This window comes from Perognathus longimembris, chromosome 14 (genome assembly GCF_023159225.1).
Source record: "Perognathus longimembris pacificus isolate PPM17 chromosome 14, ASM2315922v1, whole genome shotgun sequence".
NCBI lineage: Eukaryota > Metazoa > Chordata > Mammalia > Rodentia > Heteromyidae > Perognathus > Perognathus longimembris.
The window spans coordinates 17,763,591-17,907,769 of record NC_063174.1 but is presented as its reverse complement, the minus strand read 5'-3'; the positions used below and the strand labels follow the sequence as shown (position 1 = coordinate 17,907,769).

The 144,179-nt window shown below is 36.9% G+C and overlaps 1 pseudogene; it reads left to right on the top strand.

Annotated features, from left to right (window-relative positions):
• The first annotated feature begins 11,987 nt into the window (after positions 1-11,987).
• LOC125362994 lies at positions 11,988-12,607 on the top strand (annotated as a pseudogene).
• Positions 12,608-144,179: the final 131,572 nt, after the last annotated feature.

Genomic DNA, 144,179 nt, shown 5'->3' with positions numbered 1-144,179 from the left:
TTGCTGTTTAGGATAGATGCCTAGGAGTGGTATGGCTGGGTCATAGGGTAGGTCTATATTGAGCTTTTTGAGAAACCTCCATACTGTTCTCCAAAGTGGTTGTACTAATTTGCACTCCCACCAACAATGGAGAAGGGTTCCTCTTTCCCCACAGCCCCTCCAGCATTTGTTGTTTCCTGAGTTCAGAGTATAGGCCATTCTAACTGGGGTGAGGTGGTATCTCAGGGTTGTTTTTATTTGCATTTCCTTTACTAGCAGGGATGTTGAGCATTTCCTCATATGTTTCTTTGCCATTTTTATATCTTCTTTTGTGAAGTCTCTCTTTAGCTCTTTTGCCCATTTCCTAATAGGTTTATTGGGCTTGGAGGGGCTTAGTTTTTTGAGTTCTCTGTAGATGACCGATATCAGGCCTTTGTCTGTTGCTGTGCTGGTAAATATCCTTTCCCATATCGTTGGCTGTCTTTCTATTTTGGTGGCTATGTCCTTAGCTGTGCAGAAACTTTTTAATTTGTAGTAGTCCCATTTGTCGAGTCTTTCTCCTATTTGTTGTGCCCCTGGGACTCTATTCAGGAAGTTCCTTCCTGTGCCTATAAGTTCTAGTGTCTTTCCTACTCTGTCCTTCAGTAGTTTCAAGGATTCAGGTCTGATGTTGAGGTCCTTGATCCATTTTGAGTTGATCTTGGTGCATGGTGATAGGCTTGGGTCTACTTTGAGTTTTCTGCATATGGCTGCCCAGTTCTCCCAGCACCAGTAGTTGGAGAGACTATGTTTATTCCATTGTATAACTTTAGCTCCTTTGTCGAATATCAGTTGGCTGTAAGAGTGCGGTTTTATTTCTGGGTCTTCAGTTCTAATCCATTGGTCTTCCGATCTGTTTTTATACCAATACCATGCTGTTTTTGTTATGATGGCCTTGTAGTAGATCTTGAAGTCAGGTATTGTGATACCTCCTGCATTGCTTTTTTTGCCTAGAATTGCTTTGGCTATTCTAGGTTTTTTGCTGTTCCATATGAATTTATGGATTGGTTTCTCTATTTCAGTGAAGAATGTGGCTGGGATTTTGATAGGTATTGCATTGAATTTGTATAACAATTTGGGCAATATGGCCATTTTCACTATATTGATTCTGCCTACCCATGAGCATGGGAGGTCTTTCCATCTCCTTGTGTCTTCTTTGATTTCCTTTATTAGATTTTTGTAGTTTTCATTGAATAGGTCCGTCACGTCCTTGGTTAAGTTGATCCCTAGGTACTTTATTCTTTTTTTGGCTACTGTAAATGGAATTGTTTCCATAATTTCCTTTTCTGTTTGTCTATTGCTGGTGTACAGAAAAGCTGCTGACTTTTGTGGGTTGATTTTGTATCCTGCTACTTTGCCAAATTGGTTTATTAGGTGTAGGAGTTTGGGTACTGAGGTTTTTGGGTCCTTCAGATACAAGATCATGTCGTCTGCGAATAGGGATAACTTGATTTCTTCCTTGCCGATGTGGATCCCTTTGATGTCCTCCTCTTGCCTTATTGCTATGGCTAGGGATTCCAGCACTAAAACATTTAAAATATCTTAAACCATCCAGGGATCAGTGTTTCATGCCAATGTCTTATGCTTATAAATCTAGCTTCTCAGGAGATCCAAGGATTGTGGTTTGAAGCCAACCTGGACAGAAAAATCCATGAGGCTCTTATCTCTAGTTAATCACAGAATAGCTGGAGTGAAGCTGTGGCTCAAGTGGTAGAGTGCTAGACTTGAGCAAAAGGAACTCAGTGTGGTCTTACTTGTGATCTTTTGGGTAGATGCCCAGAAGCCACACTGCTGGGTCTTAGGGGACCTCTATTTTTAGCCTTCTGAGGAACCTCCATTTCCAGAATGGTTGAACAAGTTTACATTCCCACCAACAACGTAGTAGGGTTCTCTTTTGGCCACATCCCCTCCAGTATTTGTTATTGTTAGTTTTCTGATAATGGACATTCTTACTAGGTTGAGGTGGAATCTCGGTGTTGTTTTGATTTGCATTTCTTTTATGGCCAGTGACATAGAGCACTTCTTCATGTGTCTCTTGGCCATTCTCATTTCTTCTTCAGAGAAGTGTCTTCTTAGGTCTTTAGCCCATTTTTTTTTTGAGGAAGCTGGAGGATTTGTTTTGGAGGAATCTAATTTTTTTAGTTCTGCATATATTTTAAATATGAGGCCTTTGTCCATTGTATGGCCAGTAAAGATCTTCTCCCAATCTGTGGACTTACTGTTTATCTTGGAAGCTATGTCCTTTGCCCTGCAGAAGCTCTGCAGTTTGATGCAGTACCATTTGTCCAACCTTGCTTTGATTTGTTGCATTTTTAGGCACTTATTAAGGAAGTTTTGTCTTGTGCCAAGGAGCCCAAGTGTTTCTCCTATTCATTCTTGTAGTGTTTTCAAGCTATCTGTTTTGACTTCGAGGTCTTTGATCCATTTGGAATTGATTTTGGTGCAGGGTGATATATAAGGATCTACTTTTAGTTTGTTACAGGTGTTGATACTGTGGTGCCAGAACCATTTGTTGAAGAGGCTGTCTTTCTTCCATTCTGTTTTTAGCTCCTTTATCAAAGATTAAGTAGGCATAGTTATGCAGGTTCATTTCTGGGTCTTCAGTTCTGTTCCATTGGTCCTCAGGCCTATTCTTGATCCAATAACAAGCTGTTTTTATTACTATAGTTTTTTAATACAGTTTGAAGGTTGGTGTTGAAATTCCTCCAGCACTGTTCTTTCTACTTGGGAAATTTTTTTGCTATTTGGGTTCTTTTATTGTTCCATATGAATTTCTAGATTTCTTCCTCTGTTTCATTAAAGAATAGTGTTAGGATATTGATGGGTATTGCATTCAATTTGTAGATAGCCTTTGGTAATATTGCCATTTTCACAATGTTAATCCTCCCAATCCAGAAGCATGGGAGGTTTTTCCATTTCCTAAGTTCTGCCTTAATTACCAGCACAACTATGTTCATCGCAGCACAATTTGTCATTGCTAAAATATGGAACCAACCCAGATGTCTCTCAGTAGATCAGGAAAATGTGGTACATATACACAATAGAATTCTATGCCTCTATCACAAAGAACGTCACTGCCCTATTTGTAAAGAAATGGAAGGACTTGGAAAAGAAATCATACTAAGTGAAGTGAACCAGACCCAAAGAAACATGAACTCTATGGTTTCCCTCTTAGTGAATAATTAGTACATGTTTAGGTTAGCCATAGCAGAAGATCACAATAGCCCAATAGCTTTACCCATATGAACACATAAGATGATGCTAAGCAAAATGAATTCCATATTATGGAAACAAGTGGTATATCATTATTATAATTATTTTCAACATGCCATGTGAAATAGTATCCTATTTTCTCTCATATTACTTTCCCGTGGTTTTATCCTTGCTATCACTGTGTCTGATCTCAGCACCCTGGATACTGTATATGCATGTATTAGAACTAGGGAAGGGAAAGGAAATATCAAAATTGAGAGACAAAGGATAAAAAGACAAACCATTCCAAAACCAATACTTACAAAACCATTTGGTGTAAACAACTCTACAACTCATGGTGGGGAGAGGTAAAGAGAAAGGGGAAAGGTGGGGGGAAAATGAGGGAAGAGGTAACAAAGTGGATAAGAAATGTACTCACAGCCTTACATATGAAACTGTGACCCCTTTGTACTTCACTTTGACAATAAAGAAAAATTAAATAAATAAAGGAACTCAGGGACAACCCCCAGGCTCAGAGTTCAAGCCCCAAGGCTAGTTAAAAACAAAATATTAAGTTCCCTAGCATCAAATTCAAACCACATTGTAACCTACACTTTTATCATGCAGCTCAAGTTTTGACTTTTTCATATGTTTTTAGTGCTATTATGTATTATATTCAGGGCCTTACATCATACTATTACTTGAGCCACCATCCCATAGTCCTTTTACATTTGAATTTCTTTTTCAAATAGAGTCTCATGCTTGTGCACACACTGGTGTCAGACAGTCATCCTTCTACCTAAATCTCCCCAGTCAGTAGGTAGGATAACAGGCCTGCACCATCACGCATGTTCAATTTCAAAAAATATATAACAAATTGCAAATCATAAGACTAGGCCTTGGACTACTGAATTCAGCAAAATTGCTGTCTAACTTCATTTTGACTTATGAAAACAGCATTTTAGAGGACTTACGCTCCGAATCATACACTTCCATTTAGAAAACAATATAGCTTGCAAATGGAAAAATGAAGTTTTTCCCATGTACTCTTTCAGTTGGTTTAAGTCTATTGCCTTGCATATTCACCTAGCTTTAGGAAACTGTAAAACTATTTATCTTATAAATGGAGTTCAAATTACTAAACAGAGTATTTCCCTCCAGTATAAATCAGCTCAATACTTACCAGTTCCATTTTAATAAGTATATTTGCTCATTATGCAGATCAAATTCCAACGTTAATTAACCTCTTTCTGGAAAACCCTGAATAATAAAATTCAAACAGAGTAGAAATTATAATTTACATGAAATTTGATTTCTATTTTGATAGATTATTTTCTCATAGTGACTAGCATTTTAATTGGGAAGGTGATTCTATGTAGCTAGAATTTTGAACTGTGGAACTTTTTATCAGGACATATGTGACTAAAATTTTAAAATGTAAGTTAGGGGCTAGATGGCTCAAGGTAAAAATGATTCACTAGGAGGATAATTTTTTTAAAAAATAGCCAGAGATGAAAACAGGTTGCCCAATTGTGGGGTTGGCAAAGCAAAAAAATCTTCTTCTTAACTAAGGCACAGTCTTTGGACAACTATTGGCCCTCTGGTTTGTCTCTAAATATGAGGACAAGCATTTACCAACAAAGAATAGAGAATGAAAAACAGCAAGAGAAAGTTGAATAGCTACAGCTTAAACCATAACAGAGCTCAGAGGCTACTTGACTTGCAATAGGACTGAAGAGATGAAGCTGACAAGTCTTTGGTGTTGGGATGGATAATACTATGCCAAATGCATCCTTTTTTCAGGAAAGTAAGCCTCAACTACACAATGACTAGGAGCTAAGAAGGACATGGCATCATGGGAAAAAAGATGTATAGCTCTCTCCAGATAAATTAAAGTTAGAGATTCCAGGCATAGTCAGCTCATGAGTTTATACAACTTTCTAACCTATTGATTTTTGCCAGGTTAATATTCCCAGCATACGTAGCATGTAGAGGTGGCTGATAAAGAGTGCAAAGAGGCCAGAGGGGTGTCAGGACTGAGAGGGGTGACTCCCAAACTTTCAACAGTCATATGAATTTACAGAAAATTTTACCAAAGGTAAAGGTAAAGGTAAAGGTGCAGGAATTTATTCACTCAAACATTTTCTCATTAGAGCAGTAGATGTGGGGATAGGCCTGAAGTCAGGCAATTCTAACAAACTTCCAGTTAATCTCGCTCTTATTAGAGAGCCCAAGTGACACACGAAACACAGTTTGACAAAGGAATTAGAGAACCAGAACAATTTCTAGAGATGAGAAAAAGTAAAAATTTCTTCCCAGTGAAGAGGGAGTAATTTAAAAAAAACATACTTTTGTATAAAATAGATAAAGATGTAGCAGTACTGCAGTCAAACAACAATTTGGTGATCTAAAATTCTGGTCATCACATTACTAGTAATTCTTGTTAGTATGAGCATTCCCAGTGGCTTATACCTCTAGTCCAAGCTATCAAGAGGTTGAGTTCTTGAGGATTGTAGTTTAAAGCCTATAAAAGAAAGACCAAGAGACTCCATCTCTAATAAACCAACAAAATGCTGGGCCGAAGGTACAGATTAGCATGCAAGCTAAGCAAGTATAAGGCCAAGTTCAAACCCTGGTATTGGAGAAAAATATCTATGTGCATTTTTCCACAAGGTAACCTATCAATAGATAATGTTTTGCCACACTAGTATTACATTAACTAATTAATACTAAATATGAATGAGATGTCATCAAAGTTTGCAATGTCCCATAAATGTTACTCTTTAATTCTAATGGCAAATATTGTAGACAGCACGTAGATTTGTGAGTTGCTATGAATATAAATTATACCATAACATAAAACAGCTTCATGTCTCCTAGTAGGGATATTTTTCCTATTAACCATCAAGTAGATGACAAGTATGACATGAGATCAACATATAATATCTACAAAAAGCATTAGAAGAAAGGAGGAATAAGAGAGGATTCCAGAGCACTCAAGCTCATTTGACTAAATCTGTGGTGCCAGTGTTTGAAAAAGAGCAAAGAATATGATGATCCCAAAGTAGAAGATTCAGGTGTCTAGAACCTCCATGTGTAAACCAAATGACAGTCACATCTATCCTAGATGACAGGATGTGTACAATATATTGCATTAAACACAATTGTACAAAAAGCTGGGACACAAAGGGTGGTATGTAAATTCTGTTATTGCCACTGGATAGAAAAGAAACTATAAATATAAAGGCCTGCTTACAAATTGGACTTGGAAACCTGGATTTTAGGAAAACACTTTCTTATACCTAGAACTGATAGAGTGATTTATTATGCTGAAACTCAATGTAAAATTGTGACTTACGCTGAACTGGAGTTTAAAATTTCAGTACCAGCGAGGCAGAGCATATTATTCGACCAGACTTTGTAGAAGCACCTGACATTGAGTCACTTATAGCCTGCCCTCACAGATAATATTTCACATGTATCATTATCAATAACTGCTGGCAATTAAATGTATCTTCTGTGACTCCTACCTGAGGACTCTTGTGAGTATGGGAGGGGAAAAATAAAACTGGGAAAGAGCAAGGGAAGGGGTGACATTGTTCAAAAGAAAAGTACTCCTTACCTGACTTACGTAACTGTAACCCCTCTTTATATCACCATTACAATACCAATAAAAATGCAAAACAGAAAACTAAAAAGAACCTCATGCATGAATTCTTTGGGTTCTTACCCTCGTAGCCTTTTTTTCCTGTTGCCTATTTTTCTTTGAGTCCTTCTACTGTATAAAGGATATAGTATAACTCTTGACTTTACATTGAGATGATTGCTCCTTAACCAAATCAGGAATGTTAACTTTCCAATACTACACTCAACTTGTAAAGAGAAAAGATTTGTTCTGGCTCACACTTTTAGAGGTTTCTATCCCTGAGCCACCTGTGGTAGCATGCAGGCCACGTGAGGTGCAAAAGAAGGAAGAGGACAAAGCGGAGAAAGAGAAGTAACAGGAGTGCTGGCATTCCACTATCCCATTGAAAGTCAAGTCAATGACCTAAAGACCTCCCACTAGACTTCTCTTCTTAAAGGTTCTCCCTCTCAATGGCTGGGGACAAAAACTTTAACATATAGGCTTCTGGAGGGACATTCCACCTCCAATTCCCATCAGGGAATAGTCCTAGAGACCTTATCATCCCTTTCACAGACATAGGCATAAAAGAATTATAAGGCAAAGCCACAGATATGAATTTGGTTCATGCAAACATTCTTCAGCTTCCCAGCTTTATAGCACCAGTATTTATCTATATTCATATGTATGGAACTTCAGAACAATAACCCCTTTTTTATTATGAATCTCTTCTCTGTTTTCACAATATAAGACAACCATCTCCTCCTTGTGTTCACCTAACCAGGGTGTTTTAGCTTCTGTCTTTCCACCAGAAGGACGATTGACCCACTACCACATTAACATCAACAAACTCTGTATCACAGCCACTTCCTTTCCATTGTCTACTGCTTCCATCCTCACTGCCTACTGAAACAAGAGATACTTTCTTTTTTTAGGTAAATCTCCATTAGAAATCTATTACATGCAAGTAGGATAAAATTCTAACATAATATAAGAGTTCTTTAACTGTTTGATCCTCACCTACTCTTCTGGCTTCCTTTCCATCTCCTTTTCTCAATGGCACTTGTGTGGGCCATCTTAGCCAAGTGACAGCAAGTGCACAGGTTGGTCTTTCTTACCTTCATAGCATCTTGAATAACACCTGGAGGACAGTAAGTGCTGAGGATTTTTGAAAGAACCTATGAATGCATGTAGTTACCACCCTAAATAATGGTTCTTTCTTTTTTTTTTTTTTGTCAGTTATGAGCTCTTCACCTCAAGGCTAGCACTCTACCACTAGAGCCATAGCACCATTTCTCATTTTCTGGTGTTTAATTGGAATGAAAAGTCTCATGGACTTTCTTGCCAGGGCTGGCTTCCGAACCATGATCCCAGCTCTCAGCCTCTTGAGTAGCTAGGATTACAGACATCAGCAACTGGCCCTCAGCAATGGAGTATTTTTAAAAGCTAAATAAAATAGTCTTTTCACAGAGGAATTCTTCTTAAGAGGTGAAATAAACAACTAGATGCCCCTGGAACACAAAGCAGACTATAAGTAGAAATGAAACTACAAGAATAAAATACTACCTTTTACAAAATTTATAAATGGAAAGTTAACAAAGAGTTCGACATGACTATTTACATGGCACAATTTAAATAGTCACTTCTCCTAATTCTTACCATAAAATCCATCCTAGCCTAGAGACAAATATCTTCACTTCACTTAGCTTCTATCCCCTTCTTGCCTCCTACTTCTTTTAAATTCTTCCTGAATGTTCTGTAAGGGAAATCTTTTTATTGTTGCTTTTTCTGATAATGGCATTTGAACTCAGAGCTTTGTGCTTGCTCAGCTGGCCCTCTACCCCTTGAGCCCCAGTCTGGTGTTCTATCAGTTATTTTGGAGATAGAATCTCATGGACATTTCTGCCACAGCTAGCTTCAAACCAAGATCCTCTACATCTCTGCTCCTTGAGTAACTAGGATTAAAGGTATGAGCCACTGGTGCCAGGCTAGATCTTAATAAAACATGATTCTAATATGTGACTTCACTGGTTAGAATAACAGCTTTGGGGACAAGAAATAAGTTTGTGTGCTAGGCACTGAAAGACAGCAGATAGTATCACAGGAAAGGCACTGCACAAGTCCAAGGAAAGAACAAAACTCCTTAATAAGAGAGTGAAAAGACATTTTTTAAATTGCAGGCAATACTCTGTTTCCTTCCTCAAACTGAGACTTCGTTTTTCTTGTCATTGTCTCTAAACGTTTCCTTCATCTTCACTCTAAAGGCAAGTATCCCCACAAACCAGTTCTTAAACCTATTCTCCACTCATTTTTTAAAAACAAAAATCTTCCTGGATCATCTTTCGAGTACCACCCATCTGCAGTCATTTCTATTCTACTGTGACTGACAGTTAAATTTGCCTGCCTATCTATCTCTGAACAGTAAAATTCAAATATCTCCCAAGAGATGGCTAAGCACTCAAATTTCAATTAAAACCAAAATTAAACTTTTGTCAATAAAATACATTGCTCCCCTTGTACTCCTTGTATGGAGAAACAGATCAGTGATCTATTGTCAGTCTAAGATGTGCACAGAAATGAAAAAAGGTGATAAACTTTACTTTCATTTGCTCATTGCAACTTTTAAAGGAAAAATAAGGCTATGATTTTCCAAGTCACCTCATCATGTGTTAAGAAAATCAGTTGTTCTGCTCTCTAAAATTAATTTTTAAAGTAATCATAGGCCTTATTCATTTTTTACAATGTCTCTCAAGCCTCAATGTTGCTTGGGAATTTTAATAACAACTATCACCTTTCCTGAAAGCTTACTAAATATTACGTGTTATCATCATTTCTTTATATATTTTAGCTCATTTAGGTTATATAAAGATAAAATTGTTCACATTAATTGTATAGAAATGTGAGATTTTGACTTAGTACTCTGGTTTCAGGCCTAAGAGATTATAGTTTTTAACAAATATTTAAGAGCTTATGATGAAACTGTTATTTGTGTGTGTGTATGTGTGCTCTTACTGGAACCTGAACTACCAGACTTGAGCACTCAAATGACTTTTTTTTTTTTTTTTTTTTTTTTTTTTTGCTCGAGGCTGTCATTCTATACCACTTGAGCCACAGGTCCACTTTGGGCTTTTTGCTGGGTAATTGGAGATAAGAGTCTCATGGAATTTTCTGCCCAGGCTTCAAATCAGAATACTCAGAGCTAAACCTCCTGTATAGCTAATATTACAGGCATGAGCTACTACCGCCAGACTACATGCAGTTATTATAGAATATCGTTCATATACCACTAACTAAATTCTTAGCACCGTCTTCTTAATTCATGATCCAATTTCAGGCCTTCATCATTGTTACATTTTGGATTTTTTAGTGAAGATTTTCAGTTTTTCAATGCACAAATACTTTGGTTTCAGTAATATATAGTACACCCACCATCTCTACTCCAACATTCTACATAGCCCTTCACTTTCAGTAATTCTAATCTTCTAACATAAAACATGGCTTCTATGTAACACTGATTGTTGTGTTTATATTGTTATATTTTCTCAATCTTAGGACATTCCTTCTGGTCATTCTGAAGGAACTGGTGCTCTACTGAAACAGAAATTGGCTAGTTTAAATAAACACCCTCCATACATCAGTATTTAAATATATCAACTTTATTTCTTCTTTTGCCATGATCAAGGAATATGATATAGCTGTATCACATGTCATGGTGAATAATATGTGCAGGGAATATGTGATGCTGATATGGTTCATAAAGTCATATACAGATGCAGGACCCTTCCATTCACTGGTTACACTACCTACTAAGAACTTCACTCATAAATGCAGTGTATGTATTATATTTATCTATGTGATTATCTAAAGCCATTATACTTCCATTCTATTCCATATAAATTATTAACTTTTTCATTTCTAAAAAAAGAAGCCGGGCACTAGTGGCTCATGACTAGCTACTCAGGAGGCTGAGATCTGAGGATCACAGATCAAAGCAGCCCAGACAAAAAAGTCCCTGTGAGACTCTTATCTCCAATTAACCACTCAGAAATCAGAAGTGGCATTGTGGCTCAAGTGGTAGAATACTAGCCTTGAAAAGGAAGAAGTTCAGAGACAGTGCCCAGGCAAGCCCCACAACTGAAAAAAAATTCTAAAAAGGGAAAGAAGAGTCTAAATAAACACAAAAGTAACTGAACTGTTACTGACAATGTCTTTATAGAGTAGTTCCCCAACATACAAATATGTTAAACATGGGCATAAGTGTATACAACTATCGACTAAACACTGATAACATCCACCTTGAGGGATAAAAATAGAGGGCTGTAATATATAGCTCAGAAAATCATGTATACCTTAAGGTAAAAGAGCAATATTTTATTTAACTGCATTACAAAGGCTAAAATGAATTAACTGTAAATAATATAATTGCAATTCTTAATGCCTCCAAGGTCCTAACTGTAAATCCCACAAAGCTAGTAAAGTCTGATACACTGATATGAATTGCCAGATAGCAGAGTAATATGTTAACTCACATGGCCCATTTAATGTGAGCTATCGTGCTTGGGCAGAAAAGGCCAATTAAAGATGAAGAGTTACGGAGTGTTTTGTCAGCCCAGTGAATGAGGACAGACCTGGTGCACTCTATTGCCATTTGGTGCCTAGCACTTATCTAAATCATCCAACCTACTGGAGACTTACAAAGTAATTCCAATTCTTCTAACTCAATTCACAGGAAACCATCCCTAGAGAAGGGGTCAATATTTCCCACTAGACTTTTGTCTCTCTGTATAGTTATTGCAAACATTTTTTTCCTAGCTATAGCACATAATCCAAAGTCTACTACCTTGGGCACACTAAGTCATTGTTTTCTAACCAGTCATAAGAATATGGGACATTCTGGCATAAGAGGATATCATATGCTCATTTCCCCCCCAAAAAATCTATCAGATGGTATTAATGAAAAATATAACTGGAAAATGATTTGCAAAAGAAATATCAAAGGGCCACCAAGTGGATATAGGATTTCAATGTGTTAAGCATTATACAAAAAGCTAAACTTTTGCTACTTTAATTTATCCTTCACCCCAACTTAGAATAGCACTTATCTCAAGGGTTGCTGAGAGAGGAGGGGAAGATAAATGCTCTTTTTTTAATTAAAAATGAAGATTTCAAGTATGTCCGCATGTTGGGGCACTTTACATGAGGCTGACAGGCACTGCAGTTGATAGCTTACAAGTATTTGGAGCCTTAGTGCAATGGCTATCAAACAGTCAACAGCCAGAATCGAAATGGAGAATTTGAAGTGATGCATGTAGATGAGTTCGTTGATGAACTCCTGCACAGTGAGAGAGCCTGTGATATTATTCTTCCCCGGCTACAGAAACACTATGTGCTAGAGGAGGCTGTGCAAGACATGGACGATGGACTCCAGTCCAGTGAAGAGGAAGCAGAAGATGAGAGACTGGAAAACTGGTCATCACCTGACCACCGCTGGAGAAGTTAGCGAGATCTCCCACACTGTGCTGCAGGAGGCGCAGGAGTGGGTCACCCAAAGGAAGAAGGCCCTCCCTCCATGGAGAAAGGCATCCGAGCAAGAGTCCAAGGCGCTGAAGCCGGTCCGGAGATGGAAGGCACAGATCCTGCTCCAAATCTCCATGTCATCACTGGAGTCACAGACATAGGAGGCACTCAACGTCTCAGATAAAGGCTCTTAAAGGGAACACAGCAGACTTAGGTCTCCTGAACCATGACTTGGAGGAAAAGATGAGGGCTGAATAAAACATGTAGGTGGCAATGTCTTTAATCCCCCAAAAGCAAATAGCAGCAATAAATTGGCCTAGTTATTATAGCCAAGTTCAATTTACAACTTCAAGAGGATTCAGAAATGATGTATTTACCCTCACTATATCTATAAATGTTTCAAGACCATTTCCACCAGTTCAGTTATTATTTTTCTAATAGCCAGTCAAACTTTCAAGACAACAATAAACTTAGAAAACTATGAATTCAAACTTGAGTCTCTGGTGCAATGGGTCAATATCCTGGTATTCCTTTTATCTTTGTCAGTACTCAAGTTAGAACTCAGTAGTCTGTCACACAAGCGACCTATCTACACCTTTCTCTCTTTTCTTTTCTTTTATCTCTCCTCCCCCCCTTTTTTTTGTCAGTCATGAGGCTTGAACTCAGGGCCTCAGTATTATCCCTGAGTTCTGTTGCTCAAGGCTAGTGCTCTACCACTTAAAGCTTCACCACTACTTCCAGTTTTCTGGAGGTTAATTGGAGATAAGGGTCATAGACACTCTCCTGCCCAGGGCTGGCTTCCTATCGAAATCCTCAGATCTCAGCCTCCTGAGTAGCTAGGATTACAGGCCTGAGCCACCAGCACTTGCCATTTTGTTGCTGTTTTTCCCCATTTTTTTTGGCTTAATCTTGAGATGCAGTCCCTTATTTTGTAGTCCTTGTACTTCTATCCTGCTACATATGTCTCCTGCCTAGGTAGGGCTACAGTTATGTGTCACTCACTGTGCCCGTTTATTTGCTGAGCCAGAGTCCAGCTGATTTTTTTGCCTGGACTAGTCCTGAAGCACAATTTTCCTGATCTTTCCTCCTGAGTATCTGGGATCACAGGCACATATCACCACATCTGACCCTCACTGTGCCATTATTTATTTTCTGAGATCCTTCCTGCTCATTCTGATCAGTGCAGTAGTTAAATGTAAGCAGGCAATGACTCACTAAAGCATGAAAGAATTTACAACTCTATGGTCATCATGTTTATTATGCATGGTTTTGTTTGTTTGTTTGTTTTGTTTTTAGTAATCAGTGATTCACTGTGACATAAAATCACATGAGTTTGAAGTTCTCCCCATTCACCCCTCAAAATTAGGAAGTCATTGTCTTATTGGTATGTATTATGCTACTGAATATAAGAAAAATAAGGGCTGGGAATGTGGCTTAGTGGTAGAGCACTTGCCTAGCATGCATGAAGCCATAAGTTGAATTCCTCAGTGCCACATAGCAGAAAGGTTCAAGTGGTAGAGTGCTAGCCTTGAGCAAAAAAAGCTCAGGGACAGTGCCCAGGCCCTGGGTTCAAGCCCCAGGACTGGCAAAAGAGAAGGAAGGAAGGAAGGAAGGAAGGAAGGAAGGAAGGAAGGAAGGAAGGAAGGAAGGAAGGAAGGAAGGAAGGAAGGAAATTCCTTCAATGTATGGTAGAAAATCCTAGCTAACTAAATGCCTGAGATTAAAGGAACTAGGGTTGAGAAATTTTATAGCAATAGAAAATATGATTGTTGGACTGGGAATATGGCCTAGTGGTAGAGTGCTTGCCTCGTATACATGAAGCCCTGGGTTTGATTCCTCAGCACCATATTTATAGAGAAAAAAACAGAAGTGGCGCTGTGGCTCAAGTGGCAGAGTGCTAGCCTTGAGCAAAAAGAAGCCAGGGACAGTGCTCAGTCCCTGAATTCAAGGCCCAGACTGGCAAAAAAACAAAAATGAAAATATGATTATTAACTTCGTTATTATTACCCTTCAAGATGAAAGGACATAACTTCATTTCCTTTAGAAAAAAAAATTAAGAATTTCGGGGCTGGGGATATGGCCTAGTGGCAAGAGTGCTTGCCTCGTATACATGAGGCCCTGGGTTCAATTCCCCAGCACCACATATACAGAAAATGGCCAGAAGTGGCGCTGTGGCTCAAGTGGCAGAGTGCTAGCCTTGAGCAAATAGAAGCCAGGGACAGTGCTCAGGCCCTGAGTCCAAGCCCCAGGACTGCCAAAAAAAAAAAAAAAAAAAAAGATTAAGAATTTCTGGGATATTTATTTTTTATATTATGTATTACTATTGATATAGTATATTGTTAATATATTTTATATAATGATGTAATAAATATATTATTAATATCGATTAGTATATAATATGTATTTCTGGGCTATATATATTTATACTATACATATTTATGTTACATATTTTTATATGTTTTCCCTTTTTAAATTTATTTATTTATTGTCAAGGTGATGTACAGAGGGGTTACAGTTTCATACATAAACAATGAGTACATTTCTTATCAAACTTATTACCTCCTCCCTTGTTTTTCTTCCACCTTCCTCCCTCCCTAATCCCCTCCACTCTGAGTTGTGGATTCTTTTTCTATGTTCACTCCTAAAATTATACTCTCGAAGAACCATGATTTAGGCGTAAAATAGTGGCATTTGGCTCAGAGCATATACAAAACTTAAGTTGTATTTAAACCTAAATATTCTCCAAAATACTTTCAGATTTCTTTAGTTACTTGCTTTCATGTAGAGAACAACCAAGGTTCAAAAAACATGTAATGGGACCAATTGGGATACATGAAGTTCCTGTGCAAGACAATGAAATCATAACCAGTGCCATTTATGTCAAAGTAGACAGAAAAACAGTCAATGGACAGGATCTAGGTGCATGGAGAAGAAAAAGCACAGAAAGTCAAACTCCTCATGGCAGTGTTATGATACAACCAATTCTGATCAGCTACCATGGCTCAATGAGATGTAAAATTCTTATGGAAGTGAATGAAGCACAAAGTGAGTTTTAGGAAACTTGTCTTCAAGTCTACTTATCATTGTTGACTTCTTTCTATAGAGTATCACAAAACCATTTGACAGGCATTGTCTTTACTATCATCCTTACCTCAGCAGGTATTTCTCCACTTCAGATAGAGGAAGTTTTCATGAAACAGTAAGTAACCCCAGAAAAGTTACTCAGCATTTTCTGACACTCCAACTGGGAAAATAATAACCACTTAAATGTAAGTAGTGCTTCTTTTCAAAGAGAATAATACACAATCCTATGTGCAGAAAGGTGACAAGAATTACAAGGTTTTTCCTAGCATGACCCACAGATTTAGGAAAATCCGAAGACTTCATTCCAGACCCTTTTCCCTTTTTAAAGGCCATAGCCTTAAGAATGGAAGGGAAGGGCTGGGGATATGGCCTAGTGGCTAGAGTGCCTGCGTCCTATTCATGAGGCCCTGGGTTCAATTCCCCAGCACCACATATACAGAAAATGGCCAGAAGTGGCGCTGTGGCTCAAGTGTCAGAGTGTTTGCCTTGTGCAAAAAGAAGCCAGGGACAGTGCTCAGTCCCTGAGTCCTAGCCCCAGGACTAGCCAAAAATAATAATAATAATAATAATAATAATAATAATAATAGAATGGAAGGGAAGGAGGGAAGAAGGGAGGAAGGAAAGAAGGAAGGAAGGATTTCAAATCTTTTTGTAATGTTATAATTATATAGAGAGTAACAATTTATAATTTTAATGTAGTAAAGCTACTCCCACAAAAGGAAGATACTGTGTTTCTAAAATATAACATCAGTTTTGTTCAAAGTACAGGTCCATTTGAAGAGATGGCTTCAAAGTAGGTTTTTCAAAAACCCAAAACAAACCTTTATTTCTCTATGATTTATTTTATTAAGATTCCAATCAAATACATGATGTGCATCACACTTTGTAAGCAGGAATTCTACACTTCCCAGAGATGATCAGCGTTATCTGAGTACTTGGAACAAAACCATCAGGCATGCCCCATGGTGTCTAGTGACCTAGGATTGCAGCAGGGTTACAAATTAAACAGCTCTGGCATACACCTTTCATTTTTCTTTTTTTTAAGCAGTAATTAGATTTTTTCAGATAAATTATTTAGGAACCAAAGGGAAAATAGAAAAATATAAGCTCCTATTACCTCTGGATGATGTTATTAGCAGCTAGGATTAATGGCTATGATATACAAATTTGTGCCCCATGGTGAGCTGTGACTCCATCTGCTTCTCCCAATTTCTATGGTTGAAATGATTCTAACTGCTAATTAACCATGAAAAGTTGTGCTGTGAACCTTTCACCTGACATTCTTCTAAAAGAATAAAAGTTCTTAAGGCACACTGGGACCAATGTATATATAATCAATTGCCATTTTCACAGTGACCTGCTGTCCTGCAGAACAGAAAGCATCATACTGTGATTGTTCAGTTCTCAACAGGAAAATTCATTTTATTTTACCCTTTCCTAGATGGCATGTACAAACACCTCTACTCGTCTAAGTGATTTGGTTCATGTTGTTATTAAGCCTTAGCTGATCAAATTATCTGACCTAAGAAGTGGGAAAAATTACCCAAGGAACTCTAAAAAAAAAAAAAATCCTGATGTTTGGGTCCCAGCTCCAGAGATTCTCACTCAATTAGTCTAGGCAGAAGGTTAGGCACTGGCTAGTTTTAAAAGTTTCCCCCAGCTAATTCTAATATAAAGCCTTCAATCCCAAGGCCCTCTGAAATGTTTTTCCAGGGCTCTGTCACCTTATATCCTCCTTAACTTTGCTCTGGAGAGCTCCCTATGTTTCATTAGCAAAAACCACCTGAGTCCTCAAAATCTCACATAAGAACATCTGGAAAGGAAGTGGCACTGTGGCTTAAGTGGTAGAGTGCTAGCCTTGAGCTGAAGAGCTCAGTGACAATGCCCAGGCTGCCCAAGTTGAAGCCACAAAACCAACAAAAAGAAAAGAAAATAGAACTTCTGGAAATACTCAGGTTCCTACTCTGAAACCAGATTCTTCCAAGAAGACCCAATTTTCTTTGCAGCTTACTCAAGTAAGGATACTTTCTCTTACATAGGCTAGGTACTAATGGCATAAAAGTGAGGTAAGAAGTAAAGAAACTCTTTGGAGTTTTGCAAACCATTGTTACAGTGTCTTTTCTTTCCCCATCTTTAAATAATTGTACAAAGGAGCTGCCATTCACTGTATTATATGAATATAATGAATCTTGATCCATATTACCACTTTCAGCATTCTCCCCCATCCCTCCCAACTCCATTTTCCCTTCATTTTTTTAATCTTGTAGAATATGCATTGACTTTTATGATTGTATCCCCCCTCTTCCTCTCTTAGTTGTCTACTACCCTTTTTTGAATACCCATTTCCTGCTGTTTACTTTGTTAGACTGCCTTTGAAATGTTTAAAGAATTTCCTTTTTTGAAGAAATCAATAGGTACCAAGTGACTCTCTTTCTTAAGAAGATTTTCTCCTTCCGCTAAAAGTATGAAAAAATAAATATTCAATGTTAAGGATTTGGAAAATATATATTTGTGTAGAGAAAAAATATGATAAAATATAATTTAGAAACCTTCCCGAACATTGTATTTTCTAAAGTTAAGTATTTCTTTAGTTAATTTAAATGCAGGATGAAAATGCCAGGAATTTACCATTTTGTTTCTATTCTCCATCCCTACTTTGATCCTTTTCTAGTGTCATTAAACATTTCTTGAAAAAAGAATCAGGTAGTCATATTAAAATAAACAAATCCTTTGAGGAATATTTAGGAAGTATTATAAAGCAATATTCAGATGACTTTGTACCACACACAGATTTTAGAACATAAGGGATTCCCTGTAGGGTGTCAGGAAAAAGACTTTGTCCTCTAAACACTTCACCAGACTTTATGTAATCTTGCCAACTGATAACTATTCTTCTCAACTTTTGTCCTAGATTTATTTTTTTCAGAATAAATATCATACTCCCCTTGAAGATTTCTATTATTTAATATCACAATCTTGTCTTCTGAGAGTTCTCTCTTTAGGACAACAGAGACAAAAGGAAAAAAAATCATCATAAATTAGGAATAGAAAATCCATTGCTACTGTTTTTGTATGTTAACTAAACAATGAAAAGGGAATCCTGTATTGTTATTGGAGAGTCAGCACAGCACAGCTGTCTACTTCAAACTACACATCTTGCAAGATAATTCAAATAATACTAGTATCGTATTCAAAGTGATGGAAAAGTTTATTAGGGGGTTCGGAATGTGGCTTGGTGGTAGAGTGTTTCCTTGCATGCATGAAGCCCTGGGTTCAATTCTACAGTACCACATAAACAGAAAAATCCAGAAGTGGTACTGTGGCTCAAGAGGTAGAGTGCTAACCTTGAGCAAAGAGAAGCCAGGGACAGTGCTCAGGCCCTGAGTCTAAGCCACAGGACTGGGAGGAAAAAGTTAATTAGGAAAGAATACATTTTCAGTAGCCCCAGATTAAGAATGACAATAATTGTTAATTTGGCACAAACTTTCATTCAAATGAAAATTTTCATTGAAATGTAAGGGCTTTGGATCATTAAGGCCCTCCTCAGGACTGGCATTCAAAGTACAGTAGCTATCCTAAGGTTAGCAAACATTTACTGAATTTCATTGGACCTCCGGAGCATAGTTTATCAGATGGTTGGGTAAGTTAAAGATCTATTCCTTAGATAACTAGAGATGTCTTTTGTCCATTTTTTTCTATTGGACATTAGTATTTTCCATTTCAGATTCTACATCCTAAATTAAGATTTGTTCTTAGTGGTACACTTCAGATAAATTCCCTAATATTGTTAAAAAAAAAAAAAAGAAAAGATCTATTCCTTGACCCATGTTAGGCTGGAATGAGGACCTTCCTTCAACCTTAGGAAGTTAGAATACTCCAAAATACACATATTATAACATTCCATGACTCTGGTGGGCTAAACCAGCTGGTCTCTTTTAAACTGGAAAGTTTAATTTTAGCATTCACTGTCAAAGACTTTGTGATCCCTGCCTCCCTCTTAAGTTACCTTTGCATTTCTCCAGCATTCGTGGATAATTGTTACACATTATTAATTATGTAAAAGTTGGCAGAAAGTTCTTGTCCATTTACTCATAGAATTCTGATCACAATGTATATGCCCTTGCTTTCAATAACGTATTTTACCTCTAAATTATCATAAAATATGTAAATAAGAAAATAAAATCACACTAGATAGTACCCAAACTTGAAATTTCTTGTCTTATTAAGAACATTGAGTTGCAACAGAGGAAATATACACATAGATATATTTTCAACCTATTGACCACACATTGATACAAGTTAGTAGAAAAGCACCTATTCAAAGAACTCAGATTTGTAGGATTTGCAGATGACAGAATAAATTTATAAACCAAGACCTGCCTGACAAGGAAATGTGGGCAGTGATAACAAAAGAATGAAGAAGCAAGACAGACAAGAGAAAATAAAGATGGTCAGTAAATAATTGGCATCACAACCTTACAGAAAACAGAAAGGTGACCTACCTATGAGAACGCTACCTTCAAGAATTCCCAATTCTCACTATTTAACACAAGGCCAAGCTATGTAATGAAGGTAGTTCAAGATAGCTGACAGGCTAAAGCGCTGCTTTCCTGTGGTAGATCTATGCCACGTGCTCTCTTTATCCACCATATATCTTTTCCATTAAATTCCCTATCATTTTAACTGATGTTCACATCTTACTTCAATTCTTCTCTTTCCAGACACCAATCAAGGTCAACTTAACTGCCCCAAATTTCTAATAAAATTTATTGCATTGGCCAAGAACTTAGGGATTAAGTATGTCTTTTTCTGACTTGGACTCACTGAAAGGTAAATCCAAGGCCTTAAATACCTTGTACAGACAAATGTAAACAACTTAAAAACTTACTATTGAACAATGAACAAATATGTGTGTATAGTATACATGTGTGCGTGTGTGTGTGTGTGTGTGTGTGTGTGCGTGTATAAGGCAAAGAGGTAAATGAAGAGATAGGGAAATTATTTTTATAGAATCTCAAAATACTTCCAACATTTTCATGTACTTATTAGGCATATCTCACAGCTCAATTTGTCAGATCAAATTTTGGTATTATTTTCTCTCTCAGTAAATAGGACACCTTCATGAAATAACCAAATTGGCTTCATTTCAGAAGAGTAGGAATAACAAACATGGATTTTGAGAACCAGCTAGACATACTGACTAGCTGAACAATTCTCTTCACACTTTGTGCTCAGGTTGGTAAAATCTAGTTTTTAAAAGTTTCACCACAGCAAACAGGACAACAGGCCTCTAACACATGGGCCTTTCACTGACACTCAAAATCCAAACTGCAGCAAACAATAGCAAAAATAAGTTAAATGCCAGTGCTATAATGAAGACATGCAAGGGAAATGCAAGTAGGGAATTGTCACACATGGAAGCAAGGGAGAGAAATCAGGTGTACAGGCAGAATAATCTTTTATTTTTTTGTTTGTTTGCCAGTCCTGAATCCTGAATTTAAGGCCTTGGCACACTACTGAGCTCATTTTGCTCAAAGATAGCCCTCTAGCCACTTGAATCACAGCTCCACTTGTGACTTTTCTGTGAGTTAGAGATGAGTCTGCCAGTCTTTCTCCACTTGTCTGGTTTCAAACTGTGTTCCTCAGGTCTCAGCCTCCTGAGTAGATAGGCTTACAGGTGTGAGCTACTAGCACCCAGCTATAATAAAATATACTTGAAGGTAAAAATGCATGATTCATGACATTTTAGTTTCAATAACCCTTGAATTGGTTTATCGCTAGTTTTTTGATAAAGTGTGTGTGTGTGTGTGTGTGTGTGTGTGTGTGTGTGTGTGTGTGTGTGTGTACAGTACTAGGGCATTTTTGCTCAAGGCTAGAACTCTAACACTTTAGCTACAGCTCCACTTCAGTTTTTCTTAGATGGTTAAGTGGAGATAAGAATCTCATGGACTTTTCTACCCATGCTGGATTCAAACTATGATCATCAGATCTCAGCCTCTTGAGTAGTTAGGCTTACAGGCATGAGTCACTGTCACCATTCTGATAAGCATTCTTAAGGATGTTATCAATGATTACTTTTTTATTATTACCTTCTCCAAGGATGGGAATCCTTTGAATCATCTACCTTGCCTTAACAATGATTTGCAGATACATTTGCACCTTGTGGAGCTAACAAAACATTACACAATAACAAGAGATTCTTCTTCTGAGCATATCACTATGGGAAATTTTAGACAGCCATCTGGTCTTGGATGTTACTGGCTTTTAGTGAAGCCAGCTCTCATAGAGCTCTCACTAGACTCGAAGCTATACATTAAGGAATCTTGAAAGCATCTTTAAAAGTTTCAGCACCTGCCACTAGACACTCTCACTTTGTGAATTCCACATAGAAGTCTAAGACATCAGGTTCCCAAAAGATTCGTCAAAGCCCCTTCCTTTTGTTCTCATTAATAGAAAAATTCCCTAAACCTGCTGTCAGTAGAATAAATTTATCTCCTCCCCGAAAAATGTCTGCTCCCTTCTCCAACTCTCAGTAGCACTTGTAATAGTAAACCCTTTTCCTGATGCTATGATCCTTGCTGGTAATTTGTTTCTTTCAGGATAAAATGCAATGGCCATGGCTTTGATGTCTTTATCCTCCTGTATCCTTTCTTCTTTAAGAAGCAGTTCTTGTTCATTCTTAGCTCTCAGGACATGCTTTATGTAGCACCAGCATGAAAAGAATTAGGATGGAAATGTACACCTCCTTTTAGAACTGTGTCTATTTACCTATTATAAAAGATACAGCAGCTTTTCAAAAGCATAGTGGAACAGCTCTGTATTCTCCAATTTCACAGCAATATCTGAGCCGTGACCAAAATATCTGACAAGAATGAATATTAAATCAAGACACAGGGAAGAAAGATAATAGAGGCTTCTGTTCCTGAGATAACAAATTAATGATAGATGCATTTGAAAATAAAAACTGATCATTAAAACATGATTTGAAATGAAAGACAGAAATGGCAAGAAAATAATTTGAAATGGGTTAATTGCCCAATTATTAAATGAATTACTTTATTTTCTCTATGATAATGAGATATATCTTTGTGTCGCCCATGTATTTTTTTCTCTTTGTTCTCTTTTGACTCAACTCTGGAATTACAAACAATCAAACAATATTTGTGGTGTCCACTCTGGGCCTGCGACTAAACTAGGCAAACACACACCGTCTCTCAAAAGATATCGCTTTGAAAGGAGAATCAGCATATGTAGCAACACAGAGAACAACAATAAAAAAAAGACATAGATAATGTGTTCTGATGAAACATTCAGTCAGATTTCCAAGACAGAAGCTATCCTTATGAACTGGAGTCATTGTAGGTAGAATTACAAAACAAATACTATGAGCTGAATTCTTAAATAAGTAAATTCATGATGTCACCCCTTACCATGGCTATGCATAATCTGATTTCCTCTTCCATCCCCATCCCTTACCACTTCTCCTTCCAGTCCACCCTCCTTCTGTTCCTTGGTAGACTCATGGTGGACTTCATCCCTAAATAAGATCAGGAAGAGAGCATCACTTAAAGACACTGTTCTAGATTTGCTTTGGTTGCTATCCAACAAACTCCTGGATCATGTGCAAAAACTCTATGCCACCACATAAAATAAGGGTAGAAATATTTTCACAGAGACCCAATAAGACACTATGTCTTAGATCACTAATTTTCAAAAAATATCTCCTTGGGACAGTTTCAAATGTTTGAAACATAATCTTTAGCTCTGAAAACATGCCATAATAAAAGCATAGTAAACAAAGAACCAAGCATTTGGTTTTTAGCATGATTTCTTCTAACATGTTGCAATGATACACACACACACACACACACACACACACACTTATATATAAATATCTTATACTGTATTACTGCATCCAAAGTCCTGACATACTGGGTCTGTGTATGCATTAATTACTCAATAAGTATTTATTAAGTAAACAAATCTATAAAGAAAGCAATGAAGAAAAACAACATTTGATGTCTAATAAGGTTGAGCTATGACATCCTGGGAGAATGACCTAGTTTTCACACCCACACTAATAGGGCTTATTAGAAATTAGTATGTCATTGGACATACTGCTAAATGAGGTTCAAAAAGTGACCTTGTAAAGTTTGAAATGTTCTTTAGATTCCAACTGCATCAATATCATATTCGATGTAAGTTTTAGAAGATGTGTTAATTTTGCTCACTTTGACTCCTCAAAGAAATCTTCCTCATTATTAGAGACAAACCTCAGAAATGAAATTCTCGTTATTATAATCTCTACCTTCATATGCCTTCCATAGAAAGATACATGTGAAATGCCATGGAGATTCCTTTGATCAATTAGCACACACTAAAAGAAATGAATGGTATGTGTGTAAATCGGCCTGTTCCATTGGGGACACTAGTGAGAGATGCTGATGCAGAGAACGTGACGGAGGGCAAATATGACCAAACTAGTTTATGTACACATCTGAAAACAGAACATTGAAGCTGTTGTGATTAGTTTGGAAAAAGGAAGGAGAGATGAGGAACAATGATGAAGGAGGTAAGGTAACTCTTATCAAGGACTATTGTACATTGAACAAGTCAAAATAAAACCCCCTTATACAAATAATTAGTGCTAATACAAACCTGGAAAAATTGACTGTCTAATGTTATTGAATTATAGCAGTTCTACTTTATTTGAACTTTATCCAGAGGAAATAATTGGACAATATTTAGAGATGAGGAAGAATGTTCTTCACAGCATTTTCTTTTTTTTTTTTTTCAAATTTTTATTATCAAACTGATGTACAGAGAGGTTACAGTTTCATACGTTAGGCATTGGATACATTTCTTGTACTGTTTGTAACCTCGTCCCTCTTCCCCCCCCCCCCGACCTCCCCCTTTCCCTTTTCCCCATGAGGTGTTCAGTTCATTTACACCAAACAGTTTTGCAAGTATTGCTTTTGTAGTTGTTTGTCTTTTTTTACCCTGTGTCTCTCGATTTTGGTATTCCCTTCCAATTTCCTACTTCTAATACCAGTATAGATGGGCTCACCATCCTCACCAATGCAACGGGTCTGAATCAAGAGCCCGACCCACCATTCAGCAGGGTTTTTATAGGGCTTCCACAGTAGCATACAGCAAATCACATCTCATCATGCAAGAAAATCATAAAACAACATAGCAATGACACAGCAACTAAAAGATGATTGGCTAACTTGTGGGTTTTTCAATGATTAGTTTAAGTAAATGGCCTAAGTCTCAGGGGTGTTTGTCCAAGTTATTCTTGACTTGAGAGGACATCTGGAATTTCCTGTTATTTCTTGATTACTGGTTATTATGAGAGTTTCACTGCCCAAAGGAGTTATTGACACATTTACTGGAATCTCTGCACTTCTGTATTTTGTCACAGGGGCAGGTTTACAGTCTTAAGCACACACCTGCTGGGAGTGGGCCTTATTTCTCAGAAGTGGCTACTCTCATTTTTGAGGGACACATTAGCCATGTTTCAAAAACAGAAAACAAACTGGCCACACTTCAATACATTTGCTTTGTGTCACAATGGCTAGACAGGCTTAGGTCCAATTAGCAAAACATGTGTGGGAAACAGAGTTAGCAAAACATTTGTGGGAAGCACAGGTATTAAGTAAGCTGAGGCATTCTGATTTTTAATTAACTCTTCACTGATTTTTAATAAAAATGAAGTTGCATGATTATTTCAAACTATAATTTTTCTACTCTTTCAGTAGCAGTGTGATAGAGAAAGATGAAGCCAGTCACTGACAGCATCAAATTCTACACATTCTAGAATGAAAAGAAAGAAGAACACTTATGAAAAACAATAAAGAGAGAATTCACTGTGGCCAGCCACTACTAAAAGAAATACAAAGGTAAAACCTTCTCAAGCAATAGGAAGTAAATTATCAGCTGCCTGGAGCTGGACTGTGGGAGACCATTCAATTGTACATTCAGTATGCAAATTACATAGCAATGAAAACAAGTATTTTTGCTTTTTGGTTTTTAATAAATGCGAAACAAAAGCAGATCACAGATAGACTTTCAAAGAGCCACAAGTAATTTAAAGCATCAAAATAAGAGTAAATATATAGGTAAACCTCAATAAATATTCATAACACATTGATAATAATGTCTTGTGAGATGTTACGAGAAAGATAATTAAAATACATGACAATAGTAAGTGATGTATTGAGAGACAAGTAAATAGAAAGAAGGCTTTGTTCTTACATTGTTTAGGAAAAAAAGAGAAAAACTACCAGTTAGCATGACTAGTTGATTCTTATGATAAATCATACATACGTCAAATATTGTATCTAAATAGATACAGAGACCTCTATCAATTGAAAATAATGAAACAAAATCAATGTTTTTACATATATAGAAGATCTGTAATGCGGGGGTCAGATCTGGCCAACGAAAGAGGACAAAAGCTGATTCCATTCCCACTATCTCCCCAGCCCCTTCCCCTGCTCAGAGGCCTAGGAAGACACCCCTAGACAATGAGTCTGAGACAGCTTACCTGACCAGTCAGGTGTAGCCCTAGAACTCCCACCCAATCACGAAGCCATTGTCGTGGCTATCCCTACCCCCCCCCCCAGACTATGGTCAATAAAAAACCTGCTGAACAAAGAAGCTGGGCTCACAACTGCATGGCCACTGCCATGGACAGTTGTGGGACCGGCTCAAGCTTTATTAAACGACTCTCTTGTCCTTGCATTGGGTAGGCTCCTTGGTGGTTTCTGGTGGGGAGGGGGGGTCGTGGGTCTGGCACATCAGATCAAATAGATACTTAGCCAAAGAAAATACTCAACTGGATGATGACTGACTTAAAATGGTCAACTTCAATCATCATCAGTTGCATTTATGTCTTGATTTATTTAAATTTATAGCCATTCACTCTTTGGTGGCATAGTAAAGAGAACAGAGGGATCAATAGCAATTTGGGCCATGGCTAAGAGAAGAAGATGCATCAATAAACAACAGTTCAGTAGGACAGCATTACCTGTCCAGTTTGTACCATAACATCCACTGGCCTTGTTGCAGACCTTAGCAACTCTCCTAATCACTCTCAAAAGCAAGTCACAGGATCTAAATAAAGCAACAAAAGCAACAACATAGAACTTCATGACCACCGCTTTCTTCTAGAACTGGTACTCAAAAGTTTCACTTCCTACTCCCAAGCTCAACTGAAAGATACACAGACAGCCAGACAGCAACACTGAGAGTAAAAGCTACATAATGGATATATATTAAGCATCCATGGATCCTGCAATACATTTAGTTCATGAGTCTCTGTATAAAAATATAATAGTCTAATAGCCCACCTTGAGACATCCTAGAATGATAGTACTACATAGAATACTCTGGAGGGAGGAAGAAGATTGGGAAGACAGATTAGCCAGAGAAGAGGGAGGATGGGAGATTAAAAGATAAGTGATTTCCTTTGTCTTGATACTCATCATGAAATACTATATCTTGATATACATTCTAAATTCCTTAGCAAAAGGAAAAGTGCAACTGAAAGTTTCTGTGAATAAACAGTAGCTACTATAAATATTTGCACCACTATAATGATGGTTGGAGGGTTTCTTTTTTACTTTTCATGAGAGGCATATTAGTATTACTTTGCATTACAGAAAAATGTAACAGAATTGAGGAGGAAGGATCTCAGAGTCAAAATTACATGCATTCACAAGGAACAAAAAAGGAAAGAAGAAATTATAACTGGATATATCAGAAGAATAAGCAGAAAAAAGGTAAATTTCATTTAATTATATATTACTCTGTTACAAATATATACAATGATCTGGATAATCATAAATTGGTATGAACAAAAGATGAAATGGTAATTCCCACCTGACCAAACAGACATCCTTGGTTGAATGAGCACCAAGAAAGAAAGACTGAGTAAAAGGATATATAGTTCATATTTTATTAAATAATTCAAAATATCATAGAGAGAAAAAGCATTAGACATGGAGTAAACAAATCTTAAAAATGTTGGACTACTCAAGAAAAAAATTTCCCTCCTTCAATGAAATACATTCATAGCAGGGAATTCCCTCTGTCTTTGTCTATCTGTCTCTGTCTTTGTCTCCATCTCTCTCTCTCTCTCTCTCTCTCTCTCTCTGTATCTCTTATACACACACACACACACACACACACACACACACACACACACAAATTTTAACTGCCCTGTATGATTCCCTCTGCTTGCTCTAAGAAATGAATAGGCTAGGTTTGAAAAGAAACGAGAAAGGAAAAGCTACTGCTGTTGAATCTTTCCAGAGATCTGGAACTTTCTTAGGCTATTTGGACAAATTTAAAGACTATGCCTGAAACCAGTGGTTCACATATGTAATCCTAGGTACTAAGGTGGCTGAGACCTGAGGATTGTGGTTTAAAGTCAGGCCTGGCTGGAAAGTTTGTGAAATTCTTATCTCCAATAAACTACTCAGGAAGTTCGTGAAGCTGCCTCCACAGTCTGCACCCAAACTGCTCAGGGAATCTAGGAGTCCTGTAAAAACATTTTAACAGGCCCAGAGTGCTCCTGCCCTGGCTCTGCCCAAGGTCCTCCCAAGGTTAGAGTTGGGCTTATAGCAGGCCTATCATGACAGTTGCAACTTATTCCAAGGTTAAAAGCATCAGAGTTGTGTTTGGTGGCCACAAGGTTGCATTGGGGTAGCATTGCTGTCTTCCCCCTCCGTGTTTCAGAAACTGTTGTGGCTGCTGCAGAGAGAAGACTTGGTTGGCCTTTGGTCTGTGTGGATTTTGTGAAGATGGTTAAAGGCCTGAGCCTTCTAAAATCTTTTTAAGTTGTCACCTTGCTTAAACCAGTAGGGCACTAGCCTACAAAAGCCAGAGTACTCAGAGTAAGCAACGAGGGAATACTGGGAGATTTCAAATGTCTTTAACCAGTCTGTGTAGAATTTTACAGGCAACCCAGCAGGAGGTGTGACAATCTATTCAGGGGACTCTGAGAGATGCCACTACAGCCTTGCCCAGATCCAACCCATCTCTCCTGCCTGCCTCCATCACACATGACTAATGAAGCCTGCTGATTTGGGATGGAAGACACAGCCACTTCAGATCCACTGAAGCTGAGACTTCTGCATTGTCCTGAACCTTTTCCCTCTTAATTGTTATTCATTTGTGCTCTCTTCCACCTGCCAGTAAGGGTAAATGATATGATTTGATTTGATGACATATGGATCTCATTCTGTCTGCTGGTCTCTAAGTGTTACATCAGAGCTCTGGCAAGTACTTGTTGGTAAATTCTTGAATAGGTACAGGTAAGCTCTAGTCCCCTTGGTCTCCTTGTTGCTTTAATTAGAAATAAAAAGGGCTTTTATGGCTAAGATTCCTTGGATTGCAGTTCAAAGCCAGCCTGGGCAGAAAGAAAAAAAAAAAAAAAACTCCCTCTAAAACTCCATCTCCCAACTAACCAGCAAAGAGACAGACTGGAAGGTTGGCTCAAGAGGACCAGCAAAATGTTGAAAGCGGCACCGTAGCTCAAGTGGTAGAGCACTAGCCTTGAGCAGAAGTGCTCAGGGACAGTGCGCAGGCCTTGAGTTCAAACCACTGAATGCCAACTGGGACTAGCTATCAAGCAAAGAGCACCTAGACCTTCAGGATGAGGTCAATCCTGACAACGAGGAACCATGGAGAGGAGTAAGAGGAGATGAAGTCTCATCTTAAATGGAGTCAATTTAAACTTGTCCTTTCAAAATTAATCAGAGCCGAAAGATCAAGAGGAATAGGTTATTTACTCACCTAATGTCCATAACTGTCCATTTTTCTTCTGGAGAGAAACTTGCAGTCTTGCCTCTGTTACTATATATATATATATATGCCTCTAACTGGTTACTCCCAAATAGTCCACTATCACTAAACATTTCCTTCCTGCCCCCAGTCCAGTTATTCCTCCTTCCTTGTAATGGGCCACAGTTGGGTTTATGTTCCAAATGGAATTTTCTGGCTTATGCCCAGGGTGTATTCTCCATGTCATTCATGTTAACTGGTCCTGTGTACTTGTCAGCCTTTTGCCTGACCTTTTTAAAAGTCACTTTTAACAGGATATCATCTCTCACCAAGGTCGCCACCTGGGAACTTGCAGTTCAAGGCCATCTTCTTACTACACTGCTGTGCCCAGCACACATCTGGACCCTGAAGACCCCAGCCCCAGGCACTCCTTGATGTGCCCAAGCTTCAGGAGGTAGCCAGAGGAGACCATGACACCCATTGGCCCTGATAACCATTCTCGTGGAAATGATGAGGACTTTTACCAACCAAACTGGACAGTACCAGGCCAAATGACGAATCAGGGACCCCTGACTACTTTGCCCCTTTTCAGCAGGAAGTAGTTCCAGAAGAAACAACCTCTGCCCATACTCCCAGCCTGGCACCCCTCCTCCTTTATTAATAAAAAACAAAAGGGGGAGATGTGGGGCTCACCCGCCCAGACGCCTTGCATCATTAAGAGGCAGTTCTAGCTGGCCCCGCCTGTTTTCCCAGTCTTTAGCCCACTTTTTGATGGGGCTATTGGTTCTTTGCAGTTTTGTTTTGGAGGAATTTAATTTTTTTAGATCTGCATACATTTTAGATATGAGGCCTTTGTCTGTTATATGGCCCGTAAAGATCTTCTCCCAGTCTGTAGGCTTTCTGTTTATCTTGAGAGCTATGTCCTTTGCCGTGCAGAAGCTCTGAAGTTTGATGCAGTCCCATTTGTCCATCCTTTCTTTGATTTGACCCATTTCTGGGTCTTTGTTAAAGAAGTTCCATCCTGTGCCAAGGAGCCCAAGTGTTTCTCCTACTCCTTCCTTTAGTGTTTTCAGGGTATCTGTTTCAATTTCAAGGTCTTTGATCCATTTGGAATTGATTTTGGTGCAGGGTGATAGATAAGGATCTAGTTTTAGTTTGTTGCATGTGTTGAACCAGTTTTGCCAGCACCGTTTGTTAAAGAGGCTGTCTTTCTTTCATTCTATTTTTTTAGCTCTTTTATCAAAGATTAAGTAGGCATGGTTCTGTGGATTCATTTCTGGGTCTTCGATTCTGTTCCATTGGTCTTCAGGCCTGTTCTGGTGCCAATACCAAGCTGTTTTTATTACTATAGCTTTATAATACAGCTTGAAGTTGGGTACTGTAATTCCTCCAGCACTGTTCTTTCTGCTTAAGACTTTTTTTTGCTATTCTGGGTCTTTTATTTTTCCATATAAATTTCTGGATTGCTTCCTCTATTTCATTAAAAAATTGTGTTGGGATATTAATGGGTATTTCATTGAATTTGTAGATAGCCTTTGGCAATATTGCCATTTTGATTATATTAATCCTCCCAATCCAGGAGCATCGCAGGTTTATCCATTTCCTTAGTTCTGCATTAATTTCATTTTTCATGATTTTAAAGTTCTTATCATAGAGGTCTTTCACTTCTTTCATTATGGTTATCCCAAGGTATTTTATGTTTTTGAGGCCATTGCAAAAGGAGTTGCTTTCCTGATTCCAGCCTTGGCATTCGGGTCATTAGCATATAGAAATGCCATTGGTTTTCCTTTTCTGCTTGTATATTGCTGGTGTACAGAAAAGCTGCTGACTTTTATGGACTGATTTTGTATCCTGCTACTTTGCCAAAATGGTTTATTAGGGGTAGGGGTTTGGGGACTGAGTTTTTTGGGTCCTTCAGATATAAGACCATGTCATCTGGGAATAGGGATAGCTTGATTTCTTCCTTGTCGATGTGGATCCCTTTGCTGTCCTCCTCTTGTCTTATTGCTATGGCTAGGGATTCCAGCACTATGTTGAAAAGAAGTGGGGAGAGTGGGCATCCTTGTCTTGTTCCTGAGTTTAGGGGGAATGATTTAAGTTTCTCTCCATTTAATATGATGTTAGCAGTTGGTCTGTTGTATATGGCTTTTATTGTTTTGAGGAATGTTCCATCTATTCCTGTTCTCTCCAGAGCTTTTAATAAGTATGGATGTTGTATTTTGTCAAAGGCTTTTTGGGCATCGACTGAGATAACAATGTGATTCTTGATTTTAGTTCTGTTGATGTGGTGAATTACATTGATTGATTACGGATGTTGAACCATCCTTGTGTCTGTGGGATGAAGCCTACTTGGTCATGATGTATAATTTTCTTGAACAGTTTCTGGATCCTGTTAGCTAATATTTTATTGAGGAGCTTTGCGTCTGTGTTCATTAGTGATATTGGTCTGTAGATCTTTTTTTGTTGGGTCTTTGCCTGGTTTGGGAATGAGTATAATATTAGCTTCATAGAATGAGTTTGGGATTTCTCCCTCTGTTTCTGTTTCGCAGAAGAGTTTATTAGGATTGGTGTTAGCTCTTCACTAAAGGTTTTATAAAATTCATTGGTGAATCCATCTGGGCCTGGGCTTTTCTTTGTTGGGAGGCTCTTGATTACCCTCTGTATCTCACTGTAAGTTATTGGTTTATTTAGTTGATTTATTTCTTCTTGATTTAGTTTGGGCAGTTTATACTTCTCTAAGAATTGATCCATTTCTGTAAAATTATTGTTTTTTAGTGAGTAGAGGTTCTGGAAATAGATCCTTGTGATTGTTTGAATATCGTGTGTATTTGTTGTAATTATTCCGGTGGAGTCCCTGATTTTACGTATATGAGTCTCTTCTCTTCTTTTTTTTTGTAAGTCTTGCAAGGGGTCTGCCAATTTTATTTTCTCAAAGAACCAGCTTTTAGTCTTATTTATTTGTTGAATGGTCTTTCTATTTTCAATCAGATTTATCTCTTCTTTAATCTTTGTGATCTCTCTGCTCCTAGTCATTTTAGATTCGATCATTTCTTGTTTCTCCAGTTGTTTTAGTTTCATCATGAGGTTATTCACCTGCTCTGCTTCCATTATTTTAATGTGGGTGCTGAGAGCAATGATCTTGCCCCTCAGTACTGCCTTAGCTGTTTCCCATAGGTTTCTTTGTGATGTATTTTCATTGTCATTGTGGCTTATGAATTCGTTAATTTCATCCTTAATTTGGTCTGTGGCCCAAGTGTTAGATAACAGTGAGGGGTTTAGCCTCCAAGAATATGTATAGCCTCTGTGGTATCCTTTGTTATTTAGGGTTACCATTATTCCACAGTGGTCAGATATAATACATGGAATGACGTCAATACTTTTGTATTTGTTGAGGTTCTTTGTGTGGGCTATGACATGGTCTATTTTGGAGTATGATCCATGGGCTGCTGAGAAGAAGGTGTATTGGGTCTCTGTAGGGTGGAAGATTCTGTATAGCTCTGTCAGATCCATTTGGGATATGGTGTTACTTAGATCCTCAGCTCCCTTGCTAATCCTCTGGGTGTTGGATCTGTCTCTTGGAGAGAGTGGGGTATTAAAGTCACCAACTATGATTGTGTTTGGGTCTATCTTGTTCTGTAGTTCTGTGAGAATTTGCTTGAAATATGTAGGGCCTCTTTTGTTCAGTGAGTATACATTTATCACCGTAATGTCTTGATTCTGGATTTTTTCTTGTATTAAAATATAGTGTCCTTCTTTGTCTTTTTGAGTTGATTTGAATGAGAAGTCCAGCTTGTCTGAGATCAGGATGGCTACTCCTGCCGTTTTGGTAGGTGCATTTGCTTGGAAGATCTTGCTCCATCCTTTCATTCAGAGCCTGTTTTTATCCCTTGTTGTAAGATGGGTCTCTTGAAGACAACAGATGGCATCTTTTTATTTCAAGATCCCCTCTGTCAGTCTTCTCCTCTTTATCGGAGAGTTAGAGTGTTTTTTCCGCTTCCATTTTCCTGTTAGGCTGGTATTACTCTCCTCTTTTTTTCTTGTCTTTAATAAGCTGCTCTTTCTGTTGGGAACTGGCTATTGTAGTTTCTTTCTGTTTCTCTCTGTGTGTCCTGTACGATTTCTGTTGGGTGGGGGGTTCATCTCTTACAATTCGCTGTAGGGCTGGTTTTTTATTCACATACTCCTTTAGATCCTCTATTTTTTTTTCAAATTTTTATTATCAAACTGATGTACAGAGAGGTTACAGTTTCATACGTTAGGCATTGGATACATTTCTTCTACTGTTTGTTACCTTGTCCCTCATACCCCCCTTCCTCCTCCCCCTTTCCTTTTCCTCCCATGGGGTATTCAGATCACTTACACCAAACAGTTTTGAAGTATTGCTTTTGTAGTTGTTTGTCTTTTTTTACCCTGTGTCTCTCAATTTTGGTATTCCCTTCCAATTTCTTACTTCTAATACCAGTATACCCGGTTACCAATATTCTCAAATAAGAGACAGAGAAAGTGTAGGTACAACCACGGGAAGGTGATACAAGAAGATTATCAATAGTAGAAGCTACAGATACACACGGGACGTTGAAAGTAGTTACAACTGTGATATAACAATAGTTTCCATAACATGGAGTTCATTTCACTAAGCATCATCTTATGTATTCATAAGGGTATAGCTATTGGGCTCTTGTGATCCTCTGCTGTGACTTGCCTAAACCTGTACTAATTATTCCCAATAAGGGAGACCATAGAGTCCATGTTTCTTTGGGTCTGGCTCACTTCACATAGAATAATTTTTTCCGAGTCCTTCCATTTCCTTACAAATGAGGCAATGTCATTTTTTCTGATAGAGGCATAAAATTCCATTTGTGTATATGTACCACATTTTCCTGATCCATTAGTCTACTGAGGGGCAGCTGGGTTGGTCCCAGATTCTAGCTATGACAAATTGCGCTGCGATGAACATTATTGTGCTGGTGGCTTTACTGTGATTTTGTTTCTGGTCTTTTGGATAGATACCCAAAAGTGGGGCTCCAGGGTCATAGGGAAGTTCTACATTTAGCCTTCTGAGAAATCTCCATACTGCTTGCCAGAGTGGCTGAACCAGTTTACATTCCCACCAAAAATGAAGTAGGGTTCCCTTTTGGCCACATCCCCTCCAACAATTGTTATTGTTAGTTTTCTTGATATATGACATTCTTACTGGGGTGAGATGGAATCTCAATGTTGTTTTGATTTGCGTTTCTTTTATGGCCAGTGATGTAGAGCACTTTTTCATATGTCTCTTGGCCATTCTCATTTCCTCATCAGAGAAGTCTCTTTAGCCCAATTGATGAAGGGTCTATTGGTTCTTTGTGGGTTTGTTTTGAAGGAAGGTAATTTTTTTAGTTCTGCATATATTTTAGATATGAGGCCTTTGTCCGTTATATGGCCGGTAAAGATCTTCTCCCAGTCTGTAGGCTTTCTGTTTATCTTGCAAGCTATGTCATTGGCCGTGCAGAAGCTCTGAAGTTTGATGCAGTCCCATTTGTCCAACCTTTGATTTGTAGCCTTTCTGGGTCTTTGTTAAGGTATTTCCGTCCTGTGCCAAGAGCCCAAGTGTTTCTCCTACTCCTTCCTTTAGTGTTTTCAGGGTGTCTGTTTTGATTTCGAGGTCTTTAATCCATTTGGAATTGATTTTGGTGCAGGGTGATAGATAAGGATCTAGTTTTAGTTTGTTGCATGTGTTGAGCCAGTTTTGCCAGCACCATTTGTTAAAGAGGCTATCTTTCTTCCAAACTCTTATTTTAGCTCCTTTATCAAAGATTAAGTAGGCGTAGTTCTGTGGGTCTTCAATTTCTGGGTCCTCAATTCTGTTCCATTGGCCTTCAGGCCTGTTCCGGTGTCAATACCAAGCTGTTTTTATTACTATAGCTTTATAATACAGCTTGAAGTTGGGTATTGTAATTCCTCCAGCACTGTTCTTTCTGCTTAGGATTGTTTTTGCTATTCTAGGTCTTTTATTGTTCCATACGAATTTCTGGAATGCTTCCTCTACTTCATTAAAAAATGGTGTTGGGATCTTAATGGGTATTGCATGGAATTTGTGGATAGCCTTTGGCAATATTGCCATTTTGATTATATTCATCCTCCCAATCCAGGAGCATGGGAGGTTTTTCCATTTCCTTAGTTCTGACTTAATTTTGTTTTTCAGGCTTTTAAAGTTCTCATCAAAGAGGTCTTTCACCCCTTTGGTTAAGGTTATTCCTAGGTGTTTTCTGTTTTGGGGGGCTATTGCAAAAGGAGTTGCTTTCCTGATTTCAACCTCGGTCTTCGGGTCATTAGCATAGAGAAAGGCCGTTGATTTTTGAGGGTTTATTTTATATCCTGCAACTTTGGCAAAGTTTTGGATCAGCTCTAGTAGCTTGGGGGTAGAGTCTATGGGGTTCTTTAGGTATAGGATCATGTCATCTGCGAAGAGAGAAAGTTTAACTTCATCTTTTCCTATTTGGATCCCCTTTATATTTTCTTCTTGCCTAATTGCTCTGGCTAGGAATTCTAGTACTATGTTGAAGAGCAGGGGAAGAAGTGGACATCCCTGCCTTGTTCCTGATTTTAAACGGAATGGCTTTAGTTTTTCACCATTTAGAGTTACGCTTGCTGTTGGTTTGTCATAAACTGCCTTGATGATATTCTGGAATGTTCCCTGGAATCCCAGTTTTTCCAGGGCTTTTAGCATAAATGGGTGCTGGATTTTATCGAATGCTTTTTCCGCATCCAGAGATAAAACCATGTGGTTCTTTACCTTGCTCTGGTTGATGTGGTGGATTACATTAATTGACTTGCATATATTAAACCAACTTTGCATCCCTGGGATGGATCCAGTTTGATCGTGGTGTATGATTTTTTTGATGCCCTGTTGAAGTCGATTGGCCAGAATTTTGTTGAGAATTTTTGCATCTATGTTCATCAGGGAAATCGTGAAAAGAACTCCATGTTATGGAAACAGTTGTAACTACTTTCAAAGTCCTATGTGTATCTGTAGCTTCTATTATTGATGATGTTCTTGTATCACCTTCCTGTGGTTGTATCTACACTATCTCTGTAATCTTATCTGAGTATATTGGAAACCGTGTATACTGGTATTGGAAGTAAGAAATTGAAAGGGAATACCAAATTTGAGAGACACAGGGTTAAAAAAGATAAACAACTACAAAAGCAATACTTGCAATACTGTTTGGTGTAGGTGAACTGAACACCTCCTTGGTGGGGGGAAGGGAAAGGGGGAGGAGGGAGGGGGGTATGAGGGACAAGGTAACAAACTGTACAAGAAATGTATCCAGTGCCTAACGTATGAAACTGTAACCTTTCTGTACATCAGTCTGATAATAAAAATTTGAAGAAAAAAAAAAAAGAAAAAATAGTGGAAGACAAATGCACAAAACAGAAAAGTTATTTTTAAAAAAATGAACAACCGGGCTGGGGATATAGCCTAGTGGCAAGAGTGCCTGCCTCGGATACACGAGGCCCTAGGTTCGATTCCCCAGAACCACATATACAGAAAACTGCCAGAAGCGGCACTGTGGCTCAAGTGGCAGAGTGCTAGCCTTGAGCAGGAAGAAGCCAGGGACAGTGCTCAGGCCCTGAGTCCAAGGCCCAGGACTGGCCAAAAAAAAAAAAAAAAATGAACAACCAAAAAAAAACACCTTGATAAAACAACCAGGTTAAAATGTAAAACATAAAACCAAAGACATTTCAGAAATGAAAAAAAAAATGCTTAAAAAATGTTTTGAAAAAAATGGAGTCTTCCTTGTTTGGGTGGGCTTTCTACAATCTCTGGTTTCCTTGCGATGGCCTGCAGTCTATTTTGCTGCTTGGCTGGTTTGACTTGCTTTCAGTGTGCAGGGGATGGATCTGTTCTGACCCTCCCCCCGTTAGTGAAATCCTGGGGCTCTGTGGTTCCACAGCTTGCAGGTAGGTCTTGGTCATCCACTGTAGATGGGGATGTGAACAGTCTCGGGAACCGTGTCTCCTCCCATCTGCTGTGGGGCCGCTGCCTTTAACACCTGGCTTTGAATAGGCTGTGGACTCAGCAGGGCAGGGGGTCCCCCTTGCTTTGTTTACTTGGCTGAGAGACACTTGCCTGGGATAGGTCCCTCCCCCCTGGGTGGGGCAGCCTCCTAGGCAGAGCTGGCTATGGAATTCAGCTCCGTTTTGGGCTGGGAATTGGGCTTCCTCTGTGATGGGACCATTTATCTGTCTCGGGAACTGTTTGTTCTCCCATCTGGTTGTTCCGTGCCACCAGTAGCTGCTAGCTGCTTTTGGTTTTAATTTAGAAAATCTAGCGGGCAGGATGGAGCACCTCTGGCTGAGTTCACCTGAGTGTGTGAGCCACAGCCCAGGACAAGCCTCCTGCCTGGGCATGGGGCATTCTCCTGGGCGGAGCTGGTTATCACTGGTCGGTCCCTCTTGCCCTTTTCAAAGATGGCTCCTTTGTCCTTGCTTTCCCCAGGCCCACTTTAGTTCCAGTCTAGTCTGACCCTATGCCAGTGTCAAAGATGGTGCTTTGCTCTGGCAGTGGAGGAAGGGCTACCTTCAAGGAGCTGTGGGGGCAAGTGAGAATGGCTTTCGTGGGGTACTCACGTTTTCTCTGTGATTTTGGCCCTTCCGTGCTTAGCCTGTGATTCACGTCTGTCTGCCGCCATCTGGAGGATTTCTCCTTGCTCTCCGCTGTGTGCTTTAGGTGCACGGAGTACAGGGCGCTGTGCCAGCGCCGGCACTGGCGTGGCGGCGGGTCACCGCCCAGAGCTCAAATTTGTGTTTTCAGGCCAGCAAAATCAATTTTTTTCTTTCTGGCCAGAATCCCTGTACTGTTATAACTTACTTGGGCTGTCTTTCTAGGAGTAAAAGTTTCCCTGGAGTGGGAAAACTGTGATGTTGGAGAGAGCTCAGCTAGGGCTCTGCTGCTCCTCTGCCATCTTCCCAGAAGTCCCAGCAAAATCTTTCTTAATTTTACTTTTTCCAAAACTGTTGGATCCATTTTAACTGTCCTCATTTTCAAACAGAAAAACAATACCCAAGAAAGCATTTATAAAAACAGAACAGCTTCAACATAGATTTTAGATTTCCTTCTTTATTTTTACCTTCAAACTCCCAGCCAAGACTATAAGTGCCTAGTGTAATTCAAGTATAGGTGATCAACGACAAGTGCCTAATTGTTTTCTTCCCAGGATACTTTTATCAACATCTTTACATGTACAGAAATCACCCACTGACATCCACATACCAAGATTTAAACATAAACATGAATCACAATTATTTGTAGGGAATTCAACATTCTCTCTACAATCAGGGTCTGCCCCAACCTTCCAATTACCAACAGCAACTGACTCCCCTCTCCTCCCAATTTGATTGCCCTTCCTGGTTAATCAAACACTTGCCACTTCCTCCTTCAAAACAAATCTTAGCCAGTGAATGACGGACATCAGGCTCATCTTGTGTGCTCATTAAAAGATACCTTGCTGTGTTCCACTCCAGGCCTATTAGAGAATTTGGACATCTAGGGGAGGATTCAGATTCTCCATTTTAGTTCACTCTAACAGTGAATCTTCTTCCCCACACTGGAGTTGGAGAATCACCCAGGTCAGGCTTTACAAATCCTGTTGCCACTTCTGCAGTATAGATTCTTTTTGTTGTTGTTTTCTTCTGCATATCAAGAAATGGGCAACAGGCAGATAGCTTGCCCCTGTCACTTTCCACTCAAAAATTTTAATCAGTATTTTTTAATTTTAAGTTTAATTCAGCACTTTTTATTTTAAATTTCATTTAGTCATGTAGTTTGCTTTGTTTTCATTCAGGCTGATACTGGGGCCTGAACCTGAAGGTCTAGGCACTGTCTACCACTTGACCCACAGCTCCACCTTGGGCTTGTTGCAGGTTAATTGGAGAATCTCATGGACTTTTGTGTTTTGCAGGTCCCAGCCTCTGTGGTATAAAATTATAAGTTTAAGCCATCAACTAACTCATTTTAGTCCATTTTTAACATCATAACAGGAACAAATGCAAACTTTCCAGCTGCACATGAACAAGCCTCTAAGGAAGGACTCTCAGTATCTACCTCCTTCCTATGTGTATGGCTCTCCTCTGGTCCCTCTGCTCAGCTCGGATCAGATGACACAGTGATGGAAATTCTTACTTGTCCAACTCCTTCACGGCTCCATACTATTCATCTTTCATCAACACCCAAAAGTAAACCTGGAATCACTTTTTAAATGGTACCAACTATGCTGAAATGTTAGACATCTGTAGACAGATATTGAAAAATTCTAGTAAGTAATTTGGAATAACTTTGTCTAATAAATGTGAGATGATGTATATGAGTATATTATAGAAGCTCAGTAAGGGCATTTTTTTTCTTCCTTTTACTTGAGTATTTATCATATAGTAATTATGGGTTGAGATTTTTGTTGTTGTTGTTGCCATATTATCTTTTTTATGTAACTTGTTTCCTCTAGAAATAGCCTGTAATTTTCATGAGAAATGTTCCATATGGTTCTGTGAGGACTGACCACTCTTGTTTTTTTCTTTTGGTTAGCTTATATTAGTTATAACAAAGGGGATTTCTTTGTTACATTTCCATACTTATTTATGATTTATCCCCATCCATCACACACACTCTACCACTAGGACTTGCTATTCTCTATTATCAGACTTATTACTTTCTATTTACCAGGCCAGTGTCATATTATCACTAGCCTGGAAAATCACAATATACCATCCAACTCTGTCCTTTCTCTGAAAAATACCACATATATGTTCTTCAAAAGACTGCTTCACAAATAGGCATGTCCCCTGTCAATCTTATCACTCTCCAGGAATCCTGCTGGACCCTGGTAAGTGGACACTAACCACTGTGATTGCTAGCTATACCTTTGATGCAAACCTAGAGATGTTAGTACTTACTTCTCTAACATGTTGGGAAATTCAACAAAGAGGAAAATAGGACTAGGTAAGTAAAGTCAATGTTCTCACAGCATCATGTTTTAACCCAGAATTCACCCAAACTGCAAGCTTGGTATTTATAGGAGATAAATTTTTGACATACCATGTTTTTCTTTTGTATTTCTTTTCCATGGTTTTACCCCTAATGTCACTGTAACTGATTTTGGTGCCCTGGATATTGTATATACATTTATTAGAACTAGGGTAGGGAAGGAGAATATCAAAATGGAGAGACAAAAGATAAAAGACAAAGCAATGCAATAGCAATACTTACAAAACTATGTGCTGTAACCCAACTGTACAACTCATGAGGGGGGATATGGGGGGGAAGGTGGGGGAAAATGAGGGAGGAGATAATAAATTGGATAAAAGAAATGTATGCACTGCCTTATGTATGAACCTGTAATACTTCTGTACATCATTTTGACAATAAAGAAATAAATAAACTTTAGAAAATAGCTTTTATATTAAAAAATCATTTTCATATACAAGAGCCCTACCTAATGCATAATTACCAAGAAATGGGGTGTTACAAGAAAGATTTTAAATGTTGGGGGAACTTAATCAGCCTATATGAAGTTCTGGAAGATAAAGAATGTACTTCGATGAGACCTTGAATTGTCTCCCTTTCCTTTGAGAAGGAGCACATTATTGCTTGTCTTATATTTGCAGTGTGAGAGAAGCACATTTTCCATTAATATATATGAGAAGAAAGTTTGTCATTATGAAGTTAAGTAATCAGTGGTACAGAACTAGACTGTGATAACTAAAGTTTTGATCTGTTCACCAGGCTTTTAAATTTTTTTATTGGCTAAAGGTGTGGCTCAAGGAGTCAAGGGTCCATGTAGTAAGCACAAGGCCATGAGTTCAATCCCTAATACCAAGAAAAAAAGGAGGAAAAAATCTTAGTGTTATACAAACTGTCTTTTTCATGGAAAACACATTTTATGATCTTTCAGTTACATCCTCAGTTTTCACAGTTTAGTACAGGACTCAAGATGGGCCAGTAATAGCACTGGACTACCGGCCCACAAGGATATTCTGACACAGTACCGGAATATGAAAATCAATCACAAGCTTTGTTATGACAAGCTTTGTCACAGAAAAGAGACATTTTTAATAGGAAGTGCTATTTATCAATATGAGTATGTGGTTGCCTTCCACAAACCCCTGAGACTAAAGCAAACACAGAAGAAAAAAAAAGTGATGGGTAGGGAAATAAAAGGTGGTATAATGGCATCCGCTCAGCCAGAAGGTAGCTGTGTGTCCTAAATACTTCAGCTACACAAAACAACAGAGTTTTCCTTAGACTAATTAGTCTGGGGTTTCTTTCATTTCCTTGAACTCCTGACTGATACATTTAGTGTTTATGTCACCCCGCAAATGTTCCCCAGTTTGGGGTTTTTTTTACACACTGTTCTTTCTAACTAAACAGTAATCACTTTAAGGAAAAGGCAATGTGTCCTTGGCTTTAGTTTTTATTCTTATAGTCCCAATGGAATATTAGAACCTTCAAACAGAAATTCAGAGGGGTATGGAACAAATGAACTCATTAGGGCAATAGAAATACATATTATCTGTATTTTCAGTTTTAGGCACAAATATGTAATTACTCTTCTCAAAAAGTACTTAAGGAGACATCATTCTAAGAAAAATAACACACCAAGAAATAGATTCAGCTTCTAGTGGGACTTTTAGTTTGTGAGGATATTCATTTTTATTTAAAAAGGAACATTTCAAATATAACTCTTCTTGACATGTGTGATGGTTTTAAGCTCCCAAAATCATTCTGCTATACTGCAGTGATATCTGCAGTAGCAAGCAGTGTCACTTGACAACGATTTTCAGTGTCATTAAAACTGTTATTTCAGGGGCTGGGGATATGGCCTAGTGGCAAGAGTACTTGCCTCGTATACATGAGGCCCTGGGTTCAATTCCCCAGCACCACATATACAGAAAACGGCCAGAAGTGGCGCTGTGGCTCAAGCAGCAGAGGGCTGGACTTGAGCAAAAAGAAGCCAGGGACAGTGCTCAGACCCTGAGTCCAAGCCCCAGGACTGCAAAAAAAAAAAAAAAAAAAAAAAAAAAAAAAGCTGTTATTTCATCAGTGGCATGACTTCATGATATGATTTGAGAAATATTTACTATCATGTCCCTGGTTCCTTACACACTATTGGTTTAATAATCATTATTAATATAGTAATGTCTAGTACTAAACATTAATCAACTTAGTAGGAACAAAACTTTTTGTTTTCACTTTTAACCCACTTAACTGCCAAACAGCACATTAAAAAAAAGGAAAGAAAGAAAGAGAAAGGGAAAAAAGAAAGAAAGGAGAAGATCCAGTATCTGTCTACTTTTTTTCCTTTCTTACTTAAGTCCAAATATACTATGATATATCTTCTGAGATGATAATTTTTAATCCCTTTTAATACTATTTTCTTCTTTTAGATTTTACATTGCATATGTCAGAGTCCTGGTGTAAAACACCTAAGATGACTCACATAAGGAGCCTCTGAGTAAAAGACTACTTAAAAAAGTAAAGAAAGCAAGGATAAAGGAATAAGCAAAGCATGGAGAAGCAACTAGCAGCCAGCATCAGTAAATACCATCACCACATCCCGGGCTAAAGGGACCAGGGGGGAAAGAAGGCTTATATGTGCTCTTGAGAGCTGAAGTTATAGAGGAAGATCTCCTGATAAAGCATGTCTAGGAAGGAATAGGGAAGAAATAAAAAATATCCTGGCCTCTCTCGGTTTTCTATGTTCCAGCTGCCATAAATAAAAAATCCCATAGAGGGGCTGGGAATATGGCCTAGTGGAAAGAGTGCTTGCCTCATATACCTGAAACCCTGGGTTCGATTCCTCAGCACAACATATATAGAAAAAAGCAGAAGTGGCGCTGTGGCTCAAGTGATAGAGTGCTCACCTTGAGCAAAAAGAAGCCAGGGACAGTGCTCAGGCCCTGAGCTCAAGCTCCAGGACTGGCAAAAAAAAAAAAAAAAAAAAACATTGAGTAGGTAATTATACATAAAATTCTAGAAGTTGAGAAGTTCAACATCAGGACATCCAAAACCTTGGTAACTAGTGGTAGCTTGTTTCCTGGCTACTAGACAAAGCCTTCCACTGAGTCCACACGTGATAGAATGAGCAAGGGTGCACTCTCTTCTTTTTTAAAAAAAGTTTATTGTTACTGTAAAAGTGATGTACAGAGAGGTTACAGGTACATAAGTCAGGTAATGAGTATATTTGTTTTTGAACAGTGTCACCTCTTCCCTCGGTTTCTCCTAGTTTTCCCCACATCACCCTTCCCCTACAAGTCATATAGTCATTCTCAACATAGTATCTAGTGTGTATCACTGCTGCATTTGTTCAGCTTTTGTGCCACCATTTCTGTGTTCCCCCTTAACCCTCACCAAAACCAATAAACTTAAATATAAGACAAAAGGCACAGAAATAAAAAACAGCAACAAAGGAGAAGAACACACAAAAAAGCAAAATAACAAAGAAAAACCTCTTGTTTCCATTTCTTGAAGTTCATTTCAATAAACATCATTTTATATCTTCATATGCACATAATGATTGAGCCTTTGTGATCCTCTCCTGAGTCTCTGGTTTCTCTCAGAATGATTCTAATTCTGTTTATGGTAGCTATGAAGATTAGTTTTACATGCCAACTTTTCTGTGTAAAATGATACCTAGACAGCTGGCAAAACATTGTCCCTCTGAGGGAGTTTCTAGAAGGGATTAGCATATGAATCATTACCCTGAACAAAGGAAAGTGGCCCTTACTGGTGCATCATCCAACTTGGTTCTGGGCCCAAACAGAACAAAAGACTGGAGAAAAACAAAATTCTCTTTCTTTTCTAGCGTTGGAATATTAATCTTCTCCAGTCTTCAGACTTAAGACTCCTCTGGTTCTCGCAGTTTGGTAATCAAATCTGCTCTACTGGATCTTCCTACTTCTGAGGCTCTTAAATGTGTTCTAAATAATAAATACTAACAGTTGTCCTGATTCTCCAGCTTGCAGATGGCACATTGCAGGACTTCTCCACCTCCACAAATGTGTGAGCCAATTCCCTTAATCAATATATATGTAAGTGTTGGTGTGAATGTGTATTCCCATACATATGTGCATACATAATGTGTATATATATCATAAATAGTGTACATATATGTGTATAAGTATATAAGTATGTCTTTTTATATTGGATCTGTCCCATTCACTATGTCATAGAAGCATTTTGCACTCATGATGCAATGATCTCCCAAAATCCCACTTCATAATACCAATCCTATAGGGGTTCATATTTCAACATTCAAACTTTAGAGAGACACAAGCATTCAGATTATGGCAGTAAATCAACTTCCACTGCATTCTTGTTTATTACTGTTTTCAATATTTCTGTCTCCCCAAATCTACTATTCTGCTTCTATCATAGAATACTTTCAATCAGTGATTTGGTTATTTACCTCCCCTCTTCCCTAATTAAAAAAAATGAAGACTCAAAACTGGGAAAAAAATTACAACAGAAAATCAGAGTAGGGAACTTACTGAGAAGATCAAGGCTAAACAGACCGAACCTAAGAACCTTTAGGGTCTATTATTTTCAATCAAAGCAATTCATTCAATATTTATTCAACAATATGTGACAGATATTTTTTATAAATCACATGCACTATTGAGAAGAGAGAGGTAATCTTTAGTGGAGAAATAATATGAAACAGTAGTTAATGGAAGTATAGCTATAGAAAAGACAGTGGCCAAGAAGTTTTAAGAGAAATGTCCAAAAGAAAAGAAAAAAAAAGAAATGCTTAGCCAAAGAAATCTCATTTTTGTGGAATTTTCTTTAAAAGTATCATTCCTTGCCTGCTGGATTATATTTTTCAATGGCATCTTGATATTCTCCTCTGATCATATCCCTAGGCTTACTATTGCAAACAAAATAATTCTTCTGACACAAACAAGGAAGATAAAAAATGTGATGAAATAGGAAGGACAGACACAACAAGGCAAAATAGCAGTGTCGGTAGCCCAAAGGTTTACAAATTGCTTCCCAGAGTCTGCATCACAGCAATTTTCACTCACTTTGAAGGTTTCTCAAGGGCAAAGAATGTTTTCCTCTCCTTGAAACAATTCCACTTGCAGGAGGAGTAAAGTGTGCTGTGTATATCCAGACAACAAAGCTAATAAAGCAAACGTGGTAAGAGCAGGTTTGGAATTGAATCCCTTCCAAATTATCTTGTTCTCTCCACTGGGGAAGGACACTTAGTGTATTCATCACATATTAGCAGACCACATGTTCAGAACTCATCAGAAAGCAAAAGATGGCTTTAAATAAAAAGCACAAATCTTAGAATAAAAGAGAAATTGGTTTGGTTTTGTTTTTTGCCAGTCCTGGGGCTTGAACTCAGGGCCTGAGCACTGTCTCTGGCTCCTTTTTTTTTTTTTTTTTTTTTTTTGCCAGTCCTGGGCCTTGGACTCAGGGCCTGAGCACTGTCTCTGGCTCTTTTTTTTTTTTTTTTCTTTTGCCAGTCCTGGGCCTTGGACTCAGGGCCTGAGCACTGTCCCTGGCTTCTTTTTGCTCAAGGCTAGCACTCTGCCATTTGAGCCGCAGCACCACTTCTGGCCATTTTCTGTATATGTGGTGCTGGAGAATCGAACCGAGGGCTTCATGTATATGAGGCAAGCGCTCTTGCCACTAGGCCATATCCCAGCCTGGCTTCTTTTTGCTCAAGGCTAGCACTGTACTACTTAAGCCACAGTGCCACTTCCAGCTTTTTCTGTTTATGTGGTACTGAGGAATCGAACTCAGGGGTTCATGCATGCTAGGCAAGCACTGTACCACTAAGCCTCATTCCCAGCCCCAAAAGAGAAGTCTTGATTAAAGTTCTAGATTATTTTTTTCCTCAGGTCAACCTTACTACATGTTTGATTTGCTTCTGACTCATATTAATTTTTAGGAGATCATCTCCATAAGGAAGGATACCAAAGAGACCAGTTAGTGCCAGTGAAGCTCTGTAAGGGGTATATTAAAAGACAATTATAGCCACGCACTAATGGCTCACACCTGTAATCCTAGCTACTCAGGAGGCTGAGATCTGAGGATTGCAGTTCAAAGCCAGCCCAGGAAAGTCCGTGAAATGCTTATCTCCAATTAACCACCAGAAAACTGGAAAGGGTGCTGTGGCTCAAATGATAGAGCACTAGCCTCGAGCTGAAGAGCTCAGGGACAGCACATAGGTCCAGAGTTCAAGCCCCACAACTGATTTTTTTAAAAAGACCATTATAATGTGCATATCACTGGTATTTGAGCAGTGTCCCATATATCACTCCTTGCCACTATTCATGGAGAACTGTCTTATGAAGATAGTCATGTTAAAGCAGAGGGGACACCACTTCAGCAAACTTTACAAATCAGAAAGTATAACACTGGAAAAAAATGAATAACAGAAATTTCAAACAGATCTTGTCCCCAAAGTAGATAGAAAGGAGTGTTGTGAACAGAAAGTGTGAATGTGGTTAAAATACTTTTTGTACCCACATGGAAATAGGACAATGAAGCTTGTGCAAATTGATTTGGATTGGGAAGGATAAGGGGATGCTAGAGCATGAAAGAGGGGATACACCTGGCCAAGTTACACGTGTAACTTGTTACACGTGTAACATGGCCATATGACCATGTGAATGTAAATCCCCTTAGAAGGGTAATTGTCACTAATCCTACCTGCTCAGACAATTGAGACCTGGGAAATCGGGATTCAGAGAAAAGGCTGGAACAATTTCCAATTAACCAATTAACCTCCAGAATGCCACTGGGAGGAATGGCTCAAGTGGTAATGAGTTTACACCCCCATATCAGCTTTCTCTCGCACGCGTGCGCATGTGCACAGGCACACACTTTCTTGAGACATGCTTACTACTTTTTACTAAAGAAGGTTTGTTAAGGATACTTTTCTTGAAAAATAATAGATTATGCCATGATTTAATAATTAACACTATAAAAGGCAAATAATCGTAAGAAAATATTTTCAGGTTTACCATTAAGAAATTAGATGCCAACTAAAAGACATGTTATATTCTATATTAGGTGCTGTTATCTCAAGTGTGAGGTCTTGGATTCAATTGCCAATACTGCTACAGACAAATGGTATTTTTTAGACGGAAAATTGAGAAACATTTATAATGTCAGTCATTCCCTATATTGGTGAGCGGAAGAAGAGGCTACTCTGCCTCTGCCCTAGTGTGGGGCACACCTGGAAGTCAACTAGCTGGCCCTGCCTATTTCTCAGTCTTGGGGCCACATGTGGCTAAGATGGCAGCACCTAACAACAATGCGCAGCTGCTACAAGTGTCTTTGGTTATAACCCGGAGGTGGTTCTGTGGGATACCCTTACCTCGGGTCCTCTAAAGCTTAAACCTACACTTCCTCGTGCCCCATGTTGGGCGCCATTTCGGGGTCTCAGCCCCCAGTGCTCCCCCTACCCGCGGGAGAGACAGGGAAGCTCACCCCAACTGGGGTGGGCCAAGAAAGGAGAAGGGTCAGCAGATCGCCCACACCCAGCCCTTCCTCACTGGAGGACAATCAGACGTGTCTGGGAGTCAAGTAAGCCCAAGATTTTGTTTATTGGGGAAGTAAGTGCCACTAATATAAGGCACAAGAGCCAATCAGGTCTAAGGCAAATCTCCATCTCACATTTCGAGTCCATTATTATCTCCTTCCTTGGGCTATGGAGGAACTTGGGTCTCACTAAACATTTATGCCTTACCCCCAGATGCTATGCTGAAATGTAATTCTGGAAATCTGGATCTTTATGAGATGATTAGCCCTTGAGAGTGGAGTCCTCAAGAATGGGATTAGTGCCCTTGCACAAGAAACTCGGTAGAGTTTTCTTCTTCCTTCTGCCATGTGAAAACATAGCAAGTGCCATCTCTGAAGCACTGAGCAATCTCTCAGCAGACCTAGAATTGGTGCCACCTTGCCCTTGAACCTCTGGACCCCCAAAATTATAAGCAAGAAATTTCTGTTGTTTGTACCTATTCTATGGTATCTCAATAGTGTCCACACAGGTGAAGACAAAAGCATTTGTGTTTGCCAGAGATCTGTCCTTGGTGAGAGTCAAAAATAGTTATCACTACCGGCATCAAAAAGAAAATTAAGAAGAAAAGAGAAAGGGAGACACAATAGGTGAAGAGAAAGGAGAGACAGAGACACTGAGAGGAGTTTGCTTCCTCAAGAAAAAGCCAGTGGACATTTGTTCCTTAGTCTCTCAAAATTGTAACAGTAAATTTAACTTGTTAAAAGCAAATACTCTGCAATTTGTGGTATCATTCTGGGGGAAAGGGCTGTGTATTTAAGCTGGACAGATGAGGAGTGGGTGGCTTGCTTTTCATCCAAGATACAATGGACCATGTTGCTTTTTTATCAGTTTGCATCCCAGCAAGGAAAACAGTATGAAATAGTTTTGTAACTTTTTGAACCAGAGACTTTTAGGTAAAGCTAAATGTCAGGTATCTTTCAAATGTATTTGGCTATGGAGAAAGGTTTGTGAAAGAAATGACAGTCGTGGTTTTGTTCCGTTATGTTTTATTTTTAAAGACTGAAAAATTCAAATACATAAGGTTTGATGATATAAAAATACATAAATAGTTTTTATACTAAATCTTTTTTTAAGGTCTTGACATTTAATATAAAGTAAATCCACATGTTTTAAACTTTCCATACATTCTTAAAAGGGAAAGAAGAAATCTCCAGTCTTGAAACTTTGTTTTTAAAAATCATCACACTGTTTTACCATGAAATTGAGTAGCTAACTTTTGGTAATGCCTTTCATTTCTTTGTATATTTGTAAAAATGGACCTTTTAAAACAGGAATGTTTTGGTTTGTACAGACTTTGGTAAACGTGTGTTAATAAAAATTCATACTGACTCAAGTGTAAAAAAAAAAAAATCCAACATTCACAGACCCACCTGTATCACCTGAAGCATATCAAAGTCCTAATGAGTAAAATGCACCCATTTAAATATTTATAGGCAATGAGCCTGTTGATGGACAGGACTGACTGCTTTTCATTGCATACAGAACTGAACTGCCATGGGGCCAGAATCTCTGAAATACCAAGATGTGGAGTTCCATCTGCTAAAGTGTGAATCCCAGCCTATCTCTAACCCTCATGAATGAAACAAAGGGAATTCACAGATGTGGAGTGCACCCCTGGATGATTATGAATGACCCCAAATCAGAGTTGAGAAGCCAGAGAGTACTTTTCAGCTGGAGAGTACTATAAAACCAGTGCAACCCATTCTCTCATATCTTCTATTTAGTAGAATGTGTAAATAACAAGAGGAAGAATTGGACTCTCGTCTGTGTTTTATCTGCATCACTGATCAGAATTACAGGATTTGTGCTTAACCTAGTTACAAGGTTTAAAAAAATTCTAGCTATGACCTGTCCAGACATATACTTTTAAACACTCTGAAATTCTGCCATCTTGTGGGAATTTGGAAATACAACAAATAAGTGGATCCAAACTTGCCTGTTTTTCATGGTTTACAATGTGTGTGTCTTTGTAAGCATGGATGAACAGAGCATCTGCAGTGCCATTTAACATGGGAAAGAAAAGTTTTCCTTTCTCTTCTCATTCCATGTCTCATAGGAACAAATTCAAATCACTTTTAACTTCATTGATCTGGAAAAAGCAAATTAACAACTTGAAATAACATAGAGCTTGGGCTGGGAATATGGGCTAGTGGCAAGAGTGCTTGCCTCCTACACATGAGGCTCTTGGTTCGATTCCCCAGCACCACATATATGGAAAACGGCCAGAAGGGGCGCTGTGGCTCAGGTGGCAGAGTGCTAGCCTTGAGCGGGAAGAAGCCAGGGATGGTGCTCAGGCCCTGAGTCCAAGGCCCAGGACTGGCAAAAAAAAAAAAAAAAAAAAAAAAAAAAAAAAAAAGAAAAAGAAAAAGAAAGAAATAACATAGAGCTTGTAGAAATTTGGAATAAGTTGTAACATTCCCCCTTCCATTTGTTTTGAAACATAGAATAGCAAACGTCTGTTTTAGAACTGTTTCTATTTATTAATTAGACTTTTCAGTTTTCATGTAGTATAACTCAAAAGTAATACTATATTTTCATTTTACTTATGTGCATATTTCCTTCCTTTCCATCCTCTACCTCTCACTTTCTCTGTCTGTGTCTGTCTCTCTCTCTGTTTGTCTCTGTCTGACTCAGTCTCTCTGTCTCTCCATCTCTCCCTCTCTCCATCTCTCTGTCTCTCCGTCTCTCTGTCTCTCTGTCTCTCTGTCAGTCTCTCTCTCTTTCTCTCTCTCTCTCCAACCTCTTTCCAGTCACCATCCCTTCATTCTTATCCTTTTCTCTGGATAATATGCTTTACAGAAGCCTGTGTTTTCTCGTTGAGTGTTATTTGCAAACCACATAATTTATCTGGGGATCTCAAGCAATCAAAATCACATATCTACTTATATGTCACACCCAAAAGTCACCCAGGATATTTTTGTCAGAGACTGATGCTACATTGAGTATATAATGCTTAAGTACCTGTTCATGTTGTGTTGAAGAATTGCGACATGGAACACAAACCTGTCAAGTTAGAACCTGCCTGGGTACAGATGCTCCAAAAGGAAAAACCTCTTATACCTACTTAAATTCAAACATGACTACATGCAGTCTATGCCAATCATTTCAGAGTAGTATTCCTATAAAAATAATCTTAAATTCATTTTGTAGAGTCATAAACTCAAATAGAAGTAAAAAATGTCCAGGGAGGGCATGAATATGATAAAGGATGAAGCGTGGGCTTGTAAATAGACGTCTCTTAAAGGAGAAAAGTGAAAGGATTTTTAAATGGGACGGTAAGCTCTGGATAAATGTCCCCCAAAAGCTTATGTAGGACCTATGCATACTAGAGCGGCTATATTGGGCAATCCTAATGGCACTGGGGGCTTCCCTCAAAGGAGAATGTGAGACACTCCCCCTTCCTCTTTCCTGCCAATGGGTGAGCAGTTCACCTGGGTTTACCTGGGCCTGTGCTTTCAGAATGATGTGCTGCTTGCTAGAGGCCAAAGCTACTCCTTCCTTCCTTCTTGATCTTGTCCTGGAATATCTGGAACCATGAACCAAAAATGAACCTTTTCACTTTTTGAAGTAATTATCTCAGATATTTTCTTATAATAAAAAGAAGCTAGCACAGGGAATTGGAGATGCAAACTGCCTCTACAATCAGATGCTAAAGTGCTGGTTTGTTCATATTAACTCTCAAAAATTAATTAATGTAGAATTTTGAGTTAAAGAAAACATCTATAGATATAAATAGCATCATTTTCCCTCATTTTAGTGAAATGCTCAAGTTCAGATGCCCCAAAAGACCTCCAGAGACCAAGACCAATGCAAGCAGCAAAAAGGGCATTTATTTCGAGCTAGCTGGGTCCTCCATGCACTCAGCACGCTGGTGACGCTAAGAGGCCCTGAGGCTAAGGCTTCCAGCTGTTTTATACACTCTTTGGTGAAGGCAGGGACTTAGCATACATCATAGGATCTTTCAACAAATCAACACACACCGCGGGAAAATTAAAAAATAATTCTAAAGCATGTTTGGCGCATTTGGTGGCGGGAAGGAATCTGGAAAGGGTCATTGGTCAGATCAAGGGACAGACGCATTTAAAATTGATTGGTTAAGCCATAGGGGTGTAGCAAGGGGGGAATGTATGCACAGCTGCAGGGTTTTGATTAGATATTGGAAATTGCACTCACAGTTGGATACTGGAAATCCCTCTCACAAATACTGGAAATCACACTCACGATTAGATACTGAAAATTCCACTCATAATTACTGGAAATCACACTCACAGTTGGATATGGTCTTCACTGAGAAGCAAGAGGTAGGACTTACAGTAAAGTCAGTCAGGTACAGAATGGGGTTTTAGTACAATATGGAGTTATTCTGCTCCTTCACTCTGGCTGTACATTAGGGCTGCCTTCCCTCTTAAAGGAAACCTCAGACCATCCAAAGGTCAACTGACATGTGTTTGTAATAAGGATTTTAGCTATTTTATGAGATAAATTTTCAAAAATTGCATTAATTGAACTAATCACATTAGCTAATGTGATCTGAACCTAAAATTGGAATCTAGATTTGGAAGAGAAATTTGAGCAAGATTTAAAAATATCTACCAAGGACCTAGATAGTTAAAACATAAATATATATGTGTGTGTGTGTATATATATATATACATATATGTGTGTGTATATTTATCTATGTGTGTATATATGTGTGTGTGTATGTGTGTGTGTGTGTGTGTGTGTGGTAAACATGAATAAATCACTTAAACTATACATAAGACTAGGATTCTAGACCAAGTGTTTTCTCATTTCATAAAAAGTGAAGAAGAGTTCACAATTCTACCTCTCGCCACCAGATAAGATAAAGTATGTCACTAAATTTTCAATCTAAGAAATGTCAAAACACAGGAATGTTTATTTCCTTGTCTCTCCTACTCTATACTACTATATACTATGTGACCAAGAAATACTTAATGCTGTACACATAGATGAAAAATTCAGATTCAGAATCTAAAGGAGTATGAAAAGAGACAAGAGAGGGAGAAACACTTTAAAAGGTGATTATTTAATGGGTGGGCAACATCACAGTGGAAGGAATGCCAAATAAATTTAAACAGTAAAAGTGATCAAACATATCACTTGAATGTTATTTGCATTCATTTTTTTCTCCCCAAATTAATGAGATTCTATAATGTATCTTGATGTATAGAAACCCAAAATTCAATCGTTTTTTTTTGTTTGCCTTTTCAACAATGATTGCTTATTTAAATGATGGAAACTAAATACCAATACAGATAACTAGCAAATGACAAGAAGTAAATATCATCACAGAGAACTAGGAAGTTTCTATCCTTTTTTTCTTTAATGAGAAAAAACTTCCTTTGGGATAAACCATTATTTAGGAGATAAACTTGGATTCCACCACAGGTGAACTTTAGGATCTGAAACATATTTGCACACTGTGTGTGAGTTGCTAGTTGGAAGGGCTCAAATTAAATTCTCTGCCACATTCATTGTTGCTTTTCTCCCCTAAGTTGGCTGTAAAATCCCTGTTAATTACCCATCTACCTCACGGGGACAAAACTAGAAGTAAATGGCAACAAAGCAACTGGAAACTCGAGCTGCATATGAATGGGGACAGGAGATTGTCTCACTTGACCTGGTAAGGCTGAGCCCAAGCCCTGGAACAAAGCCCTGCCATTCTCTAGAGAGCATCTCCAGATGCTCTGGGTAGAAATGACTCTAGAAGAGCCCTCTGGGAGTGAAGTACAGAGCAGTAAAAAGTAATCTCCAGCCTACCACGGAGTGGCACTTGCCAGGATTGTTCAACAGAAGGCTGAGAGCTCACAAACCACTTGTGAAACAGATCATTTGGGGTGGAGGGTGTAGCTCAGCAATGAGTGCTTGTCTAGTCTGGTTTTGATTCCCAGTATTAAAGGAAAAAAAAAGAAAGAAAGAAAAAGAAAACAAGTAATTTAGACATAGGGCTTTTTTTTTAATCGCTGATTTTCTTCGACCTTTTATCCTCAATGTTAGCAGGCACCCAGGATGTATAAATGATCATGTAATTATCACTTTGCAGTCATTATCTAGGTTCGTTATCATAATAATTCTTTGTTTACAGATAAAGTAACTGAGACTGGAGAGATTAACAGGCTCCAAGACTTTCAGAGTGGGCAAATTCAGAGTCTCCTGCCTGGAATATTTGCCTTCATAATTATGATGGTTCCCAAACATTCTGTGACTTTCTTTTTTCACTTATTGTTTTTCTCTCTCCTTCTAATCTATCTGTTCCCTCACTGCTCCAAAGACAGAATAATACACCAGCGCGCGCTCGCGCACACACACACACACACACACACACACACACTCCACATAGTTGTTAAGTGTGTAACCAATCCCAAAGTGGGATATATTAATACCAGCCAAACACCCATAGGAGCAGTAATTTCCTATGTCTGAACTTGGAAACATGTGAGTCTTGGTTGTCTCCATTTAATATCCATAACCTAGAGGGAAATTTCAAGAGATTCCCATTGGGATAGAAGAGTATGCATTGCCTCTGAAGAACTGGGCAAAACTCCAAGCACTTGAATTTATGCTTGTGTTCTGAGACTGTGCGATGCTTTCCAGTGGCTACTGAATTTTGCTGTAACTTGGAGCAGCGGGCGGTGCTCCACCTCCTTGGCTCGCTTCAAAAGCTCCCAGAAGTGAGTCTAAAAAGGAACCTGAAAAGCAGCCTAAGTTGAGCCAGCCTGTCTTCAAAGGAACTGGCAGGCCGTGGCCTGTGCTTATAGGAAACCAGCAGCCCACACAGCTCCACGGCGGCTTCTCAAACAAATTTCACACTTACCCTGTGAGCAGCCAGAAAGAGAAGAGGAAAAGAAATCAAATGGCCTTTCCTTGGCTTCTCAAGTTTCTTTTTCATTTAGATATAAAAGCAGACGATATGCGCTTTATCTTAAATGATAAGAAAAAAACTGGTGTTTGAGGGAAAAGACTTTACAACAAATGTGTCTTCTCTTTATGTTTTTAACTGTGGAGAAAGACTGGGGTCCTGACAGGCTGTTCAAAGAATCATGAAATGGGAACATGTGCTCATGTGAACAGGGTTTAAGTTTACCACTATGTCTTCTAGTTTCTTGAAAACAGAGACTCCTCACAACTTTTAAAAATATGTATGACTAAATGCATTTTTTTCCTTTTGTAGCAAGTGAATTCTCTACTTCTCATTCCCATTGGAGATGGAGGACAAATAACACAGTCCTTTTCATGGGCCTCTTCCAAATGCTTGGAAAACCATTGTGAGTCTGTCTTCATTTTGAAAACCTTCATTTTATTGACTATTTCAGAAACACTTAGCAAATGTGCATTATGACATTTCATCTCCTCAGTTCTCCCATCTCTAGTAATTTATGAAAACACAAAGACAATTACTAGAGAAATCACCTGCAAATAAAACTCCAGAATTTGAAATGCAAACCATTTCAAAGTCATGATGTTCACATGGAAACGGAACCATTCTGATCCCCATAGTGTGGATCACAATCATGTAGCTGGCTACCAATCTCTGTGCACTCTCCACCCACTGCCTCACAGAGGCCAAGAGAAATGTTTTAGACATATGCATTACCTCAGTTAATCCCTGAAAAGCAAGTAAAATGTGAGGTTGCAGAAGTAAATGGAAAAATTAGTTCTCAGCACTAATCTCAGAACCACCTAGGTACATAGGACATGGTAGAGAAACAAATCCATGTTGACTCCAGCTCTCTTTTGAGGCAATCTTGAGTAGAGGTTCATTAAAAAAAAAAAGCTCATCAAAAACTCATTCTTTAGGGAAATGCATTCCATTACCCATCTGCTTGTCATTACATTAAGTATAACAAAATAATTTGTTATTCAGTCTTTACAACAACTCTACTAAGAGATGAGTTATTATCCACATTTTACAGATAAGAGAGCAAAGTCAAGTAGTAAGATGACTTTGAGAATCCTGGCAGAGACAGAATTGAAGACCCTCCTGCCTTATTTGTTTCAACACTACCACATAAAACTATTAAGAGGTATAATGCTGTGAAATTGTACCTGTTTTCAAACATACAAAATGAAAAAGTCAATAGATATTTTAAATATTTTTTTTAAATTTGGAAGTAGTGCTTTTGGAATGACATGTCTGTCTAAAACATTTATTTTTCTTTTTGAGAGTATGCCACTCAAAATTCTATTCCATTAGTTAATTTATGTGACAAGAATAATATAAATATATATATTCCAACAAAATGATGAAAACGATGAAAGTAGTGCCTTTGATTCATAAAAACATCATAACTTACCAAAATCGTTGAAAATAGAATCTATGGAATTTGGTTTCTTGTATTAAAATTAGTCAGATAGACTTTCAGGAAAGGAGTTAATTTCCTCTCCTGCTCGCCTCATAAACTCAGACATACACACTACTCAATCTACACCCATCGTGTAGTTTTCAAAGATGGAAAAGGCAAAAAAAGTCTGAACTAAGAAGCTGTACTGGGATTGATATCAAGTCACACCACTCTAACCATGATAAACACAAGGCTAAGTCAATGTGAAGAAAATAATAAACATTGTACCTACGTAATCTCAAATGTTATGCATTGATATATACTAGGAGCTTAAGGAGGAACACAAGGAGACTGCTCAAACTAATTTCCACTTATCTTCCCTGAGGCTTGGCTGAATAACAATAATAAGGCAAACACCAAATTCACATCCAAGGAAATGGCTTCGAACCCTTACAATCTCATCTCCATATTCGTCATGAAAGATACCAAAACTTATTACCACAAAACACGGTATTCGATCCAACTCAACACATCCACATGGGAACAGTATTAGTCTATGTGAGCTATCAGCAGCATAATATAGACTAGTTGGCTTAAACATGAGAAATACGTTTTCTCAGAGTACTGGAGGATTGAAGTCCAAGATCAGATCATCCTTGATGTTGGCACCACTTGCTGGTAGGTAGACAGTCACCTTCTCCCTGGGTCTTGTGGACTCTTCTCTGTACCAATGGGAGACATTGGGAAATATCTATTATTGTAATATGGAGATCAGATCTGGCCAGCGAAAGAGGGAAGAAGCTAACTCCATCTCCACTATCTCCCCAGCCAGGTTGCTCAGAAGCCAGAGAAGATTCCCTCTCCTTGTTAACAGTGGTGCCCTCCCCACCCCCCCTTGGAAGTAACAAGCCCCTGTAGTTGACACCTCTTGAAAGTAACAAGTGCCTATTGTTAAGCTAAAGGGAAAATTCCAAATAGTTTGGGGGTATATAAGCAGCCACCTGAGATGGCCTGCGACTGCATCTTGAAATCTCAACTGCAGTCCTGGTGTGCCAATATTTTCTCACCCAATAAAATCTTAAAAAAAAAAATTTTATCTGAGTGTGTCATTGCTTGTCGATCTGTAGACCTCCTAACAGTAGCTCACCCCATATTGTGTACCCACCATCCCATGATATGTCTGAAATCTTGTACTGGTTTATATTAAGTCAAAATTCTCATCTGGGTAGCTTGAAGACTACTGTAGGCACTAACTCTATATAAAGACTGACAGACAGGTTTGATTGTTGTTTCTTCCCTTCTTCAAAACAACTCCCCCTGCTCATCACCTTTTCAATAAAGACAAAATATTTTTTTTTTTTTTTTTTTTTTTGCCAGTCCTGGGCCTTGGACTCAGGGGCTGAGCACTGTCCCTGGCTTCTTTTTGCTCAAGGCTAGCACTCTGCCACTTGAGCCACAGCGCCACTTCTGGCCATTTTCTGTATATGTGGTGCTGGGGAATCGAACCCAGGGCTTCATGTATAGGAGGCAAGCGCTCTTGCCACTAGGCCATATCCCCAGCCCTAGACAAAATATTTTTAAAAGAAATATTTGCTTTATTGAAATAAAAACCCTACTATCACAATGAAAAACATCAATACTTTAAAAATAAAATTTATGTATATGAATATATATTATGAATAATTGAATCCATATATAGACCAAACTCTTGTCAGAACTCATAAATAGTAATAACCATGAATAACAACCCTAAAGAGGGGGAAAAACACAGAAACAGTTTAACTTTGTGTTGCTATCCCAAAAAGCCCTGAGGAGAATTATTGGAGTTCTAAACCAGTTGAGCTTCAAAATGCTTGAAGCATAGCTTTGCATGTCAGTTGAATATTGAGACTTTTCCAGACATAATTGTGACTAGTTTTCAAAATGAAGCCATGAGTTAATTAGAAATTTATTCATTGTTATTTCATGATAGCATACTTTTTTACATTTTAGGTACTGCTTATAGTTATCATTTTTCCTGCTTCTTCCTCATAAAATACTTTATAAGTTATGAGGACCTCTTAAGAAACTAACTTCTCATTTTACTATGCTACACTAATTACAGAATGAATTTTTTATTTCTTAATTCCTTACCATTTTATTCACCCTCTGGGTACAAAACTATAATTAATTCTGATTTTCTTTCTCTAATAGATTGATGTGTATTATCATATATATTAAATTTTCACTTCTGTAACTTTTTTCAGTTTTATTGCTTCTCACACCGACACTGTACCCTTCATTAAAAACATGTAATCCCTTAGCTGTGATCACTTGAAAATCTTTATAATAAGATAACATACATGTTCTTCCTATTTTATTATGAGTCTCCTATTTCACTTGAAAATTCTGCACTTCTTACCCCGGTAAACTGCAAAATGAGTGTAGGGTTTCAGAATTCTAATTCTTATGACAAATCCAGTAATAAGCACATCTGACTTTCTGCTCACCTCCTGCCACTGTCATTTGAAATATAGTTAATCATCTACTTAGGTCAATGTGGAATTTAATCTAGATGACATAATAGGGCAGATTTTTGTGTGTGTCAGAAAGTGATTGGCTAAGATGACAGTAATGTGTTGCCATTTAACCAGGTTCTTTGAGCTCATGCCAGTCCCAGAAGCAGATACTTCCACACAAATAAGCTAAGGCAGAAATTCAGACTCAAGAGCTCCCAAATATAAACTTCAGTGCAGCTGAACAGGGCATAATCAAGCTGAGAGAGATGCACCCTCCTCTCAGATAATAATACTTTACAGATGCTGCTGTGTTCTCTTTGGTCTCCTAGGAGGTTTGGTTACATTGTTCTAACCTGTTCAGAATACAAGATATCCTTTTGGAAGCATTCAGGACAGTGGTGCAATTAAAACTTGATAAAGTTTCTTTCTGGTTCATTTTGGTGCAATGGAGATAAAGCAAGAATGGGGACAGGGAAGGATGACAGGGGACAACTAAAATTATTCTGTGGAAGTTTGCTGGAAATTATAATGATAAGAATCATTGCACAGCCAGGTCAGACATGTATTGGGTAGCACCACAATCTAGAAAGTAACACCAGCTCAATGAATAAGATTTATAAAGTAGTCCTTTCTGCCAAGTAAGTTATGCCTGAGTTCAATAAAAGTAGATATCCTCCACTTTATCAACTCTCCTACTCTTTACCAAGTAATTTGTTTACAGAACCCAAGTCAATCTTAAAAGTCAACTACAGAATAAAAGCAATCAAAATGATCCACAACTGAACACTTTCCTTGAGATTTTTTTTTTAAATCACTCCTAATGGTGAACGTTCTTGTTCCTCCATTTCTTTGGCATTCTCATACCTTCATAAGGTTATCAAGTAGGCCCTCCCACAACCGTCTTTTCCTCTTTCTTTTCTTTTTTTTTTAATTGTAAAGGTGACATACAGAAGGGTTACAGCAAGGAAATGAGTGCAATTTTTGTCAATCATTGTTATCCCCTCATTTTCTCCTGCTATCCCTTGCCCCCACTGCCCTCCCCCAAGTTGTGAAGTTCATTTCCAACATAGTGTCATGTGAATACCTCTATTCCATTGGTTCACCCTTTGTCTCACCATTTCTGTGATTTCCCTTCCCATCCCCAGATCAGATAAACATATACACAATACTAAGGGTACCAAACTAAAAAATAGTGACCACAGGAGGTAAACCAAAGGTGGGAGGAAATGAAAGAAAAAAGAAATAACTACATGCACTATACTAAGTGGAAAAGCACTCTTGTTTCCATATCTTGTAATTCATTTCAATTAGCATCATTTTATAAGATCATATGTACATAGCTATTGAGCTATTGTGATCCCCTGCTAGAACATATCCTAGACAAGCCAGCCTTTTTCCTGCTTCTGTTCCTGCCCACTTGTCCTCTGTGCTTCTTGTTTCTTTGATCTAGGCACGTTCTCAGTGCATTTACATCTAGTAAACTGAGTGTCATGAAGACAAAAGTCTTACCTGTCTCCCGTACTACCATTTTCTCCTGAAATGTATAATGAAGTAGTAAAATAATTTTTAGTGTTATACTCCCATAACTCATTCTATTTCCATATTCTACTACTTCCCATATTCTATTCTTTCATTTTTACACACACACACACACACACACACACACACATATCTCTGCATACATTTAGATTCCTTCTTTCTGGAAAAATCTGACTGTGTGGAACCCCATGAAATTCCATGTTCCTTGTGCTATTTATATTTATATATTTATATTCCTATGATGCTATTTAATTATTTTTTTACTCTACTGCGAAATCTTTCTTTTTTTTTTTTTGTCAGTCCTGGGGCTTGGACTCAGGGCCTGAGCACTGTCCCTGGCTTCTTTTTGCTCAAGGCTAGCACTCTGCCACTTGAGCCACAGCGCCACTTCTGGCCATTTTCTATGTGGTGCTGGGGAATTGAACCCAGGGCCTCATGTGTATGGAGCAAGCACTCTTGCCACTAGGCCATATCCCCAGCCCCTCTACTGTGAAATCTTTAAGAACAAAACATTGTCTCTTACTTTTATTTTATAAGTTCCATCTAAGTGGCTAAAATATATAAATTCAACATGCATTTTCCAAATGCATGTAAAAAATTAAAAATAACCCCTTTGATTGAATATCTATCAATATCCCCAGAAAAACTAGACTGTAGAAATGAGAATAAACTGGGTGTTTCTCTGTTGTCTAAAGAAATCAATATTGCAGGGGGAATTGGGGAAGAGGGAAGGTGGGAGAAAAATAAGGGTGGAAGTAACAAGCTTGACAATAAATGTACTCACAACTTTACGTATGTAACTGTAATGCCTCTATACAACAACTCGACAACAAAAAATAAAATTTAAAGAAAGATTATAGCCTATGGTAAACACAATTATAGTCTACTACAGTTATTCACACCGTACTCCCAAGAATCTCTCGACTTGTTACATTACATGGCAAAGGTGAAGGAAAATTAGTCTGATTTGTTCATGTAGGCTCAATCTAATCTCACAGTCCTTAAGAAAGAAGAACTTTTCTTGTCAGAAAGAAAGGCAAAAACAGAAGCACGATCAAAAAGATGCTATACTGATGGCTTTGAAGAATTTTGTCCCCACTCGCATAAAGACTTTGCTCTATTGTCAACCTCATGATTAGCCTATAAAAGTGATTTTCCATTATCCTAATAAAAATAAGTTCCAAGACAATATTCTAATAGTTTATTTCATAATACTAATACACCACAGAGATTTGCCTACTAATAGCCTATTTATAATAAAAGTTGCTGTAGTTATTCTACTCAATCAATATTGTTACTATACTGAATGTTGCTATTCTACTCTACAGTTATTCTACTCAATCAAATGATAATCTACTCCAGCCAAAAGAAAGAACATTCATGCCAAAAATGAGTCATAAGGGCTAACCCCAAATATTTACATACTACATATTGCCATTATACTACAATTTTTCTTTAAACTATCCACTCAGTGAATCCAGAGGCAGATATTAACAAATATATCACAAATATGTAAAAAAGATTATATGTAAGCTATTTTTCACTATTATGTATTTATTTTCCCAAGTTTGTTACATCATGGAAAGGATTTTCTTTCAGTTCTTAGGTCCACAAAACATTACTCAGAAAATTTGAAAATAACTTCCTGTCTCTCTTGAGTGGACATGAAGCCACAGAATATGATCAAAGGTGACAGTGGACTATAGTATGCAAAGGGCACAAAGTTCTAGAGTCTGCCCTCCCTACAGAGCAGATAATACCTTACAGTTGACAATTCCTAACTCTGCCTCCTTGGAGGGGAATTATCCTGTCTATAACTTAAAACTGGGAGAATTTAAACTTGGACTTGAAGAGTACTTGGCTTGGAAGAAAGATTGAGACTCAAGAAGGGAAATCTAAGGAATGAAAGAAAATCTGCAGACTGAATTCTTTGTCTCTCAGGTCTCCTTCCCTCATACATCCAAGATGGCTGATGGGCAGTCATATTCTTTAGGAAGGGGCCTCAGAGACCTTGTTGTAGCCACAGGTTACACACAAGTATCTCTCCAGATACTGATCCTGCAATTGCCATAATAAGATGCCATGTTGCCAAATGCATTCACCTCATGGTTAATTCACTGACCAAAGGGGCCTACTTCCATGAAGAGATCTCCCAACAAACACTGTGATAAAAAGGAAGAATCAACAGTCCTTTGTGCAAATATTCCAAAATGGAAAAAAAAAAAACCCAAGCACGCCACATTTTTTGTACTAGCTACCTGTGAAAAATGTGAAAGGATAGAGAGAGTAGCTTGTATTTTCCTTCAACATAGAGCTCTGTAGATTCATTGGCCAGACATTCAGTAACATGTGTTCACTTAGGTTAAAACTAAGATGCACATAACTGTTTTTACTTTTGCTTTCTTATCTAGATAGGTACTGTGGAAGAAAGGAATCAAACTTAAGTCAAGTATTTTCCTTCTCATTGCTAAAGTCAGGCAATTTATTCAGTAGCATGAGGTCTCACAAAAATCCACTGAGGCAAAACTCACTACCATTCAGTCCTTAGGTTATTTAGAGCACAATAATTATTACACAATATTTTCTTTCTTTCTGTAGTAGATAGTATCAGGGACAGTTTTCAAGACTTCTCCTTTCAGAAATATTTGATTCTGCTTGATTGGCTTCATGAACTGGTTATCAAGGGACAAAATGAAGTCACACAAATGATATTATGACTAGACTATCCAGCTAGTGGACATGAAATAATCAATTATCCCAAACAATCTGATATTTTCCTACATGCATGTGGGATGTTTCTCAGTAGAACAGTCAGATTAATTATCCCTCCAGGAACAAACAGTCCAAGGTATTTATTGCGACATTGAGTTGATTTTACACTAATGCCTTTGGTATTATAAAGCAAGTCATGCAATATTGGAATATCATATTGATTTAATCCAGTAATATTGTAAAATAATTTTTCACTGAAAACTGAATTTTTATTTGTATTGGAAATAACCATTTATATTTTACCATTTTTCATGTTCTGAATATTAACAATTTGATTTTTAGATTCCCATATAATTCAGAGCACATTATGATCTATAAAAATCAAATATAAAATACAATATATGAATTTCCTGTTATTTCTACTTTTTTTTTCTGGGACCAAGGTTTGTATACAGGCTCTCATGTTTGCTCAGCATTCAGTACTGGCAATCTACCTTTTGGCCCTCTTCCAGCCTGAACTTTTGCTAATTGACTGGAGATGGAAAAAATGAAAGAAATGGAGGCTCTTAAACTTTTATGCTCAGACTTCAAGCTGTAACCTTCCAGATCTCAACCTTCCAAGTAATTATAATTAAAGACCACTGGAATACAGCTGAATTTTATTTCTTTTTAAAAAAATATTTTAATTATGTTTTAAATAGTTGCACGAAGGAGTTTTGAATACAATGTACCTTGATCAATGAATTTCTGTTTTGTTTTTGGTGCTTGTCCTAGGGCTTGAACACATGTCCTGGGGTCTGTGCTTGAGCTTTTTTTTCTTTTTTCTTGTTTTTTTTTTGTTTTGTTTTGTTTTTGTTTTTGTTTTTTTGGCCAGTCGTGGGCCTTGGACTCAGGGCCTGAGCACTGTCCCTGGCTTCTTCCCGCTCAAGGCTAGCACTCTGCCACTTGAGCCACAGCGCCGCTTCTAGCCGTTTTCTGTATATGTGGTGCTGGGGAATCGAACCTAGGGCCTCGTGTATCCGAGGCAGGCACTCTTGCCACTAGGCTATATCCCCAGCCCCTTTTTTCTTTTTTCTTAAAGCTAGCATTCTACCACTTGAGCCACAATTCCACTTTCAGTTTTTTTGTAGTTTATTGGAGATGAGTCTCACAGACCTTCCTGCCCAGGCTGGCTTTGAACCAGTATATTTAGATCTCTGCCTTATGAGTAGCTAGAATTACTGGTGTGAGCCAATGGTACCCAGCTCTGAATTTCACTTCTTAATCAAGTAAAGTCCAAAGTGAATGGATAGGTACGCTTCGCTCAAGGAGTGATTCAAGGATCTAAGATTCTTACCAGTGTAGGCTATGCATTCTACAATGGGCAGCTTCAAAAGTAACATAAGGTTTGTGTACAACATTCTTCAGTGTCAATATAAGTATGCTGCTTATAAAATTTGTCTAAACTGAAATTATTTATGAATTACAAGGGCAATTAATCATATTTGACCAAGAGGATAAGCCACAACTATTCAGGCACAGGATGATGCTATTGCTATCTATGGAGGTTTTATGGACCAGGCTGCAAAGTAGTATATCTCTCCTATGTAGTTCTGACTTTATCATATTGCCACACTGAAATATAAGGAAGATGGAAAAAAAGATGTAGCCAACTTATTTTCAGGAAAAGGAGATAGATTTTATTGGTTCATCAATTTTACTTTGATATTCTTATTTTTGACACACTTAATTATAAACTACCTAAAAAGATCCACTCATTTAATGAGACAGAACACTCATTACTGGAAGTTTATATTGTGGTATAGGAAGTGGTGACAAACAAATCAGTAGATAGATTCAAGTCATTATGCATTTCATGTAGTAAACAGTATATGTTTTATTAATTCAAGAAAGAAGTTCTTTTTAGGTAAAATAATCATGGTGAAATGTTAATGGTAATTTGGAGCAAAAAACCTGAATGAATATTGTAATAAAAGGAAGGGTATTGAGTACTGAAGACTTTCTACTATGTGACACTGACATAAGAAGTGAGTGGTCTTAAGTATAAACAGTGGCTCCACAGATTACTGAGTGACTTGAGGCATATCTGTAAGATTTCTTAAGCATAATTTCTTCACTCATTAAATTCTAAGAACCATTATAGTACCAAATGTTGTACAATAATAGAATGTTTACTAGGTGATGAATTAAAGGATGTTATTTCAATCTGTATTTTTCAATGAATCCTATCAATAGACCTATGAAATGGGAATTAATAGTCATAACTTTAGATAAAAGAATTGCAATATAGAGAAATGCAATGACTGTTCTAAAGTCACACAGTTGGCAGATGTGACTTGAGTTCAATCATATGTCTGCTGAATTTCAAAGTCACTATCTTCTTCCTACCATATTACATGACCTTAATCATCACACAATTACTATATCATCAAAGACTATTAAAGTATATGAACTTATTTCCCCTAAACCAAATGACATTCTTCCCTACTTGCAATTTCATTTCTCTTACTCCCATACATTTATCCTAGAAATATGACCATTCTTGCAATTATCCATGAACCTGGGGCCAGGAAAAGAATGAAAAATTTAGGGAAACCACTGCATTTATCTAGAAACACCAGAAATTTATTTTACTAGCTTAAGCTTTTTCTCCCTGAAAATATGCAATATTCCCATAAGGCAACCATTGCAATGGAAAGTTAAAGTCTATAACTCAAGGCTTTCCTCCAGCATCTGAGTCTCTGTTTCATCATTTGTAGAAACTGAGATGCCACGCAGTACCCTGGAGAGTTGACGTGACAATTAAATGACACAGGATATAAAACGCCATTTTCAAATTACAAATTGCTAAACAAATACCAAGTACATTATTGGTAGTAGCCTTAAGAATAAAACATTAATAGCAATCTCTGAAACCTTAGTATGAATCAAGTTTAAGATCCTGTTCTAATAGTTGCTTCTAAGTGGAGAAAAACTGTGCCCTAAAATCTCACATCAGAAAAAAGCAAAAGAAGCTCAGCAATAAAGAGAATGAAAAGAAAGAGGGGTCTGAAGACCCCAGAAGACAAGTAATACTTCAGAATTCCAACCATGACACTGATAATGCTCATTTCCCATACAGGAAACCCAAACAATCAGTTGTTCAGGTTTACCAAAGAAAGGCCTTCTGTACAACTCACACACAAATTTAACTAAACTACAGGTAATTAAAAAATGTGAGAGTTCAGAAGCAATTTATGCTATATATTAAAATATCCATTTCAACAGGTGAACTTTGTGCTTTTGCAAATGAAGAAATTAACACCAATAAATTGCTTTAGATACAGTATTGTCGCTTGTATGCTACATTAATTTACTGCACTAATTAACCTACTGTCTCATGTCTAATCAACATGGCCTCTCTGGGATGAATTTATATTAATATGGACTATCTATGACCCATCTTAACGACTTGGTAAGTGTCCCTTAATACGCTGATGGATGTTTCCAATATGTTGTCTATGTTGCAAAAGTTTCCACTATATGAAGTATTATTCCAATTTGCACGATGCCATTTTGTTTTACAATAAGCATTTCTGAGTTGAGTCATTGGTCCTTGTAATCTTAATTTTTATATGCTTCATGGTTGCAAAACCAAAGATATATTAAACATGATACAGAGGTCAATTGTAGTATCGCAGAGAAATGGAGATGCCAGACTTTATGAAATCAAAAAGGATTCAATACAAGGTGCTCCTCCTCTCATAGAAACCACAGGATCCTTTTCATCTCTGATTCTCTTTTCATTTCTCCTTTACTTCATCTTATCTCTGTATTCTAGTGCTCTGCCTCACTGGCTTCCCTGAGTTAGAATTCAGCGTGTCCCCACACAGCTGAAAGTCTTCATGACCTTTCATCCTAAGTACCCATGACAAACTAATTGCAAAGTCTTGGTTCAAACTCGTGGGTAGCATCGGGCATAGAATCCAATGTGCTGGGAAGCTGTAATCAATTACTTTGTCTTGTTGCTAATCTCTACTGCAACCAGTTATTGGCAAGGGGAATATAGCACAAACCTAACTCTTGCTTTCACCAGTGGTAATCAAGGCCTATTTATTCATATCAGTCATGGGAGCCATACAATTTTAAAAGATAAGGTAAATTTTAAACTTACTTATTCATCACATAGAGAGCACCTAAAATCAGTGAATATTTAAAAGATGAATATTCATATTCAATAAAAATCAGTGACAATGAAAATCTCAAATCTAAAAATAAATAAAATTATTATAAGCATTAAAAAACCCAAAGAGAAGTTCATAAATAAATAAAACAGGATACTTGCTTGATGCTAATTTAAGGGAAAGCACTACAATTCAAGGTTAAAACTTCCCCACTTCAGGCAAATGCTAACTCCCTTGTCTTCAACAGTTGAAAGACATGAACAAACCAGCTATATGAGTTTTTAAGGAAGCAATTTAGTTCTAAGGACGAGGAGAGACAGTGCTAAGAGAGAAATCAAATAGATAAGCCACATTTGTAGGAATTTATCTGTCAGTGAACATCAAGGGCAATATAAGAAACAGTATTAACAGCCCATACTTTCATTCCCCCTTTGACTAGATAGAAGTCAAGGCTAAAGGAACCTCCATGCAAATCTCTAGGCCACAGAAAATACTCCTGCAAGCCTGCAGTCTATCTCTTGCATGTTCCCTGAAGAAGAATATTACAAATAGCCAATCCAGGAAGGACTCATTTATTACAAAAATGTCTTGTCAAAGAAGACACAGAATAAGATATGTACAAAGACAGAACATGAGAAAAAAGGATAAAGTACAGGAAGAAAAATACCTATTTTCTTTTCTTTTTTTTTTCTTTTAACCCAGTCTTTCATTGAGCCTTGACCACTCACTTCTGTTCAGATAGTTTCCTGTTTCATGGGCCGATCTCAGACCACAATCTTACCACCTTTACCTGCGTTGTAGTTGAGATTACATATGTGTATCACTACACTGGGCCCAGGGAAATGGAATTATGACTAGATAGATCACTAAAATATTACAACAACAAAAAGAAAGGAATTGTCAAGATACAACTCAAAAAGAAAAAAGGAAACATTACAAAATCACAGAAATGAAAGTCAATTGGCAAGTAAGACACCTATGCCCATACAGAGAAGCAATGGAAATATTGAATAACAATGAAAGCCATACTAGCCTGCAGTCCTAGTTTCTCAGGAGGCTGAGATCTAAGGAACAGGATTCAAAGCCAGCTTAGGAGGAAAGTCTATAAGACCCCTTTCTCCAATTAAACACCAAATGAGCCAGTAGAAGAGCTATGTTTCAAGGGTTAGAGCACTAGCCTTGAATACAAAAGCCCAGGGACAATGCCTAGAGTCAGCATACACACACACACACACACACACACACACACACACACACACACACACACAGAGAGAGAGAGAGAGAGAGAGAGAGAGAGATAGGGAGAGAGAGAGAAAAGAAATAGGGCACAAAATAAGTTTGTATCATTCAGATCTAGTGTCAGACATACTATTTAGGGTAAATTAAGCAGAGCCATTTTAAGTATAAATAAATGTAGTGAAAAAAAGGAAAGGAAAAAAGATAATGCAGTAATTTTTGTACTGATCAAAGTTACAAACTATCTTTGACTACCTGTGCAGTACTCTGGTGGCTCACATTTTTAATCTTAGCAACTCAGAAGGCTGAGATAGGATCAGGACTCAAAACCTAGCCAGGGAAAGGAAAGTCCATTAGAGTCTTATCTCCAACTAACCACCAAAAAGCTAGGCATAGAGCTGGGGCTCAATTGATAGCGTGAGCAAAAGAAACCTTGAACTGGGTGCCAGTGTCTCACACCTAGCTATTTAGGAAGCTGAGGTCAAAAGATCATAGTACAAAGCCAGCCTGGGCAGCAAAGTCCATTAGGCTCCTATGTCCAATGAACTACTCAGAAAAAGCTGGAAGTGGTGCTGTAGCTCAAGTGGTAGAGCACTAGCCTTGAGTACAAAAAGGCTCAGGGACAGCTCCCAGGTTTGAGTTCTGCATTTCAAAAATGAATAGTTGGAAGAGTTATATACAGTATGATTTTTTAAAAATTTTATTGTCAAACTGATGTACAGAGAGGTTAGTTTCATATATTAGGAATTGGATACATTTCTTGTACTGTTTGTTACCTCATCCCTCATTCTCCTCTCCCTCCTCCCCCTTTCCCTTTCCTCCCATGAGTTGTTCAGTTGATTTACACTAAACAGTTTTGCAAGTATTGCTTTTGTAGTTGTTTGTGTTTTTACCCTGTGTCTCTTGATTTTGGTATTCCCTTTCAGTTTCCTAGTTCTAATACCAGTATACACAGTTTCCAATGTACTTAGGTAAGATACAGAGATAGTGGACGTACAACCACAGGAAGGGGATACAAGAGGATCATCAATAATAGAAGCTACAGTTTCACATCGCATGTTGAAAGTAATTACAACAGTGATATAACAGTCATTTCCATAACATGGAGTTCATTTCACTTAGCATCACCTTTTGTGTTCATAAGGGCATAGCTATTGGGCTCTTGTGATCCTTTGCTGTGACTAGCCTAAACCTGTGCTAATTATTCACTATGAGAGAACCTGTGCTAATTATTCACTATGAGAGAGACCATAGAGTCCATGTTTCTTTGGGTCTGGCTCACTTCACTTAGTATAATTTTTTCCAAGTCCTTCCATTTCCTTACAAATGGGGCAATGTCATTCTTTCTGATAGAGGCATAAAATTCCATTGTGTATATGTATCACATTTTCCTGATCCATTCATCTACTGAGGGGCATCTGGGTTGGTTCCATATTCTAGCTATGACAAATTGTGCTGTGATTAATACAGTATGATTTTTTAAAGACAACTATTACTAACAAAATACAAATCTTCCAAATTATCATCATAAATACATACAACAATGAAAACCAGAGGATCAAATTAAAATTAGTATCTACAAATATAAATTACACCAAAATAAAAGTAGTCCTAGATATATTTGCTGTATTTATAGGTATAAAACATGAAATACAAGTAAGAGAAAAATGTACTTTCAGGAAAGAATTAGGAAAACGATAGTATCTCATTTAAAATCTCCTCCCAAGAATAACCCAGTATGATAAAAGATTGAGTAAAAATAAATGCAAACAATTAAATGTAAATAAGATTTAATTCAGACCAGAGCTTTTAAGTAGAATAAAGTTAGACAGTTTATTCCCAAAAGTTTGCAGGGTACAGTAGGCTAGGACATGAATTCCTGTAACAGGAGATAGAGAAAGGAAGATCACAAGTTCCAGGCCAACCTGGGCTGCATAAGCCAAATATATTTGGCATTCTGGGTACAGTAGACTATGCCTTGAATTCCTGTAATAAGAGACAGAGAAAGGAGAATCATGAGTTTCAGGCCAGCCTGGCTGCATAAGTCAAATATATTTGGCATAACTCTAATCATAAAAAAATATGTATTACAAGAAAATACCTTTCTTAGTCACAAATTTGTGAGAAAATTGTGACATCACAAATTTGTGACATCACAAATTTGTGATGGAGGAGGTCTGTTCACATAATGATAGTGGAAGTGAGACATATGTGGCACATGTCCCCATAACTTTCTTTAACTAGGCCCTATGTTCTAAAGGCTCCATCTCCTAATAGTGCCACAGGATTATGACATGTACCTTTGAGGACATGCCATACCCAAACTATATCACCTGTAATACTAACTCAAAATAAGCTCCCAATTTTTAATCAAAAACTTTACTGAGGACAAATGGGAAAACTTAGACACAGACTCACCAAAAATTCTCAATAGTAGTCTAGCATGTATAAAAAGAAAGATTAAAAATGCAGCCCAGTGGGTTTATTTAGGGTTCTAAAACAGACATACCTCCAATAATCTAATTACCACTTTATTATGTGCTCTGCTATCACAGGACAATAAAACTGAATAGTCTTTGCTTCCTCAGCCTATACACTGAAACTGAAACACCACAGAAAAGATCACAGTAGATCCTGTACAAGGTGGCATATAAAAATTTATATGTTTCATATTGTTCTTATTTTTAAAGAGAAATGCAGGAAAAGCAAGTCAAAAGCTAATGGAAGCCATAAAAGAAATGCAAATTAAAACAATATTGAGATTCCTCTCCTCGGTTAGAATGGTCATTATCAAGAAATCTAATAACTACAGATGCTGATGGGGATATGGCCAAAAGGGAACACTACTACACCATTGGTGGGAGTGTAAACTTGTTCATCCACTCTGGAAAGCAGTATTGAGGTTCCTCAAAAGGCTAAACATAGAGCTCCCTTATGACCCAGCAATCCCACTTCCAAGCATTTACACAAATGACCACAAACAAGGCTATCCTAAAGCTACCAGCACAACCATGTTCATTGCAGCTTTATTTACCATAGCTAAAATATGGAACCAACCCAGATGCCCCTCAGTAGATGAATGGACCAAGAAAATGTAGCATATATACACAATGGAATTCTATGCTTCCATCAGAGAAAATTACATCACCTCACTCATAAAGAAATGGAAGAACTTGGAAAAAATATTACATGAAGTTCCCAGGTGCCAGTGGCTCACGCCTGTAACCCTAGTTACTCAGGAGGCTGAGGTCTGTGGATCACAGTTGGAAGCCACCTCTGGTAAGAAAGGTCATGAGACTCATCTCCAATTAACCATCAGAAAGCCAAAAGTGGCTCTGTGGCTCAAAGTGATAGAGCACTAGTCTTGAGCAAAAAAGCTCAATGTCCAGGCCCTGAGTTCAAGCCCCACGACCCACAAAAAAGATGAAAAATTTCTAAGTAAACAACACCTGAAGGAATACTACCCCTAGACATTTTCTTGATCAAGAAATCATAACATTGGGCTGGGAATATGGCCTAGTGGCAAGAGTGCTTGCCTCGTATACATGAGGCCCTGGGTTCGATTCCTCAGCACCACATGTACAGAAAATGGCCAGAAGTGGCGCTGTGGCTCAAGTGGCAGAGTACTAGACTTGAGCAAAAAGAAGCCTGGGACAGTGCTCAGGCCCTGAGTTCAAGGCCAAGGACTGGCAAAAAAAAATTCTTTTCTGTTGGTGGAGATAGTGGTCATAGGTCTTGAACTCAGGGCCTGGGCATCATCCTTGAGTTGTTTTGTTCAAGGCTAGTGCTTTACTACTTTGAGCCACAGTACCACTGTAGGTTTTCTGGTGATTCATTAGATATAAGAGTCTCATGGACTTTCCTGTCTTGGGCTGGCCTTGAACCATAATCCTCACATTTCAACCTCCTGAGTAGTTAATTACAGGCATAAGCCACCAGCACCCAGGTCCTTCAACATTTTCATACCCTCTTCAGTGCATCCTCTATTTTACTTTTCTTAATTTTATGGTATATACAATGCATTATTGACTGTATTTATGATTACAGAAAAGCTGCATACATACAGTAGAATCTGTGCTACAAATTTAGAATTTTTATTTTTCTTGGGTTAGCAATATTCAGTAAAATACACTGTCTTTATACCAGGTAGAAGCAAATCTCAACTTCTGCAAGAGACTTAATCATGAGAGTTGATGACCCGTACCCTTGGTATAGTGCATTGCTAAGCTGTGTTTGGCAAATTTGATTTATTAATGCATTTTCAACTTACACTAGTTTAAACTTTCCATAGGTTTGTCAGGACGACATTCTATCATAAATTGAGGAACACACAGACCATTCATTACAAGGTAATAAGAAAACTGAACATATTAAATACAAAATAAAAGTTTTGGAAAGAACCGTCAATTGTGCCCTGAAGTTTAAGTTCATCTTAGATTGGAAATGACATTTTTTAAGACTGTAAATTTTTATTATCTTATTTTGAATTAGCATATATTTATAGTATACAAGGGTTTCATTATGACATTTCTAAACAGTCCCAAGTGTACTAGAACAAACTTGTTTCCTCCATGTTGTTCCTTTTTTCCTTTTTTTTTCTCTTCCTCTTATAACCTCATCTTTTACTTTTCTGTCCTGAAACTTGAACTCTGGGCCTGGGCACTATCCCCCAGCTTCTGTGCTCAAGGCTAGTGCTCTACCAATTGAGCCACAATGTAACTTCTGGCCTTTTCAGCGTATTTTATTGAATCCCAGGCTGGCTTCAAACTGAAATCCTCAGATCTCCGCCTCCTCAGTAGCTAAGATAACAGATTGTGAGCCACCAGCTCCTGGCTATAGCCAAGTTTTTCAAGCAAGATTTTGGTGGAATCCATTATGCTGTCATATACATACATTTATATATGTGTGTGCATATGTAAATGCATAGTGTAGATATATACCTATGCATGTGTATGTATGCAAATATCTATGCGTGTGTATATTAATAATATATATGCAGTGTTCTTCAATCCTCACCATCCCTCTTATCCTTTATTTTTCCCTCCCCTTCCTAAAGTTCCTCCTTTCCACCCTCCTAAAAGTCCTCCTTTTCTTTTATACCCTATAACAATTACTATCTTCTTTTTCATCATCATGACTATTTTAGGAGATTAAATTTTAACTAAACTTAAAAGACCTAATAAACGTCATTCATTAAAATTTAGAAGTCTCAATGTGTAACTAGTTTGCTAATAAAGGGGCTACGTGTGCACTAAATTTCTAAGAGAAATTCCAGTATCTCAGGTCCTTTCCTAACTTTCCATCTAATGTTTCCTTCATCTCCCAGATTCATAGACTATGTCTTGATGCTGCTAGTTGTCCCAGATAAATGACCCATCCTTGTGGAAACCAACTCCTTGGAACTGAGATAAAGTGAAAGCCTAATCACCCATAAATGCAAAGATGAAGTAATCTTGAACCTTTACAAGCAATGCCAGAGAAAATTGCCTATTTCACAACAATTGAAATTAACTAAAGGAAGATACTAAGAGAGATTTAAATTTAAAAAAAATCACTAAACTAAAAACAAAACAAAATATAGGCAGGTAGGCACTCTTACAAGAATCTGAGAAGGCTGTCTGGAAATGATGCCACAGGCAGATGCAACGTACACAAACTATACTTCAGTGTATACCAAAACACAAATCTGGTCTTTATGACAGCCATGTCCCATAGCACAGCTGATCAAACTATTCATTTTTCTTCATTCTTTACTCACAACACTAATATTTTACCCAGGGAGGCAGACTATTGAATTTCCCAATCTCTCTTTCAGATAAAGTTGCCAATAAGATATAAATAAAATAAATGAATAACATCTCTGGAAAAGATTACTAAAATCTGTATTCTCACTGATAGAAACTCAATTACCTTTTTGCCTCATCCTTCACAAGGTAAAAATAATAAGCATATGCCTCTGTTGCTTGTAAGAACCTACAACTTTTTATAACTCTGCCGGGACTCCTCATTTATTCATCCATTATTAGTATATTTGAAACTACTGGAATATATTTTCTTTTAATTCCAAAAGGTATTTTTATTAGCCTCTTTTAACTTTGTATAAATCCACTATCTGGGTTCTTTTGGGTCATAACCTACAAGATGAGGAAGTAGTACAAGAATCAAGATTAAAAAAAAAAAATCACAATCTTGGCCAAATTATAAGTGTTTATTGGAGACCTCATTGAAAACTGGTGGGCTTCAGGAATGTGAGAATTTACCGTTACATGAATGCACATACACAAATGCATACACACACACGCACACTCATGCAGACACACACACACACAGAGCAAAAGCCTTACTAATACATACAGCAGCTGCATACTGCAGGGGATGTGGGTCTTACATTCTTATATTTTGAACCTAGTCAGTTATCTTCTAAATGAAACACCAACAATGCCAAATTGACATAATCTCCATTTTCAACCTATAACTAGAAGAAATTAAAAGACAGGAAATTATGACACTTCAAAAAATATACTTATTACCTGACTTATAAAACCATAACCCCTCTGTCCATCACCTTTACAATAAAAAAAGAATTTATGACTCAAAAGAACCCAGATACTGGATTTATACAAACTGAAAAGAAGCTAATAAAATTACCTTCTGGAATTAAAAGAAAATATATTCCTATAATTTCAAATATACTAATAATGGATAAATAAATGAGGACTCCCAGTAGAGATATAAAAAGTTTAAAAGTATTATGACAAATAGTTTTCTAAAAAGCGTTGAATTTATGAAAAGGAATGGAAGAGCTACACATTAAAAATTACATTTGATAAGAATGTACTCACTGCCTTACATCTGAAACTGTAACCCCTCTGTACATCACTTTGACAATAAATAAATTAATTTTTTTTAAAATCAAGAAATAAGAAAAAAGTTATAGTAGTATACCATCCTGTCAATGTTCTAGAAATTTATCTGTATGTTCTATGCAGCCTTAATAAAAATCCATGCTGAATTTATTTTAGACATTGAAAAGAAGATTTTAAAATATGGAGATACAAAAAAGTAGAAAAGTAAAAATATATCTCAAAAGAACAAAACCAGAAGACAGACACTGGAGTTTGGGTTTTGTTTTTTACTAGAAGTTAAACTCTTGCACTTGCTAGATTAGGCATTTTGTTGCTAGAGCAGTTTTGTCCTGCTTATTTTTGAAATAGGGTCTGGCCCACAATCCTATTATGCTTCTTACCATAGAAAAGATGAAAGGTGTATCATCACAGGCAGCTTTTGCTGTTGTGATGAGATACCACGAACATTATTACTCAGGCTAGCCTGGAACTGAAGTCTTCCAAACCAAAGTCTTCCATGTAGCTGGGATGACAGACACACACACCACTGTACCTAGTAATCAGCTCAGACAGGGCTTGCACACTTTTTGCCTGGGCAACAAATTGCTTTTAAGACTTACAATTAAGATAACCTGATCCATGCTGTAGGACATTTCCATAAAGAACATGTAAGTACTCATGAAACTTCAGAAATAGCCCTACACTTTCATAGTCAAGAGATATTCAATAAAGTACTACAGTACATAGATGTGGAAAGATAGTCTTTTCAGTGAACAGAATTGGAACAACGGAATAGTTGTGGAGAGGGAGATAACCTTAGCTCATTTAGTACACATTATTCATACTCCAAAAGAAATAGTTTAGATTGGATCATGTGTCCAAATGGAAGAGTAAAGTTACAAAACTTCTAAAACCAAACAGAAGACAAAAGCCAGGCACCCATGGCTCACACCTGCAAATCCTGCCTGTTCAGGAGTTTGAGATGTGGAGGATTGTGGTTGGAAGATTACCAAGGCAGAAAAGTCCAGGAGATTCCATGTCCAATTACTCTGCAAAATTCCAAACTGGAGATGTAGCTCAAGTGGTACCGTGTAAGCTCTGAGTAAACTAAGTAAACTAAGGCTCTAAATTCAAATCACAGAATCAGCACACACACACACACACACACACACACACACGAGACCAAAATAAATACATGATGACAGACAGACAGACAGACAGATAGATGATAGATAAATAGAACAGGACAATCTTTGAAATCTTTGGTTATACAAGATTTTCTTAGGGAAAACATCAAAAATACAAAGTTCAAAAAGAAATACCACATTCAACTTTTACCAAAACTAAAAATATTTGCTCCACAAACTCTGAAGACTTAGTATATTTGACTTTAGCAAAACTAAAAACATTTGTTCTTCTGTCAAAGACAAATCACAGATTGAGTGAAAATATTTGCAAATTTATGAGAAAAGAACTTGTTTCCAAAACTCTCAAATGAAAGAACTCTTAAAACCAAAAGGAACACAAATAACCTCATTAAAAGAAGGAAAACAAAAGAAAAGAAGATATGCAGAATGTTACCCAGGACAAATTCTCAAACCTCAATTCTTCCCAATCTCACTTTCCTGAGTAGCTAGGATGACCAGCATGAGGCAAAGTGCCCAGTAGCATACAAATGAAGGGAACATAATTCAGCCCATGAAATGGAACAGTGAACTCTCATACATTGCTTATGGAAATGAAAATAAGTAAGTCAATCTACAATTTATTATAAAAGCTAACTATATACTTAATATATTATCCAGAAATTACATTTACTAGATACCACCTAAGAGATAGGAATATGACTACACTGTACAAATACACAAACACATAATGCATGGCTCCTAATGCTCATGACAAATTATCATAATAGTCCCAAGTTGAAAACAACTCATATTTTCTTTAGTAGGTAAAATGATAAGCATAATGAGACAGATCAATAAATGGAATATGACTTTTGGCAACTAAAAAGGATAAACGGGCAATGCCCATACACACAACTTGGGTGAATCTTTAAAAAAAGTATTAAAAGAAAGTAGTCCCCCCAAAACCCCTACATAATTCAAGTTACCATTTGTTGAGTTGTAGAAAGGGCAAAACTATTGTGACAGAAAGCACACCTCGTGGTGTTTGAGGCCAAAGATAAGAGTATAGAATGACCAAAATGGGCAGGGACAAACTTGCTATGTGGTAAAGGTGGACACAACTATAATACCATAGACATTTACCACAACTCACAAAACTTAAAATGGGTACATCCTATTATGCAATAATTTTATAGTTTAGTGATTCTACTACAAAATAATACCACATTTAAAAACATTTATTAAGTCAAAGATGTGCTTATAGTTTCCAGTAACCATAGCAACATATATAAGTTATTTTGCTGGAATGTAATCATATCATTAGAACACTTATAAGGGCATCTCTCACTTATGTGTGTATGTGTACATATGAATGAATGTATATGTACATATATTATATAATATATACACATATATTGTATAATTTGTTAGATAAATGTGCTTTAAAGATTAAGTTTTTGTTGCATACTACATGACTGTTGGGCAGATAAGCCATGCACCTAAGTGATATGAGAAAGTGCTTGTTGATCTGCTCTTGCCCAAAGTGTATATTTACATTTCCATCAACCTTTAGCCAGCTCTATTAGTTAAGTGCAAATAATTGCAAGCCATCATTAATAACACTAGATTTGGTAGAGGTAATAATATTCTATTTCCTTAAGTACTCATAGGTGCTAATGCTTTTATTAACCTGAGAGTAATTCTTTCATGTTCAAATAGATCCCAATGGTACAATTGTAAGTGTACCTTTAATTTTTCCAGAGAGTTAAACTGATTACTCAATTACTAGAGAACCAAACTAATAGCAGCTCTGAACAATGGCCTTCCACGAGTTTTTTCTTCTTTATTTTTGTATTTATGTTTTTGAAACAGAGTATCATTTTGTGTCTCAGGCTGGCCTTGAATTCAGAACCCTCTTGTCTCTGCCTCCCACAGGCAAAACTTTTCTTTGGACCTGGGAAGACAAATCATAGCATTATTTCAGCATGGGTATTTCTAGGATGTGTCACAGTAATTATGTGACAGCACAGAGGACTCAGCGGCACTTCCTCAATGACCCACAAGGTGAACTGCACTTGCAGAATAAGAAATCAAGGATCAAAGAGTACCCTGATCACACACAGTACCAGAACCAAGAGTCATCTGGATTTTTGAAAAGCTTGTTTCCCACTGTAGTACATTGTCATATGCTTTGATAACTCTATGTCTCTTTACAAATTTCCAGGAATACTCATTTAACTCAGAAACCTTTAGAGAATCAGAAATGTGCTGTGAAATGTTGGATATCTTGGCTTAAGGCTGTATCATCCTAGCTACGGGGTGAGGCAGTGGGGATCCAAGTTTGAGGCAAGCTAGGGCAAAAATTAGTGGGCCGCCACCTTAACAAGTATATTTGATGATTCCAGCTATGTAGCAGGTGTAGGGAGGAAAATCACAGTCAGAGGAAGGCCCTAGGAAAAAGCGCAAGACATTATCTGAAAAAAACAAAGAAAAGAAAAAGAAAAAAAGGGAGGGTGGGTATGTCTCAATTGTAGAGCACCTACCTATCAAGCATGGGAGAGGGCCTGGAGTCTGTACTCTGCTCTCAAGAGAGGGAGAGGGAGAGAGAGAGAGAGAAAGAAAGGAAAGGGAAGAGAGAGAGAGAGAAAGATGGGGCAGGAGAGAGAGAGAAGGCAGGAGAGAGAAAGAGAATAAGGGAAGGGAGAAAGGAAAGGAGGGAGGGAGGGAAACAAAGAAACAAAGAATGCTAATACAAGAGACTTAATTTTTATTTGCATAAATTAATTGCACAAAGGGGTTTCATTATGAGTTTACAATTTATATAAAATATAAATTGAGGACGAGGTAACAAACAGTACAAGTAATGTATCCAATGCCTAACATATGAAACTGTAACCTCTCTGTACATCAGTTTGATAATAAAAATTTGAAAATAAATAAATAAATAAATAAAATATAAATTGATCAAATTCACCCCACCTTAACCAAATTTCCTTAACTTACCATCTTAACTTCCTTTCCTCTTCTGTATGGCAGTTTTAGTGGGTTTCATTATGCTATTTCTTGAATATGTATATATATGTACACATATATATGCAGGTATGTAAAGTATATATAATGTACTTTTATGATATTTGCCCCCTCACTCCTTGATTGTACCCTCCTCCTTCCCACTGTTTTCCCGTATCCATTTTTAAATATATAGTAGTTAATGAGGGTTTGTTATATCAATTTTTTCTTAGTTCAGAGATAAATAAATAAATATTTGTAATCACAAAAGTCAAGTTCTTTTCTGTAACGTATTTTATACACTTAAGAAATCATTTTAATTGTAAAATTAGTCATTTCAATAAAATGGCCAAAATATAGTATAAATAGGATGAGTGATAAACATGTTTGGAAAATACAGAGTACTGAGAGAGTGTCACTGTGTCAAGAAGCAAAGATGTTATTCATCATCCCAGTATTCTGAGTTTATTTAACACCAGAAATAGCTGAGCATCACTACAAAGATCTTGTTATATATTTTCTGCCTGAACAGGAAGACTCCTAAGAAATCTGTCAGCCCTTCATGACTTATAACAATTCTTCCTACTAGAAAGCTATGACTACCTAAATGGCCAATCTTGTATTTACTTCTTTGACTTTACTATGGAGGGTTGAATTTTTAGCACCTGTAGCAAGCATAGTAAATAGCTTGCTATTTATACAATTTTGTGTAATTGTATACAATTTTCTCAATCTTCTACCCCAATACCAAGTGTTGTAAATCAAGGCTCATGTCCAACTGCACAAACATCTGGACTACAGGAGATGCTACAGAAAAGAGCCAAGTAAAGACTGAGAAGTTCTGCTTGCCATCTTGTAACAATTAGTAAAACAACAGGTGACAAATCCTCTCTGAGAACTGGGACTAAAAGTCTCTCTTGGTTGTTAATGATCTTAGCTTCATTTTGTTCATTATTTTTCAAGTTGCTCTGAATATTGCTAGAGTGGCAACTCACTGCGACAGTAATATGTAATGTATTCTGTGCAGTCTCCACACATTCATCTCCCCAGTAGCTTTCTAAATCCACAGGGATAGTGTGAGGTACAAGTAACATAAAGTAATTTTCCCCAATTTACAGCCTTAGGCTAAGGCTGAGCTCCATAGATCTTCATTAGTACTTAGGTACAACATCCAATAAGAGCTTATCTTCCTTTTCACTTAAATAACTATCCATTGCTTTAATTAGCAAACATTGAAAGTACTCTCTCAATTACTTACAAGATACCTATACTCTTTCTGACAGGCATAACTTTGTTGTAGATAAGTAAGTTGTTCAATGTTTCATGATGTTCATAATCCAGCCCCCTCCTCCCAAAAAAACCTCAATTGCAAACTCTTTTGTATTTTAAATTTTCAAGTTAAACTGGATATTGATCTAAGAAGTACATTCCAGTTTATAATTTTTCCATAGTTCCACACTTATACTCTTATAATAGTAATTATTACAAGCATTCCATATCATAGAAATCGCATTTCCTCCAGATGGAAGGCAATTGAATAATTTTTAAGTAGTCTGCTCTAGCCAGGCACTGGAGGTTCATGTGTGCATTCCTAGCTACTTAGAAGGTTGAGATCTTAGAGGCTTCTGGTATGAACCCAACTTAGGCAGGAATGTTTATGAGGACTCTTATAACCAATTACACATCAAAAAGCTGAAGTGGAACTGTGGCTTAAGTAGTAGAGTGTTAGCCTTGAGCAAAAAGGTCAGGGACAGTGCCCAGGCCCCAGAATTGACAAAAAGAAAAAAGAAAAAGAAATCTGCTTGAATAAGATGGTTAATATTTTATGAAAATTAGTCTAATATGGTAAAAAAACTATTCTCCTCTGATTTTATATTGTTCCTTATTTTTTAGGTTTGATTATTCACTAGAATGGCAACTCATTGGGGGAATAATATACAACGTAGTTTGTTGGTACCTTCATAAATTCACAGGACTTTAGTTTTGTTACAAAGGGCAAACTAATTAACTTCCCTGGCTTCCATTTCTCCATCTACATCCAGCTACAGTATCATCAATCTACTTAAAGGCACCAGGGTAAACTAAACGTTATCCACTTCTACAAGCCCTGGCATATAAACCCTGAGCTTTTAATTTGTTTAAAGAAAAAAAGAGCAAAAATGGGATCTCCATTTTATCTCATTTTAACTTCTCAATCTTCTATACAATAAATGGACCGGCTATTTCTGCCACATAAGGAAATTGAGCCTCCAATATATCAATATTGTCACTAACATAGCAGAAATCATAAATTGAACCAATGGAGACACCTCCTGGAATCAGAAGGGTCCAAATGCAATGCTCTTTCTGCTTGGCTGCACTTCTTCCTCATACCAGTACAATGGCTAAGTTTCTAAAATTTCATTTGCAATTGCATTCTGGTAGTTTTCCAGAAAAATAGATACTTGCATGATTCCTTCATGAGAAGTGAGTTTACAAATTGGAACATGATATTGAACAATGCAGGAGTCTACCTTGAGTCTCTGAGAGCTATCTATCAAAGAGAAAAACTTCCCTGCCTTCAGGTAGCTCTAAAGACAATTCAAGAAGAAAATGGTCCCATACAGCGGGCTACAGGTGGCAGGTGACCTATGAAGCCATGGCCTTGGGATCCTCTTCTGCCACTGCCTCTGTACTCTACCCCTGGAAAAGTGCCCCTCAAGCATGGCAGCAGGGAAAGAATAGGAGGTGACAGATAGCAAACAGATGGAGACATCTAGGGATCATGGAAGGAACAAACTCAAGAAGTAACCACCTAGACGAACTACATAGGAAGCTAATATAAAATGAGGGAAGAAGCTATCAAACCTTTTCTTGAGACTGAAGTCTTGCTATCCAGTTCAGGATGGCCTTGAACTTGCAATTCTCTTGCCTTTGACACTTAGATGCTAAAACTACAAGTTTGCCCCACTACACCTGGCTAGAAACCATCATTCTATGCAAATCTTAGGTACGTCTACAAATCCTTCTGTGGCCACTTTAGCTTTCATTCATCTCTTTCTCCCTGGGTCATTAGAGTATATCACAAAAGTGGAAATCTAATTTTTAACTGTACTAATAGTTTCATATTGGCATAAATATTTGCAAAAGGGGTTTATGTTTTCCATACATTCATATGATCTACTTTGATCAAATTCACTCCATTGATTTTCCTTAAACTCTTCCCTTCCACTATGCATTTAAAGTTTTAGTGGGTTCCATCTTGCTATTTTCATACATATGTAATGGACTTAAATCGTATTCTGTCCATAACTCTCTCCTTTCTAAATCTTCCTTCCCTCAACAATCCTTGTTTTACATTTATGTGTTTATTATTATTATAATTAATATTATATTTATATAATTATATATGATACATTATATTATGTATTATCCTATATTAAATAATTAGTAATATCTTGTTAATAATATAATTAATCATAATACTAATTTAGGCTTAGCTTTTACATGTAAGTGAAAACATGCAACATTTGGCTATCTTGCTTAACATAATGACCTCCAGTTCCAAGTCATAATTTCATTTTCCTTTGTCACTGAATCATACTCCATTGTGTATGGACCTATACACAATTTTCTTTGTCCATTCATTGGTTTTTTTAGGTGTAATGGCAGCACCTAAGCTAGCTCCATAGTTTGGCTATTGTGAATAGAGCTGCAATACACATTGATCAAGATAGATTGAATTAAAAATTTGACATGTTGAATTGAAAACCCTGTGTATAACTCCTTGAAGATAATAAATTAATTAATTTTGCAAAGCAGAGAATCCTCAAAGCTATGTCCCTGGAAAACTCACGAGGTGTATTAAGTTTGTCTGTTTTCTCAAACTGCCAGTTCTTGAGCTCTTCCTAGAATATGGGGCCTTTTCTGAATCAAGCTTTTAATTTAAAAAAATGACTTTTAGGGAAATTCATGAATTATATTATACTCTAGTATAAATGAATAAGAATAGATATTTAGGGGCTGGGGATATAGCCTAGTGGCAAGAGTGCCTGCCTCGGATACACGAGGCCCTAGGTTCGATTCTCCAGCACCACATATACAGAAAATGGCCAGAAGCGGCGCTGTGGCTCAAGTGGCAGAGTGCTAGCCTTGAGCGGGAAGAAGCCAGGGACAGTGCTCAGGCCCTGAGTCCAAGGCCCAGGACTGGCCAAAAAAAAAAAAAAAAAAAAAAAGAAGAAGAAATATTTAGCAGTAGTGTACCGAGATACTTTTTAGAGTGAAAGATCACACTATTAATGCCTCTGTCCTAGCAACAAGTGTAAGTCAATTCTGGACTGTGGGAAAAAAATGTATTTATAGGTAGGGCAAAGATATTTGGAGAAAGGGGCCCATACCCAAGTAGTGTTTCCAAAGTCTTTAAAATAAGGATATTATGTTACTTCTACACATATCTCTATATACATAAAGAGATATGTATGCTAAGTCTATATCCATGTATGCATACACATATGTGCATATATGTATGTATACATGTATGTGTATGTATATGCATGTTTACAGATATGTAAACAACCTCAAGGTTAGAGAAACAATAGAAAATAAATAAAAGGCTTGAAGATGAAATTGTTCTTTATTAAAGGCAATAATGCCACCTATTGCCTTTGGTGACATGGTTTAGAAGAGTTTTCCCCATAGCAGAAATGACTGAAAAGAGTCACGTAGGTGCTGTAGCTGGATGCCACTTGAGACTAGCAACACAGGCCTGAGAGAAGCCATAGGGAATGGTGTCTGGCTAAATGGACTGAAAGAATGAAGCCCAAATATAGACTTCAACAATACAAGTAAACCTCTGATGTAATCTGGTATCTAATCCAGTCAAATATCACTAAATATATCCAGTGGTGGGGAGTCTCCTGATACCTGGCCTTGTAATGACACATCTTTGTCCCTACACCTCTGAGCACAACATTAGTTTCAATAAGCTTAGGTGAACAAATAACAGATGTAGTCATTTAGTGTCTCCTAAAATCTATATAATAAACTTAAAAATGAAAGTATTTCAAATACAATCTGCTGTGGAGTATAAATTCATTTCCTCTTGTTAGACTTTCAATTCAATATAAATATATATTAAATGTCTATTAAATGTTAGATATTGTAAACTTAAAGGAATATAATGATAAATTCATATAGAGTTGCTTTTCAGATGATAATTGTTTCATGTAGTTAATAGAGGTACATAGACAGAGTATATCAATTAGCATGTTGCCATTGGTAGTAGGAATAACTCAAGAAACAAAAAGACAATTGAATTTCAGGGTTACCTTGAGTTGGGAGCTGAGCTGCTGCACCAGAGAACCAAAATGAGTAACAATACCTTTGACATTAGTAAGAAGGTTATGTTGAGTGTTTTCATCTCAGATTTTCCAAGATTCCAACACTTTGTTGTTTTCCCATGGAAGAGAGACTAGATGCTCTCATGCTAAAAAAGAAGGAAATTATGATCAATATCAAAAGAATATAATTTTTAGGGGAAGAAAGGAAGGAAAGAAGGAAAGGAGGGAGGGGGAGAGGGAACGAGAGAGGGAGGGAGGGCTGAAGGAATGGAGGAACGGAGGAAAAGAGGGAGGGAGGAAATGAATCATGAAGCTCAGGTATTTCCCAGCAAAACTGGAAGCTACTACAAGTTTATTTTTTAATTTATTTATTACCAAAATGATATGCAGAAGAGTTACAGCTTCATGCATAAGGCAGTGAGTACATTTCTTATCAAACTTGTTGCCTCCTCTCTCATTTTTATCCCAATTTCCCCCTCCCCAACTACCTATCCCGCCCAGTTGTACAGTTGGTTTACAGTATATTGTCTTGAAAGTATTGCTGTTGCATTGTTTCACCTTTTACCCTTTGTCTCTCCATTTTACCACAGGTTTCTTGCACCCTGTCTTCTTCCTCTATCCCACAGTTACTTCCATCCATAAAGGTTTACAATTAATTTACACTCAATAGATGATAACACCATTTTCAAATTCAAAAGTGTGATCCTGGTACATCTTATATCTTTTGTATCTATATTTTTACAATGCTATAACAGTTCCATGACCCATCAGTACTTCATGTTCTGAGGGGGAAATGCAATCTATTTAAACTTTATTGTATAGTATTGGGTTTGATTGCTTCTATCCAATCTGAATACCAATGTTTTAATGAGAACAGTTCATGTTATGACATTAGCATATCTCACTAACTTTTCATTTTAGTGGGAAAATAGCATTGTGTAATGGGTACTATCTTTAAATTATAGGTTCTTAGTATTCTGCATTTAGGTTTTCTAATTCTTTGAATCATCCAGTCAGCAAGGCTGTACAGTCAAATCAAATGAGAAAGTTGGCCAACAATATAGTGTAGTGTAAAAAAAATCAAAATGTTATGGCACCCAGCCATCATTCATAAAATGTAATAGGCATTTCACAGTCTCATATTCTCATCACAGGGAATGTAATGAAAAAGAAAATGTCACAAGATTAATCATGTCTCATGACAAAATGTTTAATAGGAAAGGAGACTGTAATATTACTCATGTAAATCAGCCACTCTGCCCTCCATGATGTATTTCCATGGCAAGCTCACACCACCATGTCCAGGGGAGCCTGGATCCCCCATCTCTGTGGGCATCTGGTTAATTTTCTTTTCCTTTGTAATTAGCAAACTTTATTTTTGTAGGGATGCTTTCACTTCATGGCAAAATTAAGAGGGAAGGCTTCCTGAATATCTCCTGTCCCCATCCTTATTTTGAGATAGCTTCAAGGATATGGAAAAAAAATCAAGAAAAGTAAAAAGATTTAAAATAGTAATTCATGCAGCAAATAATTATTAATGAATAATAACTACTAATTCATGTATTATTGGTATCAATTACTAATTAATTGAATAAATACTAATTGGTATTTAAAATTAAGTAATAATTGATTATGTGTTATTTTATAAATTTTTTGTTGTTATTTGGTGATAATGGGCTTCAATTCCAGGCCTCTTCACTTGAGCCACACCTCTAGCCACCCTCCCATTTTTTTTTTGTTTTAGTTATCTTTCAGAGAGGATTTTCTTTGCTTTTGTTACTTTTTGCTCCATGCTTCAGGCCATAATCTTCTCGCCTGCACATCCCAAAGCTGGAATCATATCTGCACACGTTCATGCCTATCTTATCTGTTGAGATAATATCTGAGCTAAATTTTTGGCTGGCTGGCCTCAAACAGCAGTCCCCTTGATCTCTGCCTTCAGAATATCAGGGATTACAAGTGTAAATGAATAGAGCATTTTTTTTCTTTTTTTTATCCAGTACCAGGGTTTGAACTCAAGGGCTAATGCTTGCTCAGCTGGCACCCTGCCACTTGAACCATATTTTCAGCTCTACTTTTTGTTGGCTATTTTGAAATCTCAGTATCCTAAATAGCTAAGATTATAGTCATGAGTCATTGACACCTGGCTCTATTAAGTATATATTTTAATAAATTAAAGCATTGATACAAAAACTAGCTTCCCAAATACCACAGACAGACAATATGTTTCCTTTAAAATAGACAAACATCAGCTGAGTGTTGGTGACTCAGGCTTGTAATCCTAGCTACTCAGAAGGCTGAGATCTAAGGATCAGATTTCAAAACCAGCTCAGCCAGGAAAGTCTGTGAGACCCTTACCTCAACTAAACTGCCCAAGGAGCCAGAAGTGGAGCTGTGGCTCAAGTAGTAGAGAGCTGGACTTGAGCAAAAGAAGCTCAAGGACAATGCCCAGGCCCTGAGTTCAAGCCCTGAGACTGTCACAAGGAAGGAAGGAAGGAAGGAAGGAAGGAAGGAAGGAAGGAAGGAAGGAAGGAAGGAAGGAAGGAAGGAAGGAAGGAAGGAAGGAAGATTTAGATACATTAAAAATACCCTATATGTGCACAGTCATTGAGGTGTTGTAATCCTCTGCTAGGACTATCATAGATATATATTTATTGTTACCAATGAGGGAAAATATGGAGCTTATGTTTCTTTGGGTCTGGCTCACTTCACTTAGTATGATGTACATATGATCATATAAGATGATGCTAAGTGAAATGAACTCTATGATATGGAAACAATTGGTTTTTCATTATTGTTGTTATTTTTAATGTACTATGTGAACTTTTTTGTTTTTTCTTACAATTTTCTTTCCTATGGTTTAGCCCCTATCGTCACTGTATTTGATTTTGGTACCCTGGGTATTGTATATTATCTGAACGAGGGAAGGGAAGAGGGATATCAAAATGGTGACACAAATGGCAAAGGGTGAACCAGTTCAACAGCAATACTTACAAGTCAGTATTTTATAAACAAACTGTACAGCTTTGGGGCGAATTAGGGAGGACAAAAGGTGGGAGAAAATGAAGGAGGATGTAACAAGTTTGACAAGAAATGTACTCATTACCTTATGTAAGTAACTGTAACCCCTCAACACACCTTGACAATAAAATAAAATTAAAAAAATAAAAGAACACTTAAATTAGTTGAGAATGTGCAGCCTATAAAGAACAATGCTAATTAATTCCTTTAATAGAGTCCCAAATTTATGTACTGTTAACATGATAGAGCATGTTGGAGAATGCCTGTCAAGAGCTGATGGAGTGATGTGTAATTAATTTGGCTTCTTGTCCTTCCACAGATCCAAGTGTGAAGAGGAGAGGAAAGATAACTGTTATTCCCAATGAGATTCATTCTTGATTTGAAGAAATATCCATATGGCAGAGGAAGCTACCACATCTGTCACAACATGGGTGCTAATGAACAGCACTGGGAAAAACTGCCAGATATTCCAATTGTTCTTGAGCCCTCAGCCAATCACTTGATGATCAGAATAACGGATAATAATTCCATGTGTCGGGTTGAAATGTTACAAATATAATAGACAACATAAATGTGCATCTTCACAAAATGATATTGCAGGAAACTTTTCATAAACTAAAAGCAATGTATTTTAAGCTCAATTAAATAACTGGGAGTACTAAAAAAAAACCCCACAGAAACAAAATACCATGAACTGTAGTCAAAGAGAGCAAGAGAAAGAGAGAGAGAAAGAGAACAGAGCGCTCCCAGGCAGGGATTTGTGGCAGCTGAGAGCTGTGGGCTGTGATGTGTGGCAGGGCTGTGGGATTAGACACAGCTCCTGAGGGCTGCTGTAATTTATAAGCCAGCATATGGGTGAGGGGAAGAAGCAACCCATTAGGAAACCTTTCCAATATAGATGAGTTCCCAAGAGGTTAGTTTGTACATTATTCACAGAAATAACTTTGACTGCACAAAGATTTGTGGAGCATTTCAATTGCCCTGAGATAATTAAGAATTTGTTCAGTGAACAAAAAATGGAAACCTTAAAATCACAGTAGCTGAACAAATTATTCCAAAATGGCATCATTTATTTGATAGCAAAATAAATCTGGAAAAAAATTAACAGGAGATTCAATTGTGGTCACTTAAACTGTCTGGAGGAATAGAAAAAGAACAGAGACCACTGAGCTTCTGGGCTTCCATCTAAAAAGTGGGTAGAGAGGCTTGTTTAATAATTGTAATGTAACATTTACCATCTCACATGGAACTTCAAGGAATTTCTTGGCCTCTAATGCAGAAAACTTCTCATAATTGATTCATCTCATCATACCATTGGTGCAATCTGAGAAAATGTTTGATGAGAAACTTGTGCTAAAACCAGCATACAACTTTCATTTCTGCACTGTGATAGAGGGGCTAACTAGAGAAAACTGCTGATCAAAGATGGCACTGATCCAACAAAATAAGCACCAGAAAATGGGTACTTGAACGGGGGGAGGGACATGGGAAAGGAGTAGAAGAATTAAGAGGGAAAAGGGTAGCATGCAGTCAAAAATTCATTGTATATACCACAAAATTAAAAAAAAATAAGGAAATGAGTGGGTCAAAGGGGGGGTAAAAATGTTGAAAGGATTGACATAGATCAAGATGCATTGTACTCATAAATTGCACCATTAAATGGCAAAAAATGTTCAATACATATTCTACAAAATTAAGAAAAGTGAAAGGATGGATGGGTTGGAAGGGATGAGTGAGAACGTCAGAAGGAGTGCTGTTGATCAAGACCCACTGCATTCATAAACTGCTTTGTTGAATGGCAACTCCTTTGTACAACTACTTAAAAATAAAAATATTCATAAGATTGTTTTGAATAATAAGATGGTTTTGAGTTATATGAAGTGAAGGGTGGATATGAAGTAAGCTTAGTTTCATGAATGCCTCAAGTGTATCAGTACAGGACTTCAAGGCAGAGTAACTTTAACACAGCACACAGAGAAGCTCTGTTCACACATCAAACCCACACAAGCAGAGCATTCTATTATGTAAAAGAACAGCTATAAATATGAATGCAAGAGAAATGGAATTTCACAGGAGAGCACATAACTGAAAAATGTATGTGCTCAGAAATCAGAGAGCAAAAGGTGAGGAGACAAGTGTTCATGCTTTGATATCTGACCACTTTCTTCTTTTTGTTTCTGATCTCTCGTGGTTTCTCAATTTTTCTTTTAGACAGAGTTTTTTGATAAATAAATGTACCAAAACTGTTCTACATAAGATCAGGAAGCCAAAAAAGTGTCCATGATCTGCTCAGTTAAGATTCATCTTGCAAATAAACTAAATAGTAATGCTTATGTATAATACATACTGTAAAAAATCTTATCTGTTCAGTTCCAAGAAATAATTTAAAATGAGCACAAAATAATTTCGTTTTATAAATTAATTTATTTTCAGTCATTTACAGAGAAGTTATAGTTTCATACGTAAGGCAGTGAGTACATTTCCTATCAAACTTGTTATCTCTTACCTCATTTTCCCCTCTCCCCCCTTCCCCAAGCTCTTCCCTTTCCCTCCAAGTTGTACAGTTTGTTTACAGCATACTATCTTGTAAGTGCTGCTGTTGCACTGGTTCACCGTTTACCTTTGCCTCTCCACTTTGACATTCTCCTTTCCTTCCCTAGTTCCAATAAATGTATGTATAATACCCAGGGTACCAAAATCAGTTACAGTGACATCAGGGGTAAAACCATGGGGAAGAAAGACAAAAGAAATGGACTCTATGGTCTCCCTCATAGGGAATAATTAGCACAGGTTTAGGCTAGTCACAGCAAAGGATCACAAGAGTCCAATAGCAATACCCTAATGAACACATAAGATGATGCTAAGTGAAATGAAATCCATGTTATGGAAACGACTGTTACATCACTGTTGTAACTACTTTCAACATGCTATGTGAAACCAAAGCTTCTCTTATTGATGATCTTCTTGTATCCCCTTCCTGTGGTTGAACCTGCACTATCTCTATATCTTATCTGAGTACATTGGAAACCGTGTATACTGGTATTAGAACTAGGAAACTGAAAGGGAATACCAAAATCCAGAGATACAGGGTAAAAAAGACAAACAACTACAAAAGCAATGCTTGCAAAAATGTTTGGTGTAAATGAACTGAACAACTCATGGGGGGAAAGAGAAAGGGGGAGGAGGGAGGGAGTAATGAGGGAGGAGGTAAACAGTACAAGAAATGTACCCAATGCCTAACATATGAAACTGTAACCTCTCTGTACATCAGTTTGACAATAAAATTTTTTTTAAAAAAAAAGAGACACTAGAAAAAAAAGACAAAAGAAAAAGGCATAATTTCACATGGCACGTTGAAAATAACAACAACAATGATAAACCACTTATTTCCATAACTTGGAGTTCATTTTGCTTAGTATCATCTTAGGAGTACATATGTGCACTAGCTATTGAGCCATTGTGGTTCTTCTACTAATACTATCCTAGACATGTAGTAATAATCACCAATGAGTGAAACTATAGAGTCTATGTTTCTTTGTGTCTGACTCACTTCACTTAGTATGAATTTCTCCATATCTTTCCATTTCCTTATGAATGGGGCAATGTCATTCTTTCTGATAGAGGCATAGAATTCCATTATGTATATATACCACATTTTCTTGATCCACTCATCTACTGAGGGGCATCTGGGTTAGTTCCATATTTTAGGCATGACAAATTGTGCTGCAGTGAACATAATTGTGCTGGTGGCTTTAGTGTGGTCTTGTTTGCAATCTTTGGGGTAGATGCCCAAAAGTGGAGCTGCTGGGTCATAGGGGAGCTCTATGTTTAGCCTTTTGAGGAACCTCCATAATGCTTTCCAAAGTGGTTGAACAAGTTTACACTCCCACCAAGAGCGTAGTGGGGTTCCCTTTTTGGCCACATCCCCTCCAGCATCTGTTTTTATTAATTTTCTTGATAATGGACATTCTTACTGTGGTGAGGAGAAATCTCAATGTTGTTTTGATTTGCATTTCTTTTATGGCCAGTGATCTTGAGCACTTCTTCATGTATCTCTTGGCCATTCTGATTTCCTCTTTAAAGAAGTCTCTCTTTAAGTCTTTAGCCCATTTATGCAAAATAATTCCTTAAATTGGCAAATTTAGCAGATGCTTCTCTGTAGTGCCATTAAACTTGCTATGAAATCCAGATATTAACGATTCAACCACTGTTCAATAATATTGGCTGGTGTTTTCCAATACCTGACTATCCATTTATATTCTCTATTAATAACCCTGAATTAATGTTTCCTATCTCATTTCTTCTAGTTCTTGTTTGAAGGAGAAAAAAATTAAGGTAGTAAGGCCTAAAAAATATATCAAAACTACTTTTTGAGAGGTGTTGAATGCTCAAAAGTCAAGTGTCCTTATTCAAAAGAAATTCAACAAGTAGTTGCTAAATGATTCTGCTTTCCCAATTAAGTTTTTCACAATGATTGTGACAAGTCCTTTGAACTCTGGAAGTTGACATTTTACCTGACAATTTAACAAAGTGCTCAGGCTCTGAGTCCAAGCCCCAGGACTGGCAAAAATTAAAATTAAAAAAATTTTAAAGAAAGAAATACAAAGGAGATGCTAGAAGAAAAAGAATGATAATTGAATTGATCCTCCTGAACATAGGTCTACTTACATAATAATGAAAGAAAAAAACAAGACAGCACATAGCACAGAATCATACCCTTAAGATAAAAATGCACTCACTGTTGACCTCAGTCCAGTGAGGGTTCCAGACTCTGACCAAGTTATGACTGTTCCTTTATGGAAACCAGAGAGCATCTAGCAGAAAGTTATAGCTATTGCCTTAAAATAAGTTTACTCTACAGTAGTACTATCAACACTTAGGGGATGAATAATTCTTCATAGTGGGTGCTGGCCAATATATTGAAGGAAGTTTATCATCACCTCTAGCTTCTCTATGCCAAATTCCAGGTGCATCACCCCCAGTGCAATAAGCAAAAAGGTTTCCAGAGTACCAATTTCCCTAGAGGAACACAGTGATATCCAGTTCAAAATAATGAATAGTTACCATTTATGCTCACTCATATGAGTTCTGGTCATATATAGGAAAGTCAGCTAACCTACACCACATGACACACTGCTTCAATTTCTTTATCCTAAGGGATTTAACTATTTTGTATAGTGGGGCTTAGACTCATGATTAGTATGTTCATCCCAGTATCTACAGTGAAAGGCCTTCTATGCATGTGGGGATTTGCACATGTCAACGACAAAGACACAGGAAGGAAAGTACAATTGAGCAAGCATATTTCTTCACTTGTGGTGAGTGTATTGATACTTATTGGCCAAAACAAAACACAAAAACAACCTCCAAGAAATAGGTGGGAAGTAACAAACAGTACCAGAAATGTACCCAAGGCCTAGTGTATAAAACTGTAACCTCTCCGTACATCACTTTGACAATAAATTTTTTAAAAACTTAGAAAAAAAAGAAATAAGTGGGAAGATACACTTGGCTAGAAGTGGAAGAACTTCCATTTGCAGAGCAAATAAAGAAAGTGATGAAGCATTAAAGGTATGAATTTAATCTGTCACTGTTGCCTGTTGAGAAAAGAGGGGAAAAATTTCATCACAATGTCCATGCTTTTATTTCTCCCATTTTGATGATACTAGGCATGACTGTAGTTACAGCATCTGTTATAAGACAGTGTCTAAATAAACAGATACATTTGTCTATTTGCATTCCCTCTCTATGTTTCTAAAGCTCATGTCTGTCCAGATGTGAAATGATTCAAAATGAAAATGATGAGCCATTTTAGCCAGAAATGATACTAAACTATCACAGAGCAGCTGGCCTGGCCGTTCAGCCCAAAGTAAGTTCTGCTTTGGCTCAGACTCTGTTCAGGAAATAACTGTCCTCACCAGAAGGACAGAACACAGCTTCTTCAATGGCCATGCCAAGGGTGACTCTGGATACATCCAGAAATTTTCAGAAGAAGATATATAGGTACAGGACTATAAACTGACCACAAAGTTACCCAAGAATGTTCTGTACCAATTCATTTATTACTGGGACAAAATACTTAGGGAATCTAATTTAAAAAAAGGCCCCATCGACAAAAACTGGTATTTTCTGCCAAGAATGGCAAGTGTTCTGATGCAAAATCAACCTTCTCTCAGATTAACCTCGAAGCCTAGGAGATTTGAAAGAAGAAAATAAAAAAGCAATCCACATAGAACAATGAAAACCTCTGTTCTGCTTTAGTACTTTCTCAGAGACAAGAGAAAACCAGCAAGCTTTATACAGGTTTCTCAATCTCATTTATACTTGCCTGAACATACTGCTCCTTAAGGTTAACTACAGAACAAACTCCACTCCCTTCTCTTGTACAATAGATTAAATTATTAGATTGAATTCTTTTTTCAAGGTTAAACTGAGCTGGGCATAGTGATGCAGATCTGTAACCCCAGATCTTAGAAGGTTAAGAAAAAATTCAAGTACAGCCAGAGCTACACAATAAGACCAAATAAATAGATTAATTAATAAACAAATGAAAAGACAAGAGAAAAAGATACTTAAAGAACTCAAGTTTTCAACATCTCTCCCATAGAATCAAGTCAGACTCCTACAATTATCTACCACACTTCTCATATTCTATTCTCTGAGCAAAGAGATGGCCATGCACAAAGTAATAACCATTGAGATGACATCATATGTTCTATCTTTTACTGAAACATTCATGGAGCATATTTTTTAAGGGTTTTTTTGTCAGTCCTGTTGCTTGAATTTAGGGCCTGGACTCTGACCCTCAGCCTCTTTATGCTCAAGGCTAGCACTCTACCACTGGAGCCATAGTGCCACTTCCACCTTTTTCTGAGTAGTTTATTAGAGATGAGTCTCACAGACTTTCCTGCCCTGGATGGCTGTGAACCATGATCCTCAGGCCTCAACCTCCTGAATAGTTAGGATTACAGGCATGAGCCATGGCACCTGGATGGAATATATATTATGAGCTTAGTATTCTGATGATTAAAAGTGAACAAGTCCTACTCTGCAAACAGCAGTGGAAAGGGAGAGTAGAAAGTAAACCAAAAGTTACAGGACAGGGTAGTAGCACTATGGTTTGCATGTGCCAACAAGCTGATGTAGTAGAATCTTCCTTCCTAATGTCACAGTGTTAAAAAATGAGACACTAGTGAAAGGTATTTCAAGGGGCTGGAAAAGACTTAAAATGTCACATATACCCACTCAATTGGAATGATATTGCAAAATGAGGTTATGCCAGGAAAACTTGAGGCCTGTCATGAAAATCTTGTTAATGATTGTGGCCTAGCAAAGCACATTTCTAACAGGTTTCTCCTCATTAGAAATTGTTTCCTAAGCTGGGCACTGAGAGCTCACACCTGTAATACTAGCTACTCAGGAAGCTCAGATATAAGGGGTGTGGTTCTTGGTCAGCCTGGGAAGGAAAGTCCATGAGACTCTTATATCCAATAAGCTACTCAGGAAAAGCCAGAGTTTTAAAAAGCCATGGTTAAATTGGTAGAGTGCTAGCCTTGAGCAAAAGGAGCTTAGGGGTGCCCAGGCCCAGAGTTCAAGGCCCAGGCCCAGCAAAAAAAAGGGGGGGGGGCTGTTACTTCTTATTGTAATTCTTACCTAGAATGTGTAAGTGTCAACCAGAAAACAATGTGCTGTGTTACTTCTGTCAACTGACAAAATGAAGAAAGAGAGAGAGAGGAAGGAAGGAAAGAAGGAAGGAAGGGAGGGAGGGAGGGAGGGAGGGAGGGAGGGAGGGATGGAGGGAGGGAGGGATTAAAGAAGGAAGGAAAAGAAGAAAGAAGGAAGGAAGGAAGGAAGAAAGAAGGAAGGAAGGAAAGAAAGGAAGAAAGAAAGAAGGAAGGAAAAGAAGTTAGAAAGAAAGAAAGAGAGAAAGAAATTCTAGTGTTGTGTGGAACACACTTCCCCTAAAGAAATCCAGGGAATCAAGGTGTTTTTCTGTCTTTGTATTTAACAAGTTTTTTGGAATTTTCCATTTAATGAAGAATACATCAAGGAAAGGCTTCAAAATGGTACCAAATTGTTTTGAAGCTCCAAAAAGATGCCAACTATATGCTTAGCCTAAATCCAAAACTACCCAAGACCCTCACCACCAGAGTTTCCAAAAGTTCTTATATGATATTGATGCTGGAAAAATACCATTTAGGATTAAACTATATTCTCTAATTAGCCTTGCTAGGAAATGATAATTACCTGTAACAGAAGGGTGAAATCGTTGAAAGAATGGAGACCATATACACACCTGAAATCCCCTCTCCGCCAGGTTATCATCTGGAATTTCCACATCTCTCAAGCTTTTTGTGAAGCTATTAATATCATCGCCGCATTGACCTTTGCTTTTGTTTGCCATTTTGAAATTTACAGATCAGCAAACACCAGTAAATCTTGTCTGAATTAATGCAAATGTAAGACAGAGACATTACCAGCTCCTCACGGTAAAGAATAGCTTGCAACAGTGTTATTACTGAAGCACAATTTATCCCCATTGCCAGAAAGATGAGGCACCCTGAAAGTGAGCAGTAAACTTGCCCCAGAAATAAATTTCCCTAGCTATGCCCACGCAGGAGTTTGCTTCTGCAGATGAACGCTGTCGGTGCAGCCAGGGGCGGAGTGATGGATTCACTCCCGTTCAACTCCAGGCTGGAACACGAAAGTTAATTTGCTCTCATTCGCTGTAGACATTTTTTAAGGGTTGAACTCAGAAAATAAAGTCCAGTAAATCAAGATCCAGATGAATCCCTCCCTCCTCCAGCCCTGCCTGAGCCTTTTTATTTCAGCACTCCCTGGAGCTCCCTGGGATTGATACCCCCCAAGAATAGAGAGAAAGTACTCTGCTCAGTTGGAGGTGCTTGGGTGGCAACACAGCCCAATGGCTCCATCAGAGTTGGCATTAACATTGGAAGCAAAATTCGAGTTCGTGACCATCTCATCTCAGCATATTTTTACAGCCTTCTCCTCTCTGTGGTTAACTCTGGCAATGAGGTATGTGGAGCAACTTCAGTAGTCCTCGGTGGTCTTGTCTCAGAGGAAGCCTGCATGGAATGCTGGGAAATCAAAAGGAAGTTTGCAGAAGATAATTAGGCCAAGTATGGGCGTTAATCGATCTTTAGGGAAAGGAGCAATATTCTCAATACATGGACTGAGCTATGAAAGCAAAAGCGGGGTTAGGGCAGGGAAGGGAAGCATGCTCTAGCTTCCAGACTCTCAGCTGGTGCCAGGATTTTAAAGACAAGAGAAGCCACAATCTATATAGCATAATTCTCTCTCTGGATGCTCTCAACACCTTACAAAAAAGTAATGCCAAGGTAAGAAAGAACACATACTCAACAGAAGCATTCAAAACGCAAAAGAAAATGAGGAAAAGGTGATAACATTGTAAGAGAAGTCAGAACATATTAAATAATTCATCATTTTTGGGATCCAATTGAAAAGCATTTATATTCCTTGAAATATAATATTCCTTGAAAAATCATTTAAATTAGAAATCTCCAAGTACAATTTCCAAGTAAAATCTTTTAAAATTCCTAACTGAATTCAAAGAACAAGATATGATGCATAAACAATATAATGACATACTTTTTTTTTACATACTTTTTTTACAAGAATAAACACACCAAGCAATCTAAGTTATAGTGCCAGAATATTTATAATCAGAAGCACCTTGGAGAATGGGCTTTTAAATAAAGAATTGGCATTTTATTTAGAAACTTGAAGTCTAATAATTTGATCCTTTGAATATTTATTGACTTCTTCCTACATATCGGACATTATTTTCAGGGCTGAGTATCAAAGAGCTTCCCATTAGGCAGTTCGTAGTGTAAAGAGACAGTTGGTTAATCTGATTCATACTATCTAATGATTTATAACATGGTGGAGACAGTGAGAGTCTTTCATTAAGTCTTTACAGCTGTCAGAAAAACTAAAAGGCAATTATACAGAATAAATGTTAATATTAGCCGGTCAAACCAGAATAGCCCACTTATTCTGAAGCAAAACCTGTCTCAAATTAATTTGTTTAATTTAGGGCAGAATTTTACTGTTTTTGACTAATGAAGATGACCAGATTTATTGAAGTCTGTTGTGCAGATGCAACACATGCTGAGTACCACTAATCCACTTCCTCTCTTACCTTATTCTTAGTTTATACCATGTAATATAATTTCAACAGCAACCTTTGACTAATAAACTAAGGTACCAGGTTATCATGTGTTCTCTTTCTTCTTTGCTTTTATTCTTTCATTATTTATTTTATTTAATTCCAAGTTAATAGTTAGACTGTCTTGCAAAAAGAAAATCACCAAAGAAATTTAAGACTTAAACATCATAACAGCTGTGTATAAAACTTTCAATCAAAATGCTACAAAGTACATATTTGTCTGGGAAGCTCATGAGCCTTTGTTGAAAACACATCACATTTCAGTTGATAAATCAAGTGTAAAAATCACTTAAAATTTCTTCTATCTTATTGGGTTGTAATAGGTTAATATAAATCAAGCAAGAGAAGCTACACACACACACAAACACACACACACACACAAATGAAGAGTGAATGATTAGTGGGTAACTGAATAAATCAAGAGGGAAACTGAATAAATCATATACCCAAATTAAAAGGAAAACAGTATTTATCAGAACTTACTGGATACATTTAAAAGAAGTCAATAGCTGTGAGAGGGCACATGAAAACAATACAGAGACCTCAGATAAATTACCTTCATGACCATGCACCTCAGAGCCTTTTAAAAAAAATTAAGCCAAATCCAAAATGAATAGATGGAAAGAAATAGTCATGATCAAGTTGGAAATAAATGAACTAGAAGCTTAACAATAATACAGGGAATTAAAATAATAGAGTTAGCTCTTTGAAAAGATAAATAAAAATGGTAAGCCTTTAGTTAAACTTAGAAAAATTAATAAAGAAAATAAAAAGAAGATATAAATTAGTTAAGTTGGGGATGAATAAAGGAATATTGTAACAGATACCAATGAAATAATTAGGAAATATTTGGAAAACATACATTCTAAAACACTGTAAAGTCTGGAAGAAATAAATATGCAGAGACTTTGGTTTAATACAAAAATTAAACCAAGAAGATATATACAAACTTAAATAGAGTTGCAACAAACAACAAAATAAGTAATAACTAATAAAAAACAAGCAACAAAATAACTAATAAGAAGTCTCTAAATAAATCAAGACCCAGATGAATTCACTGCTAATTCTACCAGACATTTACAAACTAACACTAAAGGGAAATAATGCTACCAAATTCAATCTATAAAGCCTGTTATACTGATAGCCAAACCAAATAAGAATAAAATATAAAACCAAAACTATTCTCAGATTTCCTTGATAAAATTAGACTCAAAATTATTCAATAAAGTGTAATCAAAATTCAATATCACATTAAAAAGATTAGAAATGACAACCAAATTGGTTTCATTCCAGATACATAAATAGTAATGTAATGCTGATATGTAAAATAGCATATATGTAGAATCAAAGACAAAAAACATATGATCACCTCCACAGATGCAAAAAAGCAAAAGCCTTTCACAAATCCATCATCTTTTCCTGATTAAAAAATAATCCAGAAGAGAACAGGGATAGAAGGAATATACCTCAGTATGACAAAGGCTAAATGAAAATCCTATAGCCCAAATTACACTGATTGGGGAAAATCTGGGAGTATTTCCTCATAAAGCCAAAAACAAGACAAGACTGTCCATTCTGTTCAGTCCTTCAACGTAGTGCTTGAATTCTTAGCCAGATCAATAAGTCAAGAGAAAGAAATGGAAAGGATACAAAGAGGGAAAAGAGAACTAAAACTATCTCCATTGTCATGTGACCCCATATTTAGAAGACCTTAAAATGCCACCAAGTATAAAATAAATAGAGTGTTCTAATTAACACATTTTTTTTACAAAGTAGCAAGATACAAAAATCAATGTAAAAATTCTTTAGCTTTCTTATGTACTAGTAAAGAACAGGCTAAGAAAGAAGTCAGAAAAGCAATCTCAATACAGCCTCAAAAACTATATAAAATACTTAGGAATATACCTAACCAAAAAGTGAAAGACTTCTACAATGAAAATTATAAAACCTTGTAGAAAGAAGTTAAAGATGGAACTAAGATAGAAAGACCTCCATGTTCATAGAACAGTGAAATTAGAATTGGGGAAATAGGTAAATTACTGAAAGTGATCTATAGATATAATATTCCTCAATTTCATATGAAAATAGAAGAGACCCTACATAGTAATTCTGAGCAAAAAGAGCAATGCTGGAGATATCATAATTCCTGGATTCAGATTATACCACAAAGCCATAAATGCTAGCATGGCACTGGCACAAAAATATAATACATATAGATCAGAGGAATAGAATAGAGGAATCCGGAAGGAGGAATCCTACACAGCTATAGTCATTTTTTACAAAGGTGCCCAAAACATACAGCCTCTTTAAGAAGTTGTGCTAGAAAAACTGTGCTGGGTATCCCCGTGTAGACGACTGACTGAAAACAGAGTCCTAATTTTTTTCACTGTCTAAATATCTGTTCAAGTTAGACCGAAGACCTTAATGTTAGAGTTGAAACTATAGAATTATTAGGGGGAAAATATACTAAGGTATAAGCACAGGCAATGACCTTCTGAATGAGACTCCAATAGGTTCAGAAAATAATAGCAATTAAAAGTGACATTATATTACACTTACAAGCTTTACCAGAGTGAGGAGACAGCTTAAAAGACAGGAAGAAATGCTTCCAGCTAATTATCTGACAAGGGATTAATATCTAAAATATATAGAGTTAAAAAATTAAATAGCCAATGAACAAAGAATCCAATCAGTAAATTGTCAAATGAAATTGAACAGTTTGCAAAAAAGTATAAATGGCCAATAAATACATTTTTAAATGTTCAATACCCTTAGACATCAGAGAAAGACAAATAAAAACTACATTGAGAATCCATCAAACCACAGTTAGAAAGGCCAAGAAAACAAACAGGTGCTGGAGAAGATAAAGGGAAAAGCAAACCCTTACACATTATTGGAGAGTGTAAATTAGTGCAGCCCACAAAGTAGTCAGTATGAATGTTCCTCAAAATGCTAAAAACAAGACTACCATATGATCTAGCTATATCACTCTTGGATACATATATTAAGGAACCAAAGTCAGCATCCAATAAGGTACCAGAACATCCATGTTTAGTGATGAAACTATTCACAATAGCAATGGAATGGACCAGACTAGGTACCCACCAACCAATAAATGGATAAAGAAAATATGTTATATATGCACAATTAAGTATTATTTGGCTTTGCAGAATAAAATTATGTCATTTGAAGGAAAATGGATAGAATTGCAGATCATCATGTCAAGCAAGTAAGCCCGACTCAGAAAGATAAATATCACGTATATTCTTTCCCATGAGGAAGCTAGATTTTTTTTTTAATGACATGAAAATATAATGGGGGATAGGTATGAAAGACAGCATAAAGCAGTAGGGTCAAGAACAAAACTTCTTGGGGGGAGATTGAATATGATTGAAGCATATAATATGCATGTATGAAAATGTCATTATGAACCCCTTATTTTATATAATTAATGTGTGCTGGTTAAAACCAAAAAAAGTAATATGTTTTCTCAAAGAGAATATTCTCAAATAATTCTGTGATACCTGAATATCTATGAGTTATTATTTGATGGGTGGACAGAGTACAATATTAACCAGTGCTTCACCCTGAAATGTTGAGTCTTTACATATTCCTTATTGACACCACCACATGGGTACTAAAGGGCAATCCACCTTTTCATTAAGTATATTACCAAGTTATGCAATGTCTGGGATTAAACACACAGGTCTGGCATCCAGGGGTTTGGATACATGTGAGGCATAGAACACAAAGTGAGGAAATCATTTCATCTATGATTTGCAATGCTTATTCTTTCTGATGACTAAGTCTGAGTGTTCCAGGACATAAAAATCCTATTTCAGTTCTCCCATTTTCTTCTGTTTGCAAACGCTTATCATTTTCCTTGGCATTTTTGTTTAGTAAGCGGGCATGCATACGTGAACTTGTGTCACAGGTACAAACATGAAAACAAAGAGAAACTAAAACCATAACTACTTGTTACTGCTGGGACTATGTTGAAAGAAATTCTTCTTGGTAGTCAGTCATCTGGTTGGAATTTGACTTAAGATAACTGGAATCTTTTATTTTTAATTAATGAATCATAATTACAGAATATCTATCACAAATTGCTCTCCTAATGCTAAATGTTCAGATGATGGAGAAAAATAAAAATTAAAACCTGTCAACTGCTACTGTGAAGTAATTCTTTCAGTAAATGATAGCTCTGAACAAATAGAGAGGAGAAGATAAAAATAAGTTAAATAAAAATCACAGGTTAGCATCAGTTGTGTAACTGTATAAATCACTTTGCTTTAGGTATTCACACAAAAATATTCTTGGGATATACCATTCATACCTGAAGAACACTTTCGTACTTTCTGGTTTAAGATTTTCTGTTTTTAAAATACAAATGGTAGCAAGGAAATTCAATGTACTCACTATTTCAGGGTAAACTCTCCCTCACCCTCATATCTCACCTGTAAGTACTAGGAGCCAGTCTCATGAGTCACACGTCACATTTTAAAATTATGTGAACACTGCTGTGTATCCTCTATTCAGAAAATAAGCACATAGGCTTGTATGCACAAGTTTGTGAGCCAGACCCAAAGAAACATAGACTCTCTGTTTTCCCTCATTGGGGATAATTAGAACACATCTAGGATAGTTCTCGCAGATCACAATAGCTCAACAGCTATGTCCATATGAACACGTAAGATGATGCTAAGCAAAATGAACTCCAAGTCATGGAAACAAGTAGTATATCATTGTTGTTGTTATTTTCAACATCCCATGTGAAATTATGCCCCTTTTTTTGTATTTCTTTCCCATGGTTTTACCCTGGATATCACTGTAACTGATTTTAGTACCCTGGATATACGTGCATTGGAACTAGGGAAGGGAAAAGGAATACCAAAATTGAGAGACAAAAGATAAAAAGACAAACCAATCCAACAGCAATACTTACAAAACTATATGGTGTAAGTAATATAAACTAGAATATTAACCAGCTTTACAAGTAGACTCTATAATGCAAAGCAAATGGAATATGTAACTTAAAATGAATTTGGTTACAATAAATTATTACTTTTTGGAAAAAAACTATGTGGTATAAACCAACTGTACAATTCATGTGGGGAGAGAGAGAGGGAAATGGGGAGGGGTGAGGTGGGAGGAAAATGAGGGCAGAGGTAAGAAGTTGGATAAGAAATGTACTCACTGCCTTACATATGAAATTGTAATCCCTCTGTACATCACTTTGAAAATAAAGAAATGAAAAAAATGTACAGATAATTTCTGGAAGTCCAAGAGCTCATGATTAAGAGAATTGCTAAAAGAATCATTTTTACAATTTGTAGTATTTCTTTTAATGACCAATTTCATTCTACATATTGTGCAAAAAGAGGGGGCAGAATATGTTCCAAAGTATGAAAAATCTTCTTAAGACTTTGATGGAAAAATGTTATTGGTACGGTGATACTTTAAGAAGCTGTCAGTTACAAAAATAAATATATTTTCTATGCATTACCATGATTTATTTTCAGCTTAGAGTAAATTTTACATAAGTATTATATTATAATTCTGATATATTTTAAACTAGTGGTCTGTGCATATGTAAATCTGTGTGTTCAAGCCCAGAAACAAAACTTGGTGTATGGATAAATTTTCAGAGCTCTGGGAATGACTCCAAAATCTCATTCTCAACAAAATCTATGGATTTCAACCTATTGGGAAAAATCTTAAATCCATAAAAAGTCCTTAGCAGACAATATTTTAATTTGGAACACCCTCAGAAAGAGTAGTTAGAAGAAAGAAAATGTCCTGTAATAAAACTCCTATAATTATATTGTACTTCTCATTTGAACTATCCTTAGTTTCTTTCAATATGTTATTTACGTTTTGTTTCAAAAAAGATTTTTCAATAGTCAAGTGTTTCCATTTTCATTTATAAGCTGTGGTGACACAAAGTGAATGGGGTTCTATAAATTGCCATGGAAATGGGTGAGCCAACAATTCGGCAAAACAAAGACCTAAGGTTGTGACAAGCAAAGGGAGACAACAGTATGCAATTACAGATTAAAACTGGAGAGGAAAGTATTTGAGTGCAATACCATAATGTAAAAAATGGACATTTATCATGACTGCTTGATACAACAGTTTTGCAGGCTTGAAGTAAAAACTGAAACTGATCATTCTGTTTAGCCCCACTAAATACTTGGACTATTTATCTTATCCTCAAGTGTGTGTGGGGTGGGGGTGGGGGGGTATTGAGGGGGTTGTATCTTGAAAGTCCTTGCACTTGTTAGACAATCCAGCCTTCAGCCTTACAGTTGCTCTTTCCTGGAAGTATAAATTAAGATCATTTAGCTTTGATCGCTTAAAATGAGAAGCCATGTTTAAGGAGTTCGATAGGCTTACCTTGGGCAGAGCCATGATGAGAGAGCTTCATAAAGCCACTTTGTGTGAAACTGTGTCTCAATTCTGTTGCTCGTAGACATTTTGCCTCAGAATCAAAGTTAAAGCTTTTTGCATTCCCTTTGCTCACAGAGGAGTTCAGACATGCTCTATTTGCAAAGTGACTGCATGAAACGAAAAGCACAGTCATTCTGAAGCTGTTGGCTTGGATAAAGTGAGGATGTAATTAAAAAGAAAAAGGTTAGGAAAAGAACATGCTGAGAATTGAAACCAAAAATCTGAAATGATGTCCCAGCCTGCCCATATAAGCCTCTCTCAGTACAGAAAGTGACTGGCAATACTTTGCTTCTTCTACTGACTAAATCGCCAGTGTCACCTCTTGTAGTGTTTCTGTGTTTCCTGTGTTTATTCGAGTATCGAAATAATCAAAATTATTTTCATTCAAAATCTTTATTGTATTATTCTCATGCCAATAATTGCTTGAAATGTCTTTGTTTTCTTGCCTATTTGAGAATGTGTGTGTGTGTGTGTGTGTATGTGTGTGTGTGTGTGTGTGTGTTGTCTCTTCCTTTGGATTCTTAGTTTCTTGTCATTAGTTTGTTTTCCAACATGTTATTTCCTACATGTAAGCATATTACTTCCAGCTCCATATTCAAGCTACATTGATTCTCAGAGTAAAAATATACTTATGCAAAAAGAAAATCCTTTTACTTTGCTGCTCCACACATGGAAATTAGATGAGATGCAGAGACTTCCAAAAGTGTTTCATAGGATTCACTGAATTAGAACAGAGAGGACTGTGGGGAACATCCAGCAAAACTTCCTCATTTTCACAGAAAGAAGCTCTGTCCCAGGGAGAAATGTGATTTCTTGAGAGTGGCCCAATGAGTGACAGAGTTAGAGCCTGACAGTTCTCAGGTCCATAAACCCAAAGCTACAAAGTAGAGTCAGCATCTTCCCAGTTGATAAAGAATAACTTCATCCATTTCCTATTTTACCGTGTCTGTTCTTGTTTAGATTTTAATCTTCATTTTATATGACTCTAAATTTCCATTCACTTGGGTTAAGTATCTGCCAGATTTTAATGCTGCAGTAATCTTTCTACAAGTATACTTTCATTTGCTTTGACAAAATCACCTCAATTCTTCTCTAGAAAAAAAAATCTGTAACAAACATGCACATCTAATCTGAAGTCTGAGATGTAGAAACATTAGTTGACGATAAGCAACTGACGAGAGGAAGACAGAAGAGGAACGGCAAAAAATAGACAATTCTGCTTCTGAAAAAAAAATTGTTATTACAACTGAATTTCAGAGTTAGAAGAGATGTAGACATTGGCTAGCCTGACATTTCCCGTTTGTTCCTTATATTCCAGAAGCAAAGATAGGTAACAATTTTGTGGGTGAGTTTTATAGTTTTTTGTTTGTTTTTCCAGAGCTGAGGACCGAACTCGGGGCCTTGCGCTCGCCAGGCCAGGCAGGAGCTCTTCCACTGAGCTAAAGCCCCAGCCCCAGTGGGTGAGTTAATTCGGGACAATTAAACCAAATTCAGTTGATTCCTTTCCTATAAAAATGAGGGAGGAGGTAACAAACAGTACAAGAAATGTATCCAATGCCTAATGTACAAAACTCTCTGTACATCAGTTTGACAATAAAAATTAAAAAATAAAAAAATGAATAAATAAAAATAAAAATCTGGTGCCTTCTGTCCTTCTTTCCCATGGTTTTACTCCTGATATCACTGTATCTAATTTTGGTACCCTGTATATTGTATATACATGTATTGGAACTAAGGAAGAGAAAGGAAATACCAAAACTGAGAGACAAAGGATAAAAAGTCAAACCAATATAACAGCAATACTTACAAAACTATATGGTGTAAACCAACTGTACAATTCATGGCGGGGACGGAAATGGCGAGGGGGGAGGGCAGGGGGGAGAATGAGAGAGAAGGGAAAGCGTTGGGTAAGAAATGTACGCACTGCCTTACATATGAAACTGTAACCCCTCTGTACATCACTTTGACAATAAAGAAATGAAAAAAAAATAAAAAATGGTAGCCTTTTATAACAACAGGCTCAGCAACTCTCAAAAATTATAGGGAATTTGCCAAAATTAATCTGAAAGAAAGTCATGTATACATGATCCCATAGCTATACTGTCTCGAAGACACCACTGGGGGAAATCTAGTTCAAGTCTACAAATTTTAAAACAGTTAATTCAAGAGTTAAGGCATGAACCAAATCTGCAGTCCGCTGTTAATTGTCAGGAATATGAATTTTTCTTAAGCATTGTGGTTTCAGAAAATTCACTTAATCTGCTTCAGATAAAATGAAAGTAGTAAGACAACCAAGGAGTCCCATTCAGGACGGTTGGTCACACTATTCAAGTATGACATAGTAATTCATCTCTCAATTTAAGGCATTTAATTCTTAGCCCAACAATCATAAGTATAATAGAATTTTTGGCAGGTATTAAGATAAGACCCTAACACTTCAGCTTTAAATAGAATCACATGTAAAAACTTTCATGACATAGATGAAAGCAAACTTTCAAAAATATCTAAAATTTTATGGCTGAATTCTCACTAGCCAAAAATGGAATATTTTTTAAAAACACCAAGTAAAGCAATTGATAGAAATTTTGCATATGTTTAAGCCTGTGAGGTATCAATGATACACAAGCAAAAATAAAATAGTTTTGAGACTGGTAGGTGAAAAAGTCGGTTGTTTTTAAGCAAACTATACCTGAAGTGAGCAAACAGCTGATGAAGGAAACTCCATTTTACAGATTCCCAGTTCAGTCAAGAAGAAGGAAGGAATAATTACGATGCCATTCTCAAGAAATAATGGCTGCAGGCAATGACCATCGATCATAGAAGCCCTTAAATCACAAAATGAAAGACAGCTATCATGTGCCTCCTGATGCAACTGCTATGAAGCATCCTTTTCCTAAAACTGAATCTAGTCAGCCCTTTAGTTCCGAATACCATTTAAATACAGGGGAATCAAAGAGGTATGTCAAAAAATTTTTCCAAGTAAGAAATTCTAATTTAGATTATCTTGGTTTTTTTCTTTTTTCTCTAGTCCTAGGTCTTGGACTCAGAGCCTGAGCACTGTGCCTGGCTTCTTATTGCTCAAGGCTAGCACTCTATCATTTGAGCCACAGCACCACTTATGGCTTGTTCCATATATGTGGTGCTGAGGAATGGAACCCAGAGCTTCATGCATGCGAGGTGAGCACTCTACCACTAAGCCACATTCCCAGCCCTTATCTTTGTTTCTTAAACAAATAAGTTGCATGGCTAGGGAAATAACAAATTTTAAATTCATGTCTTTCATTTGAAGTCAGATGACACTATTGTGGGGGAGGGAGGAGGGAGGTTATGGATTTTTAAATACCCATCTCCTAAAGATACATAAAGACAGTGCTTACAAGCACATGATTAAAAACAATCCCAAACCGGTACCAGTGGTTCACACCTGTGATCCTATCTACTCAGGAGGATGAGATATGAGGATTGTGGCTCAAAGCCAATCTAGGCAGGAAAGTCTACAAGACATTTATCATCAATTAACCACCCAAAAGCTGGAAGTGGAGCTGTGGCTCAAGTGGTAGAGCACTAGCATTGAACAAAAAAACTCAAGGTGGGCTGGGAATATGGCCTAGTGGCAAGAGTGTTTGCCTCGTATACATGAAGCCCTGGGTTCGATTCCCCAGCACCACATATATAGAAAATGGCCGGAAGTGGCACTGTGGCTCAAGTGGCAGAGTGCTAGCCTTGAGCAAAAGGAAGCCAGGGACAGTGCTCAGGCCCTGAGTCCAAGGCCCCGGACTGACCAAAAAAAAACAAAAAAAAACCTCAAGGAGATTACCCAGGCCCTGGGTTTAAGCACCAGGACTTTTACACACTAACAAAAAGTAATAATAATCCTATGTTTGGTAGAAGATTTTCATGGTGGAAGGAGGCCAGCATGAGGATAAAAATTGTCGGTGCCAGGTGATGGCTTTTATGAGTCATTACACCGTCTTCCTACTTTTATATGTGCTTAAAGCTATCCTTAAAAGATTTTTTAAGTGAGTTGCTATATCTCCATAAAAATTTTATATCAAATTGCTTTGTTAAATGGAAAGTTGTTTGTACAACACCTTAAAGATAATAACTAAAAAATAAATCTTTACCACATCAGATGACAAATGATTATCAATGCTTAATTAGAAATGATCAAGTTTTACATATTATTTACATGTCTGGTTATACATTTACTCTTCAAATATTCTTTTTCTATCTAGAAAAATTTCATTTATTTCCACTGAAACATGTTGGTAATGATAGCTGCCGGTTATTGAATATCACTTATTTGGGGCCAATTCAAATTTTCATTTAGTTTGAAAATATGTTGGTTTTAGTGAAAAGATGTGTGAAATTCAAATTATCATTGATATGTGATCTTAAGAAGCCTGAACACTCAAAAGAGTATATTTTAAAAGCAGGCATGGTCATGAAGGGAAAGGATGATCAGAAAAGATGGTGACTGCAAAGACACCCAGATATAGCATTCAAGCAATGAGAAGCATGGGTTAAGGAAAACTGTTCCCCCTGTGGACTGGGAAGGAGGAGAAAAGGACAGTGGAGAGGAGAGGAGAAGAAAGGGGGGAAGAGAGAGAGAGAGAGAGAGAGAGAGAGAGAGAGAGAGAGAGACTAGAACTGGAAAATGATATGCCAAGCTCCCATTTTCCAGGCCCTCCCTTCCCCACCCCCTTACCGGAGAGCTGAGTCGTTCTTAATAAACTGTCTTGCTTTGCCTATTTCTCCTTTGCTAACCTACAATCTTTTATACATTGGAGAACATAACCCTGAAAGACAGGTTTGGAGCAAATGTCCAAAGTCAACTTGCACTACATTGCAAGTCCAAGACCAACAGGACAACATAGTGAGTCTACCTCAGAAAGAAAAAAATGTATAAGAAAATTTTAAAGTAGGTAAATAATGTTCCTGTTTGGGACCCGGAATCAATAAATTCTTTCTGTTAAAAACCAGACAATGACTATTCTTCCCATTTTATTTTTTAAATTAGTTTAGCTGTATAAAGCGATTTTATTATGATATTTACATACATGTATATAATGTACTTGGATCACATTTATCCCTCTATATTGCTCTTAACTCTCCTCCTCACTCTTTTTAAGAGGTTTCATTACACACACACACCACACACACACACACACACACACACACACACACACACACACACCCTCTACAGGAAACTCACAATGCCTGTAAAGTCCTAAGAGTTTTTAACTTCATTAGAATCTGTGGATTTGGAGTCATTATTTCTCAAGGAAGGATTAGGGTGTTTTTTTCTGAAAATTAGACTATGCATGATTAACTCCTCCCATCCATTGGTGGGGAACTTTTACTACAGCTGATGAAGCTGATACTGTATGGCACTTAGGTCTGTAGGTAATTTGTCTAGCCACAATCTATCTCTAAGGTTGCCTGCTAGTCATCATGGTCCCAAGGCCCTTCTCACTCTACCTAGGCTACTAGGGTACAGTCAACAGGAAGCACTTGCAAGTCCTGGGTTGTTCTATTAATGTCAATGGCCATTGTTCTCAGTGACCACTTTCCTCACACCTTGCCTAACCTTGATATCCCCCTTTCAGAGGAGGTTATATGAGTGTTGGGATTCAATTCTACAGTAGAACAAGAAAAAAAGAATTCACAACCTTTTTTCTAGTAGCTGCAGCAGTGCAGAGAAAATAAATGTGTAACCAAATATAGTTTTTTCCTAACAAAAAGTGGATAAAAGGGTTTAAAATAAGATGGTGAGCTTGCAAGTAATAGGGACTCGAAAATGGAACTTAATCTCTTCCCTCTGAAAATCTCCATGTGCATAATCTGAAGACAAGGTAAGACCATATCTCCCAAATGCCAAGAACGGAGCTATTATACATGCATAGTGATACACTCCTATAATCCCAGCTATGCAAAAAGCATACAAAGGAGACCAATCTAGGGGGAAAAATGTGAGGCCCTATATGGAAAAGGAGCTAAAGTCAAAGAACAGCTGTGATATGGCTCAAATGGTATAGTATCTCCATGACAAGAACAAGGCCCTGTGTTCAAACTCTATTTCTGCTTGTTTAAGAAAAAGAAAAGAAAAAGGAAAAAGAAAAAAAATTAGGGATGGATCTATGTATGAGTTCAGCCTCCAAGAAAAGATTTAATGCCACAAAATTTGCCAGTGTATTATTGATCAATATCCAAATAATGAAATATTGTCATCTATCAAATGTCTACAAGACAGGCACCTTGGCTGTGTCTCAGATGACAGAATTAGTCTCTCATCTATATATTAAGGACTGAAGAGGTAAATAATTTTAAGGGTACACTTGAAAGAAATTAAGCAGAAATTTGAACTAAGATTTTGCTCCAAGCTTTGGCTCCAACTTTCGCCCATTTTGAGCAGAGTGAGACAGTTTGGTTTCCCACAGCTGCTCTATTGTGGACCTTTAGGTGCAAAATGGCAGTGGACTAGAAACAGAACAATGGTTCTTCAGCAATGCACAGCATACAGGGTTCTAGGTACTAGGTTCTAGGTTCTGGATACAGCACCCAGCTCCTTGCAGATGCCTTTAATAAGACCCATATTTGTCAAATAACAAGAAATCCTGCAAAAGGAAGTTTGAAATCCATTTACACAAGTTTTTCTGCATATGTGAAGCTTTTCACCACTTTGCACGCCCATTTCTGTTTATAGGAACACACACACACACACACACACACACACACACACACACACAAAGAGAAAAATGAATGAATGACAAGAATATAAAACTGATCTACAGATCCTGCGTAGTATTGGGGCATTAGTGAGAAGAAGTTAAAATCAGAAAATAGAGGCAGTGATGGAGAATAAATATGACCAAACTGGTTTACATATACGCAGGTACAAAATAGAACAATGTGGCTTGTTGAGATTGGTTTGGGAAGAACAGAGGGAGGAGGGAGAGAACCGGAGGAGGTGATTCTGATTAAGGTACCTCACAGGCATATGTTTACATGTCAAAATGAGACTTTCTTGTGGAACTAATTAGTGCTAAAAAATGTGGGAAATAAATAAAATGAGATTAAGAAAATCCTATTCTGAAGCATTATTTTTAATAATAAAAAAGTTATGAGTTAAAAGAGTAGAGTGGTGGTAGTCCAAATCTACATTTGAAACCTGAGCTTTTTATTCGTAATTAGAGATCAGATTTTATAGATTTTCTTATTTTCAGTGAATAGGAGTTGAAACTAATTCACAAAGGAAAATCTTGAACTGGAGGGTTGACATCCAAAGACATGACAAAGAAAACTCTTCCCGCAGGAGAGCTGCAAACAATTCTCCAACCACCTCTCAAACTCTTCATTTAATTAACAAGGATGAGTTCTTCCTTGTAAAAAGACAGAAACACCGCCATTTCTCCTGTCTATATTCCTCTACACAATTAGAGGCCCTGGGCTTCAGTGCACAACTTTGAAAGGTGGCCAGTGTTAATAACCTCCAAGGCCTTCCAGGTCAAGAAATGGGGTTATAAGAACATCTCTAAAGGGCTAAGCATGTGTAAGAAACCATCAGTGTTCAGGAAATGCAGAAAGGAAAATCTGAAAATTTCTATGCAAAAGTTTCAAACAATAAAGGCAAAAAATTTTTTGAACTGGAAGTGACTTATGATATCCACGAATTATGGAAAGTATCCAACTAAACTTCATCTAATTCAAAGAGAAAATGAAATGTTTTCTCATCTATTTCATTTTCAATATTTCTGTTTTCATCCTTTGGCCTTTCCTACATCTTCTTGTTTTTTCCAAGACTTTAACAAATTTTCTATTCTTCCTATTCTTGATTCCCACAGGTCCTGACTCTTATTGTCTCTTCAATAGACCGTCTGTGTTTCTCTATTTTTGTTCATTTATTTAATCTTTTTCTGGAGTTTTCTCACAGTACAGCAGCTGAGGACCAAAATGATGTAGGAAAAACATATCCTCTATGATCAATGGGGGGAAAAAAGAAACTATCAGACAGGTCCTATCTATCTACTAACTTTCTTCTCCACAAGGTAATTTCACTTCCTAAGTTCTTCCTGAGACTCTCCCAGACACTTTATGATGGACCAGCATCCGAACGCATCACACCAAATGCTTATTTTTAGAAAGGCTTATTTTTGCCTGGGTGTGTTTTAGTCCATCAGAATGGACTGAAAGTACCATAATTCACTCTGTCAGTCCTTCTCTCCAGCCAGATTCACTGCCCTGCTTAAAAGATATTATTCTAAGTGGATGATCTAAGAAACATTACACAATTCGTGATTCTGTAATACTGATCTCTTTGTTCATTCTGAGGAGACATACAAACTAAAGAATGCCAGTAAAGGGTCATCCATGAAATGATGTTTTTCGGAATGTTGGGCTCTTGTCTAACTTTGAGATGAAGGGGATGGAGTGCCTATTCATCTAATTTCATTCCATCTGCTCTTACATTTAGTATCTATCTTATCAAGAACCCAAGTGAAGTTCTTACTGCAAGTGCATATGTGAATTTATCAGGAAAGAGATATGTACATTTTTTAACAGAATACCAAGTAATAAAAGCTGAATAGTTTAGATCTAACACATGATCAGAGTAGTGAAAGGTCATATGTCTTTAAAGGATTTTAAGATTTTCTGATTCTGGTTCATTGTCTTCCTCTCTCTAGTATGATTGTTTCTCACTTAAAAAGAGACCACTTCATGGCCTATTTGTTTACTGTAAGTTTGTGAAGTGTTAAAAATATATACATGGATTAAAATTGATTCTACCACTGGATTGTAGTGCATTTCACTTTTCTCTGGTAAAATATTATGCAGCTGAGACCTTTTATTGATCAATTTGTGTAGAAGACTTAGATGTTTGCCATGTAGCAGTTTCAGTTATTAAAAAGAAGGTAGATTCCACCATTGTTACTTTATAAAGAAGGAATATTGTGCTGACACACAGTTCTGATCTCCACGGGGCTAAATCTGGTAGTGAGTGCCTTCTTATTGGAAGAAGGTAGCACAGGGCATCACAAGACTAAGGCAACATTTGGTTATGCATTTTCTGTCCCCTCTCCTTCTTTGTATAAAACTGCAGGTATCCAAAAACTTGTACTTAAGCCCAAGGAATTTAAGCCCAATTACCCTCCAAAATGCCACCTCTGAGTTTAGCTTGCTACCCTTTAAACATCTCATATATAGGGATCAACTTTTACCACACAAACCCTTGGTAGACAAGGCAACCATATGCAAACCATAGCACAGGAAAGAGTCCGTTCCATTTTACAGTGCATGGAACTTCTGAAATTCATGCAGTATACATAATTTTACCAACTTTGATTGGGAAAACATTGACACTATCAAAATCCCTAAAGTTCTGATTTTTGTACTCAGGGTCTAACAGGTTTGATTGACTATATATAGCCTAATAGACATATGTTCATGGTTTAAAAATATCCATCTTATTTTTAAAAATAAGTTGAATGTCCAGATATATTAGAGACTGAATTTTATTCCATGCTCAGAATTTCCACTAAATTCAAGAGTATACCAATCGTATATTAATTCATTTTATAAAATCATCACTAACTCGGGCTGGGGATATAGCCTAGTGGCAAGAGTGCCTGCCTCATATACACGAGGCCCTAGGTTCGATTCCCCAGCACCACATATACAGAAAACTGCCAGAAGCGGCGCTGTGGCTCAAGTGGCAGAGTGCTAGCCTTGAGCGGGAAGAAGCCAGGGACAGTGCTCAGGCTCTGAGTCCAAGGCCCATGACTGGCCAAAAAAAAAAAAAAAAAAAATCATCACTAACTCATCTTTTAAAAATGTATTTTTCATGCTGAAAATAATTTTATACTTGCTGTGTTTTTAATGTCATTGCCTCTGTCAAGATTTTGCTGTGAAGTTTTAAATATAGTACTTTAAATTACAAATATAGAGCTGGGAGCCAGGGGCACATGCATGTAACCCTAGCTACTTGTGAGGCTGAGATCTGAGGATCATGGTTCAAAGATAGCCTAGGCAAGAATGTCCATGAGCCTCTTCTCTCCAATAAAATACTCAGAAAAAGCTGGAAGTAGAGGTGGCTCAAGTGGTACAGAGCAAAAGAAGCTCAGGGACAGTGGCCCAGATACAGAGTTCAAACCCCAGAAGTAGCACACAAAAATATGAAATTACAAATATAGTCATCTACTAAAACAAAAAATAATTTAAAAGAAGATGATCCAAGGTGTCATTTTGATGGGCTTGATTTGCCATATGGGATAATACATGACCAAAACCTATTATTTAATATAAGTCTAGTTTCCTAGAAATTGCCAAAAAATGTAAGACTTGCCTATTGTCAGCAATTTGATCAGAAGAAATAGCTTTTTCCAAGAATATATTTCATCTCAGCATATTAATCTATTGCTGAACCTCAAATTTTACTACAAAATTAAAATACTGTAATATTAACTTAATATTAATATTAAATATTAATTGGAATATGTGATGTCTCATGTTCAGATTAATTTATTCTCGACCATGATAAAAATCAGGGAGACTTAATGCTACATGCTTAGATATAATATTTTGTTATATATAATTATATATGATGTTATATGATTTATAGATAATTTGTATAATTTACATACAACATTTTCTACCTGAGAATAAAACCAAGTACTTAGCATGGTCTGTAAGTCCTCTCATGATCTGTCCTACTCTCAGTCAGTACTCAACCTTATTTTAACTACTCTCCCACTTGGTTGCTGTTCTCCTGCTACTTTGTCTGTACCTACTCACTGAAATATTTGTTTCCCAGGGTGCTGAATATCAGCCGCCCCTGTCCAGCATTACCTCAGAATTCAGTCATTCTACCTAAAAATCCCCTAATTTATCCCATCCCTCTCTGTGCTCTTCTGCACAAAGTAGATACCAGAATCTTTGAAATTTCTGAATCAGTGCTATAAAAAGGCATTAGTGGTGAAAATTAAGCAATTCTTCCAAAGCATCGAGGACATTTTGATGCCAACCTTGGACCTATGTCTGGAAGAATGAGTAAAAAACCACTAGGGGAAAAAAAAAAACCCAGCATGTAGTTATACAAAATAGCCACTGTTTAGGACAGCTAGTTTGCAATAATATCAGGGTTCTTAGAAATATCTGGCAGATAAAAATATACAGAGATCAAATGTAGGGCAGATAATGGTGGAGTCCTAGAGGCAACTTAATATACTACGTTGACGTAGTTGGGTTACAATGAAACTTTGAACTCATCATGACTGTATAGGTATATAATGGGAGCTGGTAAAAAAAATGTCCTCATTAAAAAGTCCTCAGTGATTACTATTCTGTACAAATAAGACCTGTTGTAATTTAGAAAATGTCTCTTTATATTAGTAGATTGCTTAACAACTACAGTATAAAAAGGGAGAGGCATGAATACAGGAAAAAACATCCATGTTATCAGTCAGTTCCCATTCTCTAAGAGATAGCAGATGAACTGTGACAATCTCACCAAGTGGGGCTGCACTCTGAAATTTAACCACTGGCCTATAGACGAAAAAGATATCTAGTGCTCTCAGATTCCCAGGAGACAATAGCATCTGAAAAGGCTTGAGCGTGATACATGGAAAGTAATTGTAGACAGTCTACAGGGAATCTGATAAGTAGGAAAGACTGTTCACAGCAAGATTGATATACAGTATTAAACTTAAATCAATAAAATTCTCTCTGGACTCAAGTACTGTCTGGTCTTCACTTGGGTGGTAAAACTGAATGATGAGACAAACCATTCCATCATTTTGCCACATAAAGATACAGAATTCTATCCTCAAGGAGTTTTTTAAACACATTCAAAAGTTATTCTTGTGCTTTAAGGTAACCTCATATATAATAGCATTAAGCCAAATACGCTATTTTGTGTAGAGAAAAACAAAATGATGCTTCATTTGGCTTGTTTTCTACTATGCCACAGCCAATTTGATTATGGATCTCAACAGCAGAATAGAACAACATTTCACAGATATCCATATATAGTTACCAAGCTCCAATTTTGCCATCTCTGAGAAGACTACAACGTTAACCTTTGCCTATAGACTCACCACTGAGCATAGCTAATTCAAAAGTCCTCATGGACACTGCCAGACTAGAGGAGAAAAGAAAGGGTTGTAGGAGCCACAGTTGGCCAATGGCCATGGGCCATCCTGACAGTTCAATAGCAAGAACCTTCCAGACATGGTCTCTAGGCACAGGTGGCTCTCCAGTTGTCAAGGTGAGCAGTCCACATCAAGCTCTTTCATCTCTATAGTACTGAGAATACAGTTCTACTGACAAGCATACATCCTCCTCTAAGGTCTGAATCTCATCATTGTTGAGTTTCCTCCAAATCCTTTCCTTGTTCAATTTTCCTTTGACATAGAAATAATATTACTCAAGTTAGTTTCCCCACCCAACATATACCATAGAGTAATGTTCTTTTGAATCCTTTTTTAATAGTTAACTGCCATAATCTCATTAAAAGTGTCTTAGGTCAAAACTTTCCTACTCAAGTCACAGTACCCTGTTTGATGTACTATATGTTTGTTCATGTGTCTGTCACATGGATATTTAGCATCTCTCTCAGTATTATGGAAGTTAGGAAGCTAAAGCACAAATCCAACTTTGAAAGCCAGCAAGAAACTTGAATGTGCACCCTCATTAATTCACTCATAAGACATTTTTCTACAAATCAATTGTACAAGTACCCAAATATTAATTTATAACAAGTTTTCATCAAACATGAAAAGGACAGAAAACCTATTAAAACAAGTTCAAATAGAAAAGGATACATATTAAAGTGTAACTAAATGTTACAAAAGCCAAGTACTAAAAATAAGTATGGTGGGAAAGGATTCATGCAAACATGAGCTAAGTAGAAAACTGTCAGAACCAAGGCCAGAGCTTTGTTTTTTCATGCACAAATGACAGACCACCCACCCCTCCACAGCCTGCGCTGTCAATCCACCCTATTCTGTTCTCCTTTTTCTTCCTTTCCATACATAGAACTGCAACATTAAAATGTCAGTTTCTCTTTGTCTTTCTCCTCTAGAACTTGTACCCCCTAAAGGCAGAGATCTTTGTTTTATTCATTGTTATGGCCCAAAGAGCTAGAACAGGGGTTGGCACACAGGAAGGCATCACCTATTTCTCTATTTTTTCCCTCTTCTTGTAGATTCAATCATCTTTTCAGCTATAACCTCAACTCAATCTCTCAGTGACAAGCACAGGTTATCAGTTTTACAGATTTAAATGATTGAACAAGGAATCAGATTGCTACTCTTCATCGCATCGTTTTAAATTAAGTGTTTGAAGCATAGACTTTACCTTCATTTATAGAGAGAGGAAGATAAAATATTCTCTATACCTATGATTATTCAGAGAAATTCATAAGGAGAAATGGATGGTTCGGGAAAAGCTTTGCATCTCTAATGAAAAAAATCATGTTATATTGTAGCACTATTTTTAGTTGGAAAGTAAAAACTACCTAAATATCTTGATTTATAACCACATATTAAAAGTGATAGTGTCTGTATTTACCTGGTAATATACTCATCATATACTTTAACATTTTTTAAGTATATAAGTAGAATAAAGTATAAATTTTTACATCTATATAAAATGCATATAAAATTCTAGACAGGTATTTGCCAAAATGTTGATAGTGGGTAGCTGGTGGTGATAGCATTACATTTAGTTTACTTTCTTTTTTAATGCGCAAACTTTTATATTTATTTTTCATAATAAATTTTTCATTTTGTTATACCAATAAAATAGTGTCACGTATAGTCTATAGGAGAAAATGGAAAGGGAGAATAGAATGAAATCTATCAATAATAATAATAACTTGGCTACTAAAGATGTCACCACTAATGAGATAATAAAGATCAAATAAAAGTTAACAAAGTGTGAGTTTCAACCTTACTACAAATTTCAAGGAATTGTTTAAATTCTTAGGTTCATAGTAATATTTTAAGAAGTGACAACCTTTAGATGATATGTAGACAGTAGAGAACTCATTATCTTGATAAGTAGCAAATTAAAGAACAGAAATAAGCATTAATTTCTGGTGTGAAGTGCACGAATAGGTAATTAATCAGGAGATGATAGGAAATGTGTCTTTATAAAGGTATTCTGACTGCAGAATGAAAACAAAATAGTAGAATAAGAAAACCTCATTTTATGATTCTGAATGCATTACTGGTATAAACATTAAACATCAGCAGCATCAACACTATGAAAAATCACAAAAAAAAAGAGAGAGAGAGAAAGCTAGATATCATGTGCCTCCTATCCTCATCCCAAATACTCTGTATGCTCTTACCGTAGGGATCAACCTTCAGTCAGATACTCTCCTGAGAATTAGCCGTCCATGTAGAAGAAACTCCCATGACGAGGAAACATATTGACATGTAAGCACCACATCATTGTACTCCATTCTGTGGGAAATTGTACTTATCAAATTTCCCAGGCTCTTCAAAAGATATATTTCATAGGGAAATGAAAAGAGTAGATGCAAAAGACAGATTTTAAAGACTTAGAAGACATCAGATTTTAAAATCTGTGAGCTAAAAGCAAAATACAAAGGAAATCATCACTATAAAAGTCAGGGAATTTACAGAAATGAGGAAATTATAACTGGGACTTAGCAAGTGGGGAAAGCTACTCAAGTGGCTAGAAATGCTCAACTGTTTCTTGTGTTTCATCAAATCATATATTTGAGTTGGATATTAACTATTTCTGTTTTTATTTTTCAATAAATGTGGTTTAAAATATAAGTCATGCATTGCTAGCAAATGAAATAGAATAGGATTCAAAACTTCAATCTTCTTTAGAAAGAAACTCTAGAATGGTTCATGTGAAAGGTTGGAGGCTACCTTTCATGGGGATGTTATGGCAAGGGCAGAAAGTGCAGTAAAACACCACATGAGCAAATTACAGGAGGTAAGAATAACATTCGCCAACCACACAGTCGGGTCTTGTCCAACTCAACCTTATTTTTGGAATTTATTGTGCTGTTGATGGGACACAGCACTAGGAGGGGGAAGAGTAGAATAAACCCTCTCACCCAAAATCCTGAAGGTAGTTACTACAGCTCATTTTTTCCAGATATCAGATACAAAATACATAATGGAAATTTAAATATCAATAACATTGGATGGTTAGCTGGATTATCAAAACAAAGGTGAAGACAATTAGCAAAAATGCTATTCATTGGTTTCCAAGCCAGAAAAGAGTAATTCCAAATGGCTAGCACAAAATCAGCCCCACCTCACCACTGAAAGTCACAAAGCAATCTTGAGAACTATAAAATGGTACTTCTAGTTTTCAACATGATGTAAATTAATTGAAATGTAAATCATTGAATCTGAGTGTCCAAAAACCAAAATTCATCTTTTTGAATAATCTTTTCTTCTCTTTTCCCCCATCTCTGCTTTATTTACCCTCAATAATACCTAAAACATGGATGCTAACCTGTAAATGAAGCAGGCATGAGAAATAGAGGAAGCACACAAGAGGACCATGGGCATAAGTATGGTATGAATGAAACTATAATTATGAAATACTAATTTTCCGTAATTGCAAAAGATGAGGTACACAGAAAGGAGACAAAAAGACAAATACATGCAGGAAGCACAGTGGGAATGACAGCATACACTGAGCCAATACCATGTCTCTTAAACCAGATGTGAAAAGATTGAACCACAAGTCCGACTCAGGTTTCTAAAATATTCAGAACCAGGAGAGATGAGTAGAGAGAACAGGCCCCTTTCAAACCAGCATGTGATAGAGGTATTTAGTCAACTTTTCCCAGTTTTTCTAGGCACCAACCAATCTGAATAGCATCTCTGTGTAAAAGCATTGTACCCCAGAAGGAGAAAGAATGCTAAATTTTTAATATTAGAACTAGTTTAATTATAATCTTCCTTTAATGAGTCAGAGGCTTTCCAATATGTAGCAATAATGAAAACTCATCATTATAAAATCAATTAGCACTGCATTATGATTTACAGAAATGGTATTTGAGAGTTCTGGCAAATAGAACAAACAACTGTGTTCTAAAAATACATTAGAGACTTTCTTTTGTGTCTATCCTTATACTCCTGTCAGAATTAAAATATGAGAATATGTCCTCCAAAGAAAGTAAAAAGACACTAAAATAGACTAACAACATTTCCACATCTAGGACACAGCCATTTTAAGAATATATTTGGTCATAAATAAATAGATCGAGCACATTAATAAATGGTACTTTCCAAAGCTCTTTGCTCAAAAAGACTTCAAATTACTACTCAGAAAACAAAAGACTTGAAAATTTGAAAAGTGAGCATAATTTTGCTCAAGTTATTCTGTATTTTTGAAGGTTATTTGTTCTTATAAAACATATAAACATGCATATCTTGTCTCTAAGTCAGGCTCATTTCAATGTCCAGGAGCAAACAGAAATAAAAAAATCATAAGAGATTTCAGATACCAGAGCCTGAATGAAACCTGAATGCAATCTATAAGCTTGTGCCATTAAGTGGTTTAATTATCTTTAATGCATGGACTGAATTTATATTTGACTGTAAGATATTTATTTCTGTCAGCAAGGCTTAACATCAACCTAAGCAAGCTATGCACATTAGCCATTGTGTTAATAAGCCTATGCACAAAGCTGATCCTTTCAGTGTTACAACATTTGAAGAAACAAGGTATTTTACTGTGGAATATTGAATGAACAACCTGGTCCTTCTCACTGAACTAATACACAGAACTCAATTGACTGCCTGCTATTGGAGATAATTGTTTCTTTACAAATCTGTTTTGGGGTTCACAACTCTCAGTCCCCCAAGCAGAAGTATCTGATGCAGATACAAAGCAGAAAGTATCCTTAAAATTTACTTTTCAAAGCTAAAAAGATCTTTAAACAACCAATTATTATCTTTGCAAGACTCATCTTTCTGGAAGGAAGTGGGCTTACTAATTGAAGTCTTATTTTTCTGAGTTCAGAGTTTTGATACAAATTTAGCAATCATTGAGATTAAAACTGAAAAGCTTCCTTTCCCTACGTTTTAATTAGCTAAATGATTTGGTTATTCATTATTTTTAAAGCCAATTTTCTTTTTTCTTATTATCTTTAAGTAGTTTTATAAGGGAGGTGTCATTTAACATAGCAGTATAGGAGTACGATGATGTATCTTGATCTGTGTCAAGCCCTTCAACAATCACATCCCACTTCAACCCTCTCTTTCCCTTACATTTTTTAATCTTGTGGTATATACAATGAATTCTTGACTGCATTTTCCCCCTCACCCCTTCATTGTCTATCCCTCTCTTGCCTCCTCCCTGCAAGTACCCACTTCTGGGTGTACAACCAGTTTTCTTAACCCACTGAAAAAGAAAAAAGTAAAAGCAAAGTAGAAAAGAGAGATTTTGAAGAGTGATCTGGAAGATGCACCAACTCAGAAAAGCCTCTCCAGAAAAAAGAAAAGAAAAAAAGCTATATTTGATCTCTAAGCACTCGTACATTAAGTTTTATCTTTGTTCAAAATAACCTTGGTTAGTTCATACTACACATTGAAAACTGCTGTCATATGCAAGAGATCTATGCTATGTGCAGGTCAAAAAACAAGATACTTATACAGGATAATTATGCAACTGCATGTAAGTCATGTCAGCAACCATTTCCAATTCAGGGAGCACAACAACATAGGTTTCTGATGGTTTAAGATGTTATCAGACTACTTTCAGAATCTGCCCCTTTTCTTCTATGGCAGAACACTGGGCTAGCCCAGATGATCACATGTTTCCTCTATTCAGAGAGGCCATCTCCCATATTGTGGCCAATATTTAATCCAGAGTTGAAAGCCTTCATCTGACACCTCCAAACAAGAGGCATATACTAATCATCTAAAATAATATTTATCAAAATTAAAAAAAAGAAGAGGCACAAAGGCTTTTGTTGAGATAGCCAAGCACACAATCTCATCTGAGCCAATTTATCTCCTCTAAATATATCTCATTAACACAAGCAGTAATAAAAGGTCCAGCTGAACATGGCTCTTTCATACTAATTTGCTTTACCAGTTTTTATTTTCTGTTCAATTCCTTATGCTAGCCTCTGTGAGAAATTAAATGAATCTTTAAAATCTAGAGTGGAAGATCTGACTAGCATCACTTGGAAAACAGAGTCTAAATTCCTTCCAGCAAATCAAATGACTCATAGTCCAATGATTTCTAAAACCTATTGACCTCTTTATCATAAATTAAAAGGTATTCTTCAAACTAAAAATGAAAAGAAATAGCTAGATTGAATACACGCTAAACTGGATAAACTCATTGAAACATATGCTTTAGAAATGGAATGAAACAACAAGAGCCTGTTAGAGCTGCTATTTATTATGGAGAGGAGGCAGGGAGTGTAACAAAAGAGAATAAAATTGGTAGGAATATAATGCAGACATTTGTGGAGATATAGCAATGAAACATCCCTCATAACTAATGTAAGCCCATTAAAAAAAAAAAAAACAGAAATGCGGGGCTGGGAATGTGGGTTAGTGGTATAGTGCTTGTCTAGCATGCACAAAGCTCAGGGTTCAATTCCTCAGCACCACTTAAACAGAGAAAGGCCAGAAGTGGCGCTGTTACTGAAGAGGTACAGAGCTAGCCTTGAGCAAAAAGAAGCTCAGGGATAGTGTCCAGGCCCTGAGTTCAAGCCCCAGGCCTGGCCAAAAAAAAAAAAAAAAAATGCAATGAATATTGGTAACACTTGGAATCTCTGAGTCCATTTGATAGAAATATTTAAATAGAAACAAAAAGTTTCTGGACTCTTGGCTTTACAATTCAACTATGCATTTGAACTATATATTTGAAATATGCCTACAGTAGATAGTTTAACTTAGAAATTACCATCCTGCTTAAAAGCACCTGTATTAAATAGGAATGTTAAGTGGGACTTTAAACAATAAGCTCTTGAAATTACTAGGAATATAAACTTGGCACAAGTCAAAAGTTACAAATTAAGGGCAAAAGGTTGCACAACTCCTTGCTATATGATTTTCTCCACTGAGTAGGGTTAGAATTTCCAATGTGCTATCCCTGTAGAATGCTAATACAGGCATACTTTCGAATGTAAATCAGTCAGGAGCTGATGACACAACCTCAATATTTATTTTTTTCCATTGTCTTCTGTCAAAAAATGCTTAGTATGTATAGTTATATCTCATACTTGTAAAATACTAATTAATATTTCCTGAAATTCATAAACTATCAGAGATTAGTCATATAGAATGTGGCAATTATTAGTTTGTAATTGTTCATCACTATCAGCTGAGCTGTGGGGCTGAGATTCTAGAATTGCCAGGCTTCGCACAAGTGCATCATTCATGCAGCCTCCAGGGAACTGAATCACCTAATAGTGCTAAGGGAAAAAGGAAACTGCCAACCAAGATGTCACTCCATATCTATGAGCTGCATGTCATTCTAGATCTCAACTCACTCCTATGAATTCTTAATTATAAACGTTAAACACTTTTATTTCAGTGTAGTAACAAAGAAAGAGGATACAGCTAGCTTTTAGTGCATAGATTAGTAAGTGCATGGAACCTAATCATTTCTCCATCTTTAGAAGCAAACCTGAGGTCTTGAGAGTAAAAAGACATTTAGTCTAGAAACCCATTCCAGTTTCATTGTTTCCATTCTTTCAGGAAACTTATTAAATATAGGATGGAGACTGAGTTGGCTCATTCTTTCATATAGAGAAACATTTCATTTTTTTGTCAAGGAGAAGAGACCGTTCATCTGGGAAAACAATATCATTTTTATAATGTTTAAGCAAAGGATATGCAACCAGCCTTCTCTTTAAGTTGATACTATAGACTGCTAATGTTATTTCTTTTTTTTTTTTTTTTTTTTTTTGGCCAGTCCTGGGCCTTGGACTCAGGGCCTGATCACTGTCCCTGGCTTCTTCCCGCTCAAGGCTAGCACTCTGCCACCTGAGCCACAGCGCCCCTTCTGGCAGTTTTCCATATATGTGGTGCTGGGGAATCGAACCGATAGCTTCATGTGTAGGAGGCAAGCACTCTTGCCACTAGGCCATATTCCCAGCCCTAATGTTATTTCTTGATGTAAACAGTACAATAGCTATTAATTTTTTTAAGTCAAGACATCTGTAACAAGCCTTCTCTAATCTGAGAGACATTTATAACATGTATATCACTATCACTCATTTTGAACACCAAATATTTGGGCAGAGGTAGCTGTTTCTAAAAATAGTAACAAACGTAACAACTATAGTCAAGAAGTATGGAACTGGAAGTGTGTGTGACTCAAGTGAGCATAGCACCATTGGTGAAGATGCAAGCCAAGTGTTCAAGGGGCCCTGAGTTCAGGTATTGGTATGGGCACACAAACACATTTTTTAAAAGAATTCAATTTGATGCTAAAATGGCATTTTCCTAGTGAAAGAATTTCTTCACTGAAACAAAGAAAAGAAAATGTGAATTGCAAGTCAAAACTTTTATGTCAAGTTTAAGCAAAAATTGAACAAAACTGATATGCAAAGTTCAAAAAAAACATTGTTGAGTATCCTAGGAAAAAAGGGGTAAAATGACTGAATATAAGTTTAATGGATTGTGAAAATTATAAAAGTTAATTTGCATTTTGATAATCAAAGTCTCAGAATAAGAACTATATTAAAATCACATTTACTTTTACTTTGAGGAATCTTTAAATTTGAGGGTATACTGAAATAAAAGGGTATCTTTTCCAAGTTATGTATACAATAAAAATATTCTAGTACATCATTTTATGATCTTCATGTATAAATGAACACATTTAGACTGAATAACTGATAGGTTATAGAATTAGAAATATACAACTTCATGTTTAAAAATTAAAAAGAATTCATGATTTAAAATTTCATCTAGTCCATTATTTGCTTAATTAAGTTAAAATTAAGAAATTAATCTCACATATACTATAATTATAAGTGGGACTTAAAAGTAGGTTTACTTTTAACAACAAAAGAAACAACCAAGTTTTGATCATTTCAATCACACGTGACTTCTTATAATTCTAACTAGAAAGTGCATAAGTAATCTATGCTATAATAATTATCTAAAATCTTTTTAAAACAAAAGGACTTTCAAAATTAACAAACATGTTCATTATCCTATTAAATGTGATCAAAAACAAGCTCTTACACTTATAACTTTGTGAAAGCAGCATGATTGAAATTGCTCTGATAAAAATCAAACTTGCTCAAAGGTATGCTTAATCTAAACATGAAATGTCTCAAAGCTGAACTCGAAGGTGAGCCAAACAAAGTGACTAGAGGTAGAGAGTAGCCTACTTTCTTTCTTAAAGTAGAGAGATTGGGAAAAATCTAATTACTAATCTGTTTCAACTTTCAGGTTTTATTTTAATCCACTAGAAGTTAAAAGGCAAAGCATCAAAACTATATGCCTGTGGAGAAAAAATGTTGCTGTGGAAAACCACCTGGTTTCACACAACCGCATACTTAAAGCTTAGCTTTTATTCTTCATTTTTTCGCTTTTTTTTTTTTATCCTCTAAGACTTACCACACTCAAGACATAAATTCTATTGAATTGCAATGACTTTTGAAGATTGTGTGTAATAGACTGCTGGGTAAACCACATTATTGATCTTACAATTAAATGAAATGAATGAAGGATATATTTTTGTAAGGAAAAGGAAAAGGAAGTTATAAAGAAATATTTATCCTTTAGGGGAAAAAGGTTGAAAGAAAAGACATAAATAAGAAATATTCGCAGCTTTTCCCATTCTATCCTTTTTAGCCTCATCAACTACTTGCTTTCACCCACACAAAGTTATTAGCCATTGCTTCAATGCTGCTTCCCTTCTCTGCCAACGTAAGTGGTACCATTTCAGGCTCTATGTATTTTTTTCATTTCCCCTGATTTCAGCAGAGTCTTCTAAACCCCAAACACATATACAATCACATACTTTCTTGTTTTCTAAATGCTTTGAACCTTCTTTATCTACCTTTGTCACAGAAACCTTTACTTATTATTATACTATGTAGAGTTACAGCTATGCAGAGTGTCAAATAGACATATCTTAAAAAGATATCCTGAGATGATATGGGTGTGTGAACATTACAAAGTGTGTTCATTCAACCTAACATGGCTGCCATGTCACTAGGTAATAAATATAACCTAATGTGACACATTATGGATAGGGTCATACATCGTGCAGCACATGGCTGTGTATATAGTTTCTTATACCTATCTTTAAAGATGGCAGTATTCAGAGCAGGATCTTTATCTATAGTGATTTTTAGTAAACATTTATTAATTGACAAGCTCTAGGAAGTTGTCGTTGTTTGTGCAGTGCTAGGGCTTATAACATAGATTTACCTTAAAATCAAATTTTATTAGAAACACATAGAAAGCCTTTTTCAGTGTATGAGACATTGTAAGTGTGTGGGCTATGTATTGTATGAATGTGTGGGTTATATGAAAGATGAATGTTGAAGACAAACTAAGCCATGAACATCTTCTAGTGGTATTTATTCATTCATTATTAATGTTTTTCTGACATGGATGGAGCATTTGTCTTATAACTGGAGGTTGCAAAGTTAGTAAGACCGATGAGCAAATGCTGTTAAGGAATGTCTAGCCTTCCTAACAAACACAGAATTCATACCAGAACCATGGTGCTGTCATAACAAGAACCTAACATGAGTCAATGGCTTCATGGTCACACAGAAAGAGCCAAGTAACTGATATCAAAGGATAAAAGACTGTCATCTACTTATGCAATATAAATTATTAAATAAATAATCCCACAAAGTAACTTGGAAAGAAGAAAGCTGAGAATGGAAGAGGGAGCTCTTAAGAAGAGAAAAAAAGTTGGAAAAGACAAAGAAATATAATAGGTATATTGGTTAAATCCAATATGCAAATCACAATGAATGATAAGAAACTCAAGGGAAATTTTTACTGAGTTCAAAAAGAAATGGGGAAAAAAGCAGATTATTTAGAAATCCAAGCCCTAATACATTGTGAAAACATTAGAAATCAACAGTACATATGATAAGATTTAAAACTGGCTAGAAAGGGTCCAGTTAAACCTACTATCAATTAAAATGCTTCAGGGAAAATGTCAGCTGAAAGTTGCAACATTCCATTCATTGACCTGGATGACTTTGTCAAACCTGTTGTCAAGTCGAAGAGCAGACTTGGGGATGAGTATTTGGAGGAGGGCAAGCAAGAAGACACAGTAGATCTGAGAGCTAAAAATAAAAACCATCTGGAGGTTACTTACTAGATTAATAACTGGCTAGATCACAATAGAAGCAAATTAAAATTTCAAGGCAATTGACTATTGAGGGAAGTAAAAGCCCATGACTACTTATTTGAGATACAATATGACTCAGGGCCCAAATGTCAGGAAATAGAAATTCAATTTCAAAAGCCATATATCTTCCAAAAATTATATCATTCAATCCTTGTTTTGGAAGTGGCCACAGAAAATACGGAGTGGGGGGGGGGGGTGTTAATCTCCTAACCAATGAGAAAATTGGACAATGAGGTTGTGCTAGGAGAGCCATGCCTTGCCATGGGACAGGGGAGGGGAGGACTCTTCCCATGTCTGCCACAATTTCAGGATCACTACACACCACTGACAGCTGGGTCTCCAATTTCTAAATGGCATTGCTGATAGCATAGGTGCGAGTGGGTGGATAACGCTGTTCACTTCATACCAGTTCAGTTTGAGTTTTCTCATGACTCAGGAGGAATACAATCAAACCTTATGTAGAAGTCAATGTACATCCTCGTGACCTTTGAGTTTAGTGCACCAATTGGATGCAACTTCGTGTCCTTTGAGGCTATACTTATAAAAGAAAAAAAAATAGAGAGGAGAACATCCATCACTAAAAAAGGAATATGATATCAGAGACATTTATTGCTCATCAAATATCTATGTGTCCTTCCTCTTATAATTTATCCTACTCTAATACAGCCTCCTGCGGTAAAGAAAACCCAATGAGAAGATTGAGACTCCACAGACATCAACAATTTTTAAAACTAAGGGAAAATATACAGAACAAGACTCTATATAGGAAAAGGTACAGGAAGTTCCTGTACAAAATATACAAGGAAGTTAAATAAATCAATAGTAGTAAGGCAACCTGATTTACCTGGGCAAAGAGTCTGGATAAACATTTACCAAAAGAACACATACAAATTACCAACAGAAAGGCTCAACATTACTAACCATTAAAGAAATGCTAGTTAAAACTACAATGAAATCTAACCTCAAGGAGGTTTGATAAATTATTAATAAAAAAAAAAGGTGGTTGCTCTGGTCTGTAAACTCAACAAGGTAGAGATATGGAGGATCGTAGTTCAAAGTGGGCTCAAGGCAAAAAATATGAAACCCTACCTAAAAAAATAACTAAACCCAAAAAGACCAGGATGTGGCTCAAATGGGGGAGCACTAGTCTAACAATTACAACGCCCTAAATTCAAACTCCAGTGTTGCTACTCCACAAAAGAAAGATGGGATATAACAAGTGCCGGCAAGGTTAAAATAGTACAGACATTCAAAATAAGTACAAAGGAAAAAAAATAAGTACAGAGGCTCCTAGGATATGCCTTTCCATAATGACACATTTGTACATAAAAAATATAATAAGAACAAAATAGAAATATGTAAAAAAGTTGCTATAGTGATCAAATACATAATTATATTGTAGCTATAAAATATTAGAATTTTCCTGACTCTTTGTTTTTTCCTTCAACTCTGTGAATTACTCCAGTTTTTTTTCAAATAAATCTCCCTACTAAAATGAAGCTGCTTTGCATTTTTGCATGCAATGAAGAATCTTAGCTAACACAATCGTTTTGATTAAGAAGCTTACAAATCAATTATTACTGTTGGGTAAACACCATATGGAATACGTGCTGTTAATAATCTTGTTAAAGACTATTCCAAGTATTTGCCAATCTTTGGATAGTAGAGCTAGTTGCTTGATCTAAGGCATGGAATTTTAATAATAACTCACTTGTATGTGGCAAATGTTTAATGCCACAGTGATAGGATAAACATGTTCATTGTTACTATAGTCTTGTCAATACTTTAAGAAATAGTAATTCCAATTCATTAGTCTCCAGATAGACTCAAACTCATCTACAGTTTCCCTGGACATTGTACACTGGAAGTTCTAGAGACTGGTAAAGAACATATTTATTATCATGAATGATCTCACTTAAATGACCTTCACTTTCCCCTAATGCTTTTCAGGAACCTGGTACCCAGTTCCTCTCTTCTCTCCACTTTTACCCCTTCACTTTTTTGTTTAGATCAAGATTATCAATCAGTAACTTTCAGACTCTAGTGATAGCTATGAAGAAGGGTATCACACTGCTTTGTTGCATTACTGAAAGTTTTAGAAGCACACCTGCCTTGATAGAACAAATAGCCAATTTCTCATTCCCCAAAATTTATTGAATGCTCTCTGAAGTTTCAACCCTTTGTTAGTGTGCTACTATTCTCACAGTATAATAGACAACAAGAATCTTGTTGTCACCAAAGCAGTACAATTGAAATTCAACTTGTGTTTCCTGAAACAGACCTAACCAACATCATCATAGTCTATTACAGAGCTGCTAGGGCTCTGAGAGCAGTCAGGGATCTGGAAATAAGACACAGTGATATTCATCTTTCTACATTTTACTCCTATTCCCTTAGAAGTGAAAACTTCATGGAGACCCACCTGCTGAGTAAAGTCAGCAGGTAACATTGAATAGAGAACCACTTAGAAGCAAAGGGGGTGAGAGGAAGTACAGTGTATAAGTGGGACTTCTTCCTCAAACTCCTGAAGAGAAAGCTATGAGAAAATGGAAAAAAAATATTCCTTTTCTAGCAGGACATGAACTGTTTATGTATTTATAACACTTAGTACCAAACTCTGCAATAGTAGGCTCCCCAAAAAAGAAAATTCTAGCTGAGAGTTCATGTCCACTGTTCCCATCTCCTTCTCCTCCACAACAGTGACAAAGTGAATAGCTCTGTAAAGTATTAACTATCAAAAATTAAAACAAAAAAAGATTCAGAACTGGAGGTATTTGTGTCTTAGGCAGACTTTCTCAAATTTTCCCTAAAATTCCAATGTAAACCAAAACTAGATACTCATCACCCATACTAATAAGGATTGCTTGTCAACTTAATGTCAGAATCTAGGGAATTGTCCTTTCCCTACCACATGCCTCAGAGAATCAGATATTTTAAATGTCATGCTATGACAATTTATAAGCTAAGTGTCAACTGTCCTCAGCCAGAAGCTCAAGGGTCAGCACTAATCAGGTAGTTTACCAACCAAGCACTGCTATAGCTTTTCAAATAATTCAAAATTGTGCCCACAACCTCAGTTTTATTTTTCTTTATATATGCAAGAAATAGAGCTACCAGCATACTAGTTGGCAAGGAAGGAGAAATGACTAGAGATCGAAGCTGTCATCAACTGAGTTGTGTTTCCTGTAGAAACAGTAGTAGGTATGGAATATTCCAAATGAACCTGGGAAAAAGTAGATCCTGATTATTATAATTTACTTTTATTTTTTAATTTAATTTAATTTTATTGTAAAGGTGATGTCAGAGGGATTATAGTTACATAAGTAAGATAATGAGTACATTTCTTGTCAAACATCATTACCCTCCCTTGTTTTTGTCCACTTTCCTCCCCCAGACTCCCCTCCCCGCCAGTTGTGAAGTTCATTTCCAACATAATGTGTTGTGGATATCACTGTTGTGTTGCTTGATCCTTTGTTCTTCATTTCACCATTTTTTAAAATTCTTCTTCCCTTCCCCAAATCAGATAAATGTATGTAGAAGACACAGGGTACCAAAATAAAAAACTGACAACAGGGGATAAACCAAAGGAAAAAAATAATAATAATAAAGAAATAGCTTCACATGATACATTTTAAAAAAGCAAATAATCCCTCTTGTTTCCATTTCTTGGAGTTCATTTTGATTAGCATCATTTTATATGGTCATCTGTTCATCTGTTCATAGATATTGAGCTATTGTGATCCTCTGCTAGGACTATCCTAGATATATACTAATAATTAACAAGGCCACACTAAGGCTACCAGTACACTATATTCATTGCAACATCATTTACCATAGCTAAGATATGCAATCCATCCAGGTGCCCCTCAGTAGATGAATGGATCAAGAAAATATGGTATATATACAAAATGGAGTTCTATGCCTCCATCAGAAAGAATGATGTCACCCCATTCATAAGAAAATGGAAAGACTTGGAGAAAAAGTCACATTAAGTGAAGTATAAGCCAGACCCCAAAGAAATATTGGCTTCATGGTTTTACTCAAAGATAATTACTATTTTATGTTGAATGTCTAATTTAGGCAGACATTTAGCAAACATGGGCCAGGAGAAGCTTAAGTCCAACATTATCAGATGAGTGCTAGAAGGGGAGCTACTAATACAACCAAAGAGCTAGCAGAGGAAACGGATTTGAATAGCATCCATGGAGTCAAAGAAGCCAAAAACATTTGACAAATCTCATATTATGGAAACAATTCCTTTATAAAATGTGAGGGGTTATAAAACAAAGGGAAAGTTAACATGAACATGAAGAATCAGAAGAACTGCAGACTTCTGAGTATATTACAGAAAATCAGAAGATCATTTTAGGGTTAAGATTTGGTATTTTTAAGAAAATACAGGAAGATAATGGCCACTATAAAATTGTAGATTAAAGATATTTATTGACAAGAGTGACAGTCTGAGAAAAAATATAAAAAATGATTTCTAAGTAGGAGTTTGTGGTAGTAGAAACTAGTAATGACAGCTACTCAGAGGAAACAGTATTTATTTGCAGGTATTTTGTGTCATAAGCTTCTTAAGAACAAAACAGATGGGCATCTCACTCCAGCATGTCTTGTTTGATAACACTATTGGGAGTCATGATTCCTAATCTAATTCTCAAGCCTCAAGCAATCCAGACCCCCCCCCACACACACACACACACACTATGGCTAATAATAATAGCCAGCACTTGAATACTTGCTGTGTATCAAGCATTACAATAAATTCTACATATGTTTATATTTATTTACTCAATCCTCACAGCGAAGTTCAAATTGTTCCTATTTTCCAGGCTCTGCTGATGAAATATTTAAGGCACAAATGGCTAAGTAACTTGAAAAAAGTCACACTGTTAGCAATAGAGAAGATCCAAAATTCACACCCGAGGATCCTTGCTTGAATCTGTGTGTGGTAGCTTGAAGTATTCTTCAAAAAGTGTCCTGTGTTGAAGTCTGGGACTCCAACTAGTGGTGAGACTGGGCAAGTATTGAATCATTGTGGTGCTAACCCTGTCAATGAATTAATCTGTTCATGAGCTCACAGCTTAATGGACTTTCAGAAGGTAGGGTCTAGTAGGAGAAAGTGGGTCACTAGGAGCATGCCTTTATATTTATAACCTTTAAGTAGTTGTACAAAGTAGTTGCCATTCAACAAAGAAGTTTATGAATGCAATGTATTTTAATCATTGTCACCCCTTTCAACATTCTCACCTACCCATCCCAACCCACCTTCCCTTCACTTTTCTTAGTTTTGTAGAGTAGATATTGATTTTTTTTTACTTTTTTTGTTCCATTCTTCTTTTCATTCTCTACTCTCCTTCCATCATGCCATTCCACCTTTTTCAATTACCAGTTTCCTGGTATTTATTTTGACTATGATTTTACTCTTCAAAAAAATTACTTTGGGGGGGCTGGGGATATGGCCTAGTGGCAAGAGTGCTTGCCTGGTATACATGAGGCCCTGGGTTCAATTCCCCAGCACCACATATACAGAAAATGGCCAGAAGTGGTGCTGTGGCTCAAGTGGCAGAGTGCTAGCCTTGAGCAAGAAGAAGCCAGGGACAGTGCTCAGGCCCTGAGTCTAAGCCCCAGGACTGGCCAAAAAAAAACAAAACAAAGCAAACAAAAAAATTACTTTGTTTGAGTTCTCCCCTGAATCTGCTGTATTTCATTTTGACATTTGTACACTTGTATACCTTTACACTGTACACTTTCATACTATCCACAGTCTTTACTTATGTATTTATAAACTCATTCTAGAGTCTACATAAAAGAGAATGTGTGAAACTCTATGTATCTTGTACCTGCAATCTTCCTCTCTTTTCTTAACATGTACCCCCCATAAAGGGATCAGTCTCTTCTCCATACATTCCCACTACCACGATGTTTTGTCCCACCTGAGGCCCAAAGGAATAAACTGAACTGACACAAAATGAAACCTCTTAAATGCTGAGCCAAAAATGAATCTTCCCTCTTTGAAGCACTTCTTTCGGTGTTTTGCCACAGTGATGGAGAAGCTGACTAATACCTGGGCTTCCTCTACAAGTTATTACAACAGAACCAACATTAAGCTGTCAGGAGCTACTTATCCCTACCAAGACACAATCCAGATGCCAAAAAACAGTCCCCGAGGAATCACCAAATGCATAAAAGAAGTGAAGGAAAAAAATCACAAAAACATATTTAAACTTCATAATTGATTACAGAAATAAAGGCAAAGGCAGACACTATTGTATTTTCATCAACAATGGGACACTGTGTGTGTGCAAATAATTTTGTATGCAGAATTTCTCTACATTTTCCTCTCTGTCTCTCCTTCTATAGGTTTATATTGCCTTTATTAACAGTCACAGAAAAAAAACTTATATTTTAGTTTCCTTAACAACACCTATGATAATGCAATTTAGTGTAAAGGGTGCAGAACATCAAGATAGAATCACAACAGATCTATAAGAAAACTGATTACAAACCAGCCTAAAATTGCATGTGATTGGAGTAGTGAAGAAACATTTGCTAATTCCCCTTAGTCACAAAATCAGAGAAGAGTGTGGAATTGCTGAGTAGAACATAAATGTGCATTTACTTATGTGAAGAAAAGGTATTGAGTGTTCTTTTTTAATTACAGTACTCTTTCTGGAAATATAAACATGTTATGTCTCAATTAAAGCCTAGTTTTTTATCCTCCCTCTTATTCTGGTGAACATCCCAAGATTTGCAATAAACAATCTTTTCATTTAACCATGTATGAGTCTCAGAATTGCTAGCAAAATAGAGAAGAAAGTGACTGGACTAAAACTCAGTGGTAGAGTTCCTACATGGCATACACAAGGCCCTGTATTTGCTCTCCAGCACTACTAAGGGGGGAAAAGGCTAAGGAGAAAGAAAAATAAAGTGATGAAGAGAAGATTAAAAGAGAAAACCAAAAATATGAATTGTTACCCCAAATGTAGCAATTGTATGTATGTATGAAGCAAGTTATAACTACATTCCGGGGCTGGGAGTAGGGCCTAGTGGCAAGAGTGCTTGCCTCCCACACATGAAACTCTCAGTTCAATTCCCCAGCACCACATATATGGAAAACGGCCAGAGGGGGCGCTGTGGCTTAAGTGGTAGAGTGCTAACCTTGAGCAAGAAGAGGCCAGGGACAGTGCTCAGGCCCTGAGTCCAAGACCCAGGGCTTGCCAAAAAAAAAAAAAGCTACATTCCTTCAAACACTCAGGTCAGAAAAAGAGTGGAGCCCTTCTGAACACATAAGATTTGCTAAGTAAAATGAACTCCACTGTTATGGAAACAAGTGTTATAACATTGTTGTAATTATTTTCAACATGCTATGTGAAACCGTACCTTCCTTTTTGTTTCTCTCATATTCCCTTCCTGTGGTGAACCCCTGCTAGCATTGTATCTCATCGGAGTCTCCTGAATACTGTATATACATGTATTAGAACTAGGGAAGGGAAAGGGAATATCAAAATCGGGAGACAAAGGATAAAAAGACAAACGATTCTAAAAGCAATACTTACAAAACCATTTGGTATAAACCAACTGTACAACTCATGGGTGAGGGAGAAGAGAAAGGAGAAGGGGGAGGTAGGGGGAAGGGGTGGGGTGGAGAATGAGGAAGGAGGTAACAAGTCGAACAAGAAATATACTTACTGCCTTACATATGAAACTGTAACCTCTGTGTACTTCACTTTGACAATAAAGAAAGAAAAAGAGTGGAAAACTAAGCTATGGAGATACAAAAACAATACTGGCAGAAAAACCAAGTATTGAAACACGTAAATGAAGCCAAGGAAAGAGAAATGATGCAAGGAGGAACAGTTATATAGAGGCCCCACAGATATATTGGCCTTTATGTTTCTTGTACAGACATAAAGAATGTAGATTTCTGCAGCAAAGAGGAAACCTGTTATACAATAAAGAATATCCTGAGCAATGGGGAAATTAAAAGGTTAAATGGTGCACTAACACTGATGAGAAAAAATGAAATAAGAAAAAAACAGAAAACTATAAAAATCCTACTTGTCATTAAATAAAAAAAGAAATTAATTATTAGCAATTAGAGTTCAGAGCTCAAGCAGAATTCAAACCAACTGAACTGCCACCTCCAGAAACAAAATAAAAGCCAGCAAGAGATGAAACAAAAGGTTCTGAACACCAGTGAACACCCAGCATGGATTTGTACTGGATCCAACAAGCATCAGAAGTTCTGAGAGCAGAAGTAAAGAGTGAGATGCAGACGTGAACGTTGGCAAATAGGAGCAACAGCTGGCCAGAAGGCAGAGAATTCCAGGGTGGATGTGAATATAGTGTGTATTTGTGGAAAAGTGTTTGCTAGCCCAATACATTTTTACTGTACAACACGCATAAAAAAAAAAACACAGCCCCTTCACCTAAGATAAATTCAAGCAATCTTTATTAATATTATTTAGCATCCTCATACAATATTGGGTTAAACTATGCCAGGCAATGCTATAACCACCATAGTAAGTAAATTTTGCTAACTAGGAAATAAAAATAATAATCTTATTGTTTTGTTGTATCAGTATCATGCTTTACAGTTCACAAAGTTCTTCTACAATAAATTTCTCAGCACTGTAAGGTAGTATAACATAAAGCTCAATTATTTTGACCATCTTGTTCACATAATAACTACGAGACAACATTACCTTGAGGTGTGCACAAGTGGTACCTTGAATACTAATAAATGAACCTCCAGCCATTATATAGCACTAGCTAGGCTGGTTCTCTCATTCCACCTCCCTCTTGTCCACTTGATTTTCCCTCAGTGACCCATAAAAGACCTCTCTATAGTTACCCTTCCTAGTACTCAGTGTGAGAACATTCATATTCTTGCCAAGGAATTGTCTTCAAATATTCTCAAAACTTCTATTCTTGACAATAAGAAAACTTGCAGAGGCCCAGGCAAGAACCAGAAACTTAGATTAAAAACAGGTCTGTGTAACACATGGTCACTAAAATAAAAACCAACTATGCTGTAATCATATTTTTACAAGATCTTTTGTGAATAACACCATTAATTTCTTGCCCTTACACTTGCAATTTTATAAGTGCATATCTAGGACAAGGAGATAGCTTTCCCCCAAAACAAAATTGTCATTCTAAAAAGTGAATTCAAATATTTTCCCAGAAATGTAAATTTAACATTGCATTGAAAATCTTTTCAATAAATAATGGATTGGCAGAAGTAATGTTGCAAAAATGACCATACTACTGAAAGCTATCTACAGATTCAATGTAATGCCATCAAACTTGCCAAGTCATTATTTTCATAAATAATCATATGGGACTACAAAAAATTCAAAATAGCCAAAGTAATCCTGAATAAAAAGAGCAATGCTGTAGGTATCACAAATTGCAACTATAACACAAAGCCATGGTAACAAAACAGCATGGCACTGGCACAAAAACAAACAAAAATCCACTGGAACAAAAACAATTTTGTAATATATAGATCTTTGGGATAGAATTGAGGACCCAGAGATAAATCTACAATTAGAGAAATACAGTCTTTGACAAAAGAACATGAAGCATATATAAGAGAAAAGACACTCTCTTCAATAAATGTCATAGGGAAAATTGGATATCCACATGTAAAAGATAGAAACTAGAACCCTATCCCTATTAGTTCAGAAGGGATCAGGCACCTTAAAAAATCTTAAAATTTTGGAAGTCAGCAAACATGGAGAAAATACTTGATAGTAAAAATATAGGCAATGACATTCTAAGAAAGACTCCAATTGCTCAGGATAAAAGAGCAAGAATTGACAAAGATGATAGTACATTAAATTCAAAACCTTCTACACATCAAAGGAGAATTCCAGCATGAAGAGACAACCCACAAAATGAAGAATTTTTGTTATTTATTCATTGGACAAAGGATTAATATCCACAATATATAAAGAATGCCTTATAGTAGCCCACATATAAAGGAACAAATAATTTAATTAATTAATAAATGGGCAAGTGAATTACCTCTCAAAACATAATTTTCAAAACAAAAATTAGAAATGCCTAAAAACTACATGAAAAGTGCTTAACATCCTTTGCCATAAGCCAAGTACAACTCAAAAAGATTGAGATTCCACCTCACTTGGTTCATACTCTAATCAACAACAAAAAATAACAGCAAATGCTGACAAGGATGTGGGGATGCAGGAAAGAAACCCATGTGTATCATTGGTGAGACTAGCCAAATGCAAATCAAAAAGTAAAACTGGAAATACCATATGACTCTTGAGCATATATTTAAGGGATTTCATTCAACATACAAGAGAGATACCTGCGCACCAATATTTATAAGCAATGCCATTTTTAGTCGCCAAGATATGGGATCAGCCTAGGTACCCAAAGAATGATAACTGGATTAAAAATATGTGGTGCATATATGCAATGAAGTATGATTCATGCATAGAGAAAAATTATATTGTATCACTTGTAAAAAATATATGGAACTGGAGGTCATCACATAGAGCAAGATAAGCTAAATTCAGAATTACATTTTCACTCACATGTAATCAGAAAAAAAGAATAATAGCATGACCTGACTGTGAAAAGAACACTGTTGTGGGGGGACTAGTAGGTGGGAAGGAGGGAAAGAAGAAGGTAACAATAAATATGATAGAAATACTTTATGTAGGTATGAAAATAGCAGAACGAAACCCACTACAAGTGGTTTAAAAAAAACAAAAACAGGAAAGATGTTGGCTATACAAGAGTAACATAGATAAGTGAATTTGATCAAAGTAGACTATATACAAGGTATTAATATTATAATCAAGTTACTTTGTGCGACTCATTTATACTAAGAAAAATATTTAAATCTTTTCACAAGTGGATGTGGCTCAGGTGGTAGTGTCACCTAATGAGTGGAACGTCAGGTAGCAAGTCCAAATCCCAGTCATGGACAAAAAGGAAAACCACAATGACACATTTTTTCTGCAACAGTATGCTAACAAAATATTAAACAATTAAAGGTAATACTTAATAAATAATCTAGAAGAACTGGTGAACTGATGTATTCCTTATCAGATAAGAAATACTGGGAGCTAACTGAGAAAAGGAGGCAAGACAATTAAGGTTTTCTGTACAGATTACAATGCCAGGATACCAATTCCAGACAGCAGTTGCTTCAAGTAAATATTGAGAATCATTCTGAGTATTAATATTAAACCATCTGAAAATTCTGAAGAAAAACACCATCTTACAACAGGAACAACACTCAAACAAAGAGACTTTGCTTTCAACTGGGACTGCTGATTCACCGGAATCTGGCAAGAGGAATTAGTGGGGCCAAAAATGCTAAAAATCAAAAGACTTCAAGAGAACATTCAAACAACAAATGAAATTTTTTTCAGTAATTCTGTCCTCATACCACTGAAAAAGTTGTTCCTACCTCATGACAGGCTTGCAGGACTGTAGAATGGATGATGGTCATCTCTGAATGTGCATCTGAGGCTCTGGTTATGGACATGCTCAGCCTGATGATCCTAACTTTTCTGATGAAATTTTTGTTTAGTGATTTTACAATGATGTGTAGAATAGTTGGTTTTACAGAATGCCTGTTGTATAAGGCTGAGCCTGTCATGCTTCCATCCAGAAGAGATACGATAATATGACCTCTCCTCAAGGATCACCTCTTTCCTCTCCTGGTTAAGGCAGCCAGGATGTTAAGCAGAGATCAGAGGTCCATGACAAGATCAGAACTAGAATTCTCAGATGAATGGGTTGGTTTTGGTGTGGATGAAACTTGGAATTCTGCCCATACGTGGCTCCTACCATAATGGTGAAAATCTTATGAGCAGGGCAATCACAGTTGTGATTTGGACCATGCAGGAGGTAATAGATTATATGGCTCTTGAAGACATTATTATTCAAATAACTACTACTAAGAGTTGACTGGATTAGCAAAGATATCAGATCAAACAAATGCATCACAAGTCAATCTTTTACAAAAATGGATGAATCTTTAGAACTATCAAAGGTTTGGATGGTATCATCCCAAGAACACGGTGCCAGGCCCAAAGTGTTGTAAGACAGAGTAAAGCAGTGTTCTAGAAAGTTTTTCTAAACCTAGTGAAGAATTGAAGCTGTCCAGCATCTTCCTCTTTTCTTTTCTGTTTAAAAAGCTAATGTCCTCCTCTTTGTAAATGTTCTGTGTTTGAGGGGTATTGGAATTTTTGCTGCTCATCGGATGAATGGCTTTAGTTCTTACCAACAAGGTTGGGGTAAAAGCATGAAAAAGCAAACCTTGAAATTTTAAACATCAGCAGAAGACTAAATGGATTTTATATTTTGTTCTTTGTGGCTAAAAATGAGTCCCCCATGTCATTATTGTGAACACTTGGCTCTGTGTTGGCTTGTAAACTTGGGCAGAGGACGGATGGGAAGGGAAGTAACAATAGCCCACATGTCTCTGACATCTGTTCGGAGAAATGTGCAGAATGTAATGCTCTTTGCTTAAAAAAAGAAGTCTTGTAATGTCTAAAAATAAGTTTAATGAGCTTTTGAAAAGCATTATCTATATTGTCACCATAGACTTATTTTGAAACAATGTTATAGTGTCAAAAGTTGGGGAAAATTTAGAGGCTTTATTTTTTATTTGGTTTTAGTGAATATTAGGAAAATGAAAGTCTGGGAGTTCAATTTTCACAAGTAAAGACTGTCGATAGGATTAGATTGTTGTGACATTTCAGGGGGTATTTTTAAGTATAAATTTTGCTGTGTTCTTGGCCAAATAGAAGTAGTAGTGCTTTCATTTGGGAATCCAATGACAGGAAGAAGAATCTAGAAGATAGAAGTTAGAGTCAAAATTATTTTGACTCATTTTATCTGAGGACATTTTTACTCTTAAGAAAATAAAATAAAGTGAAAAGTAGAGATATTTTTAAAACCAGCATGACATATAAATGGGAGAACAAAGGTAAGGCAGCCATGCTTTAAAGGGTTGGGAAGTTTAATGATGATTCAACTCTGACTTTCAGAGCTATGAAGAATGCACTTTGTAGACTGATAGGAAAGTGCTGAAATGGATGTGTTGAAGGTCATTTTTCAGTGAATATTTGGGAAAGGAGAAACCTCAGGGAAAATAAAGTAAATACATTTGGAGGAAAGATGGCAGAGCAGACAGAAGCTGTGCAGTGCTGCTGCAAATGAATCTCAGCAGATCAATAAGCTTCTTGAAAATCTGTTAAGGCAGTTCCATGAATCTGGAGAATAGAGCAAAATGGCAGCCCACTACAAAAATCTCATGTTGTGGTTGGGCTGCTGGTATTGTAGAAACAATAAAAGAAAACTTACACATGACTGAATCAACTGCCTTAGTTAGCGGCACATTTGTTGAGTAGATTATATGTGGGCCCCAAAATTCTCTTTGTATAGTAAAATGGATCACATGATGACCGTGTTCATTCAAAGGCATTTGGCACCAACACAGTGAATTTTTAGGCCCATTTTGGTGTCAGTCTTCATGTCTATAATTAACACTATGCCTGCAAGCTGAAAAGAGACTTCCTGAGTGATTTATGATTGTGGGACCGTAGACTGTTGGCTTGCTAGAAATGAAAGTGGTGACTTCCTAGTTCTATTCATACATCAGTATTAACACAATTGTCCTTTATGCTCACTCTACATTGGAAAAAGTAGCATTCTGCTTTTAGAGTAGAAGGGCTTTGCTGTTCACTTTTCTAATTATGTACAAATGGTCTGACTTTCATCAGATTGTTTTGTTGGAACTAGAAAGACACAACCAATTGAGGCAGTTGGACAATACCTCTGAAATTTAATGGTTGGACACATCAAGTGGCTTTTGACTTTGATTCAGCTATGCATAGAATCTAAACTAAAATTAAATGAATAGAAATTAATTGTATTTCTGCCAAAACAGGCATACCATTAGAATTCAGGGACAATATTGACTTTTTTCTTAGTATTTTTATTTATTTGTATCTCTAGAAAGAGATTTAATACCATTTTGTCAGATACTACTTATAATTAAGTGAACAAAATGACGTATGGGAATTGTAACTTTTTAAAATAATATATCATATCCATGTGAACTTATAAATATAATGATAAAAATTTACTAGCTATTACAATGTTATTAAAGAGTCTATCCATTCTGAAGAATATCTACAGTAATTTGTGAACCATCAGCCCATATTGGAGCTAGAGTCATTTCCTAGGAATTAGGTTAATGTATTCTCTAATATAGAAGAGAGTGGCATTTCCAGTACTCCAAAGGTGGGATGTTATAGAAGTAAAAAGCAATATTTACAGAGTGGAATGGTTTCTGCAAAGTGCATTCCAAGACCTAATATCTAAGGAGAATGATTGGAAATAACTATCTTTGTTAGTCTTAGTTTCAGATTAGAACTTTCATCAAGATTTGGGTTTTGCAGCCTTACAAGCTGGTTGGTTTTGGGTTTTTTCCCTCTCTATGTCTATGGTCATTCTTTTTTGCTAGTCCTGGGGTTTGGGACTCAGGGCCTGAGCACTGTCCCTGGCTTCTTTTTGCTCAAGGCTAGCACTTTAAGCCACAGTGCCACTTCTGGCTTTTTCTATGTATGTGGTGTTAAAGAATCGAACCCAGGGGCCTCATGTATGCCAGGCAAGCACTCTACCAGTAGGCCATATTTCCAGCCCTAATGTCATTCTAAATATATGAATGTAATCGTCAATGGATGCTTTTGGTCTTAAAGTTGATAAGAAAATGGAATGTGTGTGCGTGGCTCAGAGCAAGTATTTCGCTAATCCCTGAAAATTAATGTTCAGGCAATCCTAACAGTGTACCATACTAGATCAAATGTGCCATCCCCAAATATGCCCTTTCTGACACTAGGATTATTTTGTACTTCTGGTTTTGAGAAAATAAAGAGAGAAGAAACTCTGAGACTAAATTAGAAGTTACCCGTTTGTGAGGGAAATTCACACCTGGAAAGGAAATGTTTATTGTAACAATGTCTCTCTTTCTATACTAATAGGGAAGGATATCTACTACAGTTTAAATCTGGAATGCTGCTAACCACAGAGATTCCTGTGTTGAAGGTTTGGTCCCCCACTAGAGTTTTGTGCAGGAGATGTGGAAACTTTAAAAAGTAAGGCCTACTTGGAGGAAGAAGGCTCTTGGGGCTGTGCCCTTAAAGAGTATTGACCTTCCCCCTCTTTTTCTTTGCTTCCTGGCTGCCGTGAACAGAATATATTTGCTTCACAGATGCTCCCTGTTAGATAATGATCTGCCTTGCCACAGGCCCAAAGTGATGGGGCCAAATGACTATGGCCTAAAATTATGAGCCAATATAAATCATTGATTTTCTCAGCTGTTTTTGTCATGGCACTAAAAATCTGACAAACACAGACTCTAAATCACTTAAGAGCTTTTATCAATGGAAAATATACTTATTTAAATTGTTATTGTTTACTTTGCCTTTCATAGACATTACCCCATATCTATAAAGGACCACCCCTACATCCTTTTTCCATTGTTTCAGTGGATAATAGCATTTAGGCCTGAACCCAGAGTTATATACTTGAAACTTACTTGTTGCTGTCAGCATCTTCCAGGAGTTATACATGACAATAAATGTTTATATGGCAATCTTATGTCAGTCAGATCAGAAACAACAAAAGTCAATCTAGTTTTCTTTCATAGAATACAAGAATTATAAATGTTTAATTTTTTATAAATTCTCTATAAATCTTTTTGTCTAGTTTCTCTAAAAGTTTTCAATATTTGACAAAAGTAATTGAGTAACACTACCTTATCCTCATATTTCAAAAAAAGAGAAAGAAAGAACAAGAGAGAGAGAAGAAAACGAGAGAGAAGAGAGAGAAAAGCAATGTTCACCTAAGAATTCTGGGTCAGAATTGGAAGAATTGGAGTTTTCCTGCATTTGTAAAATTCAATAAGGGAAGCTGGGTGCCGGTGGCTCACACCTGTAATCCTAGATACTCAGGTGGCTGAGATCTGAGAGTCACAGTTGAAAGCCAGCCCAGGCAGGAAAGTCCATTAGACTCTTATCTCCAATTAACCAACAGAAAACTGGAAGTGATGCTGTTGCTCAAGTGGCAGAGCTGAAGAGCCTTGAGCTAAAGAGCTCAGCAGTGCCCAGGCCCAGAGTTTAAGTCCCACAACCAAAAACAAAACAAAGAAAGAAAGAAATTCAATAAGGGATATTCTGCCTGTGTGACATTTTACTATGTCTTTAGGACGTAGTCTTTAGAATTCAACTATTACAATTCTTGCTTAGCAAGCACAGAAAATAAAGACAATCTCCATTATCAGTGGGAAAGAGAGGAGAGAAAGATTCAAAGGAGTTTGACTATGGTTTGATCCTAACACTGACTAGAAAAAAAATCTTTGTCAGGTATGGTGGCACACACTTGTAAGTCTAGCTCTGAGGAGGTCAGGCAGGAGGATCACAATTTTGAGGTCTGTCTTAAGCTGCATAGGAAGTTTGAGGTCATTCTTACCTGCATTGGAAGTTTGAGGCCCAGCTGAGCTATATAATCCAAGATTGAGTGTCCTCCAACCTTAAAA